The sequence below is a fragment of the Pristiophorus japonicus genome, chromosome 1 (assembly GCF_044704955.1).
Source record: "Pristiophorus japonicus isolate sPriJap1 chromosome 1, sPriJap1.hap1, whole genome shotgun sequence".
Taxonomy (NCBI): Eukaryota; Metazoa; Chordata; class Chondrichthyes; family Pristiophoridae; genus Pristiophorus; species Pristiophorus japonicus.
The window spans coordinates 224,101,612-224,245,790 of NC_091977.1; the positions used below are offsets into that span (position 1 = coordinate 224,101,612).

At 44.6% G+C, this 144,179-nt stretch overlaps 1 protein-coding gene across 2 annotated transcripts; it reads right to left on the reverse strand.

Moving 5' to 3' along the window:
- Positions 1-9,490: 9,490 nt before the first annotated feature.
- Positions 9,491-82,252, reverse strand: LOC139268549 (trimeric intracellular cation channel type B-A-like). 2 transcript variants are annotated; one of them, XM_070886864.1, is made up of 6 exons: positions 81,738-82,246; positions 62,589-62,745; positions 29,503-29,687; positions 28,973-29,060; positions 26,735-26,852; positions 9,491-11,587 (listed from the first exon to the last, which is right to left on the reverse strand). In XM_070886864.1, exons 1-6 carry the CDS (start codon positions 81,859-81,861, stop codon positions 11,366-11,368), a joined length of 894 nt encoding a protein of 297 aa, XP_070742965.1. In that variant the 5' UTR covers positions 81,862-82,246; the 3' UTR covers positions 9,491-11,365. The 2 variants fall into 2 exon arrangements, with proteins under 2 accessions (XP_070742965.1, XP_070742974.1); XM_070886873.1 differs by lacking the exon at positions 9,491-11,587 and adding an exon at positions 19,845-20,093 and having other exon boundaries at positions 81,738-82,252.
- Positions 82,253-144,179: the final 61,927 nt, after the last annotated feature.

Genomic DNA, 144,179 nt, shown 5'->3' on the forward strand with positions numbered 1-144,179 from the left:
TAGATCGCTTCTGTCATCTCAAGTTCACCTGCCATCTATTACATCAGCATCGGTGGCCTTAAATCTATCTCTTGTGGTCCTCAGAATCCCACTAAGATCAGCCCCAACACCAGCTGCACCAGGCACACCAGCAGCATCAACAACAACAACCTTATCCGCAATCAACTGATGCTGTACAGGACACAGGGTTTGAGCACCCAACCACATTGCTGCCTGGGACACCAGGGATGGCCTCACTCTGACCATATTTACTTCACTTGCTGCTCTGCACCCTGGCTGTGGCAGGTTGGTACCACCCCACACTAACACTGTTATGTAATAATGTGTGTATCGTCCCAGTACCTTAAATGTAATGTAAGCACTGTGCCACACCACAGAGGGCACTGTGGTGGGAAACCTGGAGGTACCTCGAACAGGCACTATATAAGGCTGACCACCACACCTGAGTGGCACTCTGGAGCTTAACAATAAAGGACGAAGGTCACAGCAGTTAGACTTACACCAGACCGTGTGGAGTCAGTGATTTGTGTGCTACATACACCACAAACACCATCCCTAAAATTTCACACTCATCCCCATTGCAAGGGGTACCGTTATGTCTCACCATTCACTGCAACTCACTAAGCAACTTCCAAAGGTGCACACAGATCTGTCCAAGAAAGCAAAGTGTTCAAAATAAAAGTGACAACGCATTAACAGAAACGTTACATGAACATTGCATAAAATACCCAAGTGCCTACCCTTGTGTGCTGTTAATTGGTATGATTGGACTAGAATGAGGGTGAGTGTGAGTGGTGGCTAGTGAGATGGGGAAGTGATAATGTAGATAGAGAGGGATGGATGAAGGTGCAAGTTAAGTTGGTATGAGTGTGAGTAAGGTGTGAGTAAGGATGTGCAGGAGTAGGGTAGGGAAGGCAGAGTGATGGGGATGTGAGGAGAGGCACAGCAGGATGAGGTTGATTGTGGCTTTGCAGTAACGTTTCGTGATCTACTGAGATAATTGAAAGATTTGTGCCACTGCAGCCTGGTCCTCCTGACAACATCCCTGCTTGTGCCCTCCTGTACAACATGCAACCAGGCTGTGTTGGTCTCTTCTGCCCATTGGAAGGGAAGAGAACCTCCCTGCATGCTGTGACTCCCTCCATAAGCATCTGGAGGGAGTCATGGGAGAACCTGGGTGCAGCCGTGCACCTTTATGCAGTGCTTGTCAGTGTTTGTAGCAACTCAATGCTGCAGGACACTGACAGCACAAATGTCGAAAGAAAATCGCGCATGGTCCCTTTAAGGAAACCGGCTGATGATGCATCATTAAATGACATAATCAACCCGCTTCCTTGAATTGGCCGGCAAACGTGCTGGCCTTAACAAGCCCAATCAGGAAAAATCATTTTGGACAGTGGGATGGAATCAGCTACAATGTCGCCCACCATGGACCCACCAAGGTTGGTAAAATGCAGCCCTTCAATTCAGAAGACCGGTGCAATTTTAAGCGCAATTTACACCCGAATTGCCGAATGCACCCAAAATGGAAACTCTACCCCATTATTTTTAATGCCACTATGATGTTTTTTCTCCCCTTGGTTTGCTTGCAGCAGTAGCCAGGAGATGAATCTTTAATTCCTGGAGACTCCAGGACAATCCTGGAGGGTTGGCAACTCTACATGTGCATGATACAGCACATTACTTGAATTTAAATGGAAAACATGGGGCAAAATGTGCAGCAGATCAGAAGGCAATGACTAATTATATATATGTATATACTAAAAACACAGGCTTATATTTATCAAATAAAACAATAATTGGCCAAAAGTATATATGTTAACTGAAATACAGTTGCAGAGTACTGATCACTGTAGATATCCTCTCAAGCATTACTGTAACGATTATGATGCCATCAGATCTTCTGTAACACATTGTAAGCCAGCTGCTCTGTATCGACAGCATGGTTGGTTTATTTTGCGATTTTGCTTGAATTATTTAATTGAGCAACTCTGCATAACATTATGGATACAGTAGCATAGTGGTTATGTTACTGGACCAGTAATTCAGAGGCCAGGACTTATGATCCAGAGACATGAGTTCAAATCCCACCACGACAGCTAGGGAATTTAAATTCAATTAAATAAATCTGGAATATAAAGCTAGCATCAGTAATGGTAACCATGAAACTACCGGATTGTCATAAAAACCCATCCTTACCTGGTCTGGCCTATATGTGACTCCAGACCCACAGCAATGTGTTTGGCTCCTAACTGCCCTCTGAAATGGCCTAACAAGCCACTCAGTTGTATAAGATGGTTTACCACCACCGTCTCAAGGGCAATTAGGAATGGGTAATAAATGCTAGCCTTGCCAGCGATGCCCGCATCCCGTGAATTAATTTTTTTAAATCCCTCAATAGTAACAACTGATAGCAAAGCAAAACAGCTTTAAAAATCTCAAACTGATGTCATAAGATGGATGCAGCTTGTTGCTTATAAATGATAGAACCTAGTTAAAAGATAATTATTTTCCCTGACTGCAACAACTTGCATTTATATAACGCCTTTAGCGTAGTAAAACGTCCCAAGGCACTTCACAGGAGCGTTCTAAGATAAAATTTGTCACCGAGCCATATAAGGAGAAAGTAGGCCAGGTAACCAAAATCCTGGTCAAATAGGTAGGTTTTAAGGAGCTTTTTAAAGAAGGACAGAGGGGTAGAGGCAGAAAGGTTTAGGGAGGGAATTTCAGAACTCAGGGTTTGCCAGCTGAAGGCACGGCCGCAATGGTAGAGCAAAGCAATTTTGGGATGTGCAAGAGGCCAGAATTGGAGGAGCGCAGAGATCTTGGAGGGTTGTAGAAGATTAGAGAGCTAGGGAGGGGCGAGGCCATGGAGAGATTTGAAAAGAAGGATGAATTTTTTTAAATCGAGACATTGCCAGATCGGGAGCCAATGTCGATCAGTGAGCACAAGAGTGAATGTGACTTGGTGCGAGTTAGAATATGGGCAGCAACAATTTGGATGAGCTCAAGTTTACAGAGGATGCAAGGTGGGAGGCCAGCTAGGAGTGCATTGGATTAGTTGGGTCTAGAGGTAACTAAGGCATGCAGATGAGCTGAGGCAGGGGTAGGGACAGTGGTGGGCGATGTTACGGAGGTGAAAGTCTTGGTGATGGAGAAGATATGGGAACGGAAGCTCAGCTCAGGTTCAAATAGGACACCAAAGTTGTGAAGTCAGGTTTAGCCTCAGTGGCCAGGGAGAGGAATGGAGTCGGTGGCTAGGGAACGGAGTTTGTGGCTGGGACCAAAGACAATTACTGCAGCATGAACTAAATAGTAATCGGTATTCTCTATTTACCAACCATCCTGCCAGTGGAAAGTTTTTCCTTATTTACTTTTGAACACCTCTGTTAAATCTCCCCTTAGTATTCTCTGCTCTAAAGAAAATAATACCAGCTTCTCCAGTCTCTACACATAACTGAAGTCCCTCATGGCTAGTACACGCGAGTAAATCTCCTCTGCATCCTCTTCAAGGCTAAATTAGATTAGGACTGCACATGGTTCAATGGGTAGCTGAGCCATACTGTGATCGAAGGTCTTAGGTTCCAATCCCTGGCCTGTGCTGAGTTAGATAATCTCAGTCGCTATTTGTAGGGGTGCTAAAATTAGCCTAAATATTCCTGGTGCTATGGATTGCAAAATTATCATCATCATAGGCGATCCCTCGTATCGAGGACGATTTGCTTCCACGCCAAAAAGGGATGAGTTCACAGGTCTTTCAATGAATGACCTAATATTTCAGGCCCCGAACTGCATGTTGAAGAGTGGAAGGTACCTGTGCGTGGATTTTTTTAACGTGTGGTGGCCGACAGAGCTAGGTCTTGGTTCAGTGGCAAGGATTACCCAAGACGACTGGAGACCAGCTCTGCTGCACGGACCTAGTGCGCACACATGTTGTAGTGTGGACTGGGCCATGGTGCCCCTGGGCCCTCGCCTCTTCTAGGCCCCGAACTCACGTCTTTCCTGGGCCCCAATCACATCGCTCCATGATCTCTCGCCGCTCCTGCTGTACCTGCCCATGCTCCAATCATCGACCTAGGTTATGGTGACGTCCAATCCAGTCGTCCTCTTAACAGCCATCGCTCTCCTGCACCAGCATGCACTGTACCTTGAAGTGGTATGCCTCCGCACATCACTCCTTTGAAGGCACCGACTTGCTGATGGTCCTTGCAGGTCGGGCCACCGCGGAAAATATGCCAAGGTTCACACATCTAATTGCTAGACAGTGATTCCTGCTTGTATTGACAGGTGATCACAGGATCTGTCGCACCTGTGGTGCCCACCACTGTAGAGCAACCTCCTGACACTTACCATCACTATTCTAGGGACTGGAATACAAATGGGTGGAACTCATGCTACAGTTGTATAACGCTCCAGTTATACCCCATTTAGAGTTCTGGGCACCGGACCTCAGGAAAGATGTTGGCCTTGGAGGGGGTGCAGTGCAGAATGGTCAGAATGACACCAGGGTATATTATGAGGACAGGTTGCATAAACTTGGTTTGCATTCCCTGGTGTATAGAAGATTAAGGGTGGTCTAATTGAGGTTATTTAAGATGATTTAAGGATTTGATAGAAACTATTTTCTCTGGTGGGAGAGTCCACAAGGGGGCATAATCTTAAAATTAGAGCTAGGCCATTCGGGGTTGATGTCAGGAAGCATTTCTTCACACAAAGGGTAGTGGGAATCTGGAATTTTCTCCCCGCAAAACCTATTGAGGCTGGGGGTCAATTGAAAGTTTCAAAACTGAGATTGATAGATTTTTGTTTGGCAAGTGGATCAGCCATGATCTAACTGAATGGCTGAAAAGGCGCGAAGGGCCGAATGGCCTTTGCGTGTTCGCATGAGCCAGAGTTGGCACGCAAAGATTGGGTAATGTACAGTATTAGATGACTGGTTCTCATGGAACCGTAGCCCAACAAAGGAGCGGGGTTGGGGTGTAGAACCCATAAGGAAATGAAAAGTAGAAAAAAATTAACTGCTTAAAAATATTTCAGTGTTTTTAAAGTTACAGTATTACCATGACTGTCACTGGAATCTGTAGAAGGGAACACATGAAATTGAGGTGGCCTGTGTGGTGCTACCTGCCGAACCCACAACCTCGTCCACCTAGAAGGACAAGGGCAGCAGATGCATGGGAACACCACCACCTCCAAGTTCCCCTCCAAGTCAAACACCATCCTGACTTGGACATGTAATTGGCCATTCCCTCATCATTGCTGAGTCAAAATCCTGGAACTCCCTACCTAACAGTACTATGGGAGCACCTTCACCCCATAGGACTACAGTGATTCAAGAAGGCAGCCCACTACCACTCTCTCAGTGGCAACTAGGGATGGGCAATAAATGCTGGCCTTGCCAACACATTCCAAGAATGATTGTGCTTTTAAATGGCAGTTAGTCATCATGGCTCCAGTGATTGAATTATATCCATTAACATATTTTTGTTAATTTATAAAGACATATTTTCAAAAATGTTGTTTTCAAATCATACATATGTTCTCACTGCGAGGCATGCACAATTGGGGTGGTATAACAGAGGAGAAAGACTATAATAGCTGATTTGATATCGGCCTGAAGCATTCTATGACTGATACTGTAATATTGCAAGTAATTTTTGCTATAGGGGTTTGCCAGTTTATATACCATTTGGTAAATATTAATATGTAATATTGATATTTCCACTTCTACCCTTGGATTGAATTAATTTGGATCTCTCGTAGAATGAGCAGTTTTGCAGGATGTTCAAATTAGTATGTGTTCTTATATTGTAGTAAACCAAAGCCTGCCTAATCTTGCCTGAGAATAAAAATGAATGCGATGCCACCCACAGGCATACATGGAAAAGCATCCAAATAGCATTCTTGGCATGTCTCCCTGATATGGTCTTCTGCAACTTGTGATGTAATGTGTTAAACATCTGGGGGTAGAGTTTCCTCTTTGGGCGCAATCGGGAAATTGAGCTCAAAATGCGCTTGAAATGGCTCTGGTTAGATTACAATTCAAGTTTCCACTAAAATTTATTTGCAGAATTGCAAAACGTATAATCTTTCATGAATCAGTGCATTTGGGCAGCGTCATAGAACATAGCTGTTTCTTTCCATTAAAAGTATTCCTTGGTGTATTTAAGAGTGGTAACCTGGTGCAGTTTTTTGAATGCAGCTGAAAATGGGTTTATCACCAAAGAATAAGCATTTTTAATAAGGGTCCTTCACCTGTGAGTTACCTGATTTAAAATCACTGAAAATTACTTTTAAAAAAAAAAACCATAGTGAACCATTTCATAGTTTTATTTGTGTGCACAAGTCTGTTTCTCAGTAAATTAAGCATTACATTTAAAATTCTCGATCTTTTGTGCTGTTTCGGCTAATTCCATACTTGCAAAATAAAGACAAAAATTAGTCAAACCCTTTAGGATCCAGTTATACCCGAGACCTGCTTACAGTGATGCAGAGCTGGCCCGAGTGGTGTGAACACTGTTGGATTCACACACCATTCCCAAGTCAGAGAAACAAGAGCATACTGGCATCTGCATGGCAGTCACATTTTAATGATATTGAGGCAATTGGTTCTCTGCTAATGTTGTGAAAATTAAAAATTATGGTTTTAAAAAATTCTTGTGTGCTCAGTGGGATCATTGGGGATTTTCACATCACACCAGTTACAAATGTATTGCAGCTGGTGCAAAGTCAAAGTGTTGTGAAATTATTGCCTTGAGGTTGAATCACACCATATGCCTAAATTTGATTTGAACAATCTTGTAACAGAATTGTATTGCACTTGCCATGTTGACTTGAAGCCAAAAAAAGACTGCATCGACACGAAATATGTAGTATTATTTTGTACATTAATTATTGCTATGGAATTCAAGAAATACTCACTATAAATCAGTGGTAATAAAATGTTCCTTTTCTAGAATGTCAGCCAAATAAAGCAAATGGTGTGCAGTTTAGGTTTTGCTAACTGAAAAATGGAGCTTAAATATTGACCAGGACACCAGGGAGAACCATAAGATAATTCCTTTAGTAATTTAAACACCCTCCAGCAGTACAGGAGCAGCATCCTCCAACTAGCATCCTTTAAATTTCTCTAATGTGGATCCAGCGTTCCTTTCCTGCAGGTCAATCACAGCAAGGGGAAGAGAAGGAGGAGGGTGATAATGATGTCATGTCTCTTTGCTCCAGGGCAGTTTCAGCTACATCTTCATTTTCCTTCTTTCTCCTCCGCACAGGCCCAGAGATGTTCAACTGGAGGTCGGGGAGCGGGTGTGTAAAGGATAGCAGGGATGAAGACTTGAGTCACAGAACACAAGGAAGCCAGGGGAGTAGAAGAGGATCCTGAAGCAGAGGCTCAGGAGAGTGCAGCCCTGGCTGATGAGACAGCAGAGCTCATAAATCTTGCTCTAATTTTGCTAAACATCACACCTATAAATGGCACGGAGGCCAATCTCTCAGGATGTGCAGCAGATGACAAAAGTCAATCACAGTTGAGTCTACTGCCATTCAATGTGCAAACATCAGGAATGTTTTGGCCGCTTGGCAGCTTTTTATTCATTCATTCATAGGATGAGGCTGGCAAGGCTGGCAAGATCAACATTTGGTGCCCATCCCTAATTGCTCTTGAGAAGGTGGTGAGCAGCCTTCTTGAACCACGACAGTCCGCGTGATGAAGGTACTCACAGTGCTGTTAGGGAGGGATTTTGGCGCAGCGACGATGAAGGAACAGCAACTCCAGGCATTTCTGTAACTATCCCTCCACCCACCCCCAATATATGTGGCCCAGGACCAATTAGTGGATCCTTAAAGGATGCACAGATTACAGCCTTGAGCCAACAGACTGAAAAGAGCTTGCAATCCCAAGCTTCAAAAACACCCAGGGGGCCAGGGCCCGGGGGGAGGGGAGACACAAGCCAGCATCTTTCACGGCTTTCGAGCTTTAATGGGAACCATTTCTTCAGTCCTCCTGCTGATCAGTGATCTGCCAGAACCCGGGCCTAGTACCAGGGGCACAGCGGGAATCTGTTTACATGATGCTGCAGTTTCTTTATCAGCACATGCTCCTCATATCATGAGCCTGCAGCAGGTCCATCCTGCATCAATCCCAAGAACTCTTGGTTCATATTTGCAGCCAGCCAACTCTCGCACCTCTGACCGTCAGGCAACACCATAAATCACAAGGGGAAGCATGGCAATAAGCAGCAGTAAATAAATGCAGAGGACGACATTCAGTTAAACACAATTTGCCTTGTTCAGCAATGTCCTTACGTTGTTGTGGTATTGATGGGGTGAATTGGCCTTTGCGTTCTCAGAGGTTTATATTTTGAGGTTACATAGGTGCAACTTAGGTGATGGGAAGGGGGAAAAGATGAAATATGCAGTGAGGTCAGTGCAGGTACACGGGGGAGTTCATTCCCTGGAGTTGACATCCCTGATGTTATCTCTTATGCATTTCTCAGGCAGTTGGGACTGCTGCTTTCTTCAATTACAGCTCTTAGTGCTGATGGGTTCTGGTGTCCTTCTGCCACATCAAGCTTGCTCTCCTCCTCTGAACTTCCTTGTTTCTGGAGGGCAACGTTGTGCAGTACACACCAAGCTTCAATGTGCCAAACCCAGTCTGGCGTGTACCACAGTGCCCCTCTCGACCAATCCAAGCACCTGAAAATAACCCTTAAATTCCTCAATTGTTCTCTCAATGCCCACACATATACCACATTCTACCAATGAATATGTTGCTGCTTGGGGAAATGGAATGCCTTCGCTTAAGGAAACTCATGGTTCACAGCTGGAGCCTGTACACTACCTACAGTTCCCTATACTTTTGGGAAACCAGCCATTTTATAAAATCATCATGCTAAAATGAATAAAGTTCCCTGTTTTGTGAAACAAATCATCTGCAACCCAGTGAGTGCAGGAATAAAATGCATGCTAACTAATATTATAAGGGTCCCCAGTTGCAGCCAGTATAGCAAGCAAAATGAGATCTGTTACTTCGACTGTGTATATTTGAGATGCGCTGCAGGTCATGTGTAAAAGGTAGCACAGATCATCCAAGGCTTCCTTGTTGAAATAGTTTCCTGCAGCACAGTTCCTCACTTGTGCTTCTGTCTAAGGCCTAAGATCTGTAAACTTGAGGGTAAAAGCCTCCTACAATGCAGCTGGACATGCTGTTGCTCCCTGTAGGCCCTCCTCTTCTCCTTCCGTAGGAAAATTCAGTGTGTGTGTGTGTGTGTGTGTGTGGTCAATTGTGGTTTCCAGGGATTACCCAATTAAGACAGGGTGAAGGCAAAATTCAAATCACTCCAGTAATGAAGATACTGAGGCAAATGTTTTCAAATAACATTGCTTTTGAAGCTTACTTCCACCAGGATAAGGTGATCCTGGCAAGCAAGTACACATGCTTTATACAGCTGTCCACTGCTACAAATTGTTGGCCTGCATTAGATTTTCTTCAGATTCAGCATCACCAGTATGATCTAGAGTGCAACTTTACCACACAATAGCATCTTTAATGACTGGAACACATAGCTAGAGAAAGGAAAGTTGAACTTTATTTTCATATCCTTCAGCCAAAATGCACTTTTTTAAATTAGTGCACATGTATCAATGAAAATTGTGTTGCATTTCAAGTCACTATTAACCCAGAAATTATAAAAGCAATCACGTAATTACCCAATTGTGTACAGAATGGTGATATTAACTTCCAACAGTTCCCCCACCCCAATAAGTGCCAAAGATTGCCCAAACTCACCCCTTACTTAATATCTTGTTTATCTAGGCAAGGGGTGGCTCCTGGTAGCACTTTAGGTGTTCCTTTAAGTCCATTCTGGATTGTCATGTAGAGCGAATAACCATATATATTATTTCACATTATCTATTCCAATCAAGTCTAGAGATTAAATTCAGATATTCTCTTGCATCATAGGTTTCTGGAAAGTGCCATCCTAAACTACCTGAAAATACACCATAAAGTAATTTTTGTCTACCTCATTTTGCTGTCATTGCTTTTTGTAAATACACAACCACAGATTTACAAAACATTTGTAAAATGGTACACCTTTAAACGGCGAACAAATAAAAGAACTGTGCCACAAAAATGTACGTGCTTAATTATCATGACAATGGGCAGTGAAAAAGGGCAAATTCACTTTATATAGGAACAAATAAAACCATTTCGTATTCAGTGCACAGAACTTACATTTTAGAGATTAAAGTGAATCCCCAAGTTTACAGTACACCAAAATACAAAAACAAAAATAGACCCTCTATTAGAAAAATCAGTGCTAAAAAGCTCAACATGTGACAATATCTTAAATAGCATTGCTAAATTATTTTGTTTCTTGCCAATTAAATTATGAAGGATGAGATCATGAACTAACAAACAGGAGTGCAATGGCTGACAGTCCACTTTGGATATCAATGAACAAATCACAGAGCAGGAAGAACAATATAAAAGAAACGGTATTGTTTAAACTCGAATATACAACTTGAATAGGAAAGGATTAGTAAAAGGAGTCAGTACTTGTCTGAGTTACCCCCACTCCCATCAAATTCACGAGTCAGCAGCAAGAACCAGTTCCTCTTCCAAATATTTTGTTAGATAGCATATTGGAAGGTAGACTTGGTGATGCAAAAGTGCCAATTCAAGGTGTACTCCCTTCTTTCACCAGCAATCTGGTTGAGACTGCCAAAGGGTAACTAGAATGTCAGAGCTGGCTCTCAAAATCAGGTCTGAGTTGGGACTTGGCTGCCATTTTACTTTACCAGAGTTTAAAAAGTTTGTTTACCAGGAGTTTAAAAGTTTGTTTTTCAATCATTTAGCTATTCATCTTAAAAACATTGCATTTTGTGGAATGTACAATTTTAACATTTTCTGGCACTTGTAAAATTTAAACAGGAATAATTACATATAGGATTTCCATAAATTCACTAAAAAAAATTTTAAACAATATTTTAATCTTTGTATAAATACTAAATTACAGCAACTTTTTCTTTATACTAAATGAAGGACTCTCAGATGTTGTTCACAGGAATCAAATGTACTTCCCACTTAAACCCATAGTAACATTATAAAAAATAAAAACCACTAACAAGAGTCAATATGTTATTCTAATAACTTGTTTAGTCTGTTTTATGTAGCTGTCTACTTGAACTCTGCAGGACTTTTCAATAGTACCTCGATACATTTTATTTTGCAGTTGACTATTCTCTTAATGTTTGTGCTACAAAAGGATTTCTTAATTTCAAACCTCACACAAAGGCTTTCAATGGAACGGAAGTCCAACAGAAAAAGATAACCTCATGGATCCTGCAATTCTTGATGAGTATCTTAATCAGCCTTCTTTGTCTTCCTCCTTTTGACAATGTCAATGTCTTCAGAAGTCGCACCCGAGGGAGCAGGGCACTGTTTCCCCAGTGCTTCCCCTTTACCAGAAGCTTCTGTTTTAAAATGTTCAGTGGAACTGGACTGCCAACTAAATGCCATATGGTACAAAGCGACTTCCATGGGTGCAAAAGGGGAATGATGAATGTTAAAGAGTACCATTGCAACCTAAAATACAAAATATATTTGCTAAATTGTACAGAGCAGTCTGATCAATGCCAAAGGTATATAAATGTAAAAACAGCATGGCAACCTAAAAAACAACTGATACATGTTCATGCAACTTAAAATTAGCAGCTTTCAACTGTGCCTTAGCCTGGACTCCCAATAAATCCAAAAGGTTATTACTGCAATGTTGAGATCACAGAACTGATATAAACAGATATTAATGGCAATTTAAAAAAAAAGGCCTTACAAGAAGCAAACTCTGAATGTGAATTAAAAAATTGGAAGAGTGCTAAAGTTCTAAGATGTTGCAGATGTACTAAAAAAGGCGGGGGAAGAAAAAGGGAAGTCATGCTTAATATTGGGAATTTCAGAATTTACTGATCGGTTGTTTATATTACCGGCCAGCAGTAGCTGTTACACGACATTGCTCATTAACTGAGCAGCGCTATTACAGCACGGGGATTTGGTTGAGAGATGCTTCACTAGGCACTGTGGGAATGCTACTCGAGTTAAATCATGATTCAAAAATTGCTCATTTGTGTCACATATGCACACAAGTGAAGTCACTCAAAAACAGCAATATAGCACAAAACAAGTAGGGAATGTATGCATCAAAGGCCGGTAGGATAGTACATAACCGTTCAGTGAAACATTGCTAAGGATTTGTGAAATCAACTAGTAAACGGTCAGCAAAAGCTACTGACAAACAAGAAAATGATCCAGCCACAATGTCCTGACCCGCCCTTCTTCATGATTCTTGCAAATTAGTTTTGTTTGTTTAATGTAACAATTGCATGTGAAGAAAACAAATTTATCTATCTGTACTGTATAAGGAAGGCACTAGATTTCCATGAAACCAAAGCACTTTCAGAGTGTCTCTAAACACATCTCTTTCCAATCATTTCAGCAGAAATTTGCACCCCCACCAATGCAAGAGCATAACATCCAAATTGCTATAAGCAACACCAAGCAAGATCTGCTAGTATTTAACACACCTTGATAGAAGACCGAATCACATACTGAGTCCTCGAGTTTCGAGTTGTATACAAAGCAGAAGGACTAGGCAAGAAACTGGATCAGAATGCTGTGTATCCCACTGTTCGACATGGATTTGTTGAAGTCAACAGGAAAATGCAGAGAGGAGGTGAACCCAGTTTTGCTGCCTTATTCTTTCTATATTCAAGTGTCGTAAATCAGAGTAGAATATCTGATGGATTTTAAAATAGGATGTGATTCCTCTTTAAAAAATGACGAGAGAAAATAAATTTTCAGATCTGAGAAATCCTAATCACACACCTGGAAATTTAATTTGAACTTCTAAAAACTTAGAAAACACTGGGATAAACAAAAGCGTAGAAATATTTAAATTGTAATTTGCTATTCATCCTGAAGGAAAGTTGTTTTTTTGGGCCCAAGTTTCTGCCATCTGGAAAAACAGCGCATCTTATGGAAGAAAAAGGGCGCCGAAAACTTAACTTATGATTCTCCGGTCTCCTCAGGACATCCTTGTGCTCGGCGTGGCGCAGCACAAGGGGTCGGGGGCGGAGCCAGGTCCCGCGCTGAAAACAGTGCCAGGACCTCTGCACGTGCGCGCGAGAGTGTGCGTACATGTGCAGTAGCTCCAGGCCCCCGAGGCTGCGTGGGAGGAGCCCGACCCTAGCCCTGGCTGAATGGGCACACCAGGCGAAGATTGGGACTTGGACCTCCCTCCCGTTCAGCTCCTTCCCCCTGCCCCACACCCCTCCCTCCCGTTCAGCCTTTCCCCCACCCCCTCTCCGTCGTCGGCAGGGCCAGCCCGGCATCTCGCTGGTGGCAGGGCCCGCCCGAAGTGTTATTGTCGGTGGCGGCCCGGCTCGTTCAGCCTCTCCTCGCCTCGCACCCCCCCCCTCCATGTTGGTGGTGGCGGCCGTCCAAATTGTTGCCGATGGCCCGACCTGGCCCGTTCAGCCTCTCCCCTCTCCTCTCTCCCTCCCCCCTCCTCCTTTCTCCCTCCCCCCCTCCTCCTTCTCTCTCCCTCTCCCTCTCCTCCTCCCCCCCTTCTTCTTCTCCTCCTCTCTCCCCCCCTCCTTCTCCTCCTCCTCCTCCTCTCTCCCTCCTCCCCCCCCTCTCTCCCTCCTCCTCTCCCCCTCCTCCTCTCTCCCTCCCCTCCTCCCTCCCTCCCTCCTCCTCCTCTCTCCCTCCCTCCCTCCTCCTCCTCTCTCCCTCCTCCTCCTCCTCCTCCTCTCTCCCTCCCTCCCTCCCTCCTCCTCCTCTCTCCCTCCCACCCTCCTCTCCCTTCCTCCCTCCTCCTCCTCCTCTCTCCCCCCCCCTCCTCCTCTCTCCCCCCCCCTCCTCCTCCCCTCTCCCTCCCCCTCCCCCCCTCTCTCTCTCTCTCCCCCCCTTTCTCTCTCTCTCGCTTTCCTCCCCCCTCCCTCCGTCTCTCCCCCCCCTCCCTCTCCCGTCTGACACACACACACACACACACTGGGGGGTGGGGGCTAGGGTTCCAGCACACTGTTGGAGGGCTCCCGGTGCTGCAGTAGGTGAGTAGAAAATTTTTTTTATTTATTGATTGATTTTATATTTTATTTTTAATTTTTTTTTTGATTGATACACAAATCAATAAACCAACCATTTATTATTGATGATGGCTCTTTATTTGTAAAAGTTAAGTGTTTAATATTTGTAAACCCCCCTTCCCTTATTCTAAGTTAGTTTGGAGTAAGTTTTCGCTGCCTAAACTTGCAAAACAGGCATAAGTGGCTGGACACGCCCCTTTTGAAAAAAAATCTGTTCTAAAATTAAGCTATTCTAAATGACTAGAACTGGAGCAAACTAAATGCCGAGAATTGCAATTTCTAAGGTGCTCCATTCTAAACTAGTTGCTCCAAAAAAAATAGGTGCAACTCAGGCCGAAACTTGAGCCCATTGTGACTTGATCATTCCAAGTAGAAAGCACTGCACCACAGTGGCTAGAGTTAGAATAGCTAAAATAGCTAGAGTTTATATTGTAGTCATCGACTGGTTGGCTAATCTCAAGAGTTTGTTTCCATTAGGTGTCCTATTGTTATTGAAATCACACCAATTTCAAGAAAAATCCTTTGATGTTATTTGTTTCAGCGTATTCAGTCTCTCGGGGTTGAGGATGACTTGCTTCCACACTAAAAATGAGTACTCAGGTGACTGATGAACTCATTTTAAAGGGTGGAAGATGCCTGTGCGTGAATTCTTTTAACGTGTGGTGGCCGTTGCACACCAGCCACCACACGGGCTTGACGGAGTGAGGTCTTGGTCCAGTGGCAAGGGTTATCCAAGTAATATCTCCAAGTTTGCAGATGACACTAAACTGGGTGGCGGTGTGAGCTGTGAGGAGGACGCTAAGAGGCTGCAGGGTGACTTGGACAGGTTAGGTGAGTGGGCAAATGCATGGCAGATGCAGTATAATGCGGATAAATGTGAGGTTATCCATTTTGGGGGCAAAAACACGAAGGCAGAATATTATCTGAATAGCGGCAGAATAGGAAAAGGGGAGGTGCAACGAGGCCTGGGTGTCATGGTTCATCAGTTACTGAAAGTGGGCACGCAGGTACAGCAGGCGGTAAAGGCAGTAAATGGTTTGTTGGCCTTCAGAGCTAGGGGATTTGAATATAGAAGCAGGGAGGTCTTACTGCAGTTGTACAGGGCCTTAGTGAGGACTCACCTGGAATATTGTGTTCAGTTTTGGTCTCCTAATCTGAGGAAGGACGTTCTTGCTATTGAGGGAGTGCAGCGAAGGTTCACCAGACTGATTCCAGGAATGGCTGGGCTGTCATATGAGGAGAGACTGGATCAATTAGGCCTTTATTCACTGGAGTTTAGAAGGATGATAGGGGATCTCATAGAAACATCTAAGATTCTGACAGGACTGGACAGGTTAGATGCGGAAAGAACGTTCCCGATGTTGGGGAAGTCCAGAACCAGGGGACATAGTCTTAGGATAAGGGGTAGGCCATTTAGGACTGAGATGAGGAGAAACTTCTTCACTCAGAGTTGTTAACCTGTGGAATTCCCTGCCGCAGAGAGTTGTTGATGCCAGTTCACTGGATATATTCAAGAGGGAGTTAGATATGGCTCTTACGGTTAAGGGGATCAAGGGGTATGGAGAGAAAGCAGGAAAGGGGTACTGAAGGAACGATCAGCCATGATCTTATTGAATGGCAGTGCAGGCTCGAAGGGACAAATGGCCTACTCCTGCACCTATTTTCTATGTTTCTATGTTACGACTGGAGACCAGGCTTCATCGCATGTGCCAATACATACACACAAAGTCAAACATACTCCCACTGTCCTTCCCACAGGACCTCTCTACATGGAATTCATAGTACGTAATGTGAGCCTCATTGGTAACAAATTTATAACCATAAATGCATTCTGGCAGGAGTTCAATGACCATAATGCACCTTTCCCCAAACTGAGCAGCCCAAATTGGTCTTTCCATTATTATAAGGGTGGATCAGGAAGTCAAAAACCCTTCCACAAAAAATATATATTTAAATCGCTCAGCTTACTATGAGAACCACAAGTTTTCTGGACCTCCAGTTCACTGTTGCCTTTTTAATTTAAAAAAAAAAGAGATAATAATGAGGACATAGTTAGGGGCAGGGGGTACTTGGCTTCTCAAATGTATTCACAGACTGTCCAAATTTTATACAGTTAAAAACTCAACCTAGGGGTATGCAAATTGAATGTGGATTCAGGCCAAAGTAGCTTTGGATTGTCACAAACCCTTCATTTATTTAATTTGATACAAAATATAACAGTTAACGGAGAGGCTTCAAATACTGGAATTTAGAAAATGGTGTAAATACTTTCATCTTCTGAAAGAGAAAAGTAACATTTCAAGGCAGACACCTGCTCAGTTCTGGCCTTTTCTTTTTCACAAGCTTAAGGGCCTGCTGTGTATTCCCAGCATTTTAGATAGAATAATACAGCGCAAAAGGAGGCCATTTGGCCCAGTGTATCTGTGTCTGTGCTGGCCACATCGTCTGCATGCCCAACACGAGACTCCCAAAGCAAGCGCTCTACTCGGAACTCCTACACAGCAAGTGAGCCAAAGGTGGGCAGAGGAAACGTTTCAAGGACACTTTCAAAGCCTCCTTGATAAAGTGCAACATCCCCACTGACAGCTGGGAGTCCCTGGCCAAAGACCACCCTAAATGGAGGAAGAGCATCCAGGAGGGCGCTGTGCACCTCGAGTCTCATCGCCGAGAGCATGCAGAAAACAAGCGCAGGCAGCGGAAAGAGCGTGCGGCAAACCAAACTCTCCACCCACCCTTTCCTTCAACCACTGTCTGCCCCACCTATGACAGAAGTTTCCATATTGGACTGGACAGTCACCTGAGAACTCACTTTCAGAGGGACTGCCTATGATGATAGAATCATAGAAGTTTACAGCACGGAAGGAGGCCATTTCGGCTCATCGTGTCCACGCCGGCCAACAAGAGGCTATCCAGCCAAATCCCACTTTCCAGCTCTCGGTCCGTAACCCTGCAGGTTATGGCACTTCAAGTGCACATCCAAGTACTTTTTAAATGTGGTGCGGGTTCCTGCCTCTGACACCCTTTCAGGCAGTGAGTTCCAGACCCCCACAACCCTCTGCATGAAGACATTTTCCCTCAATTCCCCTCTAAAACTTCTACCAATTACTTTAAATTTATGCCCCTGGTTGTTGACCCCTCTGCTAAGGGAAATAGGCCCTTTCTATCCACTATTTCCAAGCCCCTCATAATTTTATTCACCTCAATGAGGTCTCCCCTCAGCCTCCTCTGTTCCAGTGAAAACAAACTCAGCCTATCTAATCTGCCCTCATAACTTAGATTCTCCATTCAGGCAACATTCTCGTAAATCTCCTCTGCACCCTCTCCAGTGCAATCACATCCTTCCTGTAATGCGGTAACCAGAACTGCACGCAGTACTCCAGCTGTGGCCTAACCAGTGTTTTATACAATTCAAGCATAACCCACCTGCTCTTAAATTCTATGCCTCAGCTAATAAATTCCTGATGCTGCCTTCTCAACCACCTTATCCACCTAGCCTGCTACTTTCAGGGATCTGTGGACCTGCACTCCCAGGTCCCTATTTATAGGGCAGTTCTTTCCGCTCATCCATAGCAAGTACAATCAATTTTAGTAAAAACTTAACACCGGTTAAGCTTTAATAAATGTTTTTATTCACCCAGCAGCATTTGAAATAAAATTTAATAGAAGCCAATTTGGTTAGCTAACATGAAGGGAAAAAAGTTCTCTAATTTTCCTTTTATATTCTATTTTTGTGCTTTCAAAGCACCATGGCATTTATAGGGAAACAAACATGAGCGCCCCCAACAACTCCATTGAAACAGCCAATATCAACAACATTACAATAACACTTTACAATACCAACAACAATAACAGCACTTACTGCTTGGAATAATCCTTTCTCACACTAAGTTTTACTTCTGGGACAGATTTGCGAATGGAGGCGCTACTAATTAACAGAATATACGAGAGAGGCAACGCCCCATCAAGGGAGCATATCTAAGAAGTTTTGAACAGACACACCATCCCAGCATTCATTGCATCTCAACCATGTGCATCAAGTCTGAAAAACAGACTGCACATACAAGATCAAATAAGCTGTAAATGTACAAAATGCAAAACCGCCAGCCTCATGCAGTGGTCAGTTTTCTGTCATAAAAAAAATGGCATTACATTATTTTGCCTGAGCAGCCGTACAATTAAACCACTCCTTTACTCCTGAAATGCAACAGGGTGCAGCATCGAGAATCCGGAACCCTCGACACTGAGGCCGTTCTGGATTCCGGGCTTTCGATGGTCTTTTGACGCCACGAATCCGGAAACACCCGAGCCCAGGTTAGGGTATTTCTGGATTTCGTAATGTCAGAAAGGTCGGGGGGGTGGGGGGGTGGGGAGAAAGGGGGAGCGCTGAGGAGCTGTTCGGGCCGGTGGGTCCCACTGAGGTGGCGGCGTTCAGGCAGGGCCCCGCTGCCGAGTGGGTCCCGCCATGGAGGAGAAGCTGTTCAGGCGGGGCCCCACCGCCGAGGTGTTCGGGCCAGCCTGCCCCGTCGCGGAGGTGGTGTTCGGGCAGCAGCGACTAGTGGGGCGGGGCGAATGGCGACGAGGTAAGGGGAGCAGCGGCGAGTGGGGCTAGGCGAGTGGAGGCGAGGTCCGAAGTCGGGCAGCGCCCCCGCCCACCCCCCCCGCGGTTGGCAGGGTCAGCGGGTCTGGATTCTAGAACATTTTACGGACTCCGGACAACCCTGCCACCAATTGGTCTGGATTTGACGCTGCACCTGTACCATTGGATCATGGCACTTTCCATGATGGCAAATCCAACAACATAAACCACATAGGGTTACAGTTTTATTCTGTAATCAATAGAATGCTTCTTTGTTTATTTCTTTGCTTATTTAGTATGTGTTGTTCCATAAGTGGCAGGATACAGGCTCAGGGAGGGAGGGAAGAGGCTGTAGATAAGGCTATAAACTAAATAGTGGGGGGGAGGGATCCGATGAGCAGAAATGTAAAAAGATAAAGGAGAAGACAAAAGTGCAGGGTAGCAATAGGGGTAATGATAACCAGATTGTGACAGGAAGGGACAGAGCGTATACACGCAAGACAAAATTAAAAACTCTTTATCTGAACACACTCAGCATTCGTAACAAGATAGATGAGTTGACAGCACAAGTAGAAATAAATGGGTATAATGTGATTGCCATTACAGAGACTTGGTTGCAAGGTGACCAAGGCTGGGAACTGAATATTATGGGATATTTGCCATTTTGTTAGGATAAACAGAAAGGAAAAGGAGGTGGGGTAGCGCGGTTAATGAGATATGAGATCAGTGCAGTAGTGAGAAATGATATTGGCTCAGAAGATGTAGAATCAGTTTGGGTGAAGATAAGGAATAATAAGGGTCATCATCATAGGCAGTCCCTCGAAATCGAGGAGGACTTGCTTCCACTTTAAAAGTGAGTTCTTAGGTGACTGAACAGTCCAATATGGGAATTATAGTCTCTGTCATAGGTGGGCCAGTCGTTGAAGGAAAGGGTGGGTGGGGAGTCCGATTTGTCGCACGCTCCTTCCGCTGCCTGCACTTACTTTCTCTGCATGCTCTCGGTGACGAGACTCAAGATGCTCAGCGCCCTCCCGGATGCTATTCCTGCACTTAGGGCGGTCTTTAGCCAGATACCCCTAGGTGTCAGTAGGGATGTTGCATTTTATCAAAGAGGCTTTGAGGGTGTCCTTAAAAGGTTTCCTCTGCCCATCTGGGGCTCGCTTGCCGAGTAAGAGTCAGGCATGAGAACGGAGCTGGTCGAGTGTGGTCAGTGCTTCGATGCTGGAGATGTTGGCCTTAAAGGACACCAACGTTGGTACTTCTGTCCTCCCAGGGGATTTGTAAGATCTTGCGGAGACATCGTTGGTGGTATTTCTCCAGCGATGGAAGTCACTGGTGGGAGTGGTCTACAGGCCCGCAAACAGTAGCCACACTGTAAGGCAGAGTATAAATCAAGAAATAATAGAGGCTTGTAAGAAAGGTACGACAATAATCATGGGCAATTTTAATCTGCATATTGATTGGACAATTCAAATTGGTAAAGGTAGCCTTGAGGAAGAGTTCATAGAGTATATGCAGGATGGTTTCTTGGAACAATGCGTTGTGGAACCAACCAGAGAGCAGACTATTTTAGATCTGGTAATGTGTAACGAGTCTGGATTAATTAATGATCTCATAGTGAAGGATCCTCTTGGAAAGAGTGATCATAGCTTGGTAGAATTTCAAATTCAGTTTGAGGGTGAGAAAGCTAGGTCTCAAACTAGTGTCCTGAACTTAAATAAAGGCAATTACAAAAGGTATGAAGGCAGAGGTAGTTAAAGTGGACTGGGAAAATATATTAAAGGATAAGACTGTATAAAAGCAGTGGCAAACATTTATGGAGATATTTGATAACTCTCAGCAAAGATATACTCCAGTGAGAAAGAAAGAAAGACTAAGAAGGATGAACCATCCCCGGCTAACTAAGGAAGTAAAGGATGGTATCAAATTGAAAACAAAGGCATACAATGTTGCGAAGAACAGTGGAAGGCCAAAGGATTGGGAAATTTTCAGAAACCAGCAAAGGACGACTAAAAAAATTATAAAGTCAGAGAAGATAGTTTGAGAGTAAACTAGCAAGAAATATAAAAAGACAGCAAGAGCTTCTACAGGTATATAATAAGGAAGCGAGTAGCTCTTTCCGACGTCCCGAGTCCAGAAAGGCCTGGGAGGGCGAGGTAAGGAGCGGCGGGCAGAGGTAAGGAGCGGGCAGGCGGGAGCGAGGGAAGGAGTGGCGGGCTGAGGTCGGGGGAGGTGGGCGAGGGAAGGAGTGGCGGGCCAAGATAAGGAGCGGAGGGTCCGACGGGGCCTGGGGAGTCGGCGGCAGTCCAAGGCGGGGGAGAGTTCGGCAGTGGCCCAAAGCAGGGGTCGGATTCCGGAACATTTTCCGAATTCCAGACGACCCCGCCACAGATCGTCCTGGTGACCGGAATAGTAGATTCCGGAACTCCGGATTCTCGACGATGTATTTGTAGCAGCAGAGCATTTAGAAAATCAGAATGCAGCCAAGCAGAGACAGCATGGTTTTATGGCTGGCGTTCTTTGAGGATGTAATGAGCAGGTTGGATAAAGAGAAACCAGTAGATGTTGTGGATTTGGATTTCCAGAAAGCATTCGATAAAGTGCCACATAAAAGGTTACTGCACAAGAGCTCACGGGGTTGGGGGTAATATATAAGCATGGATAGAGGATTGGCTAACTAACAGAAAGCAGAGTTGGGATAAATGGGTCATTTTCAGGCTGGCAAACTGTAACTAGTGGGGTGCCACAGGGATCAGTGCTGGGGCCTCAACTATTTACAATCTATATTAATGACTTGGATGAAGGGAGAGAGTGTAATGTTGCCAAATTTGCTGATGATACAAAGATAGATGGAAAAGCAAGCTGTGAGGAGGATGCAAATAATCTACCAAGAGATATAGATAGGCTAAGTGAGTGGGCAAAAAATTAGCAGATGGAATATAATATGGGAAAATGTGAGGTTATCCATTTTAGTAGGAAAAATAAAAAAGCAAATTATTATTTAAATGGAGAGAGATTACAAAATGCTTCAGTACAGAGGGATCTGGGGGTCCTTGTACATGAAACACAAAAAGTTAGCATGCAGGTACAGCAAGTAATCAGGAAGGCAAATGAAACGTTGACCTTTATTGCAAAGGGGATGGAGTATAAAAGTAGGGAAGTCCTGTTACAACTGTACAGGACGTTGGTACGACCACACCTGGAGTATTGCGTAGTTTTGGTTTCCTTATTTAAGAATATACTTGCACTGGAGGCAGCTCAGAGAAGGTTCACGAGGTTCCCGAGATGAAGGGGTTAGAAACATAGAAATTTACAGCGCAGAAGGAGGCCATTTCAGCCAGTCGTGTCCATGCCGGCTGACAAAGAGCCGCACGGCCCTCGGTCAGCAGCCCTGAAGGTTACATATAAATCTACAAACAATGAACATTGGCGGAAAGGCAAAGAGCACCCAGCCCAACCAGTCCGCCTCACACAACTGCGACACCCCCTATACTGAAACATTCTACACTCCACCCCAACCGGAGCCATGTGATCTCCTAGGAGAGGCAAAAACCAGGTAAAAACCCAGGCCAATTTCGGGAGAAAAAAAAAAATCTGGAAAAATTCCTCTCCGACCCATCCAGGCAATCGAAACTAGTCCAGGAGGTCACCCTGGCTGTATTCGATTCCCTGCAGTACTTACCATTATATCTATGCCGGCCAACAAAAGGTTATCCAGTCTAATCCCAATTACCAGCTCTAGGTTCATACCCCTGCAGGTTACGGCACTTATGAAGAAAGGTTGAGCAGGTTGGGTCTATACGCATTGGAGTTTAGAAGAATGAGGTGTGATTTTATTGAAACATATAAGATTCTGAGGGGGCTTGACAGGGTAGATGCAGAGAGGGTTTCCCCTCGTGGGGGAATCTAGAACTAGGGGGCATAGTTTCAGAATAAGGGGTCGCCCATTTCAAACGGAAATGAGGAGGACTTTCTTCTCTCAGAGGGTCGTGAATTTTTGGAATTCTCTACCTGGGTCATTGAATGTATAAGGTGGAAATACAGATTTTTGAAAGATAAGAGGGTCAAGGATAATGGGGAGCAGGTGAGGAAGTGGAGTTGAGGCCAGGATCAGATCAGCCATGACCTTATTGAATGGCGGAACAGGCTCGAGGGGCCAAATGACCTACTCCTGCTCCTATTTCTAATGTTCTTATGCAAGAAGAAAGCACAGATGAGAAACAGATAGAAATATGTAATTACTTCAAAAGAAATATCCTCACCTTCTCAACACTAGCATTGCTAATGATATAACCTGCCGTGTCACACATAAAAAATAATCAGCCCACTCCAAAATAAACCGTAGGTGCCTTGGAAAGAGATCCAGAAATGCAAATGCTCAAGGTACTAAAGACTAAAATTTTCAAGTACTCTGTCCCTGTTTTATTTCATCTAAATAGCATTCATGGGGAAAAACTAAATATTTTTATGCAGCACTCAAGGTCCAAATCATTGTCGTCAGTCTGTAGAAAACCCAAGCAAAGACAAAATCAGTGTTAATAGATACATCAGGCACTATGGGCCCGAACTAGGTCAAGAGTTCCGCCCACAGCTGCTGAGGTTCCGCCCGAAAAAAAAAATTCCCCCAGATTCCTCAAGGAGCACCCATCTGCTGCCTAGGTCCTGCCCAGCAGGAGTTTCCTCAGTGAAGTACTGCTGGTGCAACTTCCTGCTGCCCACCCATGCCGGAGGCTCAAAAACAGGGATTTTCCTCATGCACGATCCTCTAAGATCGTGCTCCCGCCCGCCAGGAATACTGGCAAAAAGGTGGCCTGAGCTGGCTGTGAATCGGGTGGCAGGGAGAATCGCTCAGAATGCTGCACATCCCGGGGAGCATCCATATGCTGCATCATTATCAGTAGCTCAGAATTAGTTATCTGATCGACCTTAAACTGCACAGAATGAGTTTAGACATGTAAATGAAAAGTACTCCGTTGAAGGGAAGGTGTGGTAGAGGAAGCGGCAATGAGTTCTGAAAGATGGTAAAGGCTCAATGGAGATGCCAGACAAGAGTTTTTAGACCATTGCAGGCAGAACAAAGTTATTGACAGAATGTGAGTGCGCAGATGGTATGAGCTTCTGACAGAGTTAATAGACGAAAATGAGAACATGTAATGCTCTGGCAGCAGCATGACCTCAAGTATAGAAAACGGAAAAAGATATATAATGGACTGCAAGGTCACTAAGGAAATGTCATATCAGGGGTGGGACTCCACGATGTTGGATCTAAGAAAATGTGGACTGAAGTGCAAGCCTTAATGTGTGCCCTGAAAGTAGTACAACGGTCTCTCATTGAATGGCAGCCTTCCTGCATTGGTGACCCTTACTTGTCGTATCGCAATCGCCTGATGACAGGACACATTAAACAATAGCATATGTGGAGGGCAAAATATTCCTCATACAGCAGTACACCTGAAGGAGATGTGTCTTTTTTTCAGAACGCACCCCAGATACTGTAAAAATGAGACACTGACCAAGAGTGATGAACAATGTGACTCCATTGAATACTGTATTATGCCAAAGTGACAGAACATGCAAACAATTGAATCCAACATATGTACAGTTGTTCCGAGACCAGTCAAGTGACATTTACAACGACCCATGTGAAACAATAGCCACAACTTAAATGAGTAAACAACATATCCACCACCAACAACCAACCCTCTACCCACTATCACCACCTCTCTTCACCCGTCCCCCCCCTCACCCCGCCCCCTCGATGTGAGGCCCATCGCCCTCTTCATGGCTCCACCTTCACCACGCGAGCCGTACCCCTGCCCCTCACCGCATCTGCTCCATCACATTGTGCAGGAGGGCAGTTGGAGTGCTGCTGACATGCTCATCTTGGAGTGAATGTAGGGGGCGTGATTGAAGGTGCCGGCATCTCCGGCTCCTTAGGATCTGTCGACCTCGATAGTGTTGCATGACACGGCCAGAAGCCATCACTTGCCTCATCGCCTCAGAGTTGGTGTTGTGCTTCACCACACTAATGAGCCGCTCCATACTGGCAGTATGCTGCTGAGCAAAGGTAGCAATGCTGGCAGCAATCCCAGCCATGGTATGTAGCAGATCTCAACCTAGTTCAACGCTCATCCTCAACAGCTGGACCATTTCTTGAATTGCTGCGTGCCGTCCTCCATCCTCATCGGATCGTTGCATCATCCTGGGTGCTTGCGGCTTGGTGGATTTTCCAACACGGCCTCTGTGCCTCCCAGCATTTGTTCCTGCTTCGTCCAAATTGAATCCTAAGAAGTCGGATCCGACACGGATGTTAACCGAACAGGTGGCACACGTCAGAAGGCTGGAGTCCTCCTCTTCCACCCCCTCGACCTCAAGTGGTTCGAAGACTGGCACTTCTCTCCACTCCACCTCCTCTCCCTCCTGGTCTTTGTGACTCTGGGTGGCGGAGGTGGGTGGAGGAAGGAGCTGGTGTGTTGGGCTGGTGACAACGTTGGAGTGGGAGACATTGGTCTCACACTTGGCCTTTGTGGGCCAGAGGTGGATAGGGTGCATTGCTCGGTGCTGTCTGAATCAATATCTGCAAGTAGAGGACAACATTGCAGTGTATAGCTGAGGGGTGGTGTTGGTCAAACGGACATGTGAGTCGTAACATTTCACATTCTTACTTCAAGGAGTTCCATTGCTACATGAGCACACCATTAACGGCCGACACACTGCGTTAAAAGGCATTTGACTTAACATTGCATGACCTTTCATGACATGAATGTAATGCAGACCAGAATTTAGTATAAGCTTACCATGCTCAAGCATGGGATCTGCAGCACCCTTTGTGGTGGCACGGCAGTAGTCACCCACCAATGCCAAGGCACGCTCCTCTAGGCTGCTCAACTCGATGACATCTGCTGGGCCCCCTCCCCTGGCACTCAGGCTTGATGCCTTAGATGTTCTTTTCTTCTGCAGAAAGTAACGTTGCAGCCTTTGTCCCTTTTGCTCATGCAGCACACACAGACACAACTGGCACGGAACCTTTTGGAGTTGCACGGGAGTGGTCCAATAAATGTTTACTCACTCTTGCTGACGCCACCACATCGTTCCCGACACTGGTCTCCATCCCGCACAATGTTGCCCACTGAGGACACGGCCTCACCAATCTCCCTCCAACAGCGTATATATTGGGGTGGTGGAGGTTTGCCATGACCATCCTGGGTGAGGTCTTCATACTGGCGCTCCACCTCAGATACAAGCTCCTCCAGCTCATCATCATTAAACCAGGGAGCTCTAGGCTTGGCTCCATCAGACTTCTTGGAAGCTTTTTTTGCACTCATTATTACTTTCCTTGATGGATGGCTGATGAAGAATTTGTATCTCTTTCTCCAAAACTGACCCCTCTCCAACTGGCAGGTGCAAGTGAGTGCACAGCTTTTATGAGCATGCGCAGCTGTGCCATCAGCCCCAATCGTGGCAAAAGTGATGTCATCGCTCACAGAAATTTTTTTTAAAAAAACAAGTCTCGCTCATGCGCAGTGCATGGCCTCCGATATTTGCCGAGTCGAGAGGCCTGCACCTAGTGCCCACTGCTGCTGCCCGCTCACGCCAGTCAACCCCCGCTGCCTGCCGCTGCCACAACCGCGACGAAACTCGCTCCCGACTGGCCCCAGCGGGTGGTTAAAAGGTACGCTCCGTCCGGGGACTGCCGAGAAATGGGCGGGCCCTAGCTTTGACCAAGTTCGGGCCCCATTTGTATTAGAGGTGCAATAAAAATTTCAATACCAGTCTGACATTACAATTAGTTTGCTAGTTTCCTACCCCCCTAAAAAAGTTCCAGAGAATACATAAAGCCAGACAGTACAATACAGACTCATAACAAACTTGCAAATGCTGCAGACAAAAAAGTGTTAAATGGTTTCTCACAAATTAAATAAAAAGGGTTTACCTACAGTTATATTACCTCAAATATTTTCTGCAAATCTATACAACTATAGTGAAATCACACGTTTAATAACATTTACATACCTCTGTGGAAACTACAAACATAGTGTACAAAAAGATCAAGTTGTGTCTGGTAATTGGCAGATAATTCATCTGTTGCAAAGTAAAGAGTACAGCTCCTATCAGAGTTACCTTTGTTCCGCTGGAACAGAAACAGGATAATTAGTATACGTATGAAAAAAATGTATTAAAAAAAAACTCTTCCAACAGATTGACTCTACAAAGACAACAAACCAATCATAACTTTTCAGTCGACCATATACTTCACATTTAGCATCAGTGTAAATAAGCCATTTGTTGTGAGTCTCGTCACAAACATTGGACGGGCACATCCGTAAGTATTCACTCTCTGGAAGCAGGAACCCTGGCTAACTTTCCTCTTCCTCAAGGACGATTGTAACATCATGAGGCATGATGCAATGATGAGGTTGGTGTGCAACACAATATGTGCAATAACCTTAATTTGTCACTTTAAGGTTACCTACTGTCGGTATGATCTTCCACTGAAGTGGACTTCCATGTCCACTTACAATTAGGAATTACTGACATCTCGGGATTGGTAGGGAGCAGAGAAGAAAGGCATCAGCTAGGACAAAGTTCCTTTAAGAAGTTTGTTATGTGGGCATCTAATCATCTTCACCACTCTACTGTATATAATGTATTGCACTGGAGTGTACCCTTAATCCAGAGAAAGCAGCATTTGCACAAGAACAGTAAACAAAAGCATCCTAAAGCCACATTAGGTCAGAAGGTGAAAAAAGTAGAGAGATGGGTAGGACCTTTATAAATAGAAGCTTAATTTCTTTCAAAAGGATGAAGGTCATCCAACATTCCTATTTTTTATTTTAAAAACCCTAATCTGCATATAAAGAGGATTAAATCAGTCCTAAAAATTAGCTGTAGGATTCCGAGGAACAAAATCTTTAGAGCAGCTTCGGACACATCACTAAAATGTTTGCACCTCGCTGTCAAGGCGAGATAATAATGCTTAGCCAAAGCATGTATGCTGCCCCAGGTAGAGAGGAATACTTTACATGTTCATCCAAAATCTAAAATGAGCTCTAATTTTCCATACCAACTTTTGTCATGTACTAACGCAATTTTCCTACCTCTTTTTAGTAACAGTCTTATCTGAAGTCGTTCTCAAATGAAACTGTCAAAATGCCAATCTACATGAACAGTTCATCGGTCAAGTAATACTTTTCAGTGGAAGAAACGCAAAGTGTTGTGAAAACATGTTCTACTAAAACTATGTTCACTGTCCGATCTGGGAGTGGGATCAGCTTTAAAATGCTTGTAGCCAGAATAATTTTCCAGCAACTAAGTTACATTAGGCTCTTGTGCGGAGTTTCAACAGGCTTCAAAAGTTGTGCAACAATGGAATACAGTGTTGAGAGAATGGATCAGTGGGGTAGTGTGGATTTGGAAACTGGCTGATTGCCAAGGTGGCTGGAGTCTACCTGGTAGGAGGAAGCAGTCATGGAAAGTTCTCAACATGGCAGTGGGTACAAAAAAAAGCTCAAGAACATTGCAATTTAAAAAAAAAAATGATCAGCTTCATGAGATCGGTGCAATAAGATGTTGTTCATTGATTTTAAACTCAACATAAGGAAGCAACAAATAGCTAATTTTTGAACATTTGGGAACACAACTGATGCCAAAAAAATTTTAAAAAAACATGTGACCCAGAATAAACTCTTTACATAGAGAATGGAAGGATCGGACTCAGGACACTAATTTTTTATTAAAAAAAAGGTCTTGGGTCTAGTGCTGGTTCCTCTCTGCAAGAAGACAGGACATTTCCATTTGTATGTGGAGATCGAAAAATGGGTAAGAATGTAATATTCTTTCCACTGACCAGAGAAAAAAAATCATTTGCAATGTAGGTGTTAGAGATCTTTGGTATACCAGACTTGCCATCACAATTGATCTTGTCTACTTGTATGATGAATTTAGAATTTTAAAGTTCTGGCCAAGTCTTTTTCAGTGAGTTACTTTGATCTTTGTAATTTTCTTATTAAAATCCCACAAGTAACAACATTTCCAATAAAATTGTACTGCCATAGTTTACAGCCTTTAACAGATGCTTCAGTTCCCATTTGTAAAATACAATTGCATTACTACGTACTATCTACTATGGGAAAAACAATTAAATGGAGCAGTAAGATCAAACGCAATTTCTTGAGAGAGATATTTTCTCATCTTTACTTCAGTTTAGAACTGCTTAGAACCAAATTCAACGCAAATTTTACCACTACGTACTAGGACATTTTCAGCAACTCATTTCTCTCAGGTATCCAGACACCCCGCACCAGTTGTTCAAAGTTAGCTATCAGCCCAGAACCAGCACCTATGGAAAAAAAAAATTGGTATACATCATAAACAGATATCAAGTTCTGGTTATTTAAAAAATTCATTGTAAATAGAGCACAATGATTTGCAGAGGTGTAATATTAACATTTACAGTAGCGGTAATAGCTGCTAATCATTACAAAAGGCAGAAACATTTAATATTACCCACCATCATTTTATTTTGCAATGGAATCATATCCCAACCCCACCTCTACTGGTGGCATAGTCGGTAGCACACTGCTGAGGGAAAGAGAGGAAGGAATAAAAGTAGCCAGAATTCCTCCTTCTGTTTTCCATCCAGGTAGCGGAGGCCAGCTGGTGCCAATGGAACAGTGCCACAACATGAATCGGTGCTTTCAGAACTGAAAGGGAGCGGGGGTGGGGATGGAAGATACCAAAAAGAAATAAAGTTCAAATATTGCACATGATGCAAAGCTTACCTTTAGCCCATCCAACAGCAATCACGGCAAGCCAGCCATTTCTGTAGCGGCTGTGCGCATCCATTACACCGCCAACAATTTTGCGAGCTCTTGTTACTTCTTTCATACCAGCTATAAATAACTTGGACGGTAAAAAATTGCAGCATTTGTAGAATTTGTCATATGGACAGTAGAATATTAAATACCTAAAAACATTGAAAAAAAATAGGGATGAGGACTGGAGTTTCTTCACAGTACAATATATAAACCCAAAAGTGTCTGCAATAAAAGTGTCTTTATTGCAAAATTCAAATCTAACAAATTTTATTAATTGATAAACATTTCCTGAAGATGTTAAGTCCATGCAGGAGTACTAATCCACAGGCAATGGCCACCCTCTGATACACCAACAAGTATTTATATAAGGTCTTTAATGTAGTAAAACGTCGCAAGGTGTTTCACAGGAGAAATTTGACACCGAGCTGCAGAAGTAGAAATTAGCAAGGTGACCAAAAGCTTGGTCAAAGAGGTAGGTTTTAAGGATCATCTTAAAGGAGGAAAGAGAGGTAGAGAGGCGGAGGGAGTTCCAGAGCTTAGGGCCCAGGCAGCTGAAGGCACAGCCACCAATGGTTGAGCAATTATAATCAGTGATGCTCAAGAGGGCAGAATTAGAGGAGTGCAGAAGACATCTTGTGGGGGGGGGGGCTTGTGGGGCTGGAGATTAGAGATAAGGAGGGGCGAGGCCATGAAGGGATTTGAAAATAAGGATGAGAATTTTGAAATCGAGGCGTTGCTTAACCGGAAACCAATGTACGTCAGTGAGCACGGGGGTGATGGGTGAGCGGGATTTGGTGCGAGTTAGTGTGTTGGAATAGTCAAGTCTAGAGATAACAAAGGCATGGATGAAGGCTTCAGCAGCGGATGAGCTGAGACCAGTGCGGAGACAGGCGATGTTACGGAGGTGGAAATAGGCGGTCTTAGTTATACTGTAGATATGTGGTCGAAAGCTCATTTCAGAGTCAAATATGACACCAAAGTTAAGAACAGTCTGGTTCAGCCTCAGACAGATGTTGGGGAGAGGGATGGAGTCAGTGGCTAGGGAACGGAGTATGTGGCGGGGACCGAAAACAATGGCTTCGGTCTTCCCAATATTCAATTGGAGAAAATTTCTGCTCATCCAGAACTAGATGTCGGACAAGCAATCTGACAATTTATAGAGACTGCGGAAGGGTCGAGAGAAGTGGTAGCGAGGTAGAGCTGGGTGTCATCAGCTGATGTTGAAACTGACGCTGTGTTTTCGGATGATGTCGCCAAGAGGTAACATGTAGATGAGAAATAGGAGGTGGCTATGGATAGATCCTTGGGGAACACCAGAGGTAATGATGCGGGAGTGGGAAGAGAAGCAAATGCAGGTGATTTTCTGGCTACGATTAAATAGCTTAGCATGGAACCAGGCGAGTGAATCCCACCCAGCTGGTGGAGAGGCGTTGGAGTAGGATGGATTGATCAACCGTGTCAATGGCTGCAGACAGGTCACGAAGGGATAGTTTACCTTTGTCACAGACACAAAGGATATCATTTGTGACTTTGATGAGAGCTGTTTTCGTACTGTGGCAGGGGCAGAAACTGAATTGAAGGGATTCAAACATGGAGTTCCGGGAAAGATGGGCATGGATTTAGGAGGCGACAAAACATTCAAGGACTTGAGAGAAAAGGGAGGTTGGAGAAGGAGCGGTAAGCTTGCAAGCACAGTGGGGTCAAGGGTTGGTTTTTTGAGGAGGGGTGATGACAGCAGATTTGAAGGAGATGGGGACAGTACCTGAGGAGAGAGAACTATTAACAATGTCAGCTAACATGGGAGCCAGAAAAAGAAGCTGGGTGGTCAGCAGTTTGGTGGGAATAGGGTCAAGGAGCAGAAAAAAAAACAGAAACATATAAAATAGGTGTAGGAGTAGGCCATTCGGCCCTTTGAGCCTGCACCACCATTCAATAAGATCATGGCTGATCATTCACCTCAGTACCCCTTTTCTGTTTTTTCTCCATACCCCTTGATCTCCTTAGCCGTCAGGGCCATATCTAACTCCCTCTTGCATATATCTAACGAACTGGCATCAACAACTCTCTGTAGTAGAGAATTCCACAGGTTAACAACTCAATGAAGAAGCTTCTCCTCATCTCGGTCCTAAATGGCTTACCCCTTATCCTTAGACTGTGACCCCTGGCTCTGGACTTCCCCAACATCGGGAACATTCTTCCTGCATCTAACCTGTCCAGTCACGTCAGAATTTTATATGTTTCTATAAGATCCCCTCTCGTAAAATTGTATATACCTTGTACAGCCACCAGAGGGCTCATCCCCTGGAGTTCCAAGGGATCCCACAATCCCTTGGGAGCACAGGTACTTAAGGAGGCCTCACAGGCTGGAGAGGTACTCTGGAGACCTGCAATAAAAGACTAAAGTCACACTTTACTTTGAGCTCACAGTATTCAGTCAGACTCTGTATTCATACATAACAGTGGCCATCTTCGAGAGGAACATGGAGAGTCTGCTGAAATCGGTTCCGCGCACCGTGGTGTTTCAAGACGATATCCTGATCACTGGTCGCAACACCACCGAACACTCACACAACCTGGAAGAGGTTCTAAAGCGACTGGACAGAGTGGGACTCAGGCTGAAATACTCCAAGTGTGTTTTCTTGGCGCCAGAGGTCGAATTTTTGGGGAGAAAGATTGCGACGGACGGCATCAGACCCACAGACTCCAAGACAGCAGCCATCAAGAATGCACCCAGACCACAGAATGTGACAGAGCTGCGTTCGATCCTGGGACTCCTCAATTATTTTGGTGACTTTCTACCGGGGTTGAACACTTTACTGGAACCTTTGCATTCATTGCTTCGCAAGAGTGACGACTGGGTTTGGGATAAATCTCAAGAGACAGCCTTTAATAAGGTCAGAAACCTGCTATGTTCTAACAAGTTACTTGTATTGTATGACCCGCATAAAAATTTAGTACTAGCTTGTGATGCATCGTCATACGGGGTCAGTTGTGTGTTACAGCAAACCCATGGATCCCAAGTTTCCACAAGAAAAAAAACGGGCACCCCTCCGAGCTGGGCGCCCGTTTTTCGCGCCTAAAAAAATCCTCGGTATTCTCCACCTACTTACAGGTCCTCTGGCCCTTGGCGCAGCCAGCACGAGCTGTGGGGTGGGGGGGCGAGCCAGGTCCCTGCGCTGAAAACAGTGCCGGGACCTCTGCACATGCGCGCTACAGTCGGCACGCAAGTGCAGTAGCTCCAGGCGCCGAACTGTGTGGGAGGAGCCCGAAGCACGCAGCCCCTAGCCCTGGCTGAATGGCCTCACTGGGGCTGCGTGAATAAGGCTCCTCCCACGGCCAGCTCCAGCTCCCCCCCGCCGACCCGACCCCCGCTCTCCCCCACCCCCGCCGACCAGACCAGACCCGACCCGACACCCGCTCTCCACCCCCCCGCCGACCAGACCCGACCCGACCCCCGCTCCCCCCCCACCCCCCGCCGACCCGACCCCCGCTCCCCCCCCCGCCGACCAGACCCGACCCGACACCCGCTCTCACCCCCCGCCGACCCGACACCTGCTCCCCCCCAACTGACCCGACCCGCGCTCCTGTTCCCCGACCCGACCCACCCCCCCCCCCCCCCCCCCCCCCCCCCACTGGACCCGACTCCCGGACTGGATCCGATCTGACCTCTCCCTTCCCCCCGCCCCCTCTCTCTCTCTCTCTCTCCTCTCCCCCCCCCCCTCTCTCTCTCTCTTCCCCCTCCCGCTCTCTCTCTCCCTCCCCTCTCTCTCTCCCCTCTCTCTCTCTCTCTTTCCCCCCCCCCCGCTCTCTCTCCCTCCCCGCTCTCTCTCTCTCTCTCTCTCCCTCTCTCCCTCCCTCCCCCCTCCCTCCCCTCTCTCCCCCCTCTCTCCCTCCCTCCCCCTCTCTCCCTCCCTCCCCCTCTCCTCTCTCTCCCTCCCCTCCCCCCACTCTCTCTCCCTCCCCTTCCCTCCCCTCCCCTCCCCCTCTCTCTCTCTCTCTCTCTCTCTCTCTCTCTCTCCCTCCCGCTCAGCGACACGAACGGCTTTCTCCCCCCCCCATCCCGCTCAGCGGCACGAACGGCTGCAGAATTCTCCCTGGCTGAAGCACTTTCACACAGGTAGGAAGATGGTTTATTTAATCTTTTCTTGGCTTATAAATGTTTATTCAGGTTGGATTTATTTGTAGAAGTATAAATAAGGATTTATTGTCGAATTTAATGAGTTCCCTTCCCCCCCCCTCCCTCCCACCTCGTTCTGGACGCCTAATTTGTAACCTGCGCCTGATTTTTTAATGTGTAGAACAGGTTTTTTCAGTTCTACAAAAATCTTCACTGGCTCCATTCTACTTTAGTTTGGAGTACATTTTCACTGTGGAAACTTTCAAATCAGGCGTCAGTGGCCGGACACGCCCCCTTTTGAAGAAAAAATTCTGTTCTAAACTAGAACTGTTCTACCTGACTAGAACTGCAGAAAAAAAAATGTGGAGAATTGCGATTTCTAAAATAGTCCGTTCTCCACCAGTTGCTCCTAAAAATCAGGCGCGAATCATGTGGAAACTTGGGCCCAATATGTCAGGCAAACTGCAACCGGTTACATATGTGTCCAGAAGTTTATCTAAGGCTGAAAGAGCCTACAGTATGGTTGAGAAAGAAGCATCAGCATGTGTACATGTGGTTAAGAAAATGTACCAATACCTACTTGGACTCCAGTTCGAGCTCGAAACCAACCACAAACCGCTCATTTTGCAGTTCTCAGAAAGCAAAAGGTATAAACACCAATGCTTCGTGCCGCAAAAAAAGATGGGCACTAACGTTATCTGCGTATTATGTAATCCGCCTCAGACCAGGCACTGAGAACTGTGCGGATGCCCTCAGTCAGCTACCATTGCCCACCACTGGGGTAGAAATGGCGCAACCCGCAGACTTGCTTCTTGTAATGGATGCTTTTGAGAGCAAGGGGTCACCCGTCACGGCTCGCCAGATCAGGACCTGGACTAGCCAGGACCCTGTGCTATCACTAGTAAAAAGCTGCGTCCTTCATGGGAACTGACGGCACAAATCATTATAAATGGTATGATTTGGTGGCCATTACAGAAACGTGGTTGCAGGGTGGCCAAGACTGGGAATTAAACATACAGGGGTATTTGACAATTCGGGAAGATAGACAAGAAGGGAAAGGAGGTGGGGTAGCTCTGTTAATAAAGGATGATATCAGGGCAGTTGTGAGAAACGATATTGGCTCTAATGAACAAAATGTTGAATCATTGTGGGTGGAGATTAGAGATAGCAAGGGGAAAAAGTCACTGGTGGGCGTAGTTTATAGACCCCCAAATAATAACTTCACGGTGGGGCGGGCAATAATCAAGGGAATACTGGAGGCATGTGAAAAAGGAACGGCAGTAATCATGGGAGATTTTAATCTACATATCGATTGGTCAAATCAAATCACACGGGATAGCCTGGAGGAGGAATTCATAGAATGCATATGGGATTGTTTCTTAGAACAGTATGTTACAGAACCTACAAGGGAGCAAGCTATCTTAGATCTGCTCCTGTGTAATGAGACAGGAATAATAAACGATCTCCTGGTAAAAGATCCTCTCGGAATGAGTGATCACAGTATGGTTGAATTTGTAATACAGATTGAGGGTGAGGAAGTAGTGTCTCAAACGAGCGTATTATGCTTAAACAAAGGGGACTACAGTGGGATGAGGGCAGAGTTGGCTAAAGTAGACTGGAAACACAGACTAAACGGTGGCACAATTGAGGAACATTGGAGGACTTTTAAGGAGCTCTTTCATAGTGCACAACAAAAATATATTCCAGTGAAAAAGAAGGGCGGTAAGAGAAGGGATAACCAGCCGTGGATAACCAAGGAAATAAAGGAGAGTATCAAATTAAAAACCAATGTGTATAAGGTGGCCAAGGTTAGTGGGAAAATAGAAGATTGGGAAAATTTTAAACGACAGCAAAGAATGACTAAGAAAGCAATAAAGAAAGGAAAGATAGATTACGAAGGTAAACTTGCGCAAAACATAAAAACAGATAGTAAAGGCTTTTACAGATATATAAAATGGAAAAGAGTGACTAAAATAAATGTTGGTCCCTTAGAAGATGAGAAGGGGGATTTAATAATGGGAAATGTGGAAATGGCTGAGACCTTAAACAATTATTTTGCTTCGGTCTTCACAGTGGAAGACACAAAAACCATGCCAAAAATTGCTGGTCACAGGAATGTGGGAAGGGAGGACCTTGATACAATCACTATCACTAGGGGGGGTAGTGCTGGACAGGCTAATGGGACTCGAGGTAGACAAGTCCCCTGGTCCTGATGAAATGCATCCCAGGGTATTAAAAGAGTTGGCGGAAGTTATAGCAGATGCATTCGTTATAATCTACCAAAATTCTCTGGACTCTGGGGAGGTACCAGTGGATTGGAAAGCATCTAATGTAACACCTCTGTTTAAAAAGGGGTCAGACAAAAGGCAGGTAACTATAGGCCGGTTAGTTTAACATCTGTAGTTGGGAAAATGCTTGAAACTATCATTAAGGAAGAAATAGCGGGACATCTAGATAGGAATAGTGCAATCAAGCAGACGCAGCATGGATTCATGAAGGGGAAATCATGTTTAACTAATTTACTTGAATTCTCTGAGGATATAACAAGTATGGTAGATAGAGGTGTACCGATGGATGTGGTGTATTTAGATTTTCAAAAGGCATTCGATAAGGTGCCACACAAAAGGTTACTGCAGAAGATAAAGGTTCGCGGAGTCAGTGGAAATGTATTGGCTTGGATAGAGAATTGGCTGGCTAACAGAAAGCAGAGTCGGGATAAATGGGTCCTTTTCGGGTTGGAAATCGGTGGTTAGTGGTGTGCCACAGGGATCGGTGCTGGGACCACAACTGTTTACAATATACATAGATGACCTGGAAGAGGGGACAGAGTGTAGTGTAACAAAATTTGCAGATGACACAAAGATTAGTGGGAAAGCGGGTTGTGTAGAGGACACAGAGAGGCTGCAAAGAGATTTAGATAGGTTAAGCGAATGGGCTATGGTTTGGCAGATGGAATACAATGTTGGAAAGTGTGAGGGCATCCACCTTGGGAAAAAAACAAACAGTAAAAGGGAATATTATTTGAATGGGGAGAAATTACAACATGCTGCGGTGCAGAGGGACCTGGGGATCCTTGTGCATGAATCCCAAAGTTAGTTTGCAGGTGCAGCAGGTAATCAGGAAGGCGAATGGGATGTTGGCCTTCATTGCGAGAGGGATGGAGTACAAAAGCAGGGAGGTCCTTCTGCAACTGTATAGGGTATTGGTGAGGCCGCACCTGGAGTACTGCGAGCAGTTTTGGTCACCTTACTTCTTCTTATATTAGTCAGTAACTTGTAGCACTGTTGTTGCCAATTTAAGTGTATCTAAGGGTTCAGTCATGGCAGGAGAGCTCGGTCGGGTGTTATGCTCCTCCTGTACCATGTGGGAACTCAGGGATGCTTCCGGTGTCCCTGACGACTACGTGTGCGGGAAGTGTATCCACCTCAAGCTCCTGACGGTCCGTGTTACGGAATTGGAGCTGAGGGTGGATTCACTCTGGAGCATCCACGATGCTGAGAATGACGTGAGTATCATGTGTAGTGAGTTGGTCTTACCGCAGGGAAAGGGTCCACAGCCAGATAGGGAATGGAAGACCAGCAGGAAGAGTAGTGCAAGGAAGGTAGTGCAGGGGTCCCCTGTGGTCATCCCCCTGCAAAACAGATACACCATTTTGAGTACTGTTGAGGGGAATGACTCATCAGGGGAGGGCAGCAGCAGCCAAGTTCACGGCACCGTGGCTGGCTCTGCTGCACAGGAGGGCAAGAAAAAGAGTGGGAGAGCAATAGTGATAGGGGATTCAATGGTGAGGGGAATAGATAGGCGTTTCTGCGGCCGCAACCGAGACTCCAGGATGGTATGTTGCCTCCCTGGTGCAAGGGTCAAGGATGTCTCGGAGCGGGTGCAGGACATTCTGAAATGGGAGGGAGAACAGCCAGTTGTCGTGATGCACATTGGTACCAACGACATAGGTAAAAAAAGGGATGAGGTCCGACGAAACGAATTTAAGGAGCTAGGAGCTAAATTAAAAAGTAGGACCTCAAAAGTAGTAATCTCGGGATTGCTACCAGTGCCACGTGATAGTCAGAGTAGGAATCGCAGGATAGTGCAGATGAATACGTGGCTTGAGCAGTGGTGCAGCAGGGAGGGATTCAAATTCCTGGGGCATTGGGACCGGTTCTGGGGGAGGTGGGACCAGTACAAACCGGACGGTCTGCACCTGGGCAGGACCGGAACCAATGTCCTAGGGGGAGTGTTTGCTAGTGCTGTTGGGGAGGATTTAAACTAATATGGCAGGGGGATGGGAACCAATGCAGGGAGACAGAGGGAAACAAAAAGGAGGCAAAAGCAAAAGACAGAAAGGAGATGAGGAAAAGTGGAGGGCAGAGAAACCGAAGGCAAAGAACAAAAAGGGCCACTGTGCAGCAAAATTCTAAAAGGACAAAGGGTGTTAAAAAAACAAGCCTGAAGGCTTTGTGTCTTAATGCAAGGAGTATCCGCAATAAGGTGGATGAATTAATTGTGCAAATAGATGTTAACAAATATGATGTGATTGGGATTATGGAGACGTGGCTCCAGGATGATCAGGGCTGGGAACTCAACATTCAGGGGTATTCAACATTCAGGAAGGATAGAATAAAAGGAAAAGGAGGTGCGGTAGCATTGCTGGTTAAAGAGAAGATTAATGCAATAGTTAGGAAAGACATTAGCTTGGATGATGTGGAATCTATATGGGTAGAGCTGCAGAACACCAAAGGGCAAAAAACGTTAGTAGGAGTTGTGTACAGACCTCCAAACAGTAATAGGGATGTTGGGGAGGGCATCAAACAGGAAATTAGGGGTGCATGCAATAAAGGTGTAGCAGTTATAATGGGTGACTTTAATATGCACATAGATTGGGCTAGCCAAACTGGAAGCAATACGGTGGAGGAGGATTTGCTGGAGTGCATAAGGGATGGTTTTCTAGACGAATATGTTGAGGAACCAACTAGGGGGGAGGCCATCTTAGACTGGGTGTTGTGTAATGAGAGAGGATTAATTAGAAATCTCATTGTGCGAGGCCCCTTGGGGAAGAGTGACCATAATATGGTGGAATTCTGCATTAGGATGGAGAATGAAACAGTAAATTCAGAGACCATGGGCCAGAACTTAAAGAAGGGTAACTTTGAAGGTATGAGGCGTGAATTGGCTAGGATAGATTGGCGAATGATACTTAGGGGGTTGACTGTGGATGGGCAATGGCAGACATTTAGAGACCGCATGGATGAATTACAACAATTGTACATTCCTGTCTGGCGTAAAAATAAAAAAGGAAGGTGGCTCAACCGTGGCTATCTAGGGAAATCAGGGATAGTATTAAAGCCAAGGAAGTGGCATACAAATTGGCCAGAAATAGCAGCGAACCTGGGGACTGGGAGAAATTTAGAACTCAGCAGAGGAGGACAAAGGGTTTGATTAGGGCAGGGAAAATGGAGTACAAGAAGAAGCTTGCAGGGAACATTAAGGCGGATTGCAAAAGTTTCTATAGGTATGTAAAGAGAAAAAGGTTAGTAAAGACAAACGTAGGTCCCCTGCAGTCAGAATCAGGGGAAGTCATAACGGGGAACAAAGAAATGGCAGACCAATTGAACAAGTACTTTGGTTCGGTATTCACTAAGGAGGATACAAACAACCTTCCGGATATAAAAGGGGTCAGAGGGTCTAGTAAGGAGGGGGAACTGAGGGAAATCCTTATTAGTCGGGAAATTGTGTTGGGGAAATTGATGGGATTGAAGGCCGATAAATCCCCAGGGCCTGATGGACTGCATCCCAGAGTACTTAAGGAGGTGGCCTTGGAAATAGCGGATGCATTGACAGTCATTTTCCAATATTCCATTGACTCTGGATCAGTTCCTATGGAGTGGAGGGTAGCCAATGTAACCCCACTTTTTAAAAAAGGAGGGAGAGAGAAAACAGGGAATTATAGACCGGTCAGCCTGACCTCAGTAGTGGGTAAAATGATGGAATCAATTATTAAGGATGTCATAGCAGTGCATCTGGAAAATGGTGACATGATAGGTCCAAGTCAGCATGGATTTGTGAAAGGGAAATCATGCTTGACAAATCTTCTGGAATTTTTTGAGGATGTTTCCAGTAAAGTGGACAAAGGAGAACCAGTTGATGTGGTATATTTGGACTTTCAGAAGGCTTGAGACAAGGTCCCACACAAGAGATTAATGTGCAAAGTTAAAGCACATGGGATTGGGGGTAGTGTGCTGACGTGGATTGAGAACTGGTTGGCAGACAGGAAGCAAAGAGTAGGAGTAAACGGGTACTTTTCAGAATGGCAGGCAGTGACTAGTGGGGTGCCGCAAGGTTGTGTGCTGGGGCCCCAGCTGTTTACATTGTACATTAATGATTTAGACGAGGGGATTAAATGCAGTATCTCCAAATTTGCGGATGACACTAAGTTGGGTGGCAGTGTGAGCTGCGAGGAGGATGCTATTAGGCTGCAGAGTGACTTGGATAGTTTAGGTGAGTGGGCAAATGCATGGCAGATGAAGTATAATGTGGATAAATGTGAGGTTATCCACTTTGGTGGTAAAAACAGAGAGACAGACTATTATCTGAATGGTGACAGATTTGGAAAAGGGAAGGTGCAACGAGACCTGGGTGTCATAGTACATCAGTCATTGAAGGTTAGCATGCAGGTACAGCAGGCGGTTAAGAAAGCAAATGGCATGTTGGTCTTCATAGCGAGGGGATTTGAATACAGGGGCAGGGAGGTGTTGCTACAGTTGTACAGGGCCTTGGTGAGGCCACACCTGGAGTATTGTGTACAGTTTTGGTCTCCTAACTTGAGGAAGGACATTCTTGCTATTGAGGGAGTGCAGCAAAGATTCACCAGTCTGATTCCCGGGATGGCGGGACTGACCTATCAAGAAAGACTGGATCAACTGGGCTTGAATTCACTGGAGTTCAGAAGAATGAGAGGGGACCTCATGGAAACATTTAAAATTCTGACGGGTTTAGACAGGTTAGATGCAGGAAGAATGTTCCCAATGTTGGGGAAGTCCAGAACCAGGGTTCACAGTCTGAGGATAAGGGGTAAGCCATTTAGGACCGAGATGAGGAGAAACTTTTTCACCCAGAGAGTGGTGAACCTGTGGAATTCTCTACCACAGAAAGTAGTTGAGGCCAATTCACTAAATATATTCAAAAGGGAGTTAGATGAAGTCCTTACTACTAGGGGGATCAAGGGTTATGGCGAGAAAGCAGGAAGCGGGTACTGAAGTTTCATGTTCAGCCATGAACTCATTGAATGGCGGTGCAGGCTAGAAGGGCTGAATGGCCTGCTCCTGCACCTATTTTCTATGTTTCTATGAAGGATATACTAGCTTTGGAGGGGGTACAGAGACGATTCACTAGGCTGATTCCGGAGAGGAGGGGGTTACCTTATGATGATAGATTGAGTAGACTGGGTCTTTACTCGTTAAGAGTTCAGAAGGATGAGGGGTGATCTTATAGAAACATTTAAAATAATGAAATGGATAGACAAGATAGAGGCAGAGAGGTTGTTTCCATTGGTCGGGGAGACGAAAACTAGAGGGCACAGCCTCAAAATACGGGGGAGCCAATTTAAAACCGAGTTGAGAAGGAATTTCTTCTCTCAGAGGGTTGTGAATCTGTGGAATTCTCTGCCCAAGGAAGCAGTTGAGGCTAGCTCATTGAATGTATTCAAGTCACAGATAGATAGATTTTTAACCAATAAGGCAATTAAGGGTTTTGGGGAGCGGGCGGGTAAGTGGAGCTGAGTCCACGGCCAGATCAGCCATGATCTTGTTGAATGGCGGAGCAGGCTAGAGGGGCTAGATGGCCTACTCCTGTTCCTAATTCTTATGTTCTTATGTTCTGGTCAGCTGTTCCCGGGGAAATGCAAGACAAAATTAAGCTGTTTTACCGACACAAGGATGAAATGTCCATCCATTCAGGTTGTCTCCTATGGGGGAAGCGAGTCTCATGGACAAGATGAGCATGGAGAGGCCATCTCTGACCACTTCCTTGTATCGCTCTCCACCCACATCCCCCTTCTTCCACCCAACTCTACTTCCTTTTGTGTCCGCCCCTGGAAAATAACTCTCCAAACTCTCACAACTGCACATGAAATCCGAAGCGGGCCTCGTGGACAAGATGAGTGTGGAGCGATCAAACAGGGAGATCGGAGAGAAACTGGAAGTAGAGTTGGGTGGAGGAAGGGGGATGTGGGTGGAGAGCGATACAAGGAAGTAGTCAGAGATGGCCTCATCTGCAATTGACACGGTGTGAATAGCGAGGCCACGAGAGATGGAAAGGTCAAAAGGGTGGCCGTGAATATGGGTTGGGGGGGTTCACATGGAGTGAGATTAAGGGAGGATAGGAGGTAGTGAACTCAGTAGAGAGATGAATTGAGATTGAGGTTGAAATCACCAAGGATGGGAAGTGCAGAGGCTGAGGGAGGAAAGCAGTGAAGAGATATCTCGGTGATAAAATTTTTATCGTACTGGACTTGGACCAATTGCTCATTCTTCATGTGTTAGCCTAGGTTATTTGTCAGAGGAGAGCATTGCAACAGAGACAAGTACACATTACTTAACCCAATGTGCACTTTCCTGCAAGGGTCACTGTATCAAGACGCAGCAACACTGTTGCCGAGGAACATTATAGTACCCCTTCTGGTACCACAACTGTGATCAGTAAAGTCAGCAGATGGACAAACTGAACTTGGATCTTTTTTGGTCTGTACAGTTCAGCTATTCATTGGAGAAACTGTTAGCTATCCCACTGGATAAAGTCATAATATTATGGAGCCCCCGACAATTCAAACTGTTTGATTTTCTGCTTAAAATAAAAACAGTTTCAAAAATTAGTACATTGAAATCAAGCATCCTAGAATGCAGATGGATCTTTTCGGTGAAACATTACCACTATATTCCATCGTTTTTATCAAACAGCCAACCCTTTTCATCAGAGAGATCTTATCGTTTGGATGGATTCTCAGGTTTTTTTTAAACCAAATAGGAATTTTACAAATACTCTTCAAGTTAACTTTTGGCTGCTGAGCAGGTCAAAAGTCGTAACATTTCCAAAATGTTTCCTCTCTGCTAAACAGTCGCAGCAAAAAACCTCTGACATGCATTAAATGACGTGCTTCAGGGGCAAGCATCTCTGCCCATCTATAATTGTAAAGGCATGATTGTATTTAACACCAAAATGGCTGAATACATATTTTTAACAGGTTCTTTTGCACGCGGTAAACAAATTCAAAGTTCGACCCCAGAGTGCAGAATGATGCCTAGAAAATTACATGTACACTATTAAAGAAAAAACAGTGGCATCAAAATAACAGTCAAGTAACAAAATGGAATCTTAAAATGGGCATAGTCCATACTGCCCACTCCTCAGAAACCTATTTAATGCTGCAGGTACCCAGCAGTGAATGCAGCAAAGAAGAATACAACTTTTCTCTGGAAATGACTGGAATGAAAACTAAGCATAGTCCCACAATAAGTGGGTTGCCACAAAAGCTGGAAATTATTGATGGTAGTATAGAAATTATGAGACTTAAACAGGCATGAGCCAAATCTAGGGTTAATAATACAAAATAAAAATCAAGCAGAATACAGAAAACAAACAAGAAGAAAATAAGGAATAGAGACACTAGCAAATACCACAAGGTTTTTTTTATATACATTTCCCACCATTTGCCACCCACACTCATCATTGGCAGCTGTGTATATGAGCAAATATCACATTCCATTTGCCAATACCATAGGAGTCAATAATAAAGGTAATTGTAATAAAGGATGAGATCAGTGCAGTAGTGATATTGGCTCAGAAGATCAGTTTGGGTAGAGATAAGAAATAATAAAGGAAAGAAGTCAGTGGTGAGCGGCTCCCCTAAAAGTAGCTACACTGTAGCACAGAGTGTAAATCAAGAAATAAATGGAGGCTTGTAAGAAAGGTATGGCAATAATCAAGAGTGATTTTAATCTTCCTATTGATTGGACAAGTCATATTGGCAAAGGTAGCCTTGAGGAAGAGTTCATAGAGTGTATTCAGGATGGTTTCTTAGAACAATACGTTGTGGAACCAACCAGGGAGCAGACTATTTTAGATCTGGTAATGTGCAATCAGTCTGGATTAATGAATGATCTCATGGTAAAGGATCCTCTTGGGAAGAGTGATCATAGCATGGTAAAATTTCAAATTCAGCTGGAGGGTGAGAAAGCTAGGTCTCAAACTAGTGTCCTGAACTTAAATAAAGGCAATTACAAAGTTAGGAAGGCTGAGTTGGATCAAGTGGACTGGGAAAATAGATTAAAGGGCAAGATGGTAGATGAGCAGTGGCAAGCATTTAAGGAAATATTTCATAACTCTCAGCAAAGATTTCCCAGTGAGAAAGAAAGACGAAGGGAAAGATGAACCATCTGTGGCTAACTAAGGAAGTAAAGGATGGTATCAAATTGAAAACAAAGGCATATAATGTTGTGAAGAATAGTGGAAGGCCAGGGGATTGGGAAATTTTTAGAAACCAGCAAAGGATGACTACAAAAATTATAAAGACAGAGAAGATAGTTTATGAGAGTAAACTAGCAAGAAATATAAAAACAGACAGCAAGAGCTTCTACAGGTATATAAAAAGAGAGCAGCTAAAGTTAACGTTGGTCCCTTAGAGGACGAGACTGGGGAATTAATAACGGAAAACAGAAATGGCAGAGACATTAAATAAATATTTTGTATCGGTCTTCACAGTAAAAGTATCCCAATAATTTAGAATCAAGGGGCTGTTGGGAGGGGGGAACTTAATGCAATCACTGCACTAGAGAAAATCTACTAGGCAAACTAATGTGACTAAAGGTGGACAAGTCTCCTGGACCTGATGTCCTGCATCCTAGGGTCTTAAAAGAAGTAGTTGTAGTGGATGTACTGGTTGTAATCTACCAAAATTCCCTGGATTCTGGAGAGGTCCCAGCAGATTGGAAAACCGCAAATGCAACGCCCCTAAAGGAGGGCGACAGAAAGCAGTAAACTATAGACCAGTTAGCCTCACATCCGTCATCAGGAAAATGCTGGAATCCATTATTAAGTGATTGGTGAGCAGTTTTTCTTTTTTCCTTATCTTGTCAGTAAGAAACCTTTGGCATTGTTGCCAAATTAGGTTATTTTAAGAGTTAAGTCATGGCAGGAGAGCCCAGACCCGCGTCATGCTCTTCCTGTGCCTTGTGGGAAATCAGGGACGCTTCCAGTGTCCCTGATGACTATGTGTGCAGGAAGTGTATCCGGCTGCAACTCCTGTTAGACCGCATGATGGCACTGGAGCTGCGGATGGATTCACTCTGGAGCATGCGCGAAGCTGAGGATGTCGTGGATAGCACGTTCAGTGAGTTGTTCACACCGCAAGTAAAAGTTACAAAGGCAGATAGGGAACGGGTGACCATCAGGCATAGCAGGAGTAGGAAGGCAGTGCAGGAGTCCCCTGCGGTCATCCCCCTCCAAAACAGATATAGCGCTTTGGATATTGTTGGGGGAGATGGCTCACCAGGGGAAGGCAGCTAAGTTCATGGCACCGTGGGTGGCTCTGCTGCACAGGAGGGCAGGAAAAAGAGTGGGAGAGCTGTCGTGATAGAATCCCCTATTGTAAGGGGGATAGATAGAAGTTTCTGCGGTCGCAACCAAGACTCTAGGATGGTATGTTGCCTCCCTGGTGCAAGGGTCATGGATGTCTCGGAGCGGCTGCAGGGCATTCTGGAGGGGGAGGGTGAATAGCCAGTTGTCGTGGTGCATATAGGTACCAACGATATAGGTAAAAAGTGGGAGGAGGTACGATAAGCTGAATTTAGGGAGCTACGAGTTAAATTAAAAAGTAAGATCTCAAAAGGTAGCAATCTCAGGATTGTTACCAGTGCCACGTGCTAGTCAGAGTAGAAATAGCAGGATAGCGAAGATGAATACGTGGATTGAGGAGTGGTGCAAGAGGAAGGGATTCAAATTCCTGGGACATTGGAACCGGTTCTGGGGTAGGTGGGACCAGTATAAACCGGACGATCTGCACCTGGGCAGGACCGGAACCAATGTCTGAGGGGGAAGTGTTTGCTAGTGCTGTTGGGCAGGGGTTAAACTAATATGGCAGGGGGATGGGAACCTATGTAGGGAGACAGAGGGAAATAAAATGGGGGCAGAAGCAAAAGATAGAAAGGAGAATAGTAAAAGTGGAGGGCAGAGAAACCCAAGGCAAAAATCAAAAAGGGCCACATTGCCACAAAATTCTAAAGGGACAAAGTGTTAAATAGACAAGCCTGAAGGCTCTGTGCCTCAATACGAGGAGTATTCGTAACAAGGTGGATGAATTAACTGCGCAGGCAGCTATTAACGATTATGATATAATTGGGATTACGGAGACATGGCTCCAGGGTGACCAAGACTGGGAACTCAACATCCAGGGGTATTCAACATTCAGGAATGATAGATAGAAAGGAAGAGGAGGTGGAGTAGCATTACTGGTTAAAGAGGAAATTAGCGCAATAGTAAGGAAAGACATTAGCATGGATGATGTGGAATCTGTATGGGTAGAGCTGCGGAATACCAAAGGGGAGAAAACGCTAGTGGGAGTTGTGTACAGACCACCAAACAGTAGTAGTGAGGTTGGGGATGGCATCAAACAAGAAATTAGGGATGCATGCAATAAAGGTACAGCAGTTATCATGGGCGACTTTAATCTACATATAGATTGGGCTAACCAAGCTGGTAGCAATGCAGTGGAGGAGGATTCCCTGGAGTGTATTAGGGATAGCTTTCTAGACCAATATGTCGAGGAACCAACTAGAGAGCTGGCTCATCCTAGACTAGGTGTTGTGTAATGAGAGAGGACTAATTAGCAATCTTGTTGTGCGAGGCCCCCTGGAGAAGAGTAACCATAATATGGTCGAATTCTTTATTAAGATTATGGCACCGTGGCTGGCTCTGCTGCACAGGAGGGCAGGAAAAAGAGTGGGAGAGCAATAGTGATAGGGGATTCGATTGCAAGGGGAATAGATAGGCGTTTCTGTGGCCGTAACCGAGACTCCAGGATGGTATGTTGCCTCCCTGGTGCAAGGGTCAAGGATGTCTCGGAGCGGGTGCAGGACATTCTGAAAAGGGAGGGTGAACAGCCAGTTGTCGTGGTGCACATTGGTACCAACGTTATAGGTAAAAAAAAGGGATGAGGTCCATCGAGACGAATTTAAGGAGCTAGGAGCTAAATTAAAACGTAGGACCTCAAAAGTAGTAATCTCGGGATTGCTACCAGTGCCACGTGCTAGTCAGAGTAGGAATCGCAGGATAGCTCAGATGAATACGTGGATTGAGCAGTGGTGCAGTAGGGAGTGATTCAAATTCCTGGCGCATTGGAACAGGTTCTGGGGAGGTGGGACCAGTACAAACCGGACGGTCTGCACCTGGGCAGGACCGGAACCAATGTCCGAGGGGGAGTGTTTGCGAGTGCTGTTGGGGAGGAGTTAAACTAATATGGCAGGGGGATGGGAACCATTGCAGGGAGACAGAGGGAAACAAAAAGGAGACAAAAGCAAAAGACAGAAAGAAGATGAGTAAAAGGTGGAGGGCAGAGAAACCCAAGGCAAAAAACAAAAAGGGCCACTGAATATAAAGGGGCTGCAGGAGGGGTCAAAACTAAAAATCATGGTTTAAAAACTAGGATGAAAACACTCTACCTAAACGCACGCAGCATTCGAAATAAAGTAAATGAGTTGACGGCACAAATCATTACAAATGGGTATGATTTGGTGGCCATTACAGAAACAAGGTTGCAGGGTGGTCAAGACTGGGAATTAAACATACAGGGGTATCTGACGATTCGTAAAGATAGACAAGAAGGGAAAGGAGGTGGGGTAGTTCTGTTAACAAAGGATGATATCAGGGCAGTTGAGAGACACGATATTGGCTCTAATGAACAAAATGTTGAATCATTGTGGGTGGAGATTAGAGATAGTAAGGGGAAAAAGTCACTGGTGGGCATAGTTTATAGGCCCCCAAATAATAACTTCACGGTGGGGCGGGCAATAATCAAGGGAATAATGGAGGCATGTGAAAAAGGAACGGCAGTAGTCATGGTGGATTTTAACCTACATATCGATTGGTCAAATCAAATCGCACGGGGTAGCCTGGAGGAGGAATTCATAGAATGCATACAGGATTGTTTCTTAGAACAGTATGTTACAGAACCTAGAAGGGAGCAAGCTATTTTAGATCTGGTCCTGTGTAATGAGACAGGAAAAATAAACGATCTCCTAGTAAAAGATCCCCTCGAATGAGTGATCACAGTATGGTCGAATTTGTAATACAGATTGAGGGTGAGGAAGTTGTGTCAGAAACGAGCGTATTATGCTTAAACAAAGGGGACTACAGTGGGATGAGGGCAGAGTTGGCTAAAGTAGACTGGAAACACAGACTAAACGGTGGCACAATTGAGGAACAGTGGAGGACTTTTAAGGAGCTCTTTCATAGTGCGCAACAAAAATATATTCCAGTGAAAAAGAAGGGCGGTAAGAGAAGGATGAATTTATAATGGGGAACAAAGAAATGGCAGACCAATTGAACAAATACTTTGGATCTGTCTTCACTAAGGAAGACACAAATAACCTTCCGGAAATACTAGGGGTTCGAGGGTCTAGCGAAAAGGAGGAACTGAAGGAAATCCTTATTAGTCAGGAAATTGTGTTAGGGAAATTGATAGGATTGAAGGCCGATAAATCCCCAGGGCCTGATAGGCTGCATCCCAGAGGACTTAAGGAAGTGATCCTAGAAATAGTGGATGCATTGGTGATCATTTTCCAACATTCTATTGACTCTGGACCAGTTCCTATGGACTGGAGGATAGCTAATGTAACACCACTTTTTAAAAAAGGAGAGAGAAAACAGGGAATTATAGACCTGTTAGTCTGACGTTGGTGGTGGGGAAAATGTTGGAATCAATTATTAAAGATGAAATAGCAGCGCATTTGGAAAGCAGTGAAAGGATCGGTCCAAGTCAGCATGGATTTATGAAAGGGAAATCATGCTTGACAAATCTTCTAGAATTTTTTGAGGATGTAACTAGTAGAGTGGACAAGGGAGAACCAGTGGATGTGGTATATTTGGACTTTCAAAAGGCTTTTGACAAGGTCCCACACAAGAGATTAGTGTGCAAAATTAAAGCACATGGTATTGGGGGTAATGTATTGACATGGATAGAGAACTGGTTGGCAGACAGGAAGCAGAGTCGGAATAAACAGGTCCTTTTCAGAATGGCAGGCAGTGACTAATGAGGTGCCACAGGGCTCAGTGCTGGAACCCCAGCTATTTACAATATACATCAGTGATATAGATGAAGGAATTGAATGTAATATCTCCGAGTTTGCAGATGGCACTAAGCTAGGTGGCGATGTGAGCTGTGAGGAGGATGCCAAGAGGCTGCATGGTGACTTGGATAGGTTAGGTGAGTGGGCAAATGCAGTATAATGTGAATAAATGTGAGGTTATCCACTTTGGTGGCAAAAACAGGAAGACAGAATATTATCTGAATGGTGACAGATTAGGAAAAGGGGAGGTACAACAGGACCTGGGTGTCAAGGTACATCAGTCATTGAAGTTTGGCATGCTGGTACAGCAGGCGGTGAAGGCGGCAAATGGCATGTTGGCCTTCATAGTTAGAGGATTTGAGTATAGGAGCAGGGAGGTCTTACTGCAGTTGTACAGAGCCTTGGTGAGGCCACACCTGGAATATTGTGTTCAGTTTTGGTCTCCTAATCTGAGGAAGGACGTTCTTGCTATTGCGGGAGTACAGTGAAGGTTCACCAGATTGATTCCCGGGATGGCAGGACTGACATATGAGGAGAGACTGGATCAACTGGGCTTGTATCCACTGGAGTTTAGAAGAATGAGAGGGGATCTCATAGAAACATTTAAAATTCTGACGGGATTGGACAGGTTAGAGGCAGGAAGAATGTTCCCATTGCTGGGGAGTTCCAGAACCAGAGATCACAGTGTAAGAATAAGGGATAAGCCATTTAGGACCACGATGAGGAGAAATTTCTTCACTCAGAGAGTAGTTAACCTGTGGAATTCTCTACCGCAGAAGTTGTTGAGTCTAGTTCGTTAGATATATTCAAAAGGGAGTTAGATATGGCCTTTATGGCTAAAGGGATTAAGGGGTATGGAGAGAAAGCAGGAAAGGGGTACTGAGGTTGAATGATCAGCCATGATCTTATTGAATGGCGATGCAGGCTCGAGGGGCCGAATGGCCTGCTCCTACACCTAATTTCTATTTTTATATGTTTCTAGTTGCAGGACATTTAGAAAATCATAATACAGTCAAGCAGAGTCAGCATGGTTTTATGAAAGGGAAATCATGTTTGACAAATTTTCTGGAGTTCTTTGAGGATGTAACAAGCTGGGTGGATAAAGGGGAACCATTAGATGTCGTGTATTTGGATTTCCAGAAGGCATTCGATAAGGTGCCACATAAAAGATTACTGCAGTTTTGGAATTGATAGAGGATTGGCGAACTAACAGAAAACAGTGTGTCGGGATGAATGGGTCATTATCAGGTTGGCAAACTGTAACTAGTGGGGTGCCACAGTTATCAGTGCTGGGGCCTCAACTATTTACAATCTATATTAATGATTTGATTGAATGGAGTGAAGGGAATTAAGTGAGTGGGCAAAAATTTGACAGATGGAGTATAATGTGGGATGAGGTTATTCACTTGGATAGGAAAAATAAAAAAACAAAATTATTTAAATGGGGAGAAATTACAAAATGCTGAGGTACAGACAAATCTGGGGGTCCTTGTACATGAAACACAAAAATTTAGCATGCCGGTACAGCAAGTAATTAAGAAGGCAAATGGAATGTTGACCTTTATTGCAAGGGGGATGGAGTATAAATGTAGGGAAGTCCTGCTACAACTGTATCGGGCATTGGTGCGACCACACCTGGAGTACTGCATACAGTTTTGGTTTCCTTATTTAAGGAGGGAGATATCTGCATTGGAGGCAGTTCAAAGAAGGTTCACGAGTGCAGAGAGGATCTAGAACTAGGTTCTAGCTCCAGAATAAGGGGCCGCCCATTTAAAACGGAAATGGAGGAATTTCTTCTACCTAACAGAGAACATATGTAGATTATGATCGTATTAAATGGCAGAGCAGGCTCGAGGGTTCAAATGGACTACTCCCGTTATTTCTTGTGTTCTTGTGTGTGAACCTTCTCTGAACTGCCTCCAATGCAAGTATATCCTTCCTTAAATACGAAGACCAAAACTGAACGCGTACCCTAGGTGCGGCCTCACCAATACCCTGTACAGTTGTAGCAGGACTTCACTGCTTTTATACTCCATCCCCCTTGCAATAAAGGCCAACATTCCATTTGCCTTCCTGATTACTTGTTGTACCTGCATACTAACTTTGTGTTTCATGCATAAGGACCCTCAGGTTCCTCTATACTGCAGCACTTTGCAATTTTTCTCCATTTAAATAGGAATTTGCTTTTCTATTTTTTCTGCCAAAATGGATAACCTCATATTTTCCCACATTATACTCCATCTGCCAAATTTTTGCCCACTCACTTAGCCTGTCTATATCCCTTTGCAGATTTTTTGTGTCCTCCTCACATTTTGCTTTCCCACCCATCTTTGTATCATCAGCAAACTTGGCTACATTACACTCGGTCCCTTTATCCAAGTCATTAATATAGATTGTAAATAGTTGAGGATCGAGCACCGATCCCTGCGGCATCCCACTAGTTACTGTTTGCCAACTGGAAAAAGACCCATTTATCCCGATTCTCTGTTTTCTGTTAGTTAGCCAATTCTCTATCCATGCTAATATATTGCCCCCAACCCAGTGAACTTTTATCTTGTGCAGTAATCTTTTATGTGGCACCTTATCAAATGCCTTCTGTAAATCCAAATACACTACATCCACTGGTTCTCCCTTATCCACCCTGCTCGTTACATCCTCAAAGAACTCCAGCAAATTTGTCAAATGTGATTTCCCTTTCATAAAACCATGCTGACTCTGCTTGACTGAATTATGCTTTCCCAAATGTCCTGCTACTGCTTCCTTAATAATGGACTCCAGCATTTTACCAAAGACAGATGTTAGGCTAATTGGTCTATAGTTTCCTGCTTTCTGTCTGCCTCCTTTTAAAAAAATAGTGGCGTTACATTTGCGGCTTTCCAATCCGCTGGGACCTCCCCAGAATCCAGGGAACTTTGGTAGATTACAACCAATGCATCCACTATCTCTGCAGCCACTTCTTTTAAGACCCTCGGATGCAAGCCATCAGGTCCAGAGGACTTGTCCATCTTTAGTACCATTATTTTACCGAGTACTGCTACTTTAGTGATTGTTTTTAATTTCTCCTTCTCTATAGTCCCTTGATTATCCACTATTGGGATATTTCTCTCAGAGGATCGTGAATCTTAGGAATTCTGTACCCCAGAGAGCTGTGGAGGTTGCGTCATTGAATATATTTAAGAAAGACAGATTTTTGAATGATGAGAGTCAAGGGTTATGGGCAGCGGGCAGGGAAATGGAGTTGAGGCCAAGATCAGATCAGCCATGATATTATCGAATGGCAGAGCAGACTCAAGGGGCCAAATGGCCTACTACTGTTCTTATTTCTTGTTATGTTCTTATCTAACATATTAAACGACAGGCTATTTTGAGCAGTTCAATAGGTTATTCAATGAATTTGCACCTTGTTAGTCTCCTGTATGTGAAATATTCCCATCATCTTGGTAATTAGTTCAGTCAATGGCATCAAAATAGAACCGTGAAGGGGGAGGAGAGGAAGAGAGAAAAGCACAATTAAATTGGCTGTGAATTCATAAATTGCCATTTAATCCTTAGTAACTATATATTATTGGATTTCAGCTTCTCAAGAATATGTTAGCTAGTTTCAGTCTATTAGAGCAGTGAAATGAGGAGGCTAAACCTATTCCTGTATAACCAACACGGCTTATAGTGGCCAAATCGCATTGACATCAATGTGCCCACTATAAGCTGTGGGGACTGTATATAAAAAAAAGTAAAAGAATAGTTAAAGAAAAGGCTAGGGTTAGGAAACCCAGCATGGAAGATGAAGAAATGGCAGCAAAACTGAATAAGTAATTTGCTTCCATTTTTTTTTAAAAAAAGGGTGCGATAGTGAGAATTAAAAATATTGCAAGAGGAAGAGAATGCAAGAACATAAGAAATAGGAGCAGGAGTAGGCCATTTAGCCCTTTGAGTCTGCTCCGGCATTTAACAAGATCATGGCTGATCATCTTCCTCAACTCCATCTTCCCGCACTATCGCCATATCCCTTAATTCCCAAAAATGTATCGAACTCGGTCTTGAATATACGCAACGACTGAGCATTCACAGCCCTCTGGGTTAGAGAACTCCAATGATTCACAACCCTCAGTGAAGAAATTTCTCCTCATCGGAGTCCTAAATGGCCGACTCTTTATTCTGAGAATGTAATCTCATGTTCTAGATTCTCCAGCCAAGTGAAACATTTTCCCAACATTAACCCAGCATTAAGAATTTTATGGCCTAGAAATTGCAGTCAGAGGCTTTCTGGGGGTGGATGCCTCTGACCTGAAAAATATCTACTAACTTACCTGGTGGTCCGGGAGGTTTGGAGACTTGTGGTCCTGGGCCTCTACACGAAGGCCTGTGTAGAGGTCCATGTATTGCAGGGACATAGGCGCTTTGGAAGCATCCCTGGGATTACATGGGCCAGCCCAACTAATCATAGTACGGGTATTCCCATTCATACTTGGTGAGTTCCATATACAGGTCGAACCTCCCTTATCCAGAACCATTCCCGGCACTGGGTGGCGCATGCACAGAACTCCGACATGAACAAATTGAAGTCCTTCCTCGCTGCCGACTCCCACAATCACTTGCCTGACCCTGCAATCCATCGCCCCACCCCCCCAATGATCTCTCTGCCGCACTCCCAGCCCCAAGCCAGCCAGCTTCGATATCCCCTTGCTCAGTACAGGTGCAGCATCCAGAATCCGGAGTTCCAGAATCCGGACCGATTGATGGCAGGGTCGTCTGGAATCCATAAAATGTTGCGGAATCCGGACTCGACGACCCTGCTGATCTTGGGGCCCCGCCGCTGCCTGACCTCGGGCCTTGCCACTGCTGCCCTAACCTCAGGGCCTCCTCTGTGGCCAGCCCGAATAGCCCCTCGGCAGGTACCCTGCCTCCCACTTCTGACGCTCCGAAATCCGGAAATACCCGAACCTGGGCTCGGGTGTTTCCGGATTCATGACGTCAGAAAGACATTCCAAAGTCCGGAAAAACGCAGAATCCGAAACGGCTTCGGTCCAGAGGGTTCCGGATTCGGGACACTGCACCTGTACTTGTACCTGTACCATCCAATTTAACGTGACCACACCTCGTCCAGAAAAATACCTTATCCAGAACAGGCCAGGTCCTGAGGGTTCGGGATAAGGGAGGTTCAACCTGTATACGGAATCACCATAAGTATGAAAGAGAATACCTCAAAAAATACACTTAAAATAAAAATTAAAATAAAAATTAAAATCACATTTAAATTTCATCAAAATCGAATTTAATTATTTAAAACAAAAATTAATAACCTTTTTTAAAACTTTGTTTAAAGGGTCTAAAATAAACTTACCTTATTCCAGAGGTTTTTAAATGTTTAAATTATTGAAAAAAAAATATTTTTCTGTCCTTTGAAAGTCTTACACTGATAAAAGCAAGTTCAGTCGTAAGAATTTCACGGGCATTCGCTGGGAAAATAGCCCAACTCTCTGCCCGCAGAGGCTCTATTCTTCCGGATGTGTGCGATCGGTCAAAAGGATTCTTGACAGATCGCAAGTTCCTGGCTTAGGCGCATGTGCATTGCATGCCTAAACCCGGAACTTACGGGGTCCCTACGGGCACGTGCGCACCTCGTACGTGTCCATAGGGGCCGTAAATTCAGGGCCTACGGGCTAGATTTTCCATTATTTTTGCATGCATAATGCCCATTTAACGTCCATTTTACCACTGAAACGAGGTATAACGTCCAGATATTGCCCATTTAGTTACAAAATGGAAACTGATGCCCATTTTTCGGACACTTATTGCTGAGCATTACTTCGGCATGTACGTAACGCCGGGAAAAAAAATCAGTGGGCGAAACCAATGCCCATATCGCCCAGTGTTACTTTCGGCACGTAATTAACGCCGAGATTCAATAACACCGCCCGCCCACTTTTTTTTGTCGTAAAGATCATATTTGCTGAAACTAACGCCCAGCGTCACGTTCACCACCTCGCACACATCTCACCCACAATATCGCTCGCCCAAAACACCGTTCTGAACTAATCACTGCAGTGTGGATGCCATTTTTCAAATCGCAGGTCGCTTCATTGAAAAGGCTGCTTCAACTGCAGGGGAGTTTGGATTGACTCTGGAGTTCTCCTCAGGTGAAGTGACCATCTCAACAGACATCTTTTCAGACTGTGGACGATTGGGTTTTACTGTAGGTGTCTTTTAATGTTCAAATTATTGCTTCTGATCAATCGGTATTACACTTTTATTGGAATGGGGCCAGCCATTTCTCAGCCTGCATCGATTACTACGCAGATACTGCAGAGTGCAAATGGCACAACGTCTAATGCACACCATTATGTACCCAACCCAAGACGTGCCTGAATGAGGAGGTCCAGACCATACACACCCCACACTTACAGGGAGAAGAGGTCTTACCTCGACGTGTCCAAGAACACCTGCCTTCAGAGACTACACTTCCACAAAGTGGTGATCACTGAAATATGCCAGTTCATTAGGGCAGATCTGCAGCCTGCCTGCACTTTCAGGACATTACTGTCTGTTGAGGTCAAGGTCCCCGCGGCACTGTCTTTCTATGCGTCTGGTTCTTTTCGGGTCTCCGCGGTCGACATTTCCCCTCTGTATCACCATGCCACACATCGCTGCAGTAGACAGGTCACATAGACTCTGTATGCACGAAGGATGGACTTTATCAGCTTCCCCATGACCACGGAGACTCAGACTGACATGGCTGGAGCATTCTACCACATTGCTAAGTTCACCAGGGTGCAGGGGGCAATACAGTGTACTCACATCACCATGCGAGCACCTTCTCAGGACCCAGAGCATTTTTGCAACAGAAAAGGATTTCACTCCCTGAAGGTCCAACTAGTTGTCGACCACAACTAGATAATAATGGCAGTGAATGCCAAATGTCCGGGCAGCTTCGATGAAACTGCTGTCTCTGACATGTTTAACAGTCAGCCACAAGGACAATGCCAAATGCTTGGTGACAACCGATATGGCCTAGCCACCTGGCTGATGACCCCCCCTGCGTGACACTCACACCGAGGCTGAGAAGCGATACAACGAGAGCCACAGGCAATGTGGTCCAGAAAACAATTAGTGTGCTTAAGCACCACTTTAGATGCCTGGAGCACTCAGAAGGGGAGCTACAATACAACCCTGAGCAAATAGCTCAATTCGTGGTCGTGTGCTCCATGCTGCACAACCTGGCTATCAGGAGGAGACAAGAATTGCCAGAAGGAACTGATGGTCCATCTCAGGAGAGAGAGGAAAAGGAGGATGAGGGGCTGGACGCTGATCTCGGGCCAGACAATCAGGCTGACTAAGCAACCATGCCCACACCCTCCTCCAGACCGCAGGAAAGGGCCCGTGGTGGCTACATAGCTGCAAGACACTTACGTAAGGAGCTCATAAATGAGCGATTTGCCTGAAAGAACGTTGCTATAATTGACAAGGCTGACACATTGCTGTGTGTGTGCAGCTCAGACATCAATGGTGGGCATCACCTTGGTGCCAGTTAACTTGAATCAACTTAAACTTTAAGTTTAACTATGCCATTTCATGTTAAGGAATCACCAGTGTGTAATGGTCCAGCTATCTGAGACAATGCGCAACAAGGTTATGTTCAATAACTTTTTTTATACCAACATTGGTCTGAAATCATGAGTGTCACGGGAAAAAACATCCCACCCCACCCCACTTTTTCGACCATTGACATCAATCAAATGGTCAACATGTCCAGCAACACAGAACACAAATGCAAAGCAGGAGGGTGGCTCCCTCCCCCCATACATTACAACAAATTGCATACACAGAGATGGACATATAACAAAGCCATCATCTGCGGATATGCAGCTCACTTTCCTATCCCCCTCCCCTTCTTCTCCCCACCTCTATTCCTTCCTCTCCTCGCTCCACGCAGCCTGGCCGAGGAGCTCCTCAGGCGGTGCCTCATTGGGGGGTGGGGGGATGAAGGCAGAGGCAGCGGTTGAACGGGTACAGTAGCGGGGATGCGGAGGTGGGAACATTCTCTAATCCAGAAGCAGGATCTTGGTCCTGCCTCTCATCAGTCATTGGCAGTGTTGGTGCGGAACCTAGGGGTGGAGTGCCATGCTCTGGGACCACTGGGAGGCCTGTGCCAGCAGTGTCCCTGGTTATCGCCTCCAGGGTCTCCACCATCCGCGGCAAGTACTCAGTCACAGTGCCGGAGATGGTGGCTAGCTGTCGGGATATGCCCCCCCCACAATGCATTGAGGTTCTGGGCACCAATGTCTACAGTTCTCCTGAACAACTTAACCATCTCTCCGCTCTCATCTGGCGCTCGTGGACCAGACCTGCCTCATCCACAAAGCCTCTGCGGGGTTGGCGTCGTCCTGGGGGCAAAAGGGATGCCCTGTGACGAGGTGCTTGGGCCCGGTACCTCCAGAGTGGAGGCGGGAATGGCCGGAGGAGCATTAGATGGCCTTGGGGTGGAATGCCTTCTAGAGCCTGGCGATGCAGATTCCTCAAAGTCTGCACTCTCATCCGTAGAGAACAGACCCAGCGGATTGACGGGCGAGAATCGAAGCTCCTCAACACCAGAGGATCGTCCGCTGAGTCCAGCCCCGTGCCCCCACCTTCTGGCCTCTGGCCTTGCTTTGGGACGCGCTGCTGGTTGAGCTGCAAAACACAAATGAGGTTATTAGAGGAGAAGAGGGTGCTAGGGTCACAAGGTGAGTCCAGCGCTACACACAGCATATGCACGACAAAAGCACCACCGCTATCAAGATCATCACAAAGATCACATTTCATGACCATCAACACATTGTGCATTGCACTGATTTTCATTAGGCCAGCGTTATTTATAGGACAATTTTAGAAATCATCTATCATATATTATTGTTCGGATATGAGTGGGTGTGGCATCAATTAACTTTAGATCACGCAATGGTGTATACTTTACTCACGTGACATCACTTCAGGGTCTGCAGCTGCTTGCGTGGCCGTCCGGGGGTGCCTCCCCACGAGTCTGAGCACCCGCGCCTCGATATCAGTGATGTCGCTGGTGACTGGTGGCCCCTCATCCGTTCGCCTCTGCGCGGACCTAATCGTCGATAGCTTCTTCTGTAAAAGCTAACAGGATGACATAGCATGAGATCATTGCATGATATCATTGCTAGGTACTGTCAGAGACTGATACAACACATAATAATCATGATTACATCTGTCAGTTATGATAATTATCATTCTTTACCCAAGACGTACACCGTGACCGGTTTTGAGTACAACATTCCCGGTAAAAGTGAAACACCTCACATCTGATGATAGTCACTCATGATTCTTACAAATCAAATTATATAAATATAATTTAAATGGAAATAAATGTAATACTTACTCTTGAGGATCCCACAAGGTCATTCCATCGCTTTCAGCATTGGTTGCTCTCACGCACTTCGTTGGTCGCCGACGAGACCACCTGTGCCATCTCGGCTCATATCTTCTAGGGTGGGCTTCCTGCGCCCTCCCTGTGTCAAATCATCCCAGCGTGACTCGACCTCCTGCAGAAGGAGGCATTTGCCTCGTCCGAGAACCTCCTCGCTCTTTTGCGTCCTCCAATGTGCTCCTCTCCCAGCTCACTGCTCTCGCCAGCGTCAGTCTCCACAGCGTGTTGCGTCGCCTCCGCCTCTCCCTCCATTATAGGCACCAAATTCGGGAAAATATCTGGCTGGCAACAGCTAATTTTTTTCCCCCAATTTGCTATAAAGCTCAAAACTCTCCCTCCTTCCTCCCAAAGCAGCCACACCACACCCACACAAGACTTTACTCCCTCTCAGCTCCCCCTCTTATGCGCATGTCATGATGACCCTTGACCTCCTGCATCGCGGGAATCGAGCATTGCCATGCCATTGTTAAGGATGGCGACACTTTACGGCAGAAGGTCAGAAATTTAACGCTAACGCCCATTTCATATCGCTCGCGGTAACGCCCAATTTAAAAAATGGAGACTAGGGGCTTTGAGAATGGGTGACAAGTCAGCGATTTGAAAACCCATTTTTACTTGCCCACGCCGGAAAGAATGCCCATTTTTGGGCGATATGCACAAAAGTGTAAAATCTAGCCCCATATGTTTCAATTAGATCACACCTCATTCTTCTACACTCTAGGGAATATAGGCCTAGTCTACTCAACCTCTCACAGGGCAATCCCTCATCCCAGGAACCAGTCTAGTGAACCTTTGTTGCACTCCCTCTAAGGCAAGTATGTGTTTCCTTAAGTAAGGAGACCAGAACTGTACACAGTATTCCAGGTGTGGTTCATCAATGCCTTGTATAATTGTATGAAGACTTCTTGACTCTTGTACTCTAAGCCCTTTGTAACAAAAGCTAACATGCCATGTGCTTTTTTAATTGCTTGCTGTACCTGCATGTTAATTTTCTGTGATTCATGTACATGGACACCCTGGTCCCTCTGAGTGCAAAGAGGTGGAGAAATTATGATTGAAAAATTATAAGTAAGGAAGTAGTACTGAAAGCATTTCTGGAAAAGGCACTAGGCTCCGACAGCAAGCATCCACAAATTCCAAGGGAAGTCAGAGACGAAATAGCAAATGCTGTGTCTATAATCTTTCAATTATCCTTGTATATGGAAGTTGTGCCGGAGGACTGAAGAGCTCTTAGTGCGACATCTTCATTCAAGGGAAAAAGGGTTAAACCAGGTAATTAAATCATTCAGATTGACATTGGTTATAAGTAAACTTATAGAAGCCATTGTACAGGATAAAAATCAAAACTCAGCTTGAAAGACACAGGTTAACTAAGAACAGCTAACATCGATTTATAAAAGACAAGTTGCATTGACAAATTTATTAAAAGTTCTTTGAGGAAATAACGGAATGTATTGAAAAAGGAAATGTAGCTGATATTGCATTGTCAAAGTTTGGGATTTTCTGACCATTCTTTCATTGAAAGAATTTTTTTTTTTTTTTAAAAAGAGTCGTTCCTGGGATATGGGCATCGCTGGCAAGGCCAACATTTATTGCCCATCCCTAATCCCTAATTGCCCTTGAGAAGGTGGTGGTGAGCCATTTCCTTGAACCGCTGCAGTCCTTGTGGTGAAGGTACTCCCACAGTGCCGTTAGGGAGGGAGTTCCAGGATTTTGACCCAGCAACTATGAAGGAATGGCGATATATTTCCAAGTCAGGATGGTGTGTGACTTGATGGGGAACTTGCAGGTGATGGCGTTCCCATGCGCCTGCTGCCCTTCTAGGTGGTAGAGATTGCAGGTTTGGGAGGTGCTGCTGAAGAAGCCTTGGCAAGTTGCTGCAGTGCATCTTGTAGATGGTACACACTAGTGTAGGAAGTTAATTTTAAAGTTGTGTAACTTGTTGTGAAGCAAATCCTAATATATTGCTGCAAGTAAAAGGAAAGGAGAGGGATCTGAAATGATAGGCAGTTGGAGATGTTAATCAGGTAGCTTTGATGATGTTTCATCATAGACTGAAAAGAAGCAGCAATTAGTTAGCTTGTCTCAGTAAATTGCTAAATGGCTCATACCCATTGTGTTGGAAGGTGTTTGATCCCTTTCAGAGCGTGAACAGCCAGTAATAAGAAACATGGGCACATTGTACATTATGCATTTTTAAAAGTGCACAGTCAGTCAGGTAGAAAAGGGCTGTGAGAAAGATGGAATGCAGGAGACAGGATAGAAAATGAGCTTCAAGGTCAGGCACAACAATCGAATGAAGTGGTATAGAGTAGAGAGTTTATTATTTTATATTAATACACAAAGACAAGCTGCATTGATGGAAAGAGAAAGAGCAATAAGATAGGACAGTTATAGTTGAGGAAGTAGTACTGAAACAGATAGTGAGCAGCACAGGGCTCGGACAGCAAGCGTCCTAGAATGCTAAGAAAAGTCAGAGGGGGCCCAGAAGTGTTGTGTTCATTATTTTTATATTACTACATGAACACAAGTTGCATTGATGAAAATAAGTAACTCAAATCAGAACTAATGCTCTGCATGTTCACCAGATAGGGATAAAACAGGTTAATGATTCATATCAAGTCTCGTCTCATCAAGTGGTTCCTCGGTGCAACTTCGTTTTCAAGAAATACATGTGAACAACACGAGTATCCGGTCGAGATCACAAGGGATTGCCTTGGTTATGCTCTCATACAAGCAGTTATAGGGCAGTGCGAGTCAACTCCAGATGCTCAGACCATTGAATCAGAGAAGGTATCTACGGCAAAGCCAAATTCATAACATGTGTATATTGGATTTTTTAAAACCGTTCGAGAAGGTTCCACATGGAATGCTTGTTGAGAACATTAAGATACACAGTATTGATGAGAATGCACAGCAAGTTGGGTAAAGGATAGGAAACAGTAGTAGTGAATAGATGTTTGCTGGACTGAGGTATGTACCACAATATCAAATGACACAAAAATAGGGAGCATGGTTAACTGTAAAGACAACTGTAGCAGACGTCAGGATGAAAAAAGGTTAGTAGATGCAGCAGATAGATGTTAGATGTCTTGCAGAAATACGAGTGGATACATATTGGGAAGTAAAATGACAAGAGGGAATAAATATGAATCATAAAAACCTTACATGTGCACACACTTCCTGCTTCCATTATACATTTGTATGTCCACATTTATAATAGAAATTGCCTATGTAAACTTGTCTCGCTGTAATTAGACCCTCCAGACAGTGGTGGTGCTGCAGCAGAGAAACTGCTATTCTCCAATCAACTCTTCTACTCAATTGTTGTAATTTTTCCATCTAACTATAAATAATATAAAATGAGAATGAAATGTTATTATTGTTAAATGGGGATTCAGTGCATCTATGTGCATTGTCCAATTCTCCCCTGGCTTCTAACCCCACTTCACCTGAAGATTGCACTTGATCTTGACTTCCTGTGCACAATGGGTGATCAACTAGTATTTACTAAAATGTAAAACTTTAAAAAAAAAGAGTTGAAGAGCAGAGCAGAGTAGGTTTAATTATACAAATCTTTTAAAGTGGGATGTCAAGTTAATAAAGCTGTAAAATGCATAAGGGTTCCTAGGATTTATAAATAGGGGCATAGAGTAAAAAGTAATCAGCATTACTAATCCTGTACAAATCATTAGTTAGGTTGCCTTTTTTAATTCGTTAGGCACCAAAAGTTAGTAAGAATGTCAAGGCCATGGAGATGACAAAGAGGTTTACAAAGACAATACCAGAGAATGGAGAAGGCCAAGAGGAAATCTGATACAGATGTTCTAGATTATGAATGTTTTCACATATTTACTGTAACAAAACCTATTTTCACTGGTCTGTGTGTTGGTAACTAGAGGGCATAAGTTTACCAACAAAAGGAATGAAGGGAGAGATTAGGAGAATTTAAAAAAAAACACACAGGGGATGTCAGGACATGAGACAGTTGTAGACTCACAATTCAGAATAGTTTTTTTTAATAAAAGGAAATGGATAAATATCTGAATAGGAAAACAGGAGATCGGGTAACTCTTTCAGAAAGCCGGCACGGACGAGATGGACCAAATGGCCTCCGTATATTTAAACATTGAAAGCCACTAAAAGCCATTATATATTTATTTTCCACACTTACCAAATTACAGAAGCCAGTATTATATTTCTGTTGTTTGTGAAAGGCTCAATGGGAGGTTCACCTAGAAGCACAGATGCCAGAATTGCTCCACCAAAGCAGCAAAGCATACCACTGAACCAACATGCAATTGGACTGCGATGTGCTATGTCTACTGCTCCTGCAACATAGAATATTGAAATAATATTTTTTAGGATAAGCTTAAATGGCAAAGCATAAACATATTTCAATCAAGGTAATCTATTGTCAATGATTACTGACCTATGAACTAATTTGTATTGTTTTCTATTCTCATGATGGCTAAGAAATGCAATAAATATGCTGTCAAATGCTTAGCAATATTTGGAAATACTTCAACATCCAAAGAAAGAAATGTATAAATACCGAACTGTAGATGCTTGGTGTGATGAGTAAGGTTACAATTTACTCTAGGAACTCAAATGTTCTCATAAGCCATAGCTTCATTGGAAGATGAAATGTCAAGATAAATGATGCCTGTGTCAATGGGCTCAATTTTCCCCGAAAGCATTTTTTTGGCGTATTTGAAAAGTTACGCTCGATTTTTTGTGGGCCAAGTACGCTCCCCCAAAAAAGTGTTGTAAGTTTCCCTCTTCATTTTGGCGTACACACACCGCCCCCCCCACCCCACTCTGGTTTTTCCTGCGCCGATTTCCTTAACTCGAGGGAAAGTTTTTCAGGCCAGCCACATAAGCTGGCCTAATCAGAACTGGAGTAACTATCAGCTGGCCAAACTTCCATAAATGGCCAAAAGAGGCGTAGGTGGCTGGTTACGTCCCCTTTAGCTGAAAAAAAAACTGACTTAAAAAATTTGTAACTGAGTTATGCTGGTGCAAATTGATTGGGAAAACAGGGGATTTTTACGTTAGACCAGTAAAAGCAGCCTGCTCCAAAAAATAACGGCGCAAATACTGGGGAAAATTGAGTCCACTGAATGGAAAATTACCATTTTTGACACCTAGCTTCAAGTAAACGAGTCAGATGTAAAAGAAAGCTCAAAGCTCACTCAATTCTGCCTCAGTAACGCTCCTGGTATGTAACCTCATTAGTATTGAAGAGCACGTTATTATACTAATGTTAAGTTTTACATTTCCCCACCAGCTACCTTTGCGGCCTATCTGAGCCAGATAAGTCACAGATATTCTGGACAATTCTGTGCAATAACTGTACCAAAGATAGGAGGCTTCCATACAAAAACTCTACAATAAATCCAAACCAAAACTCAAGATAAAAAATGTCTGCTAATCAACCATAATTAGTTCCCCATTGTAACAAGATGAGATTTCCCAATACTGAAAATAAACTCACATTTTAAATATTAAATTTCAGTTAGTTTAATTAATTTTCCATTTAAATTAAGTTCTAAAGAAATTTAATGGCCCATTTTTTTTCTTGTATGGGGAGAAAACTTGCTCGATCGGCAGAAGGACTGAATGAGATTTACCACTTCCCAATTTTGGGTACCCTCTTCATTTACATCAGTGTCTTGGGTTCAGAAAGTGTGCAATCTTTGAGTTTTCTTCGAAGCATGGGAACTTCCTCTGCTTCCTCAACAGTACTGCCACCAAAGCAAAGCTGAATTCTGAGGCAGCACTGAAAATTAACCAAGGTGGTGCTGCTGCCTCTACAAGTTCAGAAAGCCACCAAAAGGGATAATTGCGCCAAAAATTCCAGATGTAGCACCAGCCCTGGCATCATAAACATAGTCACCAAAGATGCAGGCAGATACCCCTTCTGGCTGCTGGAATCGAGGAGAATCTTGGTTTTTAGGCTTATACTAAAATCAATATACCAAAAATAAAAATACAATTGTTCCTAAATAATACTGAATTGATAACCTTGATGCACACTTCACACATATTACTACCCAGCTATCCAGATCTTCACCCCATCCAGTTTCTTCCATCATACAGTGGTGCTCTTCCTCTTCAAACTTCTCTTTTAAAAAAAAATCATCAATGACTATATTTTCTCTTAACTGTAAACCTAGTACATACTTACCACAAAATATTTTATATTAACTAAATGATACATTATTTCTGGTCAATCTAGAGTTTACCTATCTTGTAGGGTGGTTTTCATCATCCATATGGAGCAGGAGTAAACACTGGTTGACCAGAGAGGGGGGAAAAAATCCACACAGGATTTAAGACACTTTGTTATCCTGATGATCTTCCCTTTCTCCCGCCCCCCCCCCCCCCCGTCACATACACATATTTAATACAAAGCAAGGAGGTGATGGAACTGTATTAGACATTGATCAAGCCACAGTTGTAATTTTGAACACCTCAAATGAAATTTAATGAACATTTTATTACTCAAGAAAATCAGTTGAAGTTAAGTTGTCATGTTCTGTAACATATTTCCACTGTTATTTTCCTATGCCCCATTAAATAAGGAATACATAAAATGAGAATCTGTAAAGCCATCGAAACCCTCAACTCCTTAATTAGATGAGGATTGACTGCTGCCACAGATTCACAAGTCAAAAATGCAAAATCTATTTAATCACCATGGGTCTTCTTTAGGTGCTTTGGTATCTTGTCAGTTAAAAAGTATCTAAGTTAGCCTTTTCTAGCAAAGAATTAGAATTTCGACAAGCTAGAAAAGAACCACTTTTCTGCATCCCATTTGCATCCCCTCCCTGCAAGAGGTGGTAGATTTTATTTTTCACACACACGGGTTGCTATCAGCACAATCATAACGTTTTGAAGTGGTAGTTTTCAACAGAAAACTCTGGACTCACCCAACCAAAAAAAGCAAAGTGTATCTGTATCTGTATTATAAAGAAATTAACCTTTGACATTTGGCCTTTTTAGTTTGATCATATTCATCAAGTGGTTAGTAAAATTTGACTGCAAAAGTAATTTAAGTACATAGTTCACAACATGTATGTATAGTTCACAAACTGCTGCATTATCACATGCCTGCTGGTGACATTGGTGAGCTTATTGATCATTTTTTAAGCAGCACGCAGCGCCACCTGCTGGCACTAAGATACTTCCCATTATATTATGTAGCTATGAGCCCAAATAAACGGTCATTCAATAATTAGAAAATGAGTCATTATTTTAGTCTTTAATAAATACAACTAGAAAATAACCAGCAAGTAAACTTTTTCCCTGGTCATCTTCAATTACTCCACTAACTTTTTTATAAAACCCTTTAGCGTTCTAACTTATTCTCTAAACATGGTTATATAACTGAAAAAATGTTTCAATGTGCTTAAATATCTTTGTTGTATTTATCGTTTGCGCTCACTTTGCATCGTTATGCGTTTTTTTTTAAAAAACATTTCACTATACAACTCCTGAAGTCCTCTTCTATTTGAAGGTTTTTTTTCCCTTTAAAGGGCTCAATTTTCCCCAAGACCGTTTTCTGCCGAGTTGCCGGAGTTACGCCCGTTTTTCTAGGTCAGAAATGCGCCAGAAATAATTTGCCAAAGTTTCCCCGATGTATAATTCGAATTTGACGCTGCGCAGTCGCCTCGGGGGATGGAGCCTGCGGTCTGCACCGAAGAAAGGATGCTGCACCTTCTGCGTATGCGCGGAAAAAAGTTACGTTTTTGGCGTTGTTGCCATGGACGGCATGCTCAGTACCGCTCAGATTTGGCAATTGGCAATTTTTAAAGAGCCAGTTGTTTGTGTGAGAACGTTGAGTGCTGTGTGAGAGCAGTGGGAAAATCGCAGCTGCAGCAATACAAGATGCAATGCGGTGCAAGGGCCAAGAATTTCTTAAAGGAAGAAGTGGAGGAACTAGTTACTGTGATTGAGAACTGATGGCAGGAGCTGGGCACCAGCAGACGTACATAAAAGTTCCACCAAAAGAAAAGAAACGCTGGAACCAACTTGCAGAAGACTACTGTGCAATGGTGACCACCACGAGATCTGGAGGCCAGTGTAAAAGGAATTGGCAGGACCTTGTCAAGTAGTTAGTGTAAGTAATATTTTCATTTATTCAATGCAATTACAATTGCAACTGTGACCATCCGTATGTCCCATCCAGCAGAAAGACACTCTCTTTAAAAAGTTTGATTTTCATATCTTTACATAGAAACATAGAAAATAGGTGCAGGAGTAGGCCATTCGGCCCTTCGAGCCTTCAACACCATTCAATAAGATCATGGCTGATCATTTATCGCAATACCCCTTTCTTGCTTTCTCTCCAATACCCCTTTAGCCATAAGGGCCATATCTAACTCCCTCTTGAATATATCCAATGAACTGGCATCAACAACTCTCTGCAGCAGGGAATTCCACAGGTTAACAACTCTCTGAGTGAAGAAGTTTCTCCTCATCTCAGTCCTAAATGGCCTACCCCATATCCTAAGACTACGTTTCCTGGTTCTAGACTGCCCCAACATCGGGAACATTGTTCCCGCATCTAACCTGTCCCGTCCCGTCAGAATCTTATATGTTTCTATGAGATCCCATCTCATCCTTCTAAACTCCAGTGAATAAAGGCCCAGTTGATCTAGTCTCTCCTCATATGTCAGTTCAGCCATCCCAGGAATCAGTCTGGTGAACCTTCGCTGCACTCCCTCAATAGCAAGAACGTCCTTCCTCAGATTAGGAGACCAAAACTGAACACAATATTCCAGGTTAGGCCTCACCAAGATCCTGTACAATTGCAGTAAGGCCTCCCTGCTCCTAAACTCAAATCCCCTAGCTATGAAGGCCAACATGCCATTTGCCTTCTTCACCGCTTGCTGTATCTGCATGCCAACTTTCAATGACTGATGAACCATGACACCCAGGTCTCGTTGTACCTCCCCTTTTCCTAATCTGCCACCATTCAGATAATATTCTGCCTTCGTGTCTTTGACCCCAAAGTGGATAACCTCACATTTATCCACATTATACTGCATCTGCCAAGCATTTGCCCACTCACCTAACCTGTCCAAATCACCCTGCAGCCTCTTAGCATCCTCCTCACAGCTCACACCGCCACCCAGTTTAGTGTCATCTGCAAACTTGGAGATATTACACTCAATTCCTTCATCCAAATCATGAATGTATATTCTAGAGCTGTGGTCCCAGCACTGAGCCCTGCGGCACCCCACGTCATTGGCTCCCATTCCTAAAAGGACCTGTTTATCCCGACTCTGTTTCCTGCCTGCCAACCAATTCTCGATCCATGCCAGTACATTACCCCCAATACCATGTGCTTTGATTTTGCACATCAATCTCTTATGTGGGACCTTGTCAAAGGCCTTTTGAAAGTCCAAATACACCACATCCACTGGTTCTCCCTTGTCCACTCTACCAATTACATCCACAAAAAATTCCAGAAGATTTGTCAAGCATGATTTCCCCTTCATAAATCCATGCTGACTTGGACCGATCCTGTCACTGCTTTCCAAATGCGCTACTATTTCATCCTTAATAATTGATTCCAACATTTTCCCCACTACTGTCAGGCTAACCGGTCTATAATTACCCGTTTTCTCTCTCCCTCCTTTTTTAAAAAGTGGTGTTACATTAGCTACCCTCCAGTCCATAGGAACTGATCCAGAGTCGATAGACTGTTGGAAAATGATCACCAATGCATCCACTAATTCTAGGGCCACTTCCTTAAGTACTCTGGGATGCAGACTATCAGGCCCTGGGGATTTATCGGCCTTCAATTTCCCCAACACAATTTCCCGCCTAAAAAAGATATCCTTTAGTTCCTCCTTTTCACTAGATCCTCGGTCCCCTAGTACATCCGGAAGGTTATTTGTGTCTTCCTTTGTGAAGGCAGAACCAAAGTATTTGTTCAATTGGTCTGCCATTTCTTTGTTCCCCAATATAAATTCACCCGAGTCCGTCTGCAAGGGACCTACGTTTTGTCTTCATTAATCTTTTTCTCTTCGCATATCTATAGAAGCTTTTGCAGTCAGTTTTATGTTCCCGGCAAGCTTCCTCTCGTACTCTACTTTCCCCCTCCTTTGTCCTCCTCTGCTGAATTCGAAATTTCTCCCAGTCCTCAGGTTTGCTGCTTTTTCTGGCCAATTTATATGCCTCTTTCTTGGATCTAACACTATCCTTAATTTCCCTTGTTAGCCACGGTTGAGCCACCTTCCCTGTTTTATTTTTACTCCAAACAGGGATGTACAACTGTTGAAGTTCATCCATGTGATCTATAAATGTTTGCCATTGTCTATCCACCGTCAACCTTTTAAGTATCATTTGCCAGTCTATTCTAGCCAATTCACGCCTCAGGTTGTCGAAGTTAGCTTTCCTTAAGTTCAGGACCCTAGTTTCTGAATTAACTGTGTAACTCTCCATCTTAATAAAGAATTCTACCATATTATGGTCACTCTTCCCCAAGGGGCCTTGCACAACAAGATTGCTAATTAGTCCCTTCTCATTACACATCACCCAGTCTAGGATGGCCAGCTCTCTAGTTGGTTCCTCGACATATTGGTCAAGAAAACCATCCCTAATACACTCCTGGAAATCCTCCTCCACCGCATTGCTAGCAGTTTGGTTAGCCCAATCTATATGTAAATTAAAGTCGCCCATGATAACTGCTGTACCTTTATTGCACACATTCCTTATTTCTTGTTTGATGCTGTCCCCAACCTCACTACTACTGTTTGGTGGCCTGTACTCAACTCCCACCGGTGTTTTCTGCCCTTTGGTATTCCGTAGCTCCACCCATTCCACATCATCGAAGCCAATGTCCTTCCTTACTATTGCATTAATTTCCTCTTTAACCAGCAACGCCACCCTGCCTCCTTTTGAAGGCAGAGTTGGCTAGAGTGGACTGGGAAAATAGATTAATAGGCAAGACGGTAGATAAGCAGTGGCAGATATTTAAGGAGATATTTCATATCTGGTTTCCTGGGTTTTTAAATGTTTTTTGCCTCTCCCAGGAGATCACATGGCTCCGGTTGGGGTGGAGTGTAGAATGTTTCAGTGTAAGGGGTGTCGCAGTTGTGTGGGCCAGACTGGTTGGGCTGGGTGCTCTTCACCTTTCCGCCATTGTTCATAGGTTTATATGTAACCTTCAGGGCTGCTAACCGAGGGCCGTGTGGCTCTTTGTCGGCCGGTGTGAACATGATGGGCCAAAATGGCTTCCTGTTGCACTGTAAATTTCTATGTTTCTATAACTCTCAACAAAGATATATTCCAATGAGAATGAAAGACTCGAAGACAAGGATGAACCTTCCATGGCTAACTAAGGAAGTAAAAGATGGTATCAAATTGAAAACAAAGGCATACAATGTTGCGAAGATGAGTGGTAAGCCAGAGCATTGAGAAGTTTTTGGAAAACAGCAAAGGATGACTACAAAAATAATGAAGATAGATTATGACAGTAAACCAGCAAGAAATATAAAAACAGACGGTAACATAGAAAATAGGTGCAGGAGTAGGCCATTCGGCCCTTCGAGCCTGCACCACCATTCAATATGATCATGGCTGATCATGCAACTTCAGTACCCACCATTCCTGCTTTCTCTCCATAACCCTTGATCCCTTTAGCCGTAAGGGCCACATCTAACTCCTTTTAAATATATCCAATGAACTGGCATCAACAACTTTCTGTGGTAAAGAATTCCACAGGTTCACAATTCTCTGAGTGAAGAAGTTTCTCCTCATCTGTCCTAAATGGGTTATCCCTTATCCTTAGACTGTGACCCCTGGTTCTGGACTTCCCCAAAATCTGGAACATTCTTCCTGCATCGAACTTGTCCAATCCCGTCAGAATTTTATATGTTTCTATGAGATCCCCTCTCATTCTTCTAAATTCCAGTGAATATAAGCCTAGTAGATCCAGTCTTTCTTCATATGTCAGTCCTGCCATCCTGGGAATCAGTCTTGTTAACCTTCGCTGCACTCCCTCAATAGCAAGAACGTCCTTCCTCAGATTAGGAGACCAAAACTGAACGCAATATTCAAGGTGTGGCCTCACCAAGGCCCTGTACAATTGCAGTAAGTCATTGCACTCGATCCCTTCATCCAAGTCATTAATATAGATTGTAAATAGTTGAAGCCCCAGTACTGGTCCCTGTGGCACCCCACTAGTTACCATTTGCCAACCGGAAAATGACCCACTAATCCCAAATCTCTACTTTCTGTTAATTAGCCAATCCTCTATCCATGCTAATATATTACCCCCAACACCGTGAGCTCTTAATCTTGTGCAGTAATCTTTTATGTGACTCCTTCTGGAAATACAAATACACTACATCTACTGGTTCCCCTTTATCCACCCTGCTCATTACTATACGCAAATCCTCTTGCTATGAAGGCCAGCATGCCATTTGCCTTCTTCACCGCCTGCTGTACCTGCATGCCAACTCTCAATGACTGATGTACCATGACACCCAGGTCTCGTTGCACCTCCCCTTTTCCTAATCTGTCACCATTCAGATAATATTCTACCTTCCTGTTTTTGCCACCAAGAATTCTACAGGTAGAAAAAAGGAAGAGAGTAGCTAAAGTAAACGTTGGTCCCTTGGAGGATGAGACTGGGGAATTAATCATGGGAAACAGGGAAATGGCAAAGACTTTGAACATATATTTTGAATCGGTCTTCACAGAAGAAGACACTAAAAGCATCCTAATAATGGATAATCAATGCGCAATCGGGTGGGGGGAGGGAAACGTTAAACAATCACTATCACTAGAGAAAAAGTACTAGGCAAACTAATGGAACTAAAGGTGGACAAGTCTCCTGGACCTGATGGCCTGCATCCTAGGGTCATAAAAGAAGTCGCTGCAAAGATGGATGCATTGGTTGTAATCTACCAAAATTCCCTGGATTCTGGAGAGGTTCTAGCAGATTGGAAAACCGCAAATGTAACGTCCCTATTTAAAAAAGGAGGGAGACAAAAAGCAGGAAACCATAGACCAGTTAGCCTAACAGCTGTCATTGGGAAAATGCTGGAGTCCATTATTAAGGAAGCAGTAACAGACATTTAGAAAATCATATTACAGTCAAGCAGAGTCAGCATGGTTTTATGAAAGGGAAACCATGTTTGATAAATTTGCTGGAGTTCTTTGAGGAAGTAATGAGCAGGGTGGATAAAGGGGAACCAGTAGATGTAGTGTATTTGTATTTCCAGAAGGCGTCACATAAAAGATTACTGCACAAGATTAAGAGCTCACGGGGTTGGGGGTAATATATTAGCATGGATAGAGGATTGGCTAATTAACAGAAAGTAGAGAGAGTCGGGATTAGTGGGTAATTTTCCTGTTGGCAAATGGTAACTAGTGGGGTGCCATAGGGACCAGTACTGGGGCTTCAACTATTTACAATCTATATTAATGACTTGGATGAAGGGACCGAGTGCAATGTAGGCAAATTTGCTGATGAAACAAAGATAGGTGGGAAAGCAAGTTGTGAGGAGAATGCAAAGAATCTGCAAAGGGAGGTTTAAGTGAGTGGGCAAAAATTTGGCAGATGGAGTATAATGTGGGAAAATGTGAGGTTATCCACTTTGGTAGGAAAAAATAAAAAAGCTAATTATATAAATGGAGCGAGATCTGGAGGTCCTTGTACATGAAAAACAGAAAGTTAGCATGCAGGTACAGCAAGTAATTAGGAAGGCAAATGGAATGTTGGCATTTATTGCAAGGGGGGTGGCATATAAAAGGTTGGGTAGTCCTGCTACAACTGTACAGGGTATTGGTGAGACCACCTCTGGAACACTGCGTACAGTTTTGGTCTCCTTATTTAAGGAGGGATAAACTTGCATTGGAGGCAGTTCAGAGACGCTTCACTAGGTTGATTCCGGAGATGAAGGGGTGGCTTATGAAGAAAGATTTGAGCAGGTTGGGTTTATACTCATTGAAGTTTAGAAGAATGAGAGGTGATCTTATTGAAACATATAAGATTATGAAGGGGCTTGACAGGGCAGATGCAGAATGTTTCCCCTCATGGGGGAATCTCGAACTAGGGGGCATTGTTTAAGAATAAGGGGCCGCCCATTTATAACTGATATGAGGAAGAATTTCTTCTCTCAGAGGGTCATGAATCTGTGGAATTCTCAACCCCGAAGAGCTGTGTCATTGAATATATTTAAGGTGGAGATAGACAGATTTTTGAACGATAAGGGAGGCAAGGGTTATAGGGAGCGGGCTGGGAGGTGGAGTTGAGGCGAGGCTAAGATCAGATCAGCCATGATCTTATTGAATGGCGGAGCAGGCTCTGGGGCCAAATGGCCTACTCCTGCACCTTTTATGTTCTTATGTCCACCCCCGAACTCTGTTCTTGTGTCTCTGACCTAATGAGCATTCCCCACCTTCTCTTCACCAAAGCATTGGTGGTCATGCTTCAGCTGTACTCTGGACCAATGTTCCCTTAATTTTTTTTTCTGTGTGTGATCCCTTTAAATTTACGTCTCTTCCAGCAGCAACAGCTTGTGAGCGGCCAGCTCTGGACTTCCGATTGATTTGCAACCAGGTGCCTGCGCACTTTAGCGGGAACACTGCTCATTCCTTAAACTCCCCTATCCCTTTCCACCTCCCTCTCCTTTAAGAGCTTGCTCAAAATCCAGCTCTGTGACCAAGTTTTTCATCACCGCTCCTAATATCTTCTTTTACTAGGTGTTCATTTTTTGATTACGCCTCTGTGAAATATCTCGAGGTGTTTGTGTCTGTTAAAAAAGGGGCTATATAAATGCAAGTTATTGTAGTTATGGTCTGCGAGAGATGCATGTCCATTCCAGGAGCTGTGGTCTATAACAAGATTTTTTATATAGAACACATCCCTGTTACAGGTACAATGTCCCGAATCCAGAACTTCGAAAACCGGAGTTGTCCGAAAGCCAGACATTTTGTGCACCGTGGATGGAGTCGTCCGGACTCCAGAATTATTCTCCAAAAAATGGACATTTTGAGGCGGCCAAGATCGCGACATCGGGCAGCGAGGCAACAAAAAGGTGCAGTGCCGGGGGGCTGCGGGAATCGACGAGGAGCGGCATGAATGTAGGGTGTAGAGGATGAGCGAGTGATGGAAATTCAGCACCTCACCCATCCTCTGTGGGGCACTCTGCCAACAGTCCACACTCACCCAGGGACCCGCTCATCGATGACCACCGGATTCACTGACCCTACCTGGAGGAGTTGAGCCATCACTGGGGTCGGGAATCCTTCCCTTCGGCTCCGGATAGCATTGAGCACCAGTGCAAGCGGCAAGGTCTGAAATCCAGCAAAATCTGAAATCCGGCATGGATTTGGTCGAGGATTCCGGATTTCAGATTACTGATTTTCTCGTCTGAAATCCAGAAAAAAACAAAATCCGGCACCGACTCAGTCCTGAGGATTTCAGACGTTGTACTTGTATATTATTTTTGGAGAAGAGGAAAAATAATCAGGCTAACCAAAGTAAGCCAGGTTAAACCAAACCAGACAAAACTTGACAAAAAAGCAGCAAATTAACTTTTTTTTTTTAAATGGTGAAACATATGCAACGATCCAAAGTATATGGTGCAGGAATCACAGAGGCTGAAGATGAATGAAATTAAGTACAGTAGTGCTAAGCTTGAGTTTTAAAAGCCCACAGTTTGGGTTTTAGAAATATGTAGGTTATAGGGAGGAGTGAGGAAGGTAAGGAGTTCCACAGTTCTGATAGGCAATGTGCTGAATCCTTATTTCAACAATGAAGACACAGGCAGCACAAAAAATCTTAAAGGATGGAATGTGAAAAGATGAAAGTTCAGAGGGTTTCTAATAAATATAAAAATAGCAGTAAGATATATAAAGAGAAAAAATGAAAAGACTTTCACTGGAGGATAGAGAAGACTAAGGTGTAGTGACTCAACCATTGTACTGAGAAATGAAGGTTGTGCGTATTGAAGGTCACCAATCCAAGCAGTGATGAATGTACAATGGAATCGTGAGACAGTGGCTAGGGTTGAATGATGAGTGGAGGAAACCATCGATATGGAGAAGCAATAGAATGGGAAAGAGAGTCCCAGAGAATCTTGGAGTAGATGGAAAATGAGTCAGAGAATGAGCAATCAGTTGCAGTATAGAAGGAGCGATCCGAGATAGTTACTAGCATAGCCTTGTTGCAGCACTGTGCTTACTCAATATCAGATTAACAGTAAACCATACTAACTGTAGTTATCTGCTCTTGCCGCCACCCACTTTCAAACCAGTTGGCAAGTTTTTATTAAGAGTATAAAATAGTGACTTAACTGAAGGATGTTCAGTCAGATTATAAAATCTAAAGATAGTCGAGTGCATAGATGCCCAATTTGAGCTGGGTACAAACTTCTGGGATGAATTATTACATCATCATAGGCAGTCCCTTGAATTGAGGAAGACTTGCTTCCATTCTAATTCTCAGGTGGCTGTACAGTCCAATGCAGGAATGTGTCTCTGTAACAGGTGGGGCAGACAGTGGGTGGGTGGGGAGCCTGGTTTGCCACACGTTCCTTCCGCTGTCTACACTTGGTTTCTGCATGCTCTCGGCAATGAGACTCAAGGTGCCCTCCCGGATGCTCTTCCTCCACTTTGGTCAGTCTTGGGCCAGTGGGGATGTTACCCTCAAAGCCTCCTTGTAAGTGTGTCCTTGAAATGTTTCCTCTGCCCACCTGAGGCTCACTTGCCATATAGGAGGAGCTCCACACATTACATCAGTTACTGAGTGGGGAAGGGGAGGGGGGGGGTTACATTGTGCTGTAAAGCTAACATTTCGATTGAGAAATACCACTGACAAAGCACACACTGTTTAAAACATACTTCAAATGTTAGAAACAGAACAAGTCAGGGCCAGTAGTAAAACATGATAAATATTTCAACATGCAAGGCTGACCATCGATCCTTCCATTTTACTGCTCATAAGCTTTCAGCTTGTCTTACTTAGAGTGATCGTCAGGATACACCCTGCACAAACTCATGATACCATCACAAAAAAAAGCTGCTGCCCACCAACAAAGTATATAGACAGTCGACAGTGACAGATCATCCTAAAGATAAAAGTACTGTACTAACAATTGCATAGTGAAGCTTTTAATGAAGCCCAAGTGTTCAGATAATGTTCAAATTTTGAGTAAATTTATCATACAACATAAGGAAAACAACCTTTGCAACAAAAGCACTGCAGAACAATATATTTTTTCATTACTAGCGTACTATAACAACTTGCGTTTATATAGTGCCTTTGAACATAGAAAAATATCCTAAATATTTGCTTATTGGGCTCCTTTCCTTGATTATAATTGAAATTATATATAATTGAAATCTGGTACAATGTACATCATTACTCATGGTCTGCTTAATGTCACAACTTTGATAACATTTGGCATTCCTGTAAAAAAAAAGTTGCTAGTCCAGCAGGCAGGACTCTGGACAAGCATCAGACTAAATGCAAGTAAGCTTGTTATCAAATCCATTGAGTCTGTTTCAAACATCAGTGGACTCCACAGCTTTATGTTATGCTGTGCCTAAAGTACATTCTGGGAACCCTCAACAGTTGCTGTTGGAGGCCACCCAGCATACCATCTCACTGCAACAGGAAATGTCAGTGGAGACCCTAAACTAGAAGCACAGCCCAAGGATTTCTGTTGTACCATCAAAATTGGTTTTGCATTTTAGACTTTTTTCAGAAGCTGAAAGGCGAGCTATTGTAGACACTCTTGATAACCAGTGGATAACAAACACTTCGTTGAGAGATTGCTAAAGGACTCAAGATGCATCACCAATGGAGTCTCAAAGCTACTTCTGGCAACCCTCCCAAGAGATGCATCTGTTCTCACTGGGAAAGACTGCCCCAACTATTGGCTTAAGCCTAGACATCAGCCTTTCACTCAGCCTGCCAAAGACCTATACCAGCTTCCTTGTTAGATGAAGCCGAGATCCAGCTTCCACCACCCCAGTATGCTAACATCCCAATACCAGATGCGGCAATCTGTGGTCGAGGCAGGCAGAATCCTGTCACTCGTCTTGATTGGATTCAGTCAACCTTAAGTCTCCACAAAAGGCCATTCAGGTTTGGGCACCTTAAAAAGCAGAGGGAAACTCAAAAACAAACTTCAAGGATGAAGGGGAGCTAAAGGTAATACAATCAATGCAGATAAACTTATTAGGGAGTGAAGAAATTCTAAATGCAATAGCACGAGAGAGAATGTTATACCATTAAGGAAAAACATATTTACATTCTTCAAGCAGGTTGCAGCTTATATAGTAACAAAAATGATTATGTAGGCTACATCAAAAATATCTTATAGTGTACAGTCCCTCATAATTTTCCATTAAATGAAATATGCCTGGTCATGGAAAACCCCATTATTTTTCAGCAACTCTGCTCACAGTATATTGCATCTGCACCCAATTATGTCTACCATCTCACAGGTACAAATGTACATTTTAATTTTTAAACGTACATTTATTAAATCTTGTAGGAGAACATATTGGTTAAAAGATCTGCGGCCGATGATGACGCAGTTGTAATGGATTTTCCTAGCCTACCTTTACAGGTACAACCTCCCAAATCCGGAGTTCCAAAAACTGGAATGTTCCGAAATCCGGACATCATGCAGATCGGTGGAGGCGTCGTCCGAAATCCTGAAATATGTTCCGAAAACCAGACATTTTTTTTTTTATAAATTGGAAGCAAAGTAACACCCCGCTGCCTCCGGTGTTCCTTCCTAGGTCAGGTCGGCGTGCTGTGTCCTGAAGCTGCCTGCTCCTCTTTTCCCCGCTGCCTCCGGTGTTCTCCCCTTGGTCGGGTCGGCGCGCTGTCGGAAAATACAGGTACACGAAAGTCGGCCCAAGGGTTTCCGGATTCGGGACTTCGGATTTCTGTTCCAAAATCTGAAAATACCCGAACCGCGGGCCAGGCGTTTCCAGATTCGGGACATTGGAAATATGTTCTGAAATCCGGAAATACCCCAAATCCAGAACAGCCTCGGTTCCGAGGTTGTACCTGTAATGTGCAGATCTAACACAGTTTTAGGACGACCAAAAATTTGATACTGGTATGGCAAATAAAGGAGAAATATTCAATACAATAAATATTATGCATATATTTATATAATATGTAACCAGATTTAAATTCCTCCAAAAAGTTTCTACTACAGACATTGGATGGAAATTTACCAACAGCCCGCCACACCACTGTGTTACCCAAAGAGTGGTGAGAATATGGAACTCGCTACCACAGGGAATGGTTAAACAAATAGTATAGATGTATTTAAGGGGTGGCTAGACAAGCATATGACGAAAAAGGGAATAGAGGGTTATTTTGATAGATTTAGATGAGGGAAGATGGGAGGAAGCTTGAGTGGAACATTATCGCTGGCATGGACTGGTTGAGCCGAATGGCCTGTTTCTGTGCTGTATATCCTAAGTAATGTAATCCTATGTAATATTTTACACAAAGACCAGCCACTGCACGCCATGCTGTTAATGCAGCTCAACTACATTGAAAAATACCTCAAGGAAAGTCACTTGTACTTGCGCCCACTATAATCTCTTTCAAGAACAAAACAAACCTGAAATTACAAATACATGCTCTAAAAAGGGAAAACAAATCTCTCCAAAAATAGCCCTAAGTAATTCAAGAATTGCCCATTTTTTGGTTTTATGAAAGGGAAATCATGTTGACAAATTTGCTGGAGTTCTTTGAGAATGTGGATAAAGGGGAACCAATAGATGTCGTCATGTATTTGGATTTCCAGAAGGCATTCAATAAGGTGTCACAAGAAAAGAGCTTATCGGGTTGGGGGCAATAAATTAGCATGGATAGAGGATTGGCTAACTAACAGAAAACAGAATCAAGATAAATGGGTCATTTTCCATTGGAAAACAGTGACTAATGGGGTGCTGTAGGGATCGGTGCTGGGGCCTTAACTATTTACAATCTAGATTAATGACTTGGATGAAGGGACCGAGTGTAATGTAGCCAAGTTTGCTGATGATACAAATATGGGTGGGAAGGCAAATTGTGAGGAAGACACAAATAATCTGCAAAGGGATATCTACAGGCTAAGTGAGTGGGCAAAAATTTGGCAGATGGAGTATAATGTGAGAAAATATGAGGTTATCCACTTTGGCAGAAATAATAGAAAAGCAAATTATAACTTAAATGTAGAAAAATTGCAAAGTGCTGCAGTACAGAGGGACCTGGGGGTCCTTGTACACGAAACACAAAAAGTTAGTATGCAAGTAATCAGGAAGGCAAATGGAATGTTGGCCTTTATTGCAAGGGGGAAGAGAGTATAACAGCAGATAAGTCATGCTACAACTGTACAGGGTATTGGTAAGGCCACACCTGGAGTACTGCATACAGTTTTGGTCTCCATATTTAAAGAAGGATATACTTGCATTGGAGGCTGTTCAGAGAAGGGTCACTAGGTTGATTCTGGAGATGTGGGGGTTGACGTATGAAGATAGGTTGAGCCTATACTCATTGGAGTTCAGAAGAATGAGAGGTGATCTTATTGAAACATATAAGATAATGAGGGGGCTTGACAAGGTGGATGCAGAGAGGATATTTCCACATAGGGGGAACTAAAACTAGGGGACATAGTCTCAGAATAAGGGGCCGCCCATTTAAAACTGAGGTGAGGAGAAATTTTTTCTCCCAGAGGGTTGTAAATCTATGGAATTCTCTGCCCCAGAGGGCTGTGGAGGGTAAGTCATTGAATATATTTAAGGTGGAGATGGACAGATTTTTGAGCGATAAGCAAGTAAAGAGTTATGGGGAGCGGGCAAGGAAGTGGAGCTGAGTCCATGATCAGATCAGCCATGATCCTATTGAATGGCAGAGCAGGCTCGAGGGGCCAAATGGCCTACTCCTGCTCCTATTTCTTATGTTCTTTGCCCATCAAATTTGGCCCTGCCATACATACACTTGTACTTGGTGCTAAACAGTCATTGAATATATTTAAGGCAGAGATAGACAGATTTTTGAGTGATAAGGGAATAAAGGGTTATGGGGAGCGGGCAGGGAAGTGGAGCCGAGTCCATGATCAGATCAGCCATGATCTTATTAAATGGCAGAGCAGGCTCGAGGGGTCAAATGGCCTGCTCCTATTTCATATGTTTCTTATGAATTGAACAATTACAGAGAACTATCCTTCAGGTAAACATAAATAACAGTGCATTAAACAACAACTTGCATTTATATAGCACCTTTAACATAGAGAAACATCCCAAGATGCTTCACAGGAGTATTATGAGATAAAAAAAATTACACCAAGCCGTATAAATAGAAATTAGAGCAGGTGACCAAAAGCTTGGTCAAAGAGGTAGGTTTTAAGGAGCGTCTTGAAGGATAAGAGAGGTAGATAGGTAGAGGGGTTTAGGCAGGGAGTTCCAGAGCTTGGGGCCTAGGCAACAGAAGACACTGCCACCAATGCGAGTGATTATAATCAGGGATTCTCAAGAGGGCAGAATTAGAGTAATGCAGACATCTCTGGAGGGTGGGGGGCGGTTGGAGATTGCAGGTAGGGAGGGGCGATGCCATTGAGGGATTTGAAAATAAGGATGAGAATTTTGAAATTGAGGCATTGCTTAACCGGAAGCCAATGTATGTCAGCGAGCAGACGTGATGGGTGAACGGGACTTGATGCGAGTTAGTTTGTTGGAATAGTCAAGTCTAGAGGTATCATCATCACAGGCAGTCCCTCGGAATCGAGGAAGACTTGCTCCCACTCCTAAAGTGAGTTCTTTGGTGGCCGAACAGTACAATATGAGAGCCACAGACCCTGTCACAGGTGGGACAGACATTTGTCAGGGGGTGGGGGGGACTGATTTACCACATGCTCCTTCCACTGCCTGTGCCTGACCTCTTCATGCCCTCCCGGATGCACTTTCTCCACCTAGGGCGGTCTTCGGCCAGGGACTCCCAGGTGTCATTGGTGATGTCGCACTTCACCAGGGAGGCTTTGAGGGCGTCCTTGAATTGTTTCCACTGCCCACCTTTGGCTCGTTTGCCGCGAAGGAGCTCCACATAGAGCAATTGCTTAGGGAGTCTCGTGTCTGGCACGCAAACTATGTGGCCTGCCCAGCGAAGCTGATCGAGTGTGGTCAGTGCTTCAATGCTGGGGTTGTTAGCCTGGACGAGGACACTGATGGTGCGCCTGTCCTCCCAGGGGTAACAAAGGCATAGATGAAGGCTTCAGTAGCGGATGAGTTGAGGCAAGGGCAGAGATGGGCGGTGTTACGGGGGTGAAAATAGGCAGTCTTAGTTATGCTGCGGATATGTAGTCGAAAGCTCATTTCAGGGTCAAATATGATGGCAAGGATGCGAACAGTCTGGTTTAGCCTGAGACAGAAGTTGGGGAGAGGGATGGAGTCAATGGCTAGGGAAAAGAGTTTGTAGTAGGGACTGAAAATAATGGCTTCTGTCTTCCTAATATTCAATTGGAGAAAATTTCTGTTACATCTCCATCACCTCTTCCTTGTTGGTAACTTCTCAGTCTTTCCCTTGGTTTTCCTGCACTACTTGTCGACGGGGGAAAAAAATGTAAGCGTGCAAGTAAATGTTTCAAGTGGGGCCGAACTGAACGCCTGAAATACAGCCTCTTGAGATAGACCATCTGTTCCTACTCTCTTAGAACTCTCTGTAGCAAACAGTACAGCCTTTCTGTTTCAAATGTTGACCTAACTTAATCTGTTGCATCCTTCCAGCATTCTTTTTTTTAAAATAGTCAATTTAAAACTATTCCCACTCCAGTCGAATACACCCAGTTGAGGCTCCAGACAAGGAAACACAGATGTCACCCACGGATCCCACCCTAACAAAGCACCAGATGAAAGCCACAAAGGCGAGCAAGCCGCGTCATTGTAAAGCGCGAGCCAGGTGGCTCATTTAAGCCACGCCCTCTTCTGACAATTGTCTGCACCATCCCCACGCACGACTCCAAGCAGTTCGTTAAGCCACGCCCCCTCCGCGTGATGGTCTCATCAAACCCATCTCCCCCTCTCTCTTGACAATTGTCTGAAGCCCCCCACAACATCCCATCGCGAGCGAGCCCTGGCAGCACATCAAAGCCATACCCACTTCTGACAATTGTGATTCCCTCCCCAGCGGCTAATTAAGCCACGCCCCTTCTGACAATTCTGCAACGCCCTTGCCCCCCCCCCCATAAAGCTACGCCTCTCTCGCTCCCCCCTCCACGCGAACCCCAGCGGCTCATCAAAGCCACCCGCCCCCTTCTGCGCGTTACGCTGTCTCGCGCTTCCTCACCTGGCTGTTCCTTTAACTTCATGATGGACAGGGTGTAGTGAGCCATGTCGAAGAACGGGTACATGGAAATCCTGGAAAACTGCATGACGAAATTGGTCAACCCCAACGTGGACACAATGTCCATCTTGGCCGTAATTCTTAACGCCTTTACATATAAATATGTTTTTAAAAAAAAACAATAAAACCCAGCTGTGTGGAAACGACAGGGGAAGGACGAGCCAATAGAGCGCAGCGGCCTGCCGTGTCGTATCGTGTTACCGGCGATAATCCCCGAGTTTGCACAAGTGGGTGTCAAATGTCTCGCGGGTTGCGATCAAACGGAAGAGGTGAGGCGAAGCCACCTTCCACCATCCACCAAGCGATGTCTGAGGTAACTTGTCTTTTTGTCTCCCTCTCCTCTCTCTCTCTTTCTGTCACTCGGAGTTTTCCGTCAACGTTTTAAATGAAGAGCGCAGCCCGCGAGCGGCGGCGCGCGCACCGAGCCTCAAACGGAAAAAAAACCTGCACACGGGAAGTAGTAGCGGGGCACTGCGCATGCGCCACAATCTACAGCCAACTCAGCATCCCATCCTCATCACCCATTCTCTACATAAAATGAAACAGCACGTTTAGAAGGCCATTCGGTCCATCGTGCCTGTAGTAGAACATTCCAATTAATCTCACTCTTTCCCCCCCTCCCCCTCCCCCTCCCCCTCCCCCCGCCTTATTTCCTTCCCTCCTTTCAAACTGGACTTGTCATTTCCTCCCCCCTTTTACATACATTGGCTCTGGAATTGCGGGTGGCAAAGACGTAGGCGTAGCTAACGAGTACGCCTTCTGACCTCAGCAAGAGATCCACACTTACCCAGTGCGGGGCCCCCTTTCGGAAACTTGCATTGTTTCGCTGCAGAGCCGGGCACAGCGTAAAGACCCACGGACGCACCCTGTATGTAAGCATACCTGGGAGCACATAGAGCGGTGCGCAATCAGGAAACCAAAACCTTCGAAGCCCATTCATTATTTTTTTAGTTTTATCCACCCCAGTTATATTAATAAATCAGTCTCATGCACCCCAGTTATATTAATAATTAAATCAGTCTTTCATTCTTAATAGATTGTTTTCACCCTTTTCCTATTTGTCTCCACGAGTTGTGTTGGGATCAGGTGATGGGTGGATATAGATATTTATTTTAAAGATTTATTTTATCATAACAGGTGTATATTTCAAGATATATGTATTTATTTTGAGGATTTTTTTTATCATGACGGGTGTATATTTCAAGCTGCTGCATATCCCACCCCCTCGCCTTACGCTGTGCAAATAAGCTCTCAAATTCTGCTGTATAATTGCTGGGTAATTAGATCAACTGCACCAGCAACAAGGATTTCACAGTCGCAGCAGATGACCTGTTGGAACTTGACAGATCGCAAGTTCAGGAAATCCCAAATTTGCGGTCAATTTCAAAAGTGGTATGACGGTGTACTCTGCGAGTACGCCGCCATACTGACCGCAAATTATGCCCCAATGAGTCTACAGCACAGAAACTGTCCATTCAGTCCAAAGTTTGTGCTGCGTTACTTCATCCCACTTTATCAGCATATCCTTCTATTCCTTTCTCCTTCGTGTGTTTATCTAGCTTCCTCTTAAATGCATCTGTGCGTTTTATAATATGGAGACCAGAACTGTGCAAAGTACTCCCAAGTATGGTCTAACCAAGGTTGTATACAAGTTTAGCATAACTTCCCTGCATTTCAATTCTATACCTTTTTAGAAATAAATTCCAGTGCTTGGTTTTTTATGGCCTTATTAATCTGCGTCGCTACTTTTAGTGATTTGTGAATCTGTACTCGTAAATTCCTTAATCCCTCAGCCCCATTTAGACTCTTATACAAACTATGTGGCCTCTTTATTCTGTCTACCAAAATGCACCACCTCACACTTGTCTATATTGAAATTCATTAGCCAATTACACACCCATTCTGCAAGTTTATTAATGTCTTTTTATATTTTGTCGCAATACTAACCATTTGACAATGCCAATACCTACCTCCATAAGTGAGAGGTAAATAAGTACTTGGGACGAGAATTTCCTAACGACCCACCAGCGCCCGATTGCCACCCAAAGGACTGTTAAGATTCCCAAGATTATCGCCGGCGAAAACGTCCCCCAAAAAAAAAAAAAATCCGCCCAGCGAAGAAAATGGGCGTTGCACCCCGATTCTTGGCGAAAAGGTGAATTTTGGGTCGATTGGGTGGTTCTTGGAGAAAATGGACGATAATTAATACATTTACCCTGAGGCTGCGGGTTGGGCCCAGGAGGAGAAAAATACTAAAAATATTTTTTCAAAAACATAACATAAAAAATCATAAAAGCATTCTCGGACCCTTTTAACTTAAATCATTACAACAGAATTTTAAAATAATTAGTAAAAAAACAATTACTTACCTTTTTCTTGCAGAGCTACTCACCTGCCGCCCAGCTCCACTGATTCTTGTGGGCGTTTTTTTTAATACTTACTGACGGGTCATCGCTGAGCCAAATATCACGCCATGGTGATCTGTGGACGGTGCACGCCGGCGGTCCAGTCCCCAGCGGTACTTCAAAACCACCAGCGTAACTCAGCTGGGCTATTTCTCGCTGACTCGGTTATCGCCCAAAACGGCCAATACTGCCGAGAAACCAGGCGGTAAGCCATTGCAAATGCTACCCCCTAGTGTATTTGCCCTTTCCTCATTCTCCACGATAAGCTTGTGTCCATTTCTTAACAACCTTATTCAAACCCTGATTCTGCTGCTGCTGCTACATTTTATTGCCCATTTTGCTCATTTCCCTCATACTTTTATCTGGGGCTTTCTAATTCCCTTCTTGCAGCTGTTGAGTTAGAAGTTGATGTGTTCTTTTAAACAACAACCTGTATTCATGTAGCACCTTTTAAGGCATCCCAAAGCACGTCACAGGAGCCTTAATCAGACAAAAATTAGACACCAAGCCACATAAGAAAATATTAGGACAGGTGACCAAAAAGCTTGATCAAAAGAGAGGTTTTCAGCAGCGTCTTAAAGGAGGAGAGAGTGGCGGAGAGGTTTACGGAGGGAATGCCACAGCTTCATCATCAACATAGACGGTCCCTTGAAACGAGGATGACTTGCCTCCACGCCAAAAAAAAGTATGTCTTCACAGGTGTTTCAAAAGAAGAACCTGAGCTACATCCTCAATGGTTGGAAAATGCCTGTGCGTGGATTTTTTTAACATGTGGTGGCCATTGCACACCAGCCACCACACGGGCTTGGAGCCTTGGCAGCTGTAGGCACAACTGCCAATGGTAAAGCGATGAAAATCGTGAATGCGCAAATCTTTACAGAGTATCCTAATGAAGAAAAAACTGACAGGTCAGTCCTCATGATTGTTAATCACTCACTTTGTTTTAAAAATTGGAACGAGAGTCTATTCCTAATCAGTGTTGCCACTTTTTTTTTTGGTGCCGATTTCTTTAACTTGGCTGCAGCGGCCCCACATGCGCAATATCTTTTCTGGCGGCAACAGCTGGTGAGCGGCCTGCGCGTCTTACGGGGAACGTTGTTCCTAATGATTCATTTTTGTGCGAAAGAAAATTGGAATTATCAGACAATTTGAATTAAGAGGGGTAGATTGTATTTTTGACCTATGTTATCTTTAAGTATGGCTTGTATAGTCTCTGTCATTCTTACTGAATGTAAATATGTCACTTGTAAGAGTTGCCCCAAGTTGACCTGTTATTTTTCAAATGAAATTGCTTGGGAATGCCACACTGAGCCATGATGAAGGATAAGTAGATGTGCAAAGAAAATAAGTTGCATTTAGAATCACAGAATTTTACAGCACAGAAGGAGGGTTTCTCATCTTTTTGCTGACTCTCTGAAATATGTTTCCATTTAGTCCCATTCTTCTGCCTCTTCCTCATCCCCTTCTATATTTTTGTTTATCAAATAACTTTTAAAAAGGAAGTGGATAACTATCATGGATTATACTTCCACCACTGTTTCTGGTACAGCATTCCATATCCTAACAATCCTCAGAATAAAATAACTTTTTCCTGACACCTCTCTTCAGGAAAGTTGCAGGGATGAGGGGTTTAAGGAGATATTGGATACTAGAGAAAAGAAGGCAGGTGTTATCTTCACTCCCAAGGATGGACCTGGTGGTTTTGGCAGCGGATAGTGAGGCTCGATATCACTTGATGTGGTCCAGATCGGGTGATGGATGGTTAAACCAGCTGTATGGCAAATCCAGAGTTCCAAATTTCTACAACTCTCTGGGGGAGAAATTGGCCAGCCTTGCGCACATTTTTTCGGCGATATTTAGACTTTTTTGCCGGTAAAAGGTATTCCCCTAAATTGGCCAAAGTTAACGAATGGTGGTTTTGAAATATCGCCGAAAAGTGGACCGAACATTTGTAACACCAAAAAGAAAATGCACCACTTAAAACTGGCCGTTCGGCGAACCTGTACTCTGGGTGGGAAAAAAAAAAATGCCCAAGAAACAGCGGTAGTTATGAAGACCTACAAAAAAGGTAAGTTAAAGCTTTTATTTTTTTAATTATTTTTCAGCAATTCATTAGTTAACTGTATAGTGAATATTTTCTGATTGTTTATTTTTTGATTTTTGCAAAATTTTTTTGTGCGTGTTTTCTCCCTCCCAGGGCCTGTATTTTTGGCGGTGATAGGCCTTGGGCTAAAGTTGGCAAGGACCGCGGTTTCCACCGCGAATCCTCATGCAATGCCAATTTTTACATAGAAACATAGAAAATAGGTGCAGGAGTAGACCATTCGGCCCTTCGAGCCTGCACCACCATTCAATAAGATCACGGCTGATCATTCACCTCAGTACCCCTTTCCTGCTTTCTCTCCATACCCCTTGATCCCCTTAGCCGTAAGGGCCATATCTAACTCCCTCTTGAATATATCCAATGAACTGGCATCAACAACTCTGCGGTACGGAATTCCACAGGTTAACAACTCTGAGTGAAGAAGTTTCTCCTTATCTCAGTCCTAAATGGCTTACCCATGGGCGCATTTTTTTGCCTATTATACCCCCTTAAAAAATGGCAACGTTTTTAGTGTTTTTTTTGCCATAAAATAATGGGAAAAACCCAATATCGCCAAAAACTGAATTTCTCGCCCTCTGTGTGGAAAAAGTGCTTCTTGATTTTGCTCCTGAGTGTTCTAGCTGTAATTTTATGACTATGTCCCCTAATTCTTGAATACCCCACCAGAGGAAATAGTTTACCAGCATCTATCATTTCAAATCGTTTTAACATTTTAAACACCTTGATCAGACCACCCCTCAATCTTCTATACTCAAAGGAATACAAGCCAAGTTTATGCAACCCATTCTCATAATTTAACCCTCCAAGCCCAGATATCATTCTGGTGAATCTGCGCTGCACGCCGTCTAAGGCCAATATATCCTTCCTGAAGTACGGTGCCCAGAACTGTATGCAGTGCTCCAGATGGGGGGTCTGACCAGAGCTCTATATAACCGAAGCATAACTTACTCACCTTTGTATCCCAGCCCCCTTGAGATAAAGGCCAACATTCCATTTGTTTTTTTTCATTGATTTTTGTACTTTACCTCGCAAATCTTTTTGCTCTTACAGTTCCTAGTTTCTCTCCATTTAGAAAACACTCAGATATCTTCCTTGGATCTAACGTGGATGACCTCATACTTGTCCACAATGAAACACAAACATAAGAAATAGGAGCATGAGTAGCCTATTCGGCCCTTCGAGCCTGCTCCGCCATTCAATAAGATCATGGCTGATCTTCAACCTCAACGCCACCTTCTCGCACTCTCCCCACATCTCTTGATTCCCTTAGTATCCAAAAATCTATTGATCCCTGTCCTGAATATACTCAACGACTGAGCTCTCTGTGGTAGATAATTCTAAAAAATTCACAAGCCTTTGATTGAAGAAATTTATCCTCATAATACTAAATGGCCGACACCTTATTCTGAGACTCTGACCCCTAGCAAGGGGAAACATCCTCCCAGCATCTATCCTGTCAAGCCCCTTAAGAATTTTATGTTTCAATGAGATCACCTCTCATTCTTCTAAACTCTAAGGAGTAAAGGCCTTGTCTACACAATTTTTCCTCATGGAACAATCCCCTCATCCCAGAAATCACTCTACTGAACCTTCGTTACACTCCCTCTAAGGTAAGTATATCTTTCCTTGGGTAAGGAGACCAAAACTGTACACAGTACTCCAGTTGTGATCTCACCAAGGTCCTATATAGTTGTATTAAGATTTCTTTACTCTTGTACTTTAATCCCTTTGTAATAAAAGCTAACATACCATTTGCTTTCCTAATGCTTGCTGTACCTGCAATTTAACTTTCTGTGATTAGAATACAAGAACTCCATTTGTCATAGTTTTGCCCACTCACTTAATATCTGTCTGTCATATATTCTTAAATGGTATTATTTATGGAAGGAAGCAGTATAGGCAAGATTTTGAACAGTACAGCACTAGAAGTCTGGGGACAGTTTCTGAGAGGTTAATCAAAGCAAACTAGTCAGATAAGACCCTTGTAATTCTTCTTTCACAACATTAAATGATGTGCGACAGAATGAAATATGTAATCTTGTCCCTCAGTGAAAATAAAATGTAGTCTTTGTAAGGAAGCTTACAAATTCATGTCAAAATATTTTGTCCCCTTCAAAGAGCTACTACTATGGCCGTAAATTAGACATCCTGTCTCTGCAGACATATAACGACGACACCCATGTGGTTTTAAAACTGCTATTTTAAACTGAGTAAAATGCAACAGAAGCCATTGACAAACATTCCATTTTTGAAATGTCCTGTTCCCTCTCAATGGGCTTGAACTAACTTGATTGCTCACTTTTTAGATGTGGTGCACAACCAGTCAGTACATTGCTATTATAGTCAGTTTTATTTCATACTTTCATTTTAGTAAGTTGTATAAATAGTGTCTTTAAGTTGTATAAGGTCAGAGTGATCTCCTGGACTAGTTTTGATCGCCTAGATGGGTTGGAGAGGAATTTTCCAGATTCTTTTCTCCACAAGCTGGCCTGGGTCTTTATCTGCTTTTTTCGCCTTTCCTGGGAGATCACATGTTTTTGAATGGGGTGGGGAGTGTATATATTGTGATGGACAAGGTATCACAATTGTGTGGGACAGGCTGGATGGGCCAGAGGATCTTTATCCATCCGTCATGGTTCATATGTCTAATCTGGGAGTATGTTATTAGGATGTATGCCATACAGGATGATAATTGTAAACCTACTTTAAAAAATAGTGATGTAGTTGTAACTGGTGTGATACCACATAAACCAATTAAAGTTTAGCGTCAACATCCGTCTCACTGCAACACAGTGGATAACACTAGTGTGTTACTGCAGAAACAAATACAGTGCCTACACTTTTTTTTTAAATGCTGGGGAAATAAAACATTACATACCATGAATTTATAGTACAGTCAAAATCTAATAATTATTGCAAATAATTGTGAGTTAATATCAAATTTCAATTCTATTTCAAATAAAAATGGAAAAGCATGTTAGACAGCATCTGTGGAGAGAGAAAGATAGGGTTAACCGTTCAGGTCGATGACTTTTCGTTGCCCAGAAAGCCCTAAACGTGGCAGTAAAAGTTAGCATGGCACTCCACCTTTCTGCCACCAGTTCATTTAAACCCTTTACTCGAATAAGGTGATGAATTCTAGAGGGCATCGATTATCTCCTCTCGTCAGAGTGTCTCCAATAAGAGCTGAAGGCTGTTTTTTAAAACAAATTTGCCTTCTCTTCAGCCCTTTTGGGGGAATTAAGGCAAGGTGATGCTCCACCTTAGAGGGAAGGATCAATGGGCTAGGGCGGCTACCACTGATGCAAATGACTCCTGGGATTTGAGATGAGGGCCAGAAATCTCCCGCTGCCATGTGTGCGGGTTTGGAGGCGGGTTGGTAGTAAAAGTCGCAAAGAAAGGGAGCGTGTCGGGAACTCACCGTCATCCCGCCTCCTCATGCCTTTAACTCGGGCATGTTTGCCAGTGTGGCACGGACTCGAATGGCAGAGATGGGCGGCCTAATTAAGCTCATTTAAACCTTGTTGTCCGATCCTTAACGGTGTTTTTAACCAGATTGTTTCAATGTCACTGGATCACCTTGTGGATCACCATGGGAATCACGCAGCTCGGAAACCATGTCTGTCAACCTGAAGTTCAGTGGCCATTGAGCGAAGTGATTTAATGCAGAGCATGGAAATCCAGATAAATACTCCACATGACACCCTATTACTTGTCTAAGGGAAAGGCTCTTATTGACTCCATTTTCAGCACAGATCTCGGTATCTAGAGTTTGCAAGACTTTTCTGCAACCTTGGAAGCTACTTACACCTCATTGCTACTTTCACAAAATTGATAGATTGCTCCTCTGATCTCTACTTGACCTGCCATTTGTTACGTCAGCATTATGCACAAGATGACCATGCACTCTGCTGACATCAGTCCCCATATGAGTAAAATGCTGTATGCTATGAGGATGTAATTCTGTCACCAATTTACTTAGAGGTCCACCTGTCTCCATCTCTCACCGCCAGCAGCTCTGCAACCCTTGAGACCTCCAGGGCGACCTCCCCTGTCATCAAATGGGGACTGATGGAGGGCCACCTCCAGTTCTCTCCTCCCTGTTGTACACTCGTTTCTCCTACAAGATGGGAAAGAGGAGAAGTTGAGTGAGAGTGATGAAATAATGTGTGGGTTACACCTGTAGAGGGTGAGGGATTGTGGTTCCAATGCCAAAATGCTAATGCCAAATGGCCTCCTTGTGTGGTGTTACTTGGTATGATTGCATTAAGATGAGGGTGAATGCGAGGAGTGGTTAGTCAGAGGGGGATGCGAGTATGTATATAGTAAGAAAGGAATGGTGGACGTGCAAGGTATGTTGATGTGAGTAATGATGTGCAGGAAAAAGCTTGGGAAGGCAGAGCGATGGAGATGTGGTGACAGGCACTGCAGGATGAAGGTGAATGTGGCTTTGCACTTGCCTATCCTGATCTCATGAGATCGTTGAAGCACTTCCGGCATTGCACCAAGGTCCGCCTCACCACATCCCTGCTGTTCACCTCCTCTGCAATTTGGGGCCAGGCTCTTTTTGTCTCCTGGGGAGGTCTCTTCTGCCCATCAGCAGGGAAGAGGACCTCCCTGTGTGCTCTGACTCCCTCCACAAGAACGTGTAGGGAGTCATCTGAAAACCTGGGTGCAGCCCTCTGTCTTTCTGAAGCCATGTTTTAAAGTCTCAGCAATGAGCTCGTATAATACCTTCCTGCGTGTTCCTAGATGAACCTTTAAATCCAATGTTGCCAAGGCTGCTTTAAAGATCTGTCTTCGACGACGTCATCAGATCCGCACCATTTAATAGGGCCAGGAAATGCACCATTAACTGAAAGGCGCTCTGAGGAACGGGATGATCAGAACAACACAGTTCCGACCTGCCACACACACCCGACCCGATTCGGTGAGCAAATTCTGGCTGGGATCTCTGCAAAAGGGAGGGCTGTGCTGTGCCCCATGCCAGTAAATTTGGAGAGAACGGGGTTGAAATTTACCTTCGCCCGAAACCTTCTGCTCCTGATGTGTTTTTTCCACTGCGTGGGACGAGATTGACTCTTTCGTGAAATTCAGGTTTTTCATGGGTTTTTGTCGGGGGCAGAAGTGGGGCAGTAAGTACTGCAGAGGGGCGGAAGTGGAGGTGGAATGGAGTCTCTGCCGCTGTCAGTCCGCAGTGGAGCGGCGATGACGTCACGACGCGTGTACGTCACTACGCTCTTCCCTTTACTTAAAGGGGAGAGCCTTCGGCATTGTGAAACATTGGTCCACTGGGCCACCAGGGAGGGTTTTGGCCAGGCCAGCAGTTTGGCACCCATGGAGGTGTGCCAGGCTGCCTGTTGGAGGCCCGGCCAAACCCAGGGGCATATTTAGCTGGCCGATCTGGAAGTTGACCGGCAAAAAAAAACATGGTGGCCACGGCAGTGTGCCCTCCCCTTGAAGGGCCATCGCACTGCCATGGCTGAGTAAAAGCAAGGTACACCGACAGAAAAAGCTGTCGGGGGCATCGCATGGCGGAGTTAAGATTTTTCTAACTAAATTTCGCGGGAGGTGCGATGCAGGTGTGGAAGATCGGTGGTGCGCCCTTTAATGACGCACTTAGGATGGTTGGCAGCAGCGGGGCAGAAGTGGAGACCGCCAGAAAAATCCGTGAGGTGAATTTCGCTGCCTGTCTCTTTCCGGCGGTAAGTGGCCTTTTTGGGGGCCTGAATTTTGACCCCAACAAATCAAAAAAAATCTCTCTTTATGTCGTCTTAAAAGCTGCTCCAAGTAAAATGTGTCTTCATTCTGCTTTTTTTGGTGAGTGTTTATATTCTTCAAAATGATGAATTTTAGCACTGGGAAATGGAACATACTTCCACTTTGGATTTAGCACAGCAGTAAAAAAAAAAAAAAGCAGCAATTTAGCCATTTTTTAGGAGCAGAGCTAACTTTGGCTATATTTTAAGATGCTTACACCTATTTTGCACCCATAAATTTGGCGTTGGCCCCCATATTTTGTATGAAAAACTCTCGTGCACCGGCATATTGAGTCCGATGTGTTTTGGTCATCCAGAATACCTGCCTAAAAGTGGAGGTAATGAATATATGTAAATGAGTCCTGTTTAAGGACCCTTCCCCCAAATTCAGCTTCATGAATGCTGGATTCATCCAATCTAAAACCTGCCCACAAATCCTAAGTGGGAACCAGTCGTAAGGGAGGCTGTTATTTAAAGGGATCCTTGGTTCCATTTAGGTAAGTATCTGGTTAGTTGTTTTGGACTGCCAGTGGGCTTTTATGCTTATTTCTGGCTGTATTGGATGCTGTGATTGACTACAAAATATGTTGTGTTATTTCTTTGGAGCTGCCCAGGAGCTTCTGCACAAACTTGAGCGTGCTACTCGGTCTGCCATGGGGCTGGAGAATGCGGGGAAGGAAGAGCAGCAAGTTAAGAGTAGCAAGACCTGCGCTGTTGGGAGAATGGCGTGAAGGATGAGCAGATGATCGAGGCTTCACAGCACACGAGTTATACAAGACCATAACATTGTACCTCCAGTTAACTGAGGATCTGTGTGGGAAGTGACTCCACTTCAGCAGGGAAGCTGTGACAGAGCTATGTCACCTGTTGCAGCACCAACTGCAGTGGTGTCAAGTGGGTAGCACTGTCGCCTCTGAGTCAGAAGGTCATGGCTTCAAGCCCCACTCTAGAGACTTGAGCACAACATCTCGGCTGACACTCCTGGCTCGGAAGTGCAGTCTTTCAGATGAGACCTTAAACCGCTGCCCCATTGGGTGGTGTAAAAGATCACACTGCACTTTTTTTTCCCGCCTGTGTCTATCTGTGTGCACATTTTGGCTGCCACTTTGGATCCGAGCCTTTAACCTCTTTTTACACTTCCTTCTCACGCTTTTCCTTTCTTTCCCTTAATGGTCAATATCTAATGTGTTGTGAAATTGTTGTGAAGCACCTTGGGGTGTTTTGCTACATTAAAGGTGCTACATAAATTTATTATTATTATTTCAAATAACAGGGATTTCTCCCCAGTCAATATTTATCCTTCAATCAAATCACTAAAATATTTGATCTGCTCATTATCACATTGTTGTTTGTGGGATTTTGCTGTGCGCAAAATGCCTGCCACATTTCCTACATTACAATAGTGACTACACTTCAAAAGTACTTTATTGGTTGTAAAGCGTTTTGGGACGTATTGTGGTCGTGAAAGGCGCTGTATAAATGCAAGTATTTTCGTCTATTTTGGATGAGCTATGTTTGCAGAAGCCCTTGGGCAGAGATCATCCTGCAGCGCCAAAAAGTCACTGTCCAAAAAATGTTAAATTCAGTTAGAACAGCCAACACAGGCAAGAAATGCCTATTTGGTCATGGGAGTGGTCAGTATAGTGTACATATCTTTGGGGAGATGATATCAGACCATATGTTAAAGATTATACAATCAGGGTAGGGGAGAGAACTTTGGAATAACTTCTGAAGTACAAAAGGTTAAAGTAATTGAAGTCAGCAGTATTTCTGCCAACAGTAATGTTTGCTTGTGTCTCTGTCAGCACTCCCTGTACTTTGTTACTCTGTGACCTTTACTTGCAGTGATTTTCATGAGTAGTCTTTCAATCCCAAGGTAAAATGCTGTTAATGCAGAATGCACTGGCCAGTAGTTAGTTTTGAAAATTAGCTGCAAAATAACTATTTTAAATGGGGATAATGTTCCTTTGACGTTGGAGGCTATGGAAAACTGCAAACACTTCTGTGTTGGAAAGATTAAAACTTGTACCCACTGTTTATTGCTGGTCTGCTTTTTGTGTTAAACTGAGTTGGTACTGGAAAGTACAGGTAGTTAATGAAAAGTAGATCACAGCCAATAAGCCCTGATAAAGAAATAAAAAGCATCTCACAATTCATCACTGTTCATTAAACTCAATAAAACTCTCAACCAACTTAATTATGATGAACACTTTTATACAAATGTGCACTTCCTTCCTGATCAAGCAAACTGGGTCAATGTCAACCAACTGCTCAATACTGGAGTCCTTCCTATTTTCCCACAAAGATACTTGGGTTCAAAGACAAGATGGATAATTTGTTCAGTCACTTGGAGGACAGTTTTGCAGCAGAGCTACATTTCTGCGCTATTGCCAAGCACTTGGTAAGCGGAAGTGCAGCAAAGAGAATGAGCACACAGACTACAGCACTTCCCTCTTGTGCAAATGAACTCTCAGTCCCAGGAGAGTTCTGCAAAAACCAAAGTGAAAAATGCCCTGAGCATGCCCAGAAATGTAGCTCTGCTGCAAAACTGTCCTCCAAGTGACTGAACAAATTATCCATCTTGTCTTTGAACCAGATCCAGTGCCTCATGGCTGTTTACCCATGCAGTAACAGTGATTGCCCTTCTAAAAATTCATTGGATGTGAAGCACTATAGGATCTACTGAGAGCTGTGATAAGGCACAATATAAATGCAAGTTCTCTTGTTCTTTCTTTCCCAAATAGTGATCTTGATTGAACTCTAGTATGAGCAAACTCCTGGGCTTTTTCACCTTACAACTCTATCATTCATTCTGATGCTATAGAAACATTTACAATCTCCCACCTGACAAGTGGGAGCATGTCTCACTTTTTTTTTAAAATCACATGCTTATTAAGTCTGAACCAGGAATAGCTCTTTGGGGATAGATTTTCCAGGGATCTATTCCCCAGGTTCAAAGATCAGGAAAAAGGAGGTGGAAATCCATTATATTGAGCCGTCATCCCTTTATATTGTGGGGATTTCTGGGCCTTCCTCCATGGAGTGGAGTAGGGTGCCTGAAGAAGCTGACATTGGATCTTGTACCTGGACACCCCTCAGATTGGAGAAGTTGAGGGGTCAGACAGTAAGGCAAAAAAGGGCTAAAAGGTGTGTGACTTTTTTCATTGCAGGCACCCTTTGATCTTTGGGCTTGCAGGTCTTTTGGCTGCTGTCCTCCAACAACAGTCAGGAGGGTGAGAGACCAGTAGCCAACAACTGTTCTTCTGTTTCTGCCCCCCGATTCCCAACAACAACAATTTGCATTTATATAGTGTCTTTAACATAGTAAGACATCCCAAGGCACTTCACAGGAGTGTTATCAAACAATATTTGACACTAAACCACATATGGTGATATTAGGACAGGGCTTGATCAAAGAGGTAGCTTTTAAGGAGTGTCTTAAAGGAGAAAAGAGAGGCGGAAAGGTTTAGGGTGGTAATTCCAGAGTTTAAGGCCTAGGCGTCAATGGTGGAGAGAAGAAAATCAGGGATGCGCAAGAGGTCAGAATTGAAGAAGCACAGAGATCTCAGAGGGTTGAAGGGCTGGAGAAGGTTATAGAGATAGGAAAGGGCAAGGCCATGGAGGCATTTGAAAATCCCTGGCAAAGGATGAGCCTGCATCAAGTTGCTGCAGTGTGCATCCATACTCTAGTTTATGTAGGATATCGACTGAGAAGTGTGCAATATGTGCTGGAGACCAAATACTTGCTTTCTCTTTAAATAATGTTTTTATACATTTTTTTTTTTTTAAAGTGCCCCCTTTGTGACCTAGGATCTACAGAAAAATGACTCTGGGTGACCCTTCCTCCAATTTTCCATTCTGGTCTATGCAGAAGCATCTGACTGCACTGATTTCACAGAGATCAGGAACTGTTCCATTTTCAATAAAATGATGAAGACAGTCATGCTCATTAAATATTCTAAGGCTCAATAATTCCACAGTTTTGGTTTTACTATTCTCATAACAAGAAATGGTTTTCAAAAAAACCCTGTTTCTTATGAACTAATTTGTCAAGATGAGTGCATATATCTTAAACCATCTGGCTGGCATGCAGGATTTTGCACATGAAGGGGGAAAAAGCCATAGTAATATGTGACGTTTGAGCTCACCACAGTTAGAGCTGAGTTGTAATTCTCTTTGAAGGAGTGGCCCTGCTTGTGTTTGATTTGCCCTCACTAGCTGTGCATCCTTTTAAATAAAAACATTCTGCAGTGTTTTATTTCTGTAGTAGTCAGTTCATGTTATAACCCACAATGCTGTTTTTAAAGTCAGCTACAAAGAGTCAAACATACTTGCCTTTCCTATTTTTTGACCTTGATCTTTACTTCATCGGAAATGAGGGAGGCAGGAATGCAAAACCTCAAATTCTACTACCTGTAATTGTTTTTATTTACTGCAAACAGTAAAATCATAATGGAGATTTAATAAAGAAGTCTTCCCATACTTAAACTCACTCACTCCCTCCACATTTGCAAACACTTGCTAAGTAAATTCATGATTTTCTAACATTAGCTGAAGCTAAAAAAGGATAGCTGTCTTAAAGTAGCACATACTGGGTTTATTCTCTCTAGCCTGTAGGTCAATTTCTCCCAACTATTAATTGCATGGCGCCCCACTTTATTTCAGGGTTCTCTCATGAATTACTGTAAGGCTTCCAGCAGAATACAATTTAAAAAAAAAAACAATGTGGGTGAAAGTGTGAGCTGCAGATGATTACTGTGTGTCATCTGCCATGTGCTAGAGTGTTGCCCCTGAGAGTATTGTTCCCTTAAATGGCTGGGACACGATTCACCCATGCGTGCTATTATTATACAATCATTTGTTTACTGATCCTGGTATATTTATGGAACAAGATAATAATATACTCTTAGAGAAAGAGAGTGCTGAGCAGAATGTATAAAATGGATTGTTGCAGCTCATGCCAGTGATAAGGGGTGATGTGTTCCCTTTGGTTACGTCACCCAAGTGTGTTCACTCCATTGTTTGTTGAACAAATTAGGTAAATACAGCGTTCCTTAGAGGAGCACTATGAACGTTATTATATTTCAAATAATTGTTTCAATTTTATTTCATTAAATAAGAAGTAAAATACAAGGGAATGGACTGCAAGAAAGTATGAATGCTGTTCCAATAAATGTCTCTTTAATCTTGTAAAGAAGGTGCAAATTCAAACAGTCCTGACTTGGAGAAACGAGTCGCCTTCTGCCAGAAGTATATTATGTGACATTTATTGACACCTATTAGTATATATTAAACCTTTTTGAAATGGTTGAGACAGCAGATCTTGATGTGATGACTAACTTCTGAAACTGGCTTCTCAGAAAATGCTCTGTCTTGCAGATGGAAAATCACTCCATAATTTTTATTCTGCACCTTTTCATTTTGGGGAACAAAAACAAACATGTTTACTATGCTATCAAGTATTTTATTGATTAAACAGGTACATTTTCCTTGCTGGTTTTCTGCACACTTCCTGAATATGCTGCCATTTACTTGGATCCACCAGTGCTGGTACTTTGCGCAAGTGGCCATTCTTCATGTGTAAGCCTCAAATTTAAAATTCTCATCCTTGTTTTCAAATCCCTCTGTGGCTTCGTCCCTCCCTATCTCTAATCTCCTCCAGCCTTACAACCCTTCAGCATAGCTGCGTTCCTCCAATTCTGGCCTCTTGCGCATCCCCAATTTCCTTCGCCCCACCATTGGCAGCCATGCTTTCAGCAGCCTAGGCCCTAAGCTCTGGAATTCCCTCTCTGCTTCTCTAATTCTCGCTCCTCCTGTAAGACATTCCTTAAAACCTATCTCTTTGACCCAAACTTTTGGTCATCTGCTCCAATAGCTCCTTGTGTAGATTTGTCTGATGATGTACCTGTGCTATATAAATGCAAGTTGTTGTTGTTGTAGAAAGTGAATTTTGGTCAACTATTTAACTATGGGGGGGGGGGCATCACAGCTACATCCAACCTGTTTCTCACCTGACGTGCACACGCACATTGCCATTCTTTGTTGGAATATCAGGATTGGGAATTGTGGATGATTTTTCTCCTGCTGCACCATTTTCATGATTTTCCACCAAATGTGATGATATGTACACTCAAGTACGGGCGGGTGTATTGTGATGAAGCACAAATAATGAGCATGCATCACTTGACACTGGGCATTGCATTACTTAACATTGCATAAGCTTCGGCATTGACATTTAAATAAAATTAATTTTTTTTTTATAACTTTCCTGCACCTGCCACAAGATATCAGGGGCCCGTGGGCTGCTGAAACCACTATCTGCCCACCTAAAATATGCAAAGTATTCTTGACCCCAGAAAATGTGATTAGAAACCTTTCTTTTTCTTTACAACATTCGATGGTCAGTCAAAGAAACAGTGTTTGCCTACAAAAGTACATCTACCAAACAAGTAAGCAGGTCCTGCCAGTCTGGGGTATGTATAGTCTGCAAAATAAGTTAATAGTAATCAATTTTGAACCTTATGGGTGGAATTTTGCTAGCGCTCAGCAGACGGGATGGGTGGCGGGTCAGCTGTTAAATTTAAGTAATTGACAGCGGGTCGGGAACCCGCTGTCAAAATGTGCACACTGGACTTTCCCAATGTCGGGTCCGAGCGCTGAGCAGACCCGACGGGCAGCTGCGGGGGAGGCAATTAAAATCATTAGTGGCTTGTTTACAGCCACTTATCAATGTTTGTTTTTTCCCCCAACTTTTTGGATTTGACAGGTCGCCCATCAGTTTGTCGGTTTTCCGCTGTGCCTAGACCTTGCCTGTGAAGCTGAGGCCATTGAATCAACTGATGAGTTGACTGCTTCAAATGTCAAGTCAAAGCTCCCAGCTGATTAAGAAATGTTCCTTTAACCACTAGCTTCTCTAAACTGCATTTCTGCTACAGATTCACCATGCTGCAAGTCTTTACACAGGTCTCCATTCAGTCTGACCTCATTATCTTTCCCACCATTGACAGATCGTGTCTGTCATCTCTACTTCACCTGCCATCTATTCCATCAGCATGGGTGTCCTTGAAACTCTCATGTTGGTCCTCCGAATGCCACCACGATCAGCCCCAACACCAGCATCACCAGGCACACTAGAAGCTCCAGACACCAGCATCACCAACAACAACACTAACCTTCTCTGCAATCAGCTGATGCTGTAAAGGATACAGCGCATCAGCTTCCGACCATATACTTGATGCTGAACACCCTGGCTGCCACATGATGTGCCAGGTTGGCACCACCCCACACCAACACCATAAAGCATCCCTACAATGCTCAAGTCATTCCTTTCACACTCGTGACCATTGTGGGAATTACCATTATGTCTCACCATTCACTGCAACTTATTAAGCCACTTCCAAAGGTGTACACAAATCTGTCCAAGAATGCAAAGTGTTGAAAATAAAGATTTCAATGTTTGACACCACATTAACATGTACTTTACATGAACATTGCATAAAATATCCAAGTGCCTACCCTTGTGTGTTGTTAGTTGGTATGATTGCACTAGGATGAGGGTGAGTGTGAGCAATCGCAAGTGAAATGGGGATGTGATAATATAGGTAGCGAGAGAGGGATGGGTGGAGGTACAAGATATGTTGGTGAGTAAGGATGTGCAGAGGTAGGATAGGGAAGGCAGAGTGATGGGGATGTGATGAGAGGCACAGCAGGATGAGGTTGAGTGTGGCTTTGTACTAACATTCCGTGATCTACTGAAATCATTGAAAGGTTTGCGGCACTGCACCCAGGTCCTCCTGACTACAATCTGCTTGTTGTCCTCCTGTACAATGTGCAACCAAGCTGTGCTGATTTCCTCGGGAGGTCTCTTCCGCCCATGGAAAGGGAAGAGGACTTCCCCATGTGCTGTGACTCCCTTCCATATGGAGAGCCTGGGTGAAGCCTGCACCTCTGTGCAGTGCTTGTCAGTGTTTGCAGCAACTCACTGTAGAACACTGGCAGCACAAATAGCAAAAGAAAGTTGGCCATGCTCACTTTAAGGAAACCAACTGATGACGTGTCATCAAATGACATCATCAGACCCGCTTCCTCTAAATGGCTGGGAAATGTGCTGGACGGGCTTAACAAGCCCAATCAAGGTAAATTCATTTCAGAGACCGGGATGAAGACAGCAGCAGGGTTGGGACCAACCACTAACATCACCTGCAATGGACTTGCCGAGTTTCATAAAATACAGGCTTATGTTTGCTGTGGCCAACAACTAAAATCCAATAAATAATCAATCAGACAGACAAATACTATATTATCATACAGGACATTTCATGTTCCTACGTCACTAGGTGTTTCTCTCAAAGGATCCAATGTTTCAGAGGACTTTCATCATTAAATCTTTCTGTTACATTACAAATAATGCATTACATAATACTTTACATTGTGCTCCCTGGGCGTTTCCTGAATCTTCAAACTACTTTCTTACCAGACTGTAAATTGATAGATATGCACCTTCCTTGCTGGTAAGTGGTAAGGTTGCCAACTCTGGTTGGACGTATTCCTGGAGGTTTCATCACATGACCTGCCTCCAACTATCCTGCCAAGTCAAACAATCATTTCCCCACTTTCAATGTTTTTAGAACTATTAAACAAAAGTGTTCAAAGAAAATGAAAAAAAAAAATTTTATATCCCTATGATTTTTCTCGTAGATTGCTCACAGCAGTATCTGAGAGATTAATCTTTAATTCTTGGAGACTCCAGAGCAATCCTGGAGGGTTGACAACTCGAGTAAGTGGTGATATTTTCCCGCTTGTTGAAGGAATGTTCACTTGTCCATCAAAAATGTCATAGAATAGAATCATAGAATAGTACAGCACAGAAGGAGGCCATTCAGCTCATCGGGTCCATGCTGGCTCTTTTGAAGAGCAATCCAGTTAATCCCACTCCCCTGCTCTTTCCCCATATCCCTACAATTTTTCTCCCCTTCAAGTTTTTATCCAATTCCCTTTTGAAGGCTACTGTTGACTCTCTATCGACCACCCTATCTGGTGCAGGGTAAATGTTGTTAGATGTCAGAAATCTTAAAGTAAACCCATGGGTGCTTAGAAACATAGAAAATAGGTGCAGGAGTAGGCCATTCAATGAGTTCATGGCTGAACTTGCAACTTCAGTACCCCATTCCTGCTTTCTCGCCATACCCCTTGATCCCCCGAGTAGTAAGGACTACATCTAACTCCTTTTTGAATATATTTAGTGAATTGGCCTCAACAACTTTCTGTGGTAGAGAATTCCACAGGTTCACCACTCTCTGGGTGAAGAAGTTTCTCTTCATAAATGGCTTACTCCTTATCCTTAGACTGTGACCCCTGGTTCTGGATTTCCCCAACATTGGGAACATTCTTCCTGCATCTAACCTGTCTTAAACCCATCAGAATTTTAAACGTTTCTATGAGATCCCCCCTCATTCTTCTGAACTCCAGTGAATACAAGCCCGGTTGCTCCAGTCTTTCTTGATATGTCAGTCCCGCCATCCCGGGAATCAGTCTGGTGAACCTTCGCTGCACTCCCTCAATAGCAAGAATGTCCTTCCACAAGTTAGGAGACCAAAACTGTACACAATACTCCAGGTGTGGCCTCACCGAGGCCCTGTACAACTGTAGTACCACCTCCCTGCCCCTGTACTCAAATCCCCTCGCTATGAAGGCCAACATGCCACTTGCTTTCTTAACTGCCTGCTGTACCTGCATCCCAACCTTCAATGACTGATGTACCATGACACCCAGGAATCGTTGCACCTCCCCTTTTCCTAATCTGTCACCATTCAGATAATAGTCTGTCTCTCTGTTTTTACCACCAAAGTGGATAACCTCACATTTATCCACATTATACTTCATCTGCCATGCATTTGCTCACTCACCTAACCTATCCAAGTCACTCTGCAGCCTCATAGCATCCTCCTTGCAGCTCACACTGCCACCCAACTTAGTGTCATCTGCAAATTTGGAGATACTATATTTAATCCCCTCGTCTAAATCATTAATGTACAACGTAAACAGCTGGGGCCCCAGCACAGAACCTTGCGGTAACCCACTAGTCACTGCCTGCCATTCTGAAAAGTACCCATTTACTCCTACTCTTTGCTTCCTGTCTGCCAACCAGTTCTCAATCCACGTCAGCACACTACCCCCAATCCCGTGTGCTTTAACTTTGCACATTAATCTCTTGTGTGGGACCTTGTCGAAAACCTTCTGAAAGTCCAAATATACCACATCAACTGGTTCTCCCTTGTCCACTCTACTGGAAACATCCTCAAAAAAGTCCAGAAGATTTGTCAAGCATGATTTTCCTTTCATAAATCCATGCTGACTTGGACCTATCATGTTACCTCTTTCCAAATGCGCTGCTATGACATCCTTAATAATTGATTCCATCATTATACCCACTACCGATGTCCGGCTGACCTGTCTATAATTCCCTGTTTTCTCTTTCCCTCCTTTCTTAAAAAGTGGGGTTACATTGGCTAACCTCAACTCCATAGGAACTGATCCAGAGTCTATGGAATGTTGGAAAATGACTGTCAATGCATCTGCTGTTTCCAAGGCCACCTCCTTAAGTACTCTGGGATGCAGTCCATCAGTCCTTGGGGATTTATCGGCCTTCTAACCCATCAATTTCCCCAACACAATTTCCCGACTAATAAGGATTTCCCTTAGTTCCTCCTCCTTACTAGACCCTCTGACCCCTTTTTATATCCGGAAGGTTGTTTGTGTCCTCCTTAGTGAATACCGAACCAAAGTACTTGTTCAATTGGTCTGCCATTTCCTTGTTCCCCGTTATGACTTCCCCTGATTCTGACTGCAGGGGACCTACGTTTGTCTTTACTAACCTTTTTCTCTTTACATATCTATAGAAACTTTTGCAATCCGTCTTAATGTTCCCTGCAAGCTTCTTCTCGTACTCCATTTTCCCTGCCCTAATCAAACCCTTTGTCCTCTTCTGCTGAGTTCTAAATTTCTCCCAGTCCCCGGGTTCGCTGCTATTTCTGGCCAATTTGTATGCCACTTCCTTGGCTTTAATACTATCCCTGATTTCCCTTGATAGCCACGGTTGAGCCACCTTCCCTTTTTTATTTTTACGCCAGACAGGAATGTACAATTGTTGTAGTTCATCCATGCGGTCTCTAAATGTCTGCCATTGCCCATCCACAGTCAACCCCTTCAGTATCATTCGCCAATCTATCCTAGCCAATTCACGCCTCATACCTTCAAAGTTACCCTTCTATAAGTTCTGGACCATGGTCTCTGAATTAACTGTTTCATTCTCCATCCTAATGCAGAATTCCACCATATTATGGTCACTCTTCCCCAAGGGGCCTCGCACAACGAGATTGCTAATTAATCCTCTCTCATTACACAACACCCAGTCTAAGATGGCCTCCCCCCTAGTTGGTTCCTCGACATATTGGTCTAAAAAACCATCCCTTATGCACTCCAGGAAATCCTCCTCCACCGTATTGCTTCCAGTTTGGTTAACCCAATCTATGTGCATATTAAAGTCACCCATTATAACTGCTGCACCTTTATTGCACGCACCCCTAATTTCATGTTTGATGCCCTCCCCAACATCACTTCTACTGTTTGGAGGTCTGTACACAACTCCCACTAACGTTTTTTGCCCTTTGGTATTCTGCAGCTCTACCCATATAGATTCCACATCATCCAAGCTAATGTCTTTCCTAACTATTGCATTAATCTCCTCTTTAACCAGCAATGCTACCCCACCTCCTTTTCCTTTTATTCTATCCTTCCTGAATGTTGAATACCCCTGGATGTTGAGTTCCCAGCCCTGATCATCCTGGAGCCACATCTCCGTAATCCCAATCACATCATATTTGTTAACATCTATTTGCACAGTTAATTCATCCACCTTATTGCGGATACTCCTTGCATTAAGACATCTTTAATAATTGATTCCAGCATTTTCCCCACTATCGATGTTAGGCTAACCAGTCTATAATACCGTTTTTTTTCCCTCCTTTTTTAAAAAGTGGGGTTACATTAGCTACCCTCCAATCCATAGGAACTGATCCACCAGAGTCCTTGGAATGTTGGAAAATAATCACCAATGTATTTATTATTTCTAGGGCCACTTCCTTAAGTACTCTGGGATGCAGACTATCAGGCCCTAGGCATTTATCAGCCTTCAGTCCCATCAATTTCCTTAACACTATTTCCTGACTAATAAGGATTTCCCTTAGTTCCTCCTTCTCGCTGGACCCTCGGTCCCCTAGTATTTTTGGGAGGTTATTCGTGTCTTCCTTAGTGAAGACCGAACCAAAATATTTGTTCAATTGGTCTGCCATTTCCTCATTCCCCATTATGAATTCACTCGTCTTTTTCTCTTCACATATCTATAGAAGCTTTTGCAGTCAGTTTTTATGTTCCCTGCAAGCTTACTCTCTCACTCTATTTTCCCCCTCCTAATTAAACCCTTTGTCCTCCTCTGCTGAATTCTAAATTTCTCCCAGTCCTCAAGTTTGCTGCTTTTTTTAGCCAATTTATATGCCTCTTGGATTTAACACTATCCCTAATTTCCGCTGTTAGCCACGGTTGAGCCACCTTCCCCGTTTTATTTTTGTGCCAGCCAGGGATGTACAATTGTTGTAGTTCATTCATGTGATCTTTAAATGTCTGCCATTGCCTGTCTACCGTCAACTCTTAGTATCATTCGCCAGTCTATCCTAGCCAATTCTTGTCTCATACCGTCAAAGTTACCTTTCTTTAAGTTCAGGACCCTAGTCTCCAAATTAACTGTGTCACTCTCCATCTTACTGAAGAATTCTACCATATTATGGTCACTCTTTCCCAAGGGGCCTTGCATGACAAGATTGCTAATTAATCCTCTCTCTTACACAAGACTCAGTCTAGGGATGGCCTGCTCTGTAGTTGGTTCCTCGACATATTGGTCTAGAAAACCTAATACACTCCAGGAAATCCCCCTCCACAGTATTGCTACCAGTTTGGTTAGTCCAATCAATATGTAGATTAAAGTCACCCATGATAACAGCTGTACCTTTATTGCACGCGTCCCTAATTTCCTGTTTGATGGGACCAGAATATTTTCTTCCTGCCAGCAGTGCCTTCGCACAGAAACTATTGTAGCACAGTAAAAGATTAGACCTCACTATTACTGTTTGGTGGTCTGTACACAACTCCCACTTAACGTTTTCAGCCCTTTGGTGTTTTGCAACTCTACCTATATAGATTCCACATCATCCAAGCTAATGTCCTTCCTTACTATTGCGTTAATCTCCTTACTATTGCGTTAATCTCCCCTCTAATCAGTAACGCTACCCCACCTACTTTTCCTTTCTGTCTATCCTTCCTGAATATTGAATACCCCTGGATGTTGAGTTCCCAGCCTTGGTTATCCTGGAGCCATGTCTCCATAATCCAAATTACATAATATCCATTAACAGCTATCTGCACAGTTAATTCATCCACCTTATTACGAAGGCTTGTTTTTTTAACTCTGTCCTTTTAGAATTATGTTGTAATGTGACCCTTTTTGATTTTTGCCCTTGATTTCTCTGCCCTCCATTCTTACTTTTCTCCTTCCTACCTTTTGCTTCTGCCCCTTTTTTTACTTCCCTCTGCCTCCCTGCATAGATTCCCATCCTCCTGCCAACAGCACTAGCAAACACTCTGCCTAGAACATCAGTTCCAGTCCTGCCCAAGTGCAGACCGTCCGATTTGTACTTGTCCCACCTCCCGCAGAACCGGTTCCAATGTCCCAGGAATTTGAATCCCTCCCCCTTGCACCATTCCTCAAGCCACATATTCATCTGAACTATCCTGCTATTCCTACTCTGACTAGCATGTGGCACTGGTAGCAATCCTGAGATTACTACCTTTTGAGGTCCTGCTTTTTAATATGACTCCTAGCCCCCCTCATCCCATTGTTTACCTATATCGTTGGTACCTATATGCACCACGACAGCTGGCTGTTCACCCTCCCCCTCCAGAATGTCCTGCAACCGCTCCGAGACATCCTTGACCCTTGCACCAGGGAGGCAACATACCATCCTGGAGTCTCATTTGTGGCCTCAGAGATGCCTAACTATTCCCCTTACAATAGAATCCCCAATCACTAACGCTCTCCCACTCTTTTTCCTGCTCTCCTGTGCAGCACAGTCAGCCCTGGTGCCATGAACTTGGCTGCTTCTGCCTTCCTCTGATGAGCCACCTCCCTCAACAGTATCCAAAACGGTATATCTGTTTGGAGGGAGGTGACCGCAGGGGACCCTTGCACTACCTTCCTTCCCCTGCTCTTTCTGATGGTCACCCAATCCCTATCTGCCTGTGTAACCTTTACTTGCGGTGTGACCAACTCACTGAGTTGGGATTAATGCTCGATTGCTCTAGCAAACAGCTGGCATAGACATGATGGGCCAAATATCCACGATGTCCTCAGCATCACAGATGATCCAGAGTGAATCCATGCGCAGTTCCAGTTCTTCAAAGCAGTCTGTCAGGAGCTGCAGCTGGACACACTTCCCGTACACATAGTAGCCAGGGACACTGGAAGTGTCCCTGACTTCTCACATAGCACAGGATTATTGTGGCACACATGTTTTAAGACCTGTGAAATAACTGCAAAAGAATAAATTGTATTTCTTGTGGGGAATGGGAAGGACAAACTGTAGCTTTATCTGGTTTAAGTGTCATTTTGGCTCGGTTGTCGTACTCTTGCCTCTACGTTGGAAAGTCATGAGTTCAAGCCCCACTCCAGGACTGGCACAGATAATCTCGCTGACTTGTCAATGCAGTACTGAGGGAATACTGTTGTTGCAGGTGCCGTCTTTTGGATAAGAAGTTAAACCGAGGACCCGGCTGCATTAATGCTACCAACCCTCTCGGATTGTCCGGAAGTCTCCTAGAATTGAGGATTGATCTCCCAGGTACTGCTGGCAGCAACCCATTAGTTTGTTCCTTGCTTCTCCTTCCCAACTGGGGGTGCTGCTGTTCCCACAGCTGGCCCAGAGTGCGTCTGTGCACAAGCGGTCGCTCCACTCACACAACAAGACTGTTTTAGCGGCCTGGGGCATTGTGGGTATCCGCACCACCATTGCGGCCTCCCTGTTTTTTTGATAATCGAAAACGTTTCGGGGAGGAGGTTCAGTTGGATGTGGGAAGAAGCATTATGCACTTAAAACACAAAACTTCTCTGACAGAAAACTTGAGTTATATTGGCCTCGATTGTAAGTCAGCAGGATCAGTGCATGCCGGGGGGCCAGGGCGAGCGACAAGATTATTTACATATTAAGATTCGGACTCCCGCATGAACCCGGCAGGAATCAACACTGAAAACAGATTAGCTGGTCATTTATCTCATTGTTGTTTGTTGTTTGTGGGATCGTGCTGTGTGCAAATTGGATACTGTGTTTGCCTACATAGCGACAATGACAGCACTTCAAAAGTAAATCATTGGCTGTGTCGTGGTTTGAACTATAGAATTTTCAGTACAGAAAGAGACTATTTGGCCCATCATGTCAGTGCCAGCTGTTTGCTAAAGCAATCGAGCATTAATCCCAATCCTGGCATGGGTAGAATGATACAGCACAGAAGGAGGCCATTCAGCCCATCGTACCTGTGCCAGCTCTTTGAAAGAGCTATTCAATTAATCTCACTCCCTTGCTCTTTCCTCATAGCCCTGCAATTTGGTTTCCCTTGAAAGTTACTATTGATTCTACTTCCACCATTCTTTCAGGCAGCACATTCCAGATCGTAGCAACTGTAAGGTTCTGCAAAACCAACCACGGAGACATGTGGCAGGGAGAATGGAAAGATGCCATGTTTAAAATGACCAACTGCAGCCAACAGCCTGTAAACCGCGGAGGATGATGGGACTCTGGCCACCCTGTACAGTAACAGACAGTGTTGCAGGGGCACGGAACCGGACGGGGGATGAGCCAGCTACAGTAAGGGGGAAGAGTGTACATTCGGTTCTTCCAGGAAAATGGATACAAGGCAACTTTATATTTTAACAGGACATTTCTCCAGCTTTTCGTGTAAAACCCTCACAGAAGAGGCAACATGTCCAAGCAAAAATCTCCCCAGTAATACACAAGGCATCACAAAGGGTGTCAGTTTGAATAATTAAACCAAGGCCCACAGGTCTGATGCAATTATTTTGGCCAGCCCAGACAGAGGGGCACCTCTGTCGAGATAGTGAACAATTCACCCCATCAGCGAGCGACAGGATACAGGAGGTGTGGCTAATCTCCCATTCCAGACAGATCGATACACATCGAACTGCCATTCACACCCCATTTTATTCAAGGAAGACCCAAGACCCAAGACCCAAGACCCAAGACAATGGCATGCAGTTTTGGCGCGAAGATGAACGGACTATAAGAAAAAGCTGCAAAAACACACAAGGGTGTTGGAGGTTGGAGTCAGCTTTTTTGCACTGAGTTGTAGAGTTGAGTTAAGAAGGTGGGAGTCAGTTTTTGTTGTGGTTGAGTTGAGTTGAGTTGAGTTAAAGGGGAGTTGAGTCAGCTCTTCACAGGGCCCTCCCTCTGGGGAAGGTGCGCTTAACTCCAGCAGCTTTTTGTTCAGGAGCCAACCAAGAGGCAAATAGAAGAAACCGACGCAACATCGAGGAGGAAAACCGAACCGACCAACAACGTAAAACCCACCTGAGAGGGACCCCGAGCTGAAATAAGTGCCCCCAGAACCCCGGAGTTGATAGGATTGTGAGTATAGTCCAAACCCCCTCACAGACTCAATTTAAGATAGGAATTGGTAAGAAGGGTGGAAGTGGGAGGTGGGGTTGTGTGTGGGTGGAATGTTTCAACCTCTTATCTTCCCCTTCCCTGTTGCGAGAATTTTTCTTGTTGTTGAGTGAGATTGTGCCTTTACTGCTATTTACGACCCCTTCCTATGCCCTCTATCTTTGTGTTTACTATTCTAAATAAACAACATTAGCCATTTTGCACTCTTACCCACTGTGTCTGGTGCCTCGTTACTCACCCATCCTCATAAATCGCACGTACAGAACCTCAGGGGAGTGTGGACACCCCAAGCTCCCCTTACAACGGCGACCACGAAGGGACGTGTGTTGAGTGAGGGTCAAGAGACAGTCAATCTTGGTGGAGAGGAGTATAAAATGGAGGGTAGGATTGCTAGGTATGTAACAGCAAGGATAAACTGCTCAAGGAAGTGGGTGCAGGCGCTGCTGAGGGCTGAACGGCCTGAGGACGCAGCAGCCAGGTGGACCCAGAGTAAAGATCATAAAAGATCAGTGGAAAAGGCAGTGTGGCTGATTTGCTTTCGGAAGCAAATACAGGTCTTGGACAGGCAGGTAGATGTCCTGCAGAGAGAGTTAGCTGAGCAGAGTGAGGAGCTAGTAAAAACCAGCAAAGAAAGGGAAAAGCTGGATCAGGATTTAAAGTGGGAGAGGCAGGAACAAGAGAGGGATAGAGAAAGCTATCGCAACCACAGGGAGTACTTTCAGTCCCAGGTAACTGAGGGAAAAGGTTACGTCAGGGGACTGCAGGAGGAACTTGCCCAGGCTCCGAACCAGGGAAGGTTGGGAGAGGGCAAGAGTCTCCAGCTACAGGCTGCACTTCAGGCGTGCCATATCATCGTTCCTTTCAGGAACAAATTGATCGGCTCACCCTGGCTCTGGCTGAAGCCAAAGCAGCCCTTGTTCTAGCCGGAGCAAAAGCTCTGGAAGTGCCCGAGACTCGAATCCCCACCCGGCCCGACACCAAAGCTCTGGCCCTAGCTGAGGCAAAAGCCCTTGGCTGGGCTGAAAGCAAGGCACCCAGTAAAGGAGTGGTGTGCCTTATCAGCCCAGCCGAGGTGCGGAAGGGGGAGCATAGTGAAACAGGCTGTGGGGAGGAGGATAGGGAGGAAGAATCCTACAGGCCCTCTCCCACAGCCCCATTGGGGATCCCAGAGGAGAGGCCGGGTGAAATGCTGGAATCTAAACCTCCTGGACCAGCCCCAATGTGCCCCATCAGACAGAGTAGATTCGGACCATCCACAGGGGTCAGGCTGAGGGTCCCCTACAGAACCAATACGTGCTTCCTCACAGTGCGACCCATCTGCGGCAGATGGTGACCCATGTGAATAAACTTACCCGAAAAGGAGACCCCTCTGTCCACTTTTTGGAAGTAGAGCAGGTAGGAGACATAAATGACTGCGATGAGGCCGAAAGGAGCAAACTGCTCCTGTTCTCACTGGACCCAGCCCTGTGTCAGGCTCTCTCTGCTGAGAGTAAGAGGGGTCAGCGAACAGTGGCCGCTCTCCAGGAGGATATCCTGGAGGCCATGGGGTTGAACAACGGCTGTCTGTTCGACTGGGTACAGGCCACTGTCCAGAGACCCGGGGAGACCCCCCAGGCATTCGCTGATCGACTGTGGCCAGTGTATAAGAAAGCCAGTGGGGGGAATTTGGACCGAACCCAGCTGGATGCACACCGACGTGGTCGCTGGTTGCGTGCGCTGGTGACAAACAGCCTACCTGAGTTGCGCACCCAGGTCAACCAGTGGTTCGATTTCAGAGACTCCCCAAGCCACAGAGGAGACGGTGCTGAGGCAGCTGACCCTCTCTTTTCGCAATGGCAGAATCGGGGAGGAGAAACCCACCAAGGGGAAGGTGTGTGAGATCCGCCCTGGCTCAGATAAGAGAGCGTGGAGGCAAGAAGGGAATTGGCAGGCAGGCAGAGAGGTGGTTTGCTGCGGGTGCGGGGAGACCGGGCACATGAAGAGGGAATGCCGGGCTCTGAGGCAGGAATAGAGAGGTCCTCAGCCCCGATCCCCGCAGCCGCAAGCCCTCCGCAACCAGCTGTGCCCAGCCCTGCCACCCCACTCGAGGGTCTCCTCGCGGCTCTGCAGGCACTCTTTACCCAGACTGGGAAGGTCGCAGCTGTGACCGGGGGAGAAGTCCCTCAGGCCCAGACCAACACCCCCCAATGACTAAACTCCAAGGAACCCGTGTACCTCTTCCCGGTCACCTATAATGTATGGAGCAGACCACGTGTCATGATGAGGGTTGAGGGGGTCCTGGGGAAGTATCTGCTGGACACACGGGCCTCGTGCACCCTGGTTCATGTAGACGACCCGACCACCTCACCCCTATCCAGTGGGATCCCCTACTGCCTAACCAGCTTCACTGGAGAAGAACGCGAGGGCTTCTTCTCCAAACCACTGCAGATACACATAGGCACCCTCCACAACATGTGGAAGTGTGTCCTTCTGCTGTGGGAGGGAGTGGGTAAAGGCATCCGAGGGGCAGATTTCCTCAGTGGCCAGAAACTTCTGGTCGACCTGAGGAACCACTGTCTGTGGGGCATAGCTGACACCGGGGAGGGGGAAGGTACAGCAGTCATGCAAGGGAAGCAGGGGATGGGTTCCCTCTGCACTGTAAAGCCGAAGGAGGGATATGACCTCGGCGCTCTGGTAGACTGCACCCCGATGATCTATCAGGCTTTTGTGCGGGCCAACCTGGCGGCATTTGCCAGGCATAAGCACGACTGTGGACGGGTAAATGGGGTCGAGGTCAGAGTGGATGGGGACCCCATGTCTAAGCCCCCGAAGCAGTATAATTTTCCCAGGGAGGCTGAGGCAGACCTAGAGGTCGCATTGGGATCTCTAGTCAGACAGGGAGTGTTGAGACCAATAGCCACACATGTGAACCCTCCACTTTGGCCGGTTAGGAAAACGGACAATTCTTGGAGGGCCACGGTGGACTACAGAGTCCTCAATAAAAAGATCCCTGCCTGTGCGCCCACAATGGCAGCTGTAGCCGACCTAGTCGCAGCCATCCCCGCGTCCGCAGCCGTCTTTACAGTGCTGGACGAGTGGGTTCTGGTCCATCCTGCTGCGGCGGGAGGACCAATACAAATTCACCTTTACATTCAAAGGAGCAGTATACCTGGAACTGTCTTCCCCAGGGCTTCCTCAACAGTCCGAGCATTTCTCATCAGTGTATGGCCAACTGCCTGAAAGAGTTCAGCAGACCCAGACAACTAGTCCAGTATGTGGACAACCTGCTGCTATTCTCCGATTCAGAGGAAGAGCACGGTCCCCTGCTGGCAGAGCTGTTGGGACTGCTGCACGAGGAGGGTTTTAAAGTAAACCCTAAGAAAGCACAGATCGGCCAGACAGAGGTAAAATTCCTGGGGCTGACTGTGCGGGCAGGGGAGAGAGCCATTGGTGAGGCTAAGAGGAGGGCAGTTCAGGAGTTGCTGGCTCCGACTACAGTTACAGGGGTGAGGTCGTTCCTGGGTCTGACCGGTTACTGCAGGGACTTCATTCAGGATTACGCAGCCATTGCAGCCCCCCTACTCCGGCTCCTGCGCAAAGGCATAGAGTAGGAACGGGATGAGGACTGTGATGCAGCGTTTACCCGCTTCAAGGGAGACCTGCAGAAAGCTCCGGCCCAAGTAGATGAGGGTGAGGAATTTTTCCTGGAGGTAGCAGCCAGCGGGGATAGCTTAAGTGCTGTGCTGATGCAACAGTGGCACGGCCAGCTAAGGCCGGTGGTCTACTCCTCCAGGGTCCTCACTGAGGTTGAGAGGGGTTACTCAAACTGTGAAAGGCATCTGCTGGCCACCCACTGGGCTGTGAAGCGGTCGCAGGTATTTACAGGAGTGTCCCCAATCACCCTCCTCACTCATCATACCCCCACTCAGATGCTGCTGGATGGGAGAATTAAGGATGGGACTGTGAGCAGCACACACATTGCTCGCTGGACCCACCTGCTTTCACAGATGGATTTGAGAGTAAAAGGGATATGTGAGCCCCGACTGGCAGCCAACATGCTGTACCCCGGGAAAGCTCACCGTTGCTCTGTTGAGGGGGTCTGGGATGTGGACATAAGGCTCCGGGTGGGGATCCATCCCCATGGCCGGGAGATCTATGTTGACTGGTCCAGCACGGTGATGGCGGGGGAAAGGCTCACAGGATGTGGGATTTATGATCCCCAGGCAGGCATTGCCAGGGCCATCAAGCTCCTAACCACCATGAGCGCCCAGCATGCTGAACTGTTGGCAGTCATGTATGTAGTCACCCACCTCGACGAATTCCCACGGCCCTATATCATCTGTTCAGATAGTATGTTCACCTGCAATGCCTGCATGGAGTACCTAGCCATCTGGTCCTATCGGGGGTATACATCTGCAGACGGTAAGCCCCTGGCCATAAAACCCCTACTGCAGCACATCATGCAGGCAGTAGGGACCGGGGCAGACATTTGCATTCACAAAGTAAAGGCCCATTACAAACATGAGCCCAGGGCTGCAGGGAACCAAAAGGCAGATCAACTGGCCAAAGAGGGAGCCCAAACGGGAACCAAGTGGAACCCGATCGAGTCAGGCCCCATAGCAGCTATCCGGGGCAGACGGGACACAAGGGAGCGCAGGGGTGGCTTTGGCCCCGGACCTCCAGCAGGTACAGGCGCGAGATCCCGTCGTCAAGTCTGTCATGGACAAGCTGACTGCGGGAGAAAAGGTCGAAGGACCGTACGGAGGCACAGGCATCCATGTTAGAGAGAAGATGTTGTTTAAAGGAGAGCAGTGGATAGTGCCCCAGCAGCACCAGAGGGAGTTCCTTCAGCTGGCCCATGCAGGCCCTGGAACTGGACACCCCGGACCGGAGGTCACCTGGCAATGGGTGGAACAGGTCGGGTGGTGGCCCCAGCACCAGGAAGATACTCGTGAATTTTGCGCAAACTGTCTTGTCTGTGCAACCCATAATCCAGATCCTCAGAAAAAAAAAAGGTGTCTTTAGGACACGCAAGGATGGTAGAGGGACCATGGCAATCGATACAAATCGATTACATAGGGCCCCTACCTGTGGCTAAGGGAGGGTACCGGTACTGCCTGGTTTTGGTGGACACTTTCACAAAGTGGGTTGAAGCCTTCCCTTGCCGAACAGTCACAGCAGCGGGAACCGCCAGGATATTAGTTAGGGAGGTGTTCTCCAGGTGGGGACTTCCACAGTACGTGGAGTCCGACCGGGGGAGCCACTTCACGGGACAGGTCATGCAGGCAAAGTGCTGTGGATTGAGAGGAAGTTGCACATCGCCTACAACCCCCAGTCTTCGGGGCTAGTGGAGCGTATGAATAGGACCTCGAAAGAAAAACTCAGGAAGGAGACTGGGGATTCCCCACAGGGGTGGGTGGAGAGGTTGCCCCTGGTTTTGATGGGGATCTGGGCCAGCCAGTCGAAAAGCACGGGGTATTCCCCATACGAGCTCATGACTGGAAGAGCCATGCAAACTCCTACCGATGTACTTGCCTCGGTCCTGACGGAAGCTCAGGTAATCGAGATGAATAGGGACCGCTTTACCAAGAGTCTGTTGGAGCACCTCAAGCAGATTCACTGGCAGGTGGCCACTAACATGGGGAAGCAGCATCAGACCAACCGATTGCTGCTGGAACCGAGCAAACACCACGAGTGGCAGGTGGGGAACCAGGTCATGGTCCGCAACTTTGCCAGGGTGGGAGTCTTTGAGCCACTATACATGGGGCCTTACAGCATTGTCGACAAGGCAAGCCCCATGGTATACGCGGTCAAGATGCCCCGCCGGGTTAAATGGTTTCACATTAACCAATGTAAACTGTTTAACTCCAACAAGGCAAAACCTTGTGGGAAAGGGCAGCCTGGAGGGATAATCCCGATGGGAAGCCCAGGTCCCCAGCCCACCACTGCAGCCCCACCGATCCCACCACAAGGAGCAGTGAGTTTTTTTTTTTATTCGTTGCCAATCTTTCCAATTCTTTGTCAAATCACAAACGCCAGAGGTCACCTTGCACACATCAAGGATCACTCTGCGCCAATGCTCTTAGCCAAAAGGCCTAGAGCCACTGCACCGTTCCTGGAAGTACTGCAATACCAGGTTCGTGCCATGGAGGTGGATGGGTCAGGCTCCCCACACACCTCCGTGGAGGTGGATGGGTCAAGCCACAAGGAGCAGTGAGTTGCTTCACAGGTACAAACTACCCACAGATTTGGGACCCACAGAAAGGGGGATTCCCACCTTGCATATGGGACGAGGACTTACCTCTACCCGTTAGGAGATCCGCTCGGACTCCGCAGCCAAGAGTGCCACCGTCCCTAGCAGCCTGTTTTACTTTCCCGAGAGGTACTAGGGGAAAAGGGCCGCGAAGGGCAGGCAGCCAGTCACTGGAGCCAAGGTCTCCTGACGGGGGAGGGGTTGTACCGGAGACAAGGGCTGCCGACAGTGAGGAGCCTGTCGGGGCTAGCCTAGCCTTCAGTGCGGACAGCCCAGAGCCTGCAAGTGAGAGAGTGCGGCGGGTCCCAGCAGTGAGTGGTCCCTGGAAGAACGAGAGTCTCCTGACAGGGAAGTGGTTGTACCGGAGGAAGGGGCCGCCAACAGTGAGGGGCCTGTCGGGGATAGCCTAGCCTTTGTTGCAGACAGCCCAGAGCCTGCAGGAGAGAGGGTGGCGGCGGGTCCCAGTAGTGAGTGGTCCCTAGAAGAACTGAGGAAACGCTGTGAGAGTATCAGCTGCGAGTGGTTTCGGGTGGAACCCTTGTACAACCCAAAGCCCCCAGAGGATATGGGAGTCCCCGGCAGTGAGGAGCCTGCCGAGGGAATTTTCGTTGCTCCCGAGGGCAGTGAGCCATCCCTGGAGGGGGTGAGGGGCTGTACCAGCCCAGTAAGCACCACCCGAAGCTCGGGGGATACCTTGGCAGGGGAGACAGAGGGGCCGCGGAGGTTGGTCCAGCCCAAGAGGCCAAAGGAGAGGTGGTCTCCCCTACATTCCCCCGCATAAAAGGAAAACCAAGGTGCATCCCAGGGACTAGCACAGCCACCCGGGAAGGGTGGCAAGCAGGTTAAAAAGGAGAGCAGTAGGTGTGTACATATATATATAAAGATTTCTCTAGTGTAGTGGGGCTCAGGTGGCCTCTGCAATATCGGGAGTATAACAGTGAGGCTTTTGAGTCAATAGGATAGGAAGCCTGGACTTCTTTTTTTCTCTCACTTCCTCTTTTGTGTAAGGTTTGTTTGTTGTTACAAGTGTTTATTAGTTGAAACCCCTTGACTTCCACAGTAAAATTGCGGTTTACGGTCGGACCGATAGGCACACACAGTTTAAACCCGTGCAGGGGTACTGTGAGGTTAGACAGAGTGGAAATGGGGGAGGGATAAGGGGTTTTGTCTTTCAGAAGAGGAACCAGAGATGAGGAAAATCCTGCTCCTGTGCACCTACATCAGAATGTGCATCGGCTACCGGGGAGAGACTGAAGAAGCCATTATTTTTGGATGCTCAGGGGGAGCAGGCACCGACTGTCACCACAGGAGAAGGGACACCAGGGGTAGAGGGGACCGCAATATATACCCACAGGGGAAGGTGGCCAGGGTGGTTGGGGTCCAATTCCACTAGATACTCCAGCCACCCCGGGGTCACGTATGGGGAAGCATCAGTCTCCTGCCCCAGCATTGAGGTGACCGCATCCCGGGTTAGGGTAGTGGTTGGGAAGAGGGTTCGCCTGACCTGTGAGGGGCACATCCCGGTGGAAAGGTGGTGGTGGCTCAGGAAGCTGAGCAAGGACATGGGAAACCCGACAGCAGATTGGGAGAGACTGGACAACAGCACCTACCGGACCATCACGGGCACCCAGGGGGAGTGAGTGTGTGTTGGGATAAATGGTGGGAGGCAGAGTTAGGAGTGTATGTGTGCATGTGGGGATCAGAGAAGACATGCCCGGCAGGCATCTCCATAGTGTTCTCCCGACAGTGGCGGGATGAAGGGGAGTGGATGGGATGGGACCGGAGCATTGTTGCATGCATAGTAAGCCACCCCAGCTCCATCCACGCCACCGAATTAAGCGCACACCCCAGACAGCCCCGACCAAACCAACTGACATGGACAGATGTCCTACCACCACCCAGGGACCAGAGAACGGTTTGGTTTTGGTTCCCACGGACAAGCTGCTATACCAGGGGGTCCACTACGCCATGGCCTCCGTCATCTTAAACCTTACCGAGGTGCACCTACCTGAGTGGTGCCCAAAAGAGACAGAATGCCTCTACCAGGCTCTCCTTCGAGAAATGTTCAGGACATTCTACGAGCTCGATTTTGGCTATTTGACTAAGACTTTGCTGTACCGTCTACAACCCAAAGACACCGTCAAACCGAAAAAACACAGAAGAGGGATCTGGAATGAAGTTTTTACCGGTTTCAACACCGGGGCATCAATTATTAATAGCATGGACAATTATGTAGCACATTTCGGATACCACATTCCATTTTTACCAGATCTGTTCAAAGCAGAACAAAATTCCCAGAAAAATTATTTCACCCTACAACAAAAGAAAACAGTAAAATTGGGAGCCCAGATAGCTGACTTAAATTCAAGGCCCTGATGAGATTGGGGGTTGGACGTAAAGGTCCCGGCCTGGGACCGCATCCTCTCTCACGCCCTGGTAGTGGCACAGCTGATCATCATAGCCGATTTGCTGGCGATCCGCTGCCAGCTTAGGAGAAAGGGCCATCGTTTAAAAATTGAGAAAGCTATGTGGGAGGCCAAGTCAAAGGCCAAACGACAAGGGAAGGCTAGCAAAATCTATGCAGTAGGACGGGTCTGATTGTGCGAGCCGAATGTATTGCACTGTAAAGAAAAGTCTGTACCTTGTAAAAGGTCCGTACCTCCCTATCTGTAATACTATGATGTGTGATACTATGTACTATTATGATTTTGGTGAAGGGTATTGATTGAGAAGCATTTTTACATTTTCAGTATTGTATTGATTCCAAATGTATGAATACCATTGGTGTATTTTAAAGTTTTATCGTGAGTTTAGGTAAGATTTGGGGCAGATTGGCTCTGTGAGAGGGAAAAGGTTTTGCTTCACATTTTGAAAACACCCTGAGACAGAGTGTTTTAACGGGGGACTGTAAGGTTCTGCAAAACCAACCACGGAGACATGTGGCAGGGAGAATGGGAAGATGCCATGTTTAAAATGACCAATTGCAGCCAACAGCCTGTAAACCGCGGAGGATGATGGGACTCTGGCCACCCTGTACAGTAACAGACAGTGTTGCAGGGGCACGGAACCGGACGGGAAATGAGCCAGCTACAGTAAAGGGGAAGAGTGTACATTCGATTCTTCCAGGAAAATGGATACAAGGCAACTTTATATTTTAACAGGACATTTCTCCAGCTTTTCGTGTAAAACCCTCACAGAAGAGGCAACATGTCCAAGCAAAAATCTCCCCAGTAATACACAAGGCAACACAAAGGGTGTCAGTTTGAATAATTAAACCAAGGCCCACAGGTCTGATGCAATTATTTTGGCCAGCCCAGACAGAGGGGCACCTCTGTCAAGATAGTGAACAATTCACCCCATCAGCGAGCGACAGGATACAGGAGGTGTGGCTAATCTCCCATTCCAGACAGATCGATACACATCGAACTGCCATTCACACCCCATTTTATTCAAGGAAGACCCAAGACCCAAGACAATGGCATGCAGTTTTGGCGCAAAGATGAATGGACTGTAAGAAAAAGCTGCAAAAACACACAAGGGTGTTGGAGGTCTTGGAGGTTGGAGGTTGGAGTCAGGTTTTTTGCACTGAGTTGTAGAGTTGAGTTAAGAAGGTGGGAGTCAGTTTTCGTTGTGGTTGAGTTGAGTTAAAGGGGAGTTGAGTCAGCTCTTCACAGGGCCCTCCCTCTGGGGAAGGTGTGCTTAACTCCAGCAGCTTTTTGTTCAGGAGCCAACCGAGAGGCAAATAGAAGAAACCGACGCAACATCGAGGAGGAAAACCGAACCGACCAACAACGTAAAACCCACCCCAGAGGGACCCCGAGCTGAAATAAGTGCCCCCAGAACCCCGGAGTTGATAGAATTGTGAGTATAGTCCAAACCCCCTCACAGACTCAATTTAAGATAGGAATTGGTAAGAAGGGTGGAAGTGGGAGGTGGGGTTGTGTGTGGGTGGAATGTTTCAACCTCTTATCTTCCCCTTCCCTGTTGCGAGAATTTTTCGTGTTGTTGAGTGAAATTGTGCCTTTACTGCTATTTACGACCCCTTCCTATGCCCTCTATCTTTGTGTTTACTATTCTAAATAAACAACATTAGCCATTTTGCACTCTTACCCACTGTGTCTGGTGCCTCGTTACTCACCCATCCTCATAAATTGCACGTACAGAACCTCAGGGGAGTGTGGATTCGAACCCACACCCCAAACTCCCCTTACTGCATATAATTTTTTTTCTTCATGTTGTCTCTGGTTCTTTTGCCAATTACTGTAAATCTGTGTTCTCTGGCTACCGACCCTCCTGCCACTAGAAATAGTTTATCCATATTTATTCTATGAGAACCCTTCATGATTTTGAACACCTCTATCAAATCTCCCCTTAACCATCTCTGCTCTAAGGAGAACAATCCCAGCTTCTCCGTCTCTCCACATAACTGAAGTCCCGCCTCCCTAGTACCATTCTAGCAAATCTCCTCTCCACCCTCTCCAAGGCCTTGACATCCGTCCTAAAGTGTGGTGCCCAGAATTGGGCATAATATTTCAGCTGGGGCCTAACCAGAGTTTTATAGAGTTTTAACATAACTTCTTTGCTTTTTCACTCTATTTATAAAGCCACAGATCTTGATGGGCTGAATGGCCTCCCTCTGTGCTGCAAATCTCTATGGTTTTAAGAACATACTTGATTGGGACCACACTGAGTTCGGGCCAAGGGACATTTAGATTTTTCTCATCTTTCTTCAATGGCAGCAAAGTGTAATTTCAAGTTAAGCCTATGGCTGTAATACATGTTGTCAAAACAATTTTCCTTCATGGTTCAGACTACTAGGCATGCAAGATCCAAGAGCAAGCTGAGAGATGGAATGGGGGCATAAGGAGGGGGAAACAATAGCAAGGAGGGAGAGCTCAGGCCTACACTGACTAGTCTCTAATTACATTGAAGGAGTTGGACTCTAACAAGAGTTTAAGCTCTGGAATTCCCTCCCTCTGCCTCTCCACCTCTCCTCCTTTAAGATACTTCTTATAACCTACCTCTTTGACCAAGGGCCTGAACTCAGTCGAACCCAAGTGCCGCCCAAAGGACCACCGATGGCCGGCGAGAGACCAGGCTGTACTTTGCCAGGAAGATTCCTCTAAAAGAGGTGGCAGTACCACCCAGCGACCAAACAACGGCTTACGCCATCAATCTGGGCGGCAGCAGGCGGGAGCTCTCAATCTTGGCGGCAAAGACTCTTGCCGCCCAAGTGCCGCCGAGGATGTAGTCGGGCCCACGGAGGGTTGAAGATCTGCAAGTAAAAATCATAACAAAAAAAACACCGCAATACCTTCAGTGGACCCCATCCAGGTAGGTCACTTTAAAACATTTTTTTTTAATATGTTCACTAACCTTTTTTTCCGTTCTTCGTACTTATCGTCTGGGTTAGAACAGCCTCCACGCAGCGGTCCTTCCCCCTGCTGGCACCGACTCCCGCCCGCACCAATCTGGCAGCTCAGCGGGCAGGTGTTTACTTATGCTACTTGACTGCCAGAGGACGTCAGCGGACAGTTCCCAGTGGTACTCCCCTTCCATCTGCTCCAGCCAAGTGGAAAATGGCAAAGAGGGGAGACTGACAGCAAAACTCGGTGGCCGGCGGCGGCAGCAGTGGGCGGTAAGATCACCAATATCGGGCCCCAAGTGTCCTAATACCTCCTTTTGCGACTCTGTCAATTTTTTTCTGTTAATGCTCCTGTGAAGCGCCTTGAGATGTTTTGCCACGTTAACGGCGCTATGTAGCTGTAAGTTGTTGTTGTTGTTCAACATCTACAACAGCAGAATGGCTGGTATATCTCGTGCTGCCCTGCGTATCTTCTTCCACCTCCCCTGAAGGATACAGATAGTGAGGAAACTCCAATTCAGTGGGGCATTCTGTGTGTCCGTGCTGTGGTCAGGATGATGGTGGCAATGTACCAACACATTTTGTAGTAGATTGGACTGTTCGCCATGACACTCACAGGTAGTTCCTAATATCTGGCGTTTGCCCAACAAGAGCATAAACTTGTGCTCGTCAGTGGTTTAATAACCAACCAATCACTATCTTCCTTGGGGGGAAGTTAAGCAGAGTCTCTGTGAGGTCAAGGTGGCTTCAGGATGACAAATCTGTGGCACACTCAGTAATCCCAGCAAGCTGACATTTCCACACACTAAAAAATGAATGCCCAGAGAGCAGAGACTCTGCACCTGTATATAAGCTCACATGCAGATGTCCCTCCGTATTCACAAATGTGATTTGCACTCTACAGCATTGGCAGCTATCAGTCTCGGACCAGTAACGCAATATAATCATAGCCTAGGATGTGAAATCGTAAAGTCTATTTCTGTCTGTTGTACCTCACTTAAGCACATACATATTTGGATGCTCCATTGCTTTATGGTACTGTGTATAATAATGGGACATGTGTTCTTTATAGTTTTGCAGTAGCACAGATGTTGCTGTCATGTTTGTCATGACTACAACATTATCTAAAAAAATTGTCAGAATTCAGCCAGCAGAGGGCATTACTGTATGTACAATTCAGTGCTACAATGCACAATGTTACCCAGGATATGTTGCAGGTGTGTTACTTCAAGAATGAGACAATGGGGGTAATTTTAACATTTGATAGTTTAAAACGGGCGATCCTGTTATGCACTCCGCCCAATTTAACCAAGTGGTTAACAACTAATGGTTACAGTTGAACACGTCACAAAACAAAATTTACTATCTTTAATTGTGAAAAGTACAAATATAAATTAAAATAGTCAAATGCAATATGAATTATTGGTTCTGTTTTAAAATAACGGAGCTGAGCATTTTGAAATACTCATCCAGGGTAACAGTTCAAATGTTAAAATATGTTAGCATGCGGGAATAAAATGCACTTTTAAGTACTTTCTGAACTGTTACCTGTTTCTATAATTCATCATATAGCGGACTGCCTTGAATTAGGAATCTTTAAATCAAAGGAAATTGATGCTCTATATTTTCGTGGTACAGTAGCTTCTATAATAAATCTAGCAGTGTTGAAAATTGATGCGCGGTAGGGTTTTGAAAGCAGCTCAGCTTTATTACTTGATTTCTCTATTAAAGAAAAAGGCCTAAAGCCAGTTACTTTTGCTGGAGTTTGTAAGTCAGCTCATTAACTGACTATACCCTCCATGCATTGTGTTTATTGATGAAATGGTGTTACCAGCATTTAAGAAAGGGTCAAACATTCAGCGTGAAAACCACACAAGATAATCTCAGAAGTGTTAAAGGGTTCAAAAATCATCTGAAGCATTTTTTACATGAAATGAACTATTTGAAAAAAACAAGCAGTTTTGTAAGAGGGTTTTTCTTGAACATTACACTATTATGGGAAAAAATGTTTTGAGTCCTGGTCTGAAGCAGGGGATGTCATGCAGTACCCCCTTGTTCGAACAGCATAATTTCTACAAGGGCCTTTTACAATGAAGACATTAGTAAGGCATGAATTGAGTGTGTAAGCCCCAACAGACATGCTAAGAATTTGAATATTGTTGCTACTACTTGAAAGGCCAGCCTATGAGAAATGGATGCACAATTTGGTCAGCGACAAAGATAAAATTAAATCAACTTGTGTGACAAGGGCAAGTGGTATTATTTATATTAACATATTAATGCCTTCTTAAAGGTTCTGTACACTTAAATCCTTTTCACTGCTTTGCTACTACTGTACAGTCTTTGGAATGTAAGATTCAACAATTAGCATCAAAGGGTTCTTACAGTTGGCCACAATGATAACTGACCTATTTTTCCTGTCTGACTATCTGTGAAGCAATGCTTTGTCCTCCTAAATGTGCATATTCATCACATAAAACCAGCTGCAAAAACCCAATATTAACAAGGCAAAATATTGAATAATCAAAGGCATATATGTAGGGAGTATATTAAAATTTCCGTAATCTTTTCTTTTGGTCTGTACTTGTGTCTCCACATTTACACTTTTGTATTTTGAGTGCTTTTTTAAAGTGAAGTCCTGCTCCAGTGTTTCCCTTTGTGGGACAGGAATTACCATAATCTTCTTAGTGGGAATCGTGTGGCTGCAAAACTGCCTAAGTGAAATCCTGGCCATTGATTGCAGTCTCTGCCATCTAAAGAGACTGCACCTGCAATCCCGGCTCGAACACTTTTTAGACTTTAGTAGTTTTTTTTATTGTGCATTGTTGCTAATTGATTCATCTGGATTACATTTTTAAAGGAATGAAGCAGGGTTAACTTGATAATTAGCATTATCTAATCTTGAATTGGTTTTGGCACTTTATAACATCAGTCCCAATGCTTGCATTCTCCTAATTATTTGTGTTTTAAAGATGTCTGTTTGAAAATGTATGTGATCAGAGGCAGTACACGTATTCTCAAAAGAGGGCTGAAAAATCTGCCTTACACTGGGGCTCGGTACACAGCGTAAGAGGGAGCAGGGGCTCCGAACACCGGGAGTTCCCTCATCACTGACTCTCAAAGGGACTCGGTGCAGTATCAGTAGTGATGCATCTGGTGAGACCAGGTATATTACATGTCCAAATGGCAGAAGTGGGCCCCACTTCGGAATCTAGGCCAGGATTGTGGCCTAGACCCTGAAGACAAAGGATGAGCTTTTTTATTTACAAAATACGCCAATGTGGTCCATTTACAAAGGGGGGCTACTAGGTCATTTGACAGTCATCAATTCTGGGAGAGGGACCCCAACACCTCCACCCCTTCCCAGATGGTCACAGTACTGTTGCAGTTTGCAAACTCTCTGGCAGGGTGCATGCCCAAGATGTGCCCCTAATGGTGCCAGTGCCCACCATTTCCATTCAGATTAAGGGATCCCTACCCGACCCAGCAAACTATCATGGGATCAACAGCAGGTGGGTGCAGATCAGCACTTAAGCCAGAATTTGACACCCCTTCCAACCAAACAAATAGTTGCTGGGTTTGGGGCACCCAGAGCACACTTTAGATTGTCAGGCCTATGCCACAATACACATTGCTCCTATGGTCAGCACAATGAGATGTCCAATGTGATGCAAGCGCCTGACAGAAATATTTAATAATACAGATCAACACCAATTTCTTTGGATGATTAGAATCATACAGCACAAAAGGAGCCCGTTCGGCCCATCACACCTGTACCGGTCTTTGAAAGAGCTATCCAATTAATCCCACTCCCCTGCTCTTACCCCAAAGTCCTGCAAATGACTCCTCTTCAAGTACATGTTCAATGGCCTTTTGAAAGTTACTATTGAATCTGCTTCCCCTTCCTTTTCAGGCAGTGCATTCCAGATTATAATATCATGCTGCATACAAAAAGTCCAACACTCTGCTATTGCCTTCCCAAACTCAGCTATCTCATTCCATCTCCAATTCAAAAGCCTCCTCAAAACTTATCGCTTCGACCACCTCATGTGACCTTTCCCCTTACTCCTGTTAGATGTCCCTTCTACCCCTGTATGAAGCACCTTGACATATATAGTGCTGAAATGTTGTTGAGATCAAACTTGAATAAAAGCCAATGGAAACCTGTACACTTACAGTAACTGACACATACAAATCAAGAAAAGAAAGAAAAAACTTGCATTTATACAGCGCCTTTCATGACCTCAGGACATCCCAAAATGCTTTACAGCCAATGAAGTACTTGAGAAGTGTAGTCACTGTTGTAATGTAGGAAACACGGCAGCCAATTTGCACACAATAAAGTCCCACAAACAACAATTTGATAATGACCAGATATTCTGTTTTTGGTGCTGGTTGATGGATAAATATTGGCTGACACTTAAATGCACAGGTATGTACATAAATTTGATAAGTAACGCTCTGTACAAAAAATTATTGTAATAACTATTATGTATTTGTTTTTTCAACAAACTTGGACTCATGGGTTACAGTCCCTTTTCCCAATGCAAAAGCACGTGTAAAATGATGGTACCACCTTCTTTGTTATAACAGCATAGGAAAAGAGAAGCCCTATTCATGAATAGCCTGTGTGCAGTATTGAAACAAGGATTCAGAATGAAAGGGTCCAGTCCTACTCTTGCACACTGCTGAACCCTTTAGAGAGCTGAAGTTCTTTGCAGCCGGCCCAGAGCTGCAGGGTGTTCATTGGATGCGCTATTCAGAACGGAGAAACAGATCATTCCAGTAAGCTGGTCAGTGGAGATAAGCACTCTACAATCTCTGTAAGAACATGATAAGAAAAGCAGCAAATTATCACAAAAAAGATAATTTGTTAGAAGCCAGAAGTCAGTTAAGAGGAGATAACGGAACATAATGCTGTTTGAACTACAGGACTTCAAACATATTTTGTTCGCAATGTGCTATGAATTAATTTGTTCTAATTCTTTTGCATAATGCATCAACTTAAATTATAAATATAACTTTAATAACATATTCAGTGACTGCAAGAGAAGATACAAAGTTATGCAGAAAGAAATGATTTTTTGACTAAATTGCACCTCAACATGACAATCTTGATTGATTGATTGAAGAGGAAAGGAGCTAATAGCTGAGGTCGTATTTCACAGTCATCAGTTTTGGTGCCAGCCATAACTAAGTGGTAGCGCTCTTGCCTCTTGAGTTCGAAGGTTGCGGATTTAAGCCCCACTCCAGAGACTTGAACACATAATCTAGGAAGACACCTTCGGTGCTGCACTTTCAGAGGTGCTGTCTTTCGCATGAGCCCGCCTGCCCCCTCAAGTGGATGTAAAAGATCCTGTGGCTCTGCTTGTGGAAGAGTACGGGAGTTTTCTCACTGTCCTGGCTAATATTTATTCCTCAACTAATATCATTAAAAAACAATAATCTGATTATATATCTCATTGAAGTTTGTGGAAATTTGCTGTGCACAATTAAGCTGCGTTGTTTCAACCCATGTTAGGAGAATTGCAGATCATTCTCTCTCATAGTGGTCTGTGGTTGCACTTCAAAATTTGCTGTGCATTAAAGGGGCAGAACACCAATTATGCAGCCCTGAATTTGTTGTTTTATTTCATCCTGGTGACCTCTCTTTTTTGAGTTCCAATAAGAAAATTAGAGTACAACATCTTCTGGTCAACAAATTGTGACCAAAACAAATTGCAGTCCCTTCAATGGAGTTTAAAGCATTTTTTTGAATAAGCCCAACTGATTTTTTTAGAATTAGATTGAGTTTTGTTTTTATTTACCATAACCATCACCTTTTTGTTTTGGAGGAGAGGGAAAATAATCTAGGCGGTGTACTGATTTAACATTTACTTTTTAACCTTCAGAGCTGGATTCAAATCCAACCCAGGTTGATGGGTCAAAAGTCTCCATCGGTTAGTTATATCTATGAAACGAGCATGAGTTTCTAATGGAGCTTGGGCAAAAACTTCTGATGGTTCTGCACTAATTCACAATAAGCTGACAATCTCACTGAGAGGCTGCAGGATGAATCATGGGGAAAGTGAAAAGGATCAGCCTGTTGAGTAGGGTCATCTTCTGAGGCTGGGTTTAACGCATATTGTTGGAACAGAGTGAAAAGAAAAGAAAAATGAATAACTTGCATTTCTATAGCGCCTTTCATGACCTCAGGACATCTCAAAGCGCTTCACAGCTAATGATGTAATTTTGAAGTGTAGCCACTGTTGTAATGTAGGAAACATAGCAGCCAATTTCCTCACAGCAAGCTCCCACAAACAGCAATGTGATAATGACCAGAAAATCTGTTTTTAGTGATGTTGGTTGAGGGATAAATATTGGCCAGGACTCCCCTGCTCTTATTCAAAATAGTGCCATGGGCTCGTTTTACCTGAAGGAGCTTTACTCTGCAGCTGAATCCATAGTAACTGACATATGCTACTTGATAATGGCAATGAATGTCCAAAATGGAAAGTCTTCCCAGCACTAATGTTCCTCAACTTGATGAGCACAAAAGTCACCAAAAAATGGAAATAAAAAATGGCTACTCCTTTATCACCTATATTTCAATTTAATGTGAGGATAATTAATTCTAAAATAGATATGGGAATAGGCCCTTCTGGTGCAGAGCTTTGCACACATTGGCATTTTAGATGTCAGTGCGCCCACACAATTTTCAATCCATTTTAATGGTGGTCATTAAACAATGGGTTGACGAGTAAGCCTACAACAGTGTAAAACTAGCACAGAAAGGAAAAAATAGAATAACCGATGCACTGTCAAAACCTTTCATAATTTTAAATACCTCGAGTAGGTCACCATAGTGAATACAGAGAGAATGTTTCCACTTGTGGGGAAGAGCATAACTAGAAGCCATCAATACAAGATAGCCAACAAGAAATCCAATAGGGAATTCAGAAGAAACTTCTTTACCCAAAGAATGGTGAGAATGTGAAACTCGCTACCACAGGGAGTGGTTGAAACGTATAGTATAGATGCATTTAAGGGGAGACTAGATAAGCATATGAGGGAGAAGGGAATAGAGGATTATGCTGACAGATTTAGATGAGAAAAGACGGAGGAGGCTCGAGTGGAGCATAAATGCCAGCATGGACTGGTTGGGCCGAATAGTGTGTTTCTGTGCCTTATATCCTATGTAAAAAGCTGTTGAGGCTGCGGGTCAATTGAAAATTTCAAAACTAAGACGGCTAGATTTTTGTTAGATTAGGATATTATGAGTTACGAAACCAAGGCAGGTAGATGGAGTTAAAGATACAGATCAATCATAATCTAATTGAATGGCAGAACAGGCTTGAGGGGCTGAATGGCCTCCTCCTGCTTCTACACTCCTTCCTATACTCATGATTTCAACCCCAGCAGCTTGTGTTAAAAAGCAAACTTGCTGCACATCCAGGAACATTAACAGCTTTTCCTTCCATGAGAGGTGACTCTCCAGTACACTTCATACAAGTCTGTCAAGAAGCATGATTCATAATGATCTTACAGAGATTCTGTAACCTGGACCATTCCTCTCCACCCTCCCACCTAAAGGAGAAAAATGCAGATAAGGGAGATTAAAATTAAAAATAAATAAATAAATACACCAAAAGGACTAAGATGCAGTTTGTGAGCAAACAGCACTTTATCCAGTGTGGATCTGAGTTATATAGACCAGGAGGGTCTGAGATTCAATCGTCATTCTCCATGGAGTGAATTGATTTCAGTCTGGGAAGCAGTGAGGTTAATACATTTTGCCTCTGAGCCTCTGGAACAGGATTGGGAAAATCAGTCAGGATTCCTGGATATTATCCAGTGAGCCCTGCTGGAAAATGTGGATCTCGAGGAAGGACAGGATCCAGTGAGGCTGCAAAGCTCCCACTATCTGATAATTTGCCGACATTCATTGTCTAGGCTCACAAATGAAAATCAGCAACTCGAATGTGGATCCATAACCCCTGCCTGAGTCAGCATCTTCAGGCGAGGAGGGGGAGAAGTTTGATAGGAAGCCAAAATCCGAACTGATCAATAGAAAAGTTATCTTATGTACAAAAAAAATCAGATCCCATGAATGTCATCTAAGTAAAACGTAAAAGTAAAAAGAGAATGAGTTCTGTTTGTGCTTTGTGTATAGCTACTGTGTGGCATGAACAGGTTGGAACCTTGGATATTAAAAAATACGGAATCATTTGCTGCATCTTTAAGTTGAAGCTTGGTTCAATAAAACCATGTCATAGTACAAATTGCCATAAATCTGTTTCTGGCTCCTAGTAAACCCATTCTGTTATAGGTTTTTTTTTTAGCGGGTTATCAGAAGCACCTGGTAATTCCCAAAGGTCTGTGTACACATGGGGCTACCAGCACTTCCAGCTGCTGATCATCTCTCATACATTGGGTTGTTTGTTGCCCAGCTCAGCTGGCTTGAATACAAGAAGGACTGTATCCATAGAAGCCTTGCTATTTACTTTGCAGCTAATCACATTCTGATGGTTGCTAATAGAAATGTCATACAGCTGCAACAAAAAAATCCCAATGCTTCGCTGACTGCATATATTCTCATCAGCATTTTTCATCAATCTTCCTCGAAATAAAAGTTCATCAAAAATCAGATGTTAATTTAAAAATTTGCACTTATTTATACCTTGTCTGTATCTGCCGTATTTTTCTTTGGATTTACCTAGTTTAAACTCATCTGTAATTGGAGCAGCAGGTTTTAATCAGTGCTAAGACTTGGAATAGGTAAAGATCAACACTGCAAACATGAATTGACCTGAATTGGATCAAGAAACAAAATCTTGCATTTATACAGCATCTTTCACGACCTCAGGACTTCCCAAAGCGTTTCACAGCCAATTAAGTACTTTTTGAAGTGTAGTCACTGTTGCAATGTAGGAAAGACGGCAGCCAATTTACACACAGTAAGGTCCCTGTAATATATAGCTCCACCCAGTGGACTGCTGTGGTAATGCAGCCATTGCTGTAAATACAATAAAGGCATCAGGTGACAGGTCACCTGATAAGTTCCTGTTGAAGCCATCTTGTAAAAGTGTGTGTTTATGATGTCATAAGGAAAATATCACATTGGTGATGTAGGATCGGATTCCTGGATACCCTAGCTGAAATTTTTGTTGGTGGATGATTCCAGCCAAACATCAGAGAGACTAGAGAGGTCCTTTGTGTTGCAGAACAGCTAAAAGTCCAAGGTAAGTTACAAGCACACTTGGCTGAACTGAAGAGTCCAGATGGCTGTGCCTATGGGAATAATAGGGCACTTGGATGCGTTTCAACGTGACCGAGAGACATTCAGAGCGTATGTGGAGCGGCTAGATATGTTTTTCACTGCAAATAGTATCATTGAAGTCCCCGATGATGAAAACCCTAACCAGGTGGTGTTGGAAAGAAAACAGGCTATTTTCCTGACTGAAGTAGGCCCCGAGGTGTATGAAACCCTGAAAAATGTACTTGTTCCCGTCAAGCCAAAGGACACATCACTTATGGAGAATCTAAGCAAGTTAGAACACTACAGTCCTTAGCCCCTGAAAATTGCTGAAAGTTATTGTTTTGCAATACAATTCAATTACCTGACAAGAGTATCAGTGAGTCCATTGTAGCATTAAAGAAGCTATCTATTCACTGTCATTTCGGAAACTTACAGGACCGAGCATTGTGTGACCGCTTTGTGGGATGAAAAATGAAGCAATCAGAAATAAGTTGTTGACAACTCCTAACTTGACTTTTGATTTAGCTTGTCAGATAGCTATGTCGATGGATATGGCTGACCAATATTCCCGAGAATTTTGTACCATTTCCAGTCGTCAAGACAACCGAGGTGAATCGCCTGCAGGTTAAAAGTAAAAGGCAGTTGGGCCCCAAGGCCTCAGCAGCTGGCCAATATAATAGGGCATTAAAGCTATGCTATCGGTGCCTGGGACAACACATTGCTCAGAGTTGTCCATTGTGAAGGCAGAGTATTTCTTCTGCAGGAAAACTGGGCATCTTGCGAAGGCATGCTGACTGAAGAGTAAACCAACTTTCAAGGCTATAAGTAGAAATCCCCAGAGCATGGAAAAGCAACAGGATGAGAGGATTCGCGTCATCAGGAGCACAACGGTATCTCACAGCGATTCATGAAGTATTGTCATCCAAGTAGACGTTGCAGGAACCAAGATACCCATGGAAATTGACACTGCTGCATCCATGAGCATATTACCAGAATAGCTATATCTCGACAAATTGCATGATTTTCCACTGGAGAAGTCAAAGGTAGAGCTGCGAGACTACTCAGGAGAGAAAATCCCTATGGTGGGATGTATCACAGTACTGATGAAATACTAGGATCAATTTCAGAGCTTGCCTCTCTTAGTAATGGCAGGAGACAAGCCTGCCTTATTAGGTAGAAATTAGTTGTGATCACTGAAGCTGCATTGGAATGAGATTTTTCATGTGGAAACAAGATTTGCATCGAAGGATGATGTCATCAAGAAGTATCCAAAGGTGTTCTGTGAAACAGGCAATCCGATCCAAGGCTTCAAGGCGAGTGCCAGAGTACAGAAGGATGCTCGACCACTTTACTGCAAGCCACATCCCGTACCATATGCACTCTAGGAGAAAGTTGAGCAAGAACTCCGTCTCTGGTCTTTTGAGAACATTATAAGATAAATCTGTGTAATTGGGCTACACACGTTGTTGTTGTACCTAAGTCTGATGGTAAGGTAAGGTTGTGTGGTGGTTATAAAGTAACCGTAAACCAGGGTCTAGAGGGTAGTCTCCCCAACACATTACCAAATGTAGAAGATTTGTTCACAACGCTGACAGGTGGTCAGATCTTCTCAAGTTGGATCTTACAAATGCATACTTACAACTTGAACTAGATGAGGAGTCCAAGTCATGCTTGACTATAAATACTCATCTAGGCCTATATCAATTTAACAGGCTACCATTTGGAGTGTCTTCCGCCCCTGCCATATTCCAAGGAGTGATGAACCAGATTTTGTAAGGCATTGACGGGGTAGTATGTTATTTAGATGTCACACTAATTTCAGCACCGAACAGGAAAACCCATAATAACATATTGAATGAAGTGCTCAAACAGCTAGAGAAGCACAGAGTATGAGTGACTGCTCACAATTGTGAATTATTTCAAAATTCAGTGGAGTACTTAGGGCACAGAGTAGACAAAGATGGTTTACGTCCAACCAAAGGAAAGCTGGATGAAATTAGAAATGCACCCACTCCCAAGAATGTCACTGAACTTTGATCATTTTTGGGTCTTTTGAACTATTATGGGAAGTTCCTACCAAATTTGGCTACAGTGTTACATCCACTGAATGAGCTGTTGAAAAAAACAGGTCCATTAGAAGTGGTCAGAAGAATGCGACACAGCATTCAAAAAGTGTAAAAGCCAGTTGGTAGAGAGCACCATGTTAGTTCACTATGACTTATCTAAAGGGATCAAGCTAGCATGTGATGCCTCTCCATATGGAGATGGGACAGTGATCTTTCATGTCGTGGGGAAGAGAGACCAATTGCTTTTGCTTCATGCACTCTCAGTGCCAGTGAGCATAATTATGCGCAAATCGAAAAAGCAGCTTTGGCATTAATTTTTGGGGTCAGGAAGTTCCACAAATACTTGTATGGTCGTAAGTTTACCATCATTATGGGCCATAAGTCCCTGACAGCCATCCTCCATCCAAAGTCCCCAGTTCCAACCTTAGCTGCAACCCAAATGCAGAAGTGGGCTTTGATTTTGTCAGCATATACGTATGACATTGTCTGTACTCAATCAGCTGATCACAGTAATGCTGATGCTATGTCTAGGTTGCCATCTCCATCAGAGGTTACACCCAATAGGGAAGAAGTGTTCTATTTTTCATAGATTGATAAACTGCCAGTCACAGCTGAAGAGATTGGTAGAGCAACCAAATGTGACCCAGTTATATCAAAGGTTTATGATTACATAGCAAATGGCTGGCCAAACCAGATAACACAGAAAGATATTCATCCATTCTTCATTTGTAGGAATGAATTATCTGTGGATAAAGATTGTATCATGTGAGGTGTAAGAATGATTATCCCGAATAAATTTAGGTCCAAATTATTAGGAGATCTTCATGACCAGCATCTGGAAATGTGCTTGACCAAGAGTTTTGCACACGGTTACTTATGGTGGCTAGGTCTAGATAAAAATATAGAGTACATCATTGTCAGTGTACAACATGTCAATTGGTAAGCAAGAAACCACCATCAGTACCATTACAGCCATGGAAATGGCCTCCTAGGGTGTGGCAAAAATTACATATAGATTTTGCTGAGCTAGAAGGACAGTAATTGTTCATTGTGATTGATAGCCATTCAAAGTGGGTAGAGGTGTTTCCGATGCGGAAAATAACAAGTAAAGCACTAGACAACTTGAGAAGATTATTTTCTTCATATGGCCTCCAAGAAGAAATTGTGTCTGATATTGACCACAATTTTGTTCATAAGAATTTGCACAGCTCACGAGCAAAAATGGTGTGAAACATACCAAGGTTCCACCATACCACCCTGCTTCAAATGGTGCAGCAGAGTGCACTATACAAATTGTAAAATGTGCCCTCATCAAAAAAAATGTTGGATCCAAATCGAAAGAAACGGCAGTTGTCATTGGACCACAAATTGGCAAATTTTCGAATTACTTATCATAATACTCCTCATACATCATCATCATAGGCAGTCCCTCGGAATCGAGGAGGACTTGCTTCCACTCCCAAAGTGAGTTCTTTGATGGCTGAACAGTCCAATATGAGAGCCACAGACCCTGTTACAGATGGGGCAGACATTCATCAAGGGAAGGGGTCAGTGGGTCTGGTTTGCCGAGCGCTCCTTCTGCTGCCTGCGCTTGGTCTCTTCATGCTCTTTGCGTTGAGACTCGAAGAGCTCAACGCCCTCCTGGATGGACTTTCTCCACCTCGGGCAGTCTTCGGCCAGGGTCTCCCGGGTGTCAGTGGTGATGTCGCACTTTACCAGGGAGGCTTTGAGGGTGTCCTTATAACATTTCCGCTGTCCTCCTTTGGCTCGTTTACCATGAAGGAGCTCCGCATAAAGCATTTGCTTAGGGAGTCTCGTATCTGACATGCGAACTATGTGGCCTGCCCAGCGAAGCTGATCGAGTGTGGTCAGTGCTTCAATACTGGGGATGGTAGCCTGTCCTCCCAGGGGATTTGCAGGATCTTGCGGAGACATCGTTGGTGATATGTCTCCAGCGACTCGAGGTGCCTTCTATACATTGTCCATGCCTCAGATCCATACAGGAGGGCGGGTATTACTACAGCCCTGTAGACCATGAGCTTGGTGGTAGATTTGAGGGCCTGGTCTTCAAACACTCTTTTCCTCAGACCGCCGAAGGCTGCACTGGTGCACTGGAGGCGATGCTGAATCTCTGCATCAGTGTCTGCCTTTGTTGACAAGAGGCTCCCAAGATATGGGAAATGGTCCACGTTGTCCAGGTTACCGCGCCGTGGATCTTGATGATTGGAGGGCAGTGCTGTGCGGCGGTGACAGGCTGGTGGAGGACCTTCGTCTTACGGGTGTTAAGCGTAAGGCCCATGCTTTCATATGCCTCAGTGAATACATTGACTATATCCTTGAGTTCAGCCTCTGAATGTGCACAGACGCAGGCATCGTCCGCATACTGCAGCTCAATGACAGAGGTTGGGGTGATCTTGGACCTGGCCTGGAGGCGGCGTAGGTTAAACAGCTTCCCGCTGGTTCTGTAGTTTAGTTCCACTCCAGCGGGGAGCTTGTTGATTGTGAGGTGGAGCATGGCGGCGAGGAAGATTGAGAAGAGGGTTGGAGCGATGACGCAGCCCTGTTTGACCCCGGTCCGGACGTGGATTGGGTCTGTAATGGATCCGTTGGTAAGGATCACGGCCTGCATGTCATCATGAAGCAGGCGAAGGATGTTGACAAACTTTTGGGGGCATCCGAAACGGAGGAGGACACTCCATAGACCCTCATGGTTGACAGTGTCAAAGGCCTTTGTAAGATCGAAAAAGGCCATGTATAAGGGCTGGCGCTGCTCCCTGCATTTTTCCTGCAACTGTCGCGCTGCAAAGATCATGTCTGTTGTGCCCTGTAGGGGACGAAATCCGCATTGTGATTCCGGCAGGCGCTCCTCGGCCACAGGGAGAAGACGATTGTGGAGAACTCGAACGACAACTTTCCCAGTGGCTGATAGCAGGGAGATTCCCCTGTAGTTGCTGCAGTCGGACTTGTCCCCTTTTAAAAAAAATGGTCACAATCACTGCATCTCTCAGATCTCCCGGCATGCTCTCCTCCCTCCAGATGAGAGAGATGAGGTCATGTATCAGTGCCAACAGTGCCTTTCAGCCATATTTTAGCGCCTTTCAGCCATATTTTAGCGCCTTAGCAGGGATTCCATCCGCACCCGTAGCTTTGTTATTCGAGCTGTTTTATGGCTTTGCCTACCTCGTGCAATGTTGGAGTTTCACTGAGTTGGTGGCGGGTCGCATGCTGCAGGATGGAGTCGAGAACACTTGAGTCAAAGGCAGAGTCTCGATTGAGGAAATCTTCCGAGTGCTCCTTCCATCAGGCCCTAAGAACCTCGGTGTCCTTGATGAGTGTTTCCCCATTTTTGGCCAGGAACGGGGTGGGGCCTTGGGAGTTTGGACCGTAGGTGGCCTTGACTGCAGCGAAGAGTCCTTGCATATTGTAGCTGTCGGCCAGTTGTTGTATCTCCTGTATACAACTACTGGTAGAACACCAGCTGAGTTGTTTTTCAAACGACCGCCATAAACCAGATTTTTGTTGATAAAAGCCAAACTTGGCAGTCAGTAGAAGAGACACAATTAAGACAGAGAATCATGATAGAAGTAGAGTTAGAGAGACAAGTGTGAAATTAACTCAGAAGGTGAGAATGAAGAACCATCACCTTAAATAGTTAAAGTGGTTACCAGGAAGAGTGGTGAAGATATGTGGTCTCGCACATATTTGGTCACGATGTTTGATCATGGACAGGTTAGGTTTGTTCACATTGATCAGAAGTTGGAATGATTCGATTATTTCTAACTCATCAGATAGTCTTATTACAAGTACAGTGCCAGTAGCATATCCTACATCAAATGTACTGGTGCAGCAGCAGCAGGGAGAGAAGGCAAAAAAGAAGTAGAAAGAAATCGAAAGGTGACATCACAGCCAAGGGGGTAAGTGATTGGCTGGTGATTGGTGAGTAGTTTTTTCTTTTTGTTTTCTTTATCAGTAAGTATCCTTTAGCATTACTGTTGTCAAATTAAATTAATCTAGGGGTTCAGTCATAGCAGGAGAGCTTGGACATGTGTTATGCTCATCCTGTACTATGTGGGAAGTCCGACTACATATGCGGGAAATGTATCCGGCTGCAGCTCCTGACTGACCGCATTGCGGCACTGGAGCTGTGGGTGGATTCACTCTGTAGCATCCACGATGTTGAGAATGACGTGAATAGCACGTTTGGTAAGTTGGTCTTAGCGCAGGTAAAGGTTACACAGCCAGATAGGTGATGGGTGACGAACAGGAAGAGCAGTGGAAGGAAGGTAGTGCAGGGATCCCCTGCGGTCATCCCCCTGCAAAATAGATACACCACTTGGGTACTGTTGAGAGGGATGACTCAACAGGGGAGGGCAGCAGCAGCAAAGTCCATGGCACCGTGGGTGGCTCTGCTGCACAGGAGGGCAGGAAAAAGAGTGGGAGAGCTATAGTGATAGGGGATTCTATTGCAAGGGGAATAGATAGACGTTTCTGCGACCGCAACCAAGACTTCAGGATGGTATGTTGCCTCCATGGTGCAAGAGTCAAGGATGTCTTGGAGCGGGTGCAGGACATTTTGAAGGGGGAGGGTAAACAGCCCGTTGTCATGGTACATAAAGGTACCAATGATATGGGTAAAAAATGGGGTCCTACAAGACGAATTTAGGGAGCTAGGAGCGAAATTAAAAAGTAGGACCTCAAAAGTAGTAATCTCAGGATTGCTACCAGTGCCACGTGCTAGTCAGAGTAGGAATCGCAGGATAGCTCAGATGCATACGTGGCTTGAGGAGTGGTGCAGAAGAAAGGGATTCAAATTCCTGGGACATTGGAACCGGTTCTGTGGGAGGTGGGACCAGTACAAACTGGACGGTCTGCACCTGGGCAGGACCAGAATCAATGTCCTAGGGAAAGTGTTTGCTAGTGCTGTCGGGGAGGGGTTAAGCTAATATGGCAGGGTGATGGGAACCTATGCAGGGAGACAGAGGGAAGTAGATTGGGGGCAGAAGCAAAAGATAGAAAAAAGAAAAGTAAAAGTGGAGTGCAGAGAAACCCAAGGCAAAAAGCAAAAAGGGCCACATTACAGCAAAATACTAAAGGGGCAAAGGGTGTTAAAAAGACAAGCCTGAAGGCTCTGTCCCTCAATGCGAGGAGTATTTGGAAGAAGGTGAACAAATTAACTGCGCAGATAGCAGTTAACGGATATGATGTAATTGGCATCACGGAGACATGGCTCCAGGGTGACCAAGGCTAGGAACTCAACATCCAGGAGTATTCAACATTTAGGAAGGATAGACAGAAAGGAAAAGGAGGTGGGGTGGCCTTGTTGGTTAAAGAGGAAATTAATGCAATATTAAGGAAGGACATCAGCTTGAATGATGTGGAATCTGTACGGGTTGAGCTACGGAATACCAAAGGGCAGAAAACGCTAGTGGGAGTTGTGTACAGACCACCAAACAGTAATAATGAGGATGGGGACAGCATCAAACAAGGGAAATTAAGGAGACTGTTAAATCCAAGGAAGAGGCACATAAATTGGCCAGAAAAAGCAGAAAACCTGAGGACTGGGAGCAATTTAGAATTCAGTAGACTAGGACAAAGGGCTTAATTAAGAGGGGGGAAATAGAGTACAAGAAGAAGCTTGCCGGGAACATAAAAACTGACTGCAAAAGCTTCTATAGATATGTGAAGAGAAAAAGATTAGTGAAGACAAATGTAGATACCTTGCAGTCGGATTCAGGTGAATTTATAATGGGGAACAAAGAAATGGCAGACCAATTGAACAAATACTTTGGTTCTGTCTTCATGAAGGAAGACACAAATAACCTTCCGGAAGTACTAGGGGACCAAGGGTCTAGTGAGAAGGAGGAACTGAAGGATATCCTTATTAGGCAGAAAATTGTGTTCGGGAAATTGATGGGATTGAAGGCCGATTAGGCCCGAGGCCTAATAGTCTGCATCCCAGTGTACTTAAGGAAGTGGCCCTAGAAATAGTGGATGCATTGGTGATCATTTTCCAACAGTCTATCGATTCTGGATCAGTTCTTATGCACTGGAGGGCAGCTAATGTAACACCACTTTTTAAAAGGGGAGGGAGAGAGAAAGTGAGTAATTATAGACCAGTTAGCCTGACATCAGTGGTGAGGAAAATGTTGGAATCAATGATTAAGGATGAAATAGCAGCGCATTTGGAAAGCAGTGATAGGATCGGTCCAAGTCAGCATGGATTTATGAAGGGGAAATCATGCTTGACAAATCTTCTGGAATTTTTTGAGGATGTAACTAGAAGAGTGGACATGGAGAACCAGTGGATGTGGTGTATTTGGACATTTAAAAGGCTTTTGACAAGGTCCCACACAAGAGATTGGTGTGCAAAATCAAAGCACATGGTATTGGGGGTAAAAAAACTGACGTGGATAGAGAACTGGTTGGCAGATAGGAAAAAGAGACTCGGGATAAAAGGGACCTTTTAAGAATGGCAGGCAGTGACAAGTGGAGTGCCGCAGGGCTAAGTGGTGGGACCCCAGCTCTTTACAATCTACATCAATGATTTGGATGAAGGAATTGAGTGTAATTTCTCCAAGTTTGCAGATGACACTAAACTGGGTGGCAGTGTGAGCTGTGAAGGGGACGCTAAGATGCAGGGTGATTTGGACAGATTAGGTGAGTGGGCAAATGCATGGCAGATGCAGTATAATGTGGATAAATGTGAGGTTATCCACTTTGGGGTCAAAAACGCGAAGACAGAATATTATCTGAATGGTGGCAGATTAGGAAAAGGGGAGGTGCAACGAGACTTGGGTGTCATGGTTCATCAGTCATTGAAAGTTGGCATACAGATACAGCAGGCGGTTATAAAGGCAAATGGTATGTTGGCCTTCATAGCTAGGGGATTTGAGTATAGGAGCAGGGAGGTCTTACTGCAGTTGTACAGGACCTTTGTGAGGCCTCACCTGAAATATTGTGTTCAGTTTTGGTCTCCTAATCTGAGGAAGGATGTTCTTGCTATTGAGGGAGTGCAGCGAAGGTTCACCAGACTGATTCCAGGGATGGCTGGACTGTTATATGAGGAGAGACTGGATCAACTGGGCCTTTATACATTGGAGCTTAGAAGGATGAGAGGGGATCTCATAGAAACATACAAGATTCTGACGGGACGGGACAGGTTAGATGCGGGTAGATTTTTCCCAATGTTGGGAAGTCCAGAACCAGGGGATACAATTTTAGGATAAGAGGTAGGCCATTTAGGACTGAGATGAGGAGAAACTTCTTCACTCAGAGAGTTGTTAACTTGTGGAATTCCCTGCCGCAGAGAGTTGTTGATGCCAGTTCATTGGATATATTCAAGAGGGAGTTAGATATGGCCCTTACAGCTAAGGGGATCAAGGGGTATGGAGAGAAAGCAGGAAAGGGGTACTGAGGGAATGATCAGCCATGATCTTATTGAATGGTGGTGCAGGTTCGAAGGGCCGAATGGCCTACTATTATTTTCTATGTTTCTAAATTAGGGATGTGTGCAATAAGGGTACAGCAGTTATCATGGGTGACTTTAATCTACATATTGACTGGGCTAACCAAACTGGTAGCAATGCAGTGGAGGAGGATTTCCTGGAGTGTGTTAGGGATGGTTTTCTAGACCAATATGTCGAGGAACCAACTAGAGGGCTGGCCATTCTAGACTGGGTGATGTGTAATGAGAAAGGACTAATTAACAATCTTGTTGTGCAAGGCCCCTTGGGGAAGAGTGACCATAATATGGTAGAATTCTTTATTAAGATGGAGAGTGACACAGTTAATTCAGAGACGAGGATCCTGAACTTAAGGAAAAGTAACTTCGATTTTATGAGACATGAATTGGCTAGAATAGACTGGCGAGTGATACTTAAAGGGTTGATGGTGGATAGGCAATGGCAAACATTTAAAGATCACATGGATGAACTTCAACAATTGTACATCCCTGTCTGGAGTAAAAATAAAACGGGGAAGGTGGCTCAACTGTGGCTAACAAGGGAAATTAAGCATAGTGTTAAATCCAAGGAAGAGACATATAAATTGGCCAGAAAAAGCAACAAACCTGAGGACTGGAAGAAATTTCTAAGATGGCAGAGTAGGACAAAGGGTTTAATTAGGAGGGGGGGAATAGAGTATGAGAGGAAGCTTGCTGAGAACATAAAAACTGACTGTAAAAGCTTCTATAGCTATGTGAAGAGAAAATGATTAGTGAAAACAAACAAAGGTTCCTTGCAGTCAGATTCAGGTGAATTTACAATGGGGAACAAAGAAATGGTGGACCATTTAAACAAATACTTTGGTTCTGTTTTCACAAAGGAAGACACAAATAACCTTCCAGAAATACTCGGAGACCGAGCGTCTAGTGAGAAGGAGGAACTGAAGGATATCCTTATAACGTGGGAAATTGTGTTAGGGAAATTGATGGGATTGAAGGCCGATAAATCCCTGGGGCCTGATAGTCTGCATCCCAGAGTACTTAAGGAAGTGGCCCTAGAAATAATGGATGCATTGGTGATCATTTTCCAACAGTCTATCGACTCTGGATCAGTTCCTATGGAGGGTAGCTAATGTAACACCACTTTTTAAAAAAGGAGGGAGAGAGAAAACGGGTAATTATAGACCGGTTAGCCTGACATCAGTAATGGGGAAAATGTTGGAATCAATTATTAAAGATGAAATTGCAGTGCATTTGGAAAGCAGTGACAGGATCGGTCCAAGTCAGCATGGATTTATGAAAGGGAAATCATGCTTGACAAATCTTCTGTAATTTTTTGAGGATGTAACTAGTAGAGTGGACAAGGGAGAACCAGTGCATATGGTGTATTTGGACTTTCAAAAGGCTTTTGACAAGGTCCCACACAAGAGATTGGTGTGCAAAATCAAAGCATATGATATTAAGGGTAATGTACTGACGTGGATAGAGAACTGGTTGGCAGACAGGAATCAGAGAGTCGGGATAAATGGTTCCTTTTCAGAATGGCAGGCAGTGACTAGTGGAGTGCCGCAGGGCTCAGTGCTGGGATCCCAGCTCTTTACAATGGACATTAATGATTTAGATGAAGGAATTGAGTGTAATATCTCCAAGTTTGCAGATTCACTAAACTGGGTGGTGATGTGAGCTGTGAGGAGGATGCTAAAAGACTGCAGGGTGACTTGGACAGGTTAGGTGAGTGGGAAAATGCATGGCAGATGCAGTATAATGTGGATAAATGTGAGGTTATCCACTTTGGGGGCAAAAACACGAAGGCAAAATATTATCTGAATGGCGGCAGATTAGGAAAGGGGGAGGTGCAATGAGACCTGGGTGTCATGGTTCATCAATCATTGAAAGTTGGCATGCAGGTACAGCAGGCGGTGAAGAAGGTAAATGGTATGTTGGCCTTTATAGCTAGGGGATTTGAGTATAGGAGCAGGGAGGTCCTATTGCAGTTGTACAGGCCTCACCTGGAATATTGTGTTCAGTTTTGGTCTCCTAATCTGAGGAAGGACATTCTTGCTATTGAAGGAGTGCAGCGAAGGTTCACCAGACTGATTCCCGGGATGGCGGGACTGACATATGAGGAGAGACTGGATCAACTGAGCCTTTATACACTGGAGTTTAGAAGGATGAGAGGGGATCTCATAGAAACTTACAAGATTCTGACGGAACTTGACAGTTTAGATGCGGGAAGAATGTTCCCGATGATGGGGAAGCCCAGAATCAGATGACACAGTCTTAGGATAAGGGGTAGGCCATTTAGGACTGAGATGAGGAGAAACTTCTTCACACAGAGAGTTGTTAACCTGTAGAATTCCCTACCGCAGTGACTTGTTGATGCCAGTTTGTTGGATATATTCAAGAGGGAGTTGGATATGGCCCTTACGGCTAAAGGGATCAAGGAGTATGGAGAGAAAGCAGGAAAGGGGTACTGAGGAAATGATCAGCCATGATCTTAGTGAATGGTGGTGCAGGCTCGAAGGGCTGAATGGCCTACTCCTGCCCCTATTTTCTATGTTTCTTTATTTCTACTAGAAACAAGTCCTAGAGAAAGTCAGAATTTAAGTCTGAGTCCGAGTCAGGCAAACAAACAGTCTGAGAGTTCAAATGTAGATGAAGTGTATCCCTTGGAGGAAAACTTTCCTCTGGATCAGCCTGGAATGAGTCTAAGTTCGAAACCATGTTTGGAAAGTTCTTTTCGAGAGCGAAGGTATCCTCTTCAAAACAGAAAACCAGTGGTTAAGTTTGATTTGTAAATATGGCAAAATAAGTCCATATCTTTTGTTATGTATAACCATGCAAGTTATGTATGATGATTATTTTGTTATAATTACTTCTTCATTAAGGAGAGAGAAGTGTGATATATAGCTCCACCTAGTGGACTACTGTGGTAATGCAGGCATTGCTGTAAAAACAATAAAGGCATCAGGTTACATGTCACCTGATAAATTCCTGTGTTAAGAGCAAGTGCACTGTGTTTGTGATGTCATAGAGAAGATACCACAGTCCCACAAACAGCAATTAAATAAATAAATAGCCAGATAATCTGTTGTAGATGTTGGTTGAAGGATAAATGTTGCCCAGGCAATTAAGGAGAATTGCTCTACTCTACTCTTTGTAATAGTGTCTGAGATGGCAGACTGAGCCTCTGTTTAACGTCTTATCCAATCGAAGGCACCTCCGACAGTGTAACTCTCCCTTAGTACTGCACTGAAGTGTCAGCCTGGATTATGTGCTCAAATCTCTGGAGAGGGCTTTGAACCCACAACCTTCTGACTGCAGGTGACAGTGTACATGTCCACCACCCTTTCAGGCAGTGCATTCCAGATCTTAACCACTCGCAGTTTTTTTTTACGTCGCCTTTGGTTTTTTGCCATTAATCTTAAATCTGTATCCTCTGGTTCTTGTTCCTACTGCCAATGGGGACAGTTTCTCTCTATCTACCCTGTCCAGACCCCTCAAGATTTTGAACACCTCTATCAAATCTGTCAATCTTCTCTGCTCCAAGGAAAACAACCGCAGCTTCTCCAGTCTATCAACGTCACTGAAGAGCCGCATTCCTGGATTCATTCTCGTAGACCTTTTCTACACTTCTACATAAGAACTAGGAACAGGAGTAGGCCAAAAGGCCCCTCGAGCCTGCTCCACCATTCAATAAAATCATGGCTGATCTGATCATGGACTCAGCTCCACTTCCCTGTCCGCTCCCCATAACCCCATATCGATTAAGAAACTGTCTATTTCTGTCTGAAACTTATTCAATGTCCCAGCTTCCACAGCTCTCTGAGGCAGCAAATTCCACAGGTTTACAACCCTCTGAGAGAAGAAATTCCTCATAATCTCTTTTGTAAATGGGTGGCCCCTTATTCGAAGATCATGCCCTCTAGTTCTAGTCTCCTCTATCAGTGGAAACATCCTCTCTGCATTCACCTTGTCAAGCCCTTTCATAATCTTATACGTTTTGATACGATCACCTCTCATTCTTCTGAATTCCAATGAGTAGAGGCTCAACCTACTCAACCTTTCCTCATCCCCGGAATCAACCTTGTGAACCTTCTCTGAACTGCCTCCAAAGCAAGTATATCCTTTCATAAATATGGAAACCAAAACTGCACGCAGTATTCCAGGTGTGGCCTCACCAATACAGCTTGTATAGCTGTAGCAAGACTTCGCTGCTTTTATACTCCATCCCCTTTGCAATAAAGGCCAAAATACCATTGGCCTTCCTGATCATTTGCTGTACCTGCATACTATCCTTTTGTGTTTCATACACAAGTACCCCCAGGTCCTGCTGTACTGCAGCACTTTGCAATCTTTCTCCATTTAAATAATAACTTGCGCTTTGATTTTTTTCTGCCAAAGTGCATGACCTCACACTTTCCAACATTATATTCCATGTGCCAAATTTTTACCCACTCACTTAGCCTGTCTATGTCCTTTTGCAGATTTTTTTGTGTCCTCCTCACACATTGCTTTTTCTCCCATCTTTGTATTGCCAGCAAACTTGGCTACGTTACACTCGGTCCCTTCTTCCAGGTCGTTAATATAGATTGTAAATAGTTGGGGTCCCAGCATTGATCCTTGCGGCACCCCACTAGTTACTGGTTGCCAACCAGATAAAGGTACGCGGAGTCAGAGGAAATGTATTAGCATGGATAGAGAATTGGCTGGCTAACAGAAAGCAGAGAGTCGGGATAAATGGATCCTTTTCGGGTTGGAAATCGGTGGTTAGTGGTGTGCCACAGGGATTGGTGCTGGGACCACAACTGTTTACAATATACATAGATGACCTGGAAGAGGGGACAGAGTGTAGTGTAACAAAATTTGCAGATGACACAAAGATTAGTGGGAAAGCGGGTTGTGTAGAGGACACAGAGAGGCTGCAAAGAGATTTAGATAGGTTAAGCAAATGGGCTAAGGCTTGGCAGTCGGAAAATGTGAGGTCATCC

Coding starts and splice junctions, on each gene's coding strand:
- LOC139268549 (XM_070886864.1), bottom strand. CDS start 81,861: ATGGACATTGTGTCCACGTTGGGGTTGACCAATTTCGTCATGCAGTTT. Junction 62,746..81,737: donor GAAGTTAAAGGAACAGCCAG/GTGAGGAAGCGC, acceptor TCTATGTTGCAG/GAGCAGTAGACATAGCACAT. Junction 26,853..28,972: donor GAGTTGCTGAAAATGTCCTA/GTACGTAGTGGT, acceptor TTTCTGTTCCAG/CGGAACAAAGGTAACTCTGA.